At 42.6% G+C, this 126,161-nt stretch overlaps 2 protein-coding genes, 1 non-coding gene and 1 pseudogene across 7 annotated transcripts; 3 read left to right on the forward strand and 1 right to left on the reverse strand.

Moving 5' to 3' along the window:
* The first annotated feature begins 2,962 nt into the window (after nt 1-2,962).
* On the forward strand, nt 2,963-105,235 carry adam10a (ADAM metallopeptidase domain 10a). 5 transcript variants are annotated; one of them, XM_036980804.2, is made up of 18 exons: nt 2,999-3,208; nt 4,053-4,101; nt 4,316-4,492; nt 37,131-37,281; nt 71,123-71,241; nt 82,548-82,706; nt 89,635-89,735; nt 90,403-90,570; nt 94,330-94,422; nt 96,201-96,384; nt 99,732-99,895; nt 100,135-100,318; nt 100,502-100,652; nt 100,803-100,986; nt 101,102-101,210; nt 101,375-101,595; nt 101,813-101,939; nt 102,187-105,235. In XM_036980804.2, exons 5-18 carry the CDS (start codon nt 71,139-71,141, stop codon nt 102,294-102,296), a joined length of 2,058 nt encoding a protein of 685 aa, XP_036836699.2. In that variant the 5' UTR covers nt 2,999-3,208; nt 4,053-4,101; nt 4,316-4,492; nt 37,131-37,281; nt 71,123-71,138; the 3' UTR covers nt 102,297-105,235. The 5 variants fall into 5 exon arrangements, with proteins under 5 accessions (XP_021463055.3, XP_036836699.2, XP_090094797.1 ...); XM_090238672.1 differs by having other exon boundaries at nt 3,026-3,208; nt 4,316-4,433; XM_090238671.1 differs by lacking the exon at nt 4,053-4,101 and having other exon boundaries at nt 3,010-3,208; nt 4,316-4,433.
* Nucleotides 105,236-108,342: 3,107 nt separating this feature from the next.
* On the reverse strand, nt 108,343-118,587 carry lipca (lipase, hepatic a). Its single transcript, XM_090238674.1, is given in 7 exon segments — nt 108,343-108,463; nt 110,384-110,599; nt 112,788-112,902; nt 116,710-116,974; nt 117,753-117,967; nt 118,110-118,227; nt 118,414-118,587. Coding segments are annotated over 7 exon segments (1,218 nt in total). The 5' UTR covers nt 118,582-118,587.
* On the forward strand, nt 108,652-108,724 carry trnar-acg (transfer RNA arginine (anticodon ACG)). The gene has a single exon. It is a non-coding gene; the product is annotated as a tRNA-Arg (tRNA).
* Nucleotides 114,031-115,638, forward strand: LOC149983052 (ferredoxin-fold anticodon-binding domain-containing protein 1 homolog; annotated as a pseudogene).
* Nucleotides 118,588-126,161: the final 7,574 nt, after the last annotated feature.

Below are 126,161 nucleotides of genomic sequence, written 5' to 3' on the forward strand. Positions count from 1 at the left end.
CAGTCAAGTAGGCCTACTCCACGACACACAGCAACGCAGTCTTCTATGAACCAGTTTATGCCAATGTCTGTAGCAAAACAAGGCCACATTTATATTGCATTGGCTAAAATTATTGCCACCGATTTCCAGACATTTTCGATTGTGGAGGACAGAGGTTTTAGAAATGATAGCAATAGTCTAAATCGAATGTATACAATTCCAAGCCGGAAAACCCTTTCAAAATCACTTATTCCACAACTTTATGAGAGCACACAGGCGTCAGTGCGGGAAAGAGTCCAAAAAGCTACTGCTGTTTGCCTTACCACTGACTGCTGGACATCAAGGGTAACCACTTCTTACATGTCGGTTACATGTCACTTAATTGAAGATTTTTCGATGTCTAGCTGTCTTCTGGACTGCTTTGAGTTCAGCGACAGACACACCTCAGAGAACTGTTGAGAGGAACTGTTTAGAGTGGCCAGGGAATGGCAAGTATATGGAAAAGTGGTATGTTGTGTTAGCGACAATGCAGCTAACATAACCAAAGCCATGAAAATGTTTAAATGTACCCATCATCCATGTCTTGCCCACACAATCAACCTGATTGTAAGAGATGCTCTGAAGGTGACGGACAAAGTGTGGACAAAGTGAAAGCATCTGTGGAATACTTCCACTGGAGCACAGTAGGTACTGAAAAACTAAAGTTTACACAAAGCCAGATGGGATTGCCTGAGCTGAGGCCTAAACAAGACTGCACAACAAGGTGGAATTCAACATTTTATATGTTGAAGCGGTTTCTTGAGTCAAAGGATGCCATCATCTCTAACCTGGCCATTGTCAGGGTAGACATGTGCACCTGTTGATGCTCTGACCCAAGAGGAATGGGAGGTGGTGGAGGCAGTGTGCAGAGTCCTGGAACCCTTTGGCAGGTCACTGTGGAGATCAGTGGAGAGAGGTACAGTAAGCAGTTATTACTACATCATTATTTAATCCAGTATTATATATGTATATGAGCAGTAGATGAGAATGTAGTATCAGTAGACAAAACATGAACCTGAACTAATAAGTTACTGTTCTCTCTTTTCAGCTATGTGACAGCCTGAAAAATGATACTCCTGTGTAAGGGTCTGCAGCGAATCACAGCCAGCCGCTAGAGAGAAGCAAATGTAACCACAGGACATGTGACAGTGTTGATGGACACCCTACGTTCATCAATGGACAGAAAGTTCCACAGAATGGAATATAATCACGTGCTATCAGAAACCACTGCACTTCACCCCTAGGTTTAAGAAGTTAGCTTTCAGTGATGCCAGAGCGATTGATGAGGTTCTTCAAAGAATAACCTCAGCAGCAGGGAGGGACAGCCCCAGCAGTCAGCTGGCTCAGGCATCAGGGCAACAGGAATAAGAGGGATCAGATGGAGCAGAAGCACCAGCAGTAGTACCACAAACGTCTGCTGTTTGGATGTTGTTTGACGAAAGAGCAACTGGGGATGCAGCACGAAGGAATCCCTCAGCAGATGCCATTTTATTAATTTTTATTTCACCTTTATTTAACCAGGTAGGCCAGTTGAGAACAAGTTCTCATTTACAACTGCGACCTGGCCAAGATAAAGCAAAGCAGTGCGACAAAAACAACATCACAGAGTTACACATAAACAAACGTACAGTCAATAACACAATAGAAAAATCTATGTACAGAGTGTGCAAATGTAGAAGAGTAGGGAGGTGTCACGCCCTGGCCATAAAGAGGCTTTTATTCTCTATTTTGGTTAGGCCAGGGTGTGACTAGGGTGGGCATTCCAGTTTCTTTATTTCTATGTTCTCTATTTCTTTGTGTTTGGCCGGGTGTGGTTCTCAATCAGAGGCAGCTGTCTATCGTTGTCTCTGATTGAGAACCATACTTAGGTAGTTATTTTTCCATCTGTCTTTGTGGGAAGTTGACTTGGTTTAGGGCACATAGCCTTTGAGGATCGTGGTTTGTGGTTGTAGTGTTATTTGTTTTGTTCTGCGTCATTTTGATTAATAAATGAAAATCTGCATCATTCATGCAAATGACATTTACTGTTGCCTTGTTAATTTATTTTCATTTTTATATGAATAGAATTCTAATGGCTGAAGTAATACCTTCACAAAATGTGTGTGCGTGCACAGGGAAGGAAGAGGTGCGTAGGTCTTCATCACCTTGTATCTGGTAGCAGCAGCAGACTGACAAGTTGAGGTTTCCAGTTCAGTCAGTGTAGTGGCTTTTTTTTAGCCACACAGTGGCAGAAGCTACACAGTGAAAAGATCAACGCTGTATGTCTGATGTACAGTATGTCTATGGGAAATAAGAGACGCATTTTTTTGCAGTCAATAGTTGGTGTTACAAGGAGTGCGTTTTCGCTAACCCTTTCCTAACCATATCCTTAATCTAATTATTCTAACCTGCTACGTTAATTCTCCTAACCTGCTATGTAAGTTCTCCTAACCTGTTATAAAACAGTCACCTCTGGTTGTAGATGTATGGAAGTGGCTGTTTTTAGGGAATCTCAACAAAGACGATCAGCGCAGAGGCAAATGCAGAGAACAAGCAAGGGCAGGTGTAGGTAGCCAGGACATGTTATGTAGGCACATTCAACAAAGTCACAGTTTTCAAAAAACAAAGCTACACCTCACAGCACAACGCCTCTCCCCCACGTGACATACTTGTTGCTTGAATGTGCTAACATGTATGTGCAACTGATAGCTGCACACACTCAAAACATGTTAATGTTTTTAAATGTATGCAAATTGTCAAGTATTTTGTCTGTAATGTCTCTTTCGTTATATGTCGAAAGACTAGCTGTCACCATTGGCGTTGTCTAATGGGATACTAATAAATAAATACAATTAATGTGTAGGCTAACTTGATATTGAAAAGTGGTTTGGCTTGTCGCTGTTGAATTTATTATACTTTAATTGTTTTCAACAAATATAAGCGGCCCTATCAAATAAAAGTAAACAGGTTTTGTTGCGCTAGTGAGGTAGGAGGGACTACTAGTACTTGCCTGCGCTTGACGTCAGGCGGTTGGAGACAAGCGGTGAAAGGCGGTTGTGAAGGTACTGCCATAAACAGAGCGCAGACTGCGCCTTTAAGAAGTGCAAATCGAAACAGTAAAGCATTCGCGGTGCCAATGTACTAACAATGAATTTAATCGATATGGTCTTGATTCAATTCTTGCTGTTTAATGGCATATGGACCATTAAAGGTAAGTTTGGGCATTCTGATTCATACAGAAAGAAAAGTGTTTCATCGCTAGCTAGCTCGCTAATCGGATTGAGGAAATGGTAGCAAGCGAGCTAGGCTAGCAGCGTTAACGTTACCTAGCTGGGAGGGGTCCAGCTCCTGTTTTTTATTTTTTACATTTATGGTTCCGCTAGGACTATATCGAGAGAGCCTACGAAAGGTCCACCGAAGTGAAATAAGAATGTAACGGTGATGGATAATTTTCTTAAGACATTCTCAACTATATAGAATGTAATGTTTACTAAAAGTTATATAGTATCAACATACTAGTCCTCATCACTGCAGTTTCAGTCACGCACTATTAGTTCTGAGAGTCTAGTAATGTTAGTGGTTCCCAAACGTGAAATGGGTTACCCTGAGACAGTGATCTTATCAAACAAATTAATAACTTTTTTTGTCTTCAACTCGGTTTAGAATACAACTTGTTTGTGTCGACTAAGACCTCTTACGCTATTAGAATGTACTTTCATAGTTCTGGACATCCGGCAGGACCTAAAATTGAGTAAATATGAACACACAGCATTCACTAACGTTGGGGGGTATACTTTTTCCAAATGGGATCCTCTGTATATTCTAGTGTCAATTTAGGGTCTTGTGCAGTAAACGTTTGGGAACCCCTGGTCTAGTAGCAAGTTCATTTGTATAGATGTTTGCTGGCAAAGTGATTACATGCTAATGTACAGAATTTTCTAGCTATTTCGACAGAAATGAAAAGGCTAATCACACATTGTGACACTGTAAATTACAATTGTCATTCTCATGATATGCCCACTCGCTGACTTTTTTTCTTTTTGTATTTTACACAGCCTAGCTAGATCTCTCTGGCTCTGATGCAAACATTACTTGATTTATATGGTAGGCTACATGTAGTTAGTGATCTGTATTTTCATCATTCTAATCTGATTTGAATTCATTCAGCACTCAGACCTCCTGAAAACATGACACATATAGACAGGATGTCCCCTGTGACGTAGTAGCATGCATTAGAATATACTTTTACTGACCCATGAAGGCTATTTCATAAACATGGCATCAAATGTTTGACTTCATTATTCTTCGCCCTGTTAAGGTCCCACTCCATCTGGGTCTGACTACCGCTGAGTTGACTATACGCCTCATCTGTCTGACATCGAATGCATTTTTCATTTCCCTCACCTGTTTGCCATGGGATAAAAGACATATGCCGGGTCTGTTTTTTTTTTTACCTGCTCTGATGGTCTGTTTTTTTCGTGTGTGTGAACACAAAGTGAGTCATTGATCTGCCTGAAGCTGCTGTGGGCCTTGTGTTCCCCTGAGCATTGAGCTCCCCTGCAACTCCTAACTGGTGTCCTGTTTGTTTGTTCAACGATGGAAACAGAAACATTCCACTGCAGATTTAGTGTTTCAGAGATGGCAAGGGCTGCTTAAATGATCAGGACTTGGATTTTATTTGCTCCTCATAAATTGTTATTGTGTTGTTAAATCCCCATATTGAAATTACTAGTGCATAATTTATCATCCTAATTCATTATTTTGTTTGATTCCACTTGAACTCTCATTAGCTGATAAAGTAGAATGAACCATGTTTCATGGCTCTCCTCGGTGAGCTAATATTCCCACTCATTTGCATTAATCATGGGTGTTTGTTGACTTATGTTATTCATGATGGCCAAGTTTGAACCTTTCATTTTCCTATTTGTCTTTTAGTACAGTAATGACTCCAATCCATACAAGGGACTGGGACATACGCTCAAATTCTAATACTGTAAAAGTACATCCTTCCTCCCTGTCTTCAACTGTCCTTATGGTGATGAGTCTTCTCATGTGGTTTGATTCGTGAATCAACTCAATGTTACGCCATATAGGTTTTACCTACCCTACCGTGTCTGATCACGGTTCATTTGAAGGGTGTAAAGAATAATGCTTTAAACCATGCCTTCAGCATTGAATTGGTTCACCCAATGTTATGTTGGGTCAGATAGTAATTTTGATGTCAGGGATGGCAGAACTAAACAGAGCAGCAGCAGAGCTCTGTGTGAGGCACATGTTCCCTGGTGTGTCCTTAAGAGTTTTTGCTGCCAACTGAGAGTGTGAATGGAGAGGATGCCGCCTAGAGTCTGTGATGGTTCACCATGATGTTTGCTTTCTGTGGAAAAGAGGATATAACCCAGACCCAGCACTGCCTTCTGTGACTGGAAATCAAATGTTTACTGAGGAAACAGTTCTCTAAAAGGACCATGACAATGTTCTTTCATAAACTAAGATAAGTCCGCCAATGTCCACTCCAAACGCAATTTTAAAAGCACAGATTTGTGTTCAAAGGGAGAGTTTGGGATTAACTTGGTCACCACTATAGCAATTAATGTCCTCTAGGCTTAGGCTATATGCTCAGAGCCTCCGATCATTGTACACTGAGTGTACAAAACATTAGGAACACCCTCCTAATATTGAGTTGCATGGACTCTATAAGGTGTTGAAAGCATTCCACAGGGATGCTTCCCACAGTTATCAAGTTGACTGGAAGGCCTTTGGTCCACCACCCATTCTTGATACACACGGGAAACGGTTGAGGATGAAAAACCCTTGACACATTCAAACCGGTGTGCCTGCACCTACTGCCATACCCCGCTCAAATGCACTTAAATCCCTCTGAATGGTACACAATCCTCCTCCTCTTCATCTACACTGATTTTAAGAGGATTTAACAAGTGACATCAATAAGGGATCATAGCGTTCACCAAGATTCACCTGGTCATTCTATGTCATGTAAAGAGCAGGTGTTCCTAATGTTTTGTACACTGTGTATAATCTTATACATTTTACTGGAAAGGCAAATTATGTTATCTATAATTCAATGCCAGATGCCACACGCAAATTAATAATGAATGTGAGATGTTGTCCTAAAACCATAGGCTTGATTCATTACTTACTTACTTTATTGTCCCCATGGGGAAATTTTGTTGCAGTGTCATGTACACATTTAAATCATGGGTGGATATTAATGATTTGTTAGGGTTTGTGGTAACAGATTCTTCCCTTTTGACTCAAATATGTTTCCAGGGTTGGAAATTAATTATTCATAGAGGGAAAGCAGGAGATCTGGCTAATCTGTTCTTGTTGAGAGAAACATTTTTAGCTGGTACTGATCCAAAAGCCATAATTTCTAAGGAGGAAGTAGAGTAGGCAACCATGTTAATTGACTAGGAACATCCCTATGTTCCAACGGATCATATTCTCTTCACTTGTTGAGATGCAGTCTTTTCACTAGCGCTGTGGCACTACACACACCGGCTTCATTATCTCCCATTCTGCTGTTTCACACAGACATTATATGGGGCGTGTGACTTCCCCTGACATTTGAATGTATTGGACAGCATTTGCCAAGAGAAGATAAGATGTCAGCAAGACTCCGAGAGAGACTGCCGAAAGGCCTTGCTTGTATGTGGAGAATAAGTGTTTGAGCCATCAGGCGTTGCACTGAGTCCTGTGCTTTGGTAATGCACAGTGGCTTGTTAGGGAGGCATAGCAAAGCCTTTCAGAATGTGGGGTTGTGGGAAAAATATGTAATCCTGGATTATATTTCCCCTCACATGTCCAAAGAACTTCAATGAGTTTCGACAATTGACATTGTTATACACTGCTCAAAAAAAATAAAGGGAACACTAAAATAACACATCCTAGATCTGAATGAATGAAATATACTTATTAAATACTTTTTTTCTTTACATAGTTGAATGTGCTGACTACAAAATCACACACATTATCAATGGAAATCAAATTTATCAACCCATGGAGGTCTAGATTTGGAGTCACACTCAAAATTAAAGTGGAAAACCACACTACAGACGGATCCAACTTTGATGTAATGTCCTTAAAACAAGTCAAAATGAGGCTCAGCAGTGTGTGTGGCCTCCATGTGCCTGTATGACCTCCCTACAACGCCTGGGCATGCTCCTGATGAGGTGGCAGATGGTCTCCTGAGGGATCTCCTCCCAGACCTGGACTAAAGCATCCGCCAACTCCTGGACAGTCTGTTGGTGGATGGAGCGAGACATGATGTCCCAGATGTGCTCAATTGGATTCAGGTCTTGGGAATGGGCGGGCCAGTCCATAGCATCAATGCCTTCCTCTTGCAGGAACTGCTGACACACTCCAGCCACATGAGGTCTAGTATTGTCTTGCATTAGGAGGAACCCAGGGCCAACCGCACCAGCATATGGTCTCACAAGGGGTCTGAGGATCTCATCTCTGTACCTAATGGCAGTCAGGCTACCTCTGGCGAGCACATGGAGGGCTGTGCGGCCCCCCAAAGAAATGCCACCCCACACCATGACTGACCCACCTCCAAACCGGTCATGCTGGAGGATGTTGCAGGCAGCAGAACGTTCTCCACGGCGTCTCCAGACTGTCACGTCTGTCACATGTGCTCAGTGTGAACCTGCTTTCATCTGTGAAGAGCACAGGGTGCCTGTGGCGAATTTGCCACTCTTGGTGTTCTCTGGCAAATGCCAAGCGTCCTGCACGGTGTTGGGCTGTAAGCACAACCCCCACCTGTGGACTTCGGGCCCTCATACCACCCTCATGGAGTCTATTTCTGACCGTTTGAGCAGACACATGCACATTTGTGGCCTGCTGGAGGTCATTTTGCAGGGCTCAGGCAGTGCTCCTCCTTGCACAAAGGCGGAGGTAGTGGTCCTGCTGCTGGGTTGTTGCCCTCCTACGGCCTCCTCCACGTCTCCTGATGTACTGGCCTGTCTCCTCATGCTACCACTAGAGTGAAAGCACCGCCAGCATTCAAAAGTGACCAAAACATTAGCCAGGAAGCATAGGAACTGAGAAGTGGTCTGTGGTCAACACCTGCAGAACCACTCCTTTATTGGGGGTGTCTTGCTAATTGCCTATAATTTTCACCTGTTGTCTATTCCATTTGCACAACAGCATGTGCAATTTATTGTCAATCAGTGTTGCTTCCTAAGTGGACAGTTTGATTTCACAGAAGTGTGATTGACTTGGAGTTACATTGTGTTGTTTAAGTGTTCCCTTTATTTTTTTGAGCAGTGTATAAACACTTAATATTGTATTTGTTAGTTTGAAGCATGCAGAGCAGCATTCTAGTATATTCACACTCACAAAGGCAAATATTGACCATATTCAAGATGTTCAATGTCAGTGTCAGAAATACACGGGGTCAGAGGGGCTTTGTGCCCCAAGTTTTTCCCTATTTGCCCCTGAAAGCTCTTGACAGAGAAGGCTGCCCAATCTTTTCCAAAACAAGTCAACAGGGGCAAAATATGCCTAATTTTGGATCTTGTTTTCTCCATTGGTATCACACTTCATACAGTATGTGTCCACAAAGGATTGTCCTTGACTCATCCAATCAGATAAAGTGCACTCTGCTGGCAGCTCTCTCTTTCCCCCCCAGCACTCCCCCATCTCACCCTCTTTGTTGTCAACATTCTTATTTTCCATGCATTTTCCAAGTTTGTGAAAATGCTAGTGTTCTTGTGTGGTGTATTGTCAACCAAGGTCAGAGATTGCTTAATTGGATTCCCCCTGTTCAAGGGCATCCTTTCCATGTTTCCGGTGTAGCCTAATGTTCAGGCTATAAACAAATAGGCCCCATGTACGAAATTCAGGGAATTTGTCTAGTGGTGACGTAGTATTGATACTAGAGGTCGACCGATTTAATCGGTATGGCCGATTTTAATTAGGGCCGATTTTCAAGTTTTCATAACAATAGGGAATTGGAATTTTTGGGCACCGATTTCCGATTATTAAAATATATATATATATATTTTTTATACCTTCTTTTTATTTAACTAGGCAAGTCAGTTAAGAACACATTCTTATTTTCAATGACTGCCTAGGAACTGTGGGTTAACTGCCTTGTTCAGGGGCAGAACGACAGATTTTCACCTTGTCAGCTCAGGGGTTTCAATCTTGCAACCAACCGCACAGTTAACTAGTCCAACGCTCTAACCATTGCACTCCACGAGTAGCCTGCCTGTTACACGAATGCAGTAAAAGCCAAGGTAAATTACTAGCTAACATTAAACTTATAAAAAACAATCAATCATAATCACTATTTATAACTACTAATCCAATTTAGCAGGCAATATTAACCAGGTGAAATTGTGTCATTTTCTCTTGCGTTCATTGCACACAGAGTTAGGGTATATGCAACAGTTTGGGCTGCCTGGCTCATTGCGAATGAATTTGCTAGAATTTTACGTAATTATGACATACATTGAAGGTTGTGAAATGTAACAAGGATATTTAGACTTAGGGATGCCACCTGTTAGATAAAATACAGAACGGTTCCGTATTTCACTGAAATAATAAACGTTTTGTTTTTGAAATGATAGTTTCCGGATTCGATCATATTAATTACCAGAGGCTCGTATTTCTGTGTGTTATTATGTTATAATTAAGTCTGATTTGATAGAGCAGTCTGACTGAGCAGCAGCAGGCCCGTAATCATTCATTCACACAGCACTTTCGTGCGTTTTGCCAGCAGCTCTTCGCAAGCACAGCGCTGTTTATGACTTCAAGCCTATCAGCCTAATGGCTGGTGTAACCAATGTGAAATGGCTAGCTAGTTAGCTGGGTGTGCGCTAATACTGTTTCAAACGTCACTCGCTTTTAGATTTGGAGTAGTTATTCCCCTTGCGCTGGAAGGACCGCGGCTTTTGTGGAGCGATGGGTAACGATGCTTTGAGTGTGGCTGTTGTCGACGTGTTCCTGGTTCGAGCCCAGGTAGGGGCGAGGAGGGGGATGGAAGCTATACTGTTACACTGGCAATACTATAGTGCCTAATAAGAACATCCAATAATCCAATGTATATGAAATACAAATGTTATAGAGAGAAATAGTCCTATAAATACTAAATTAACTACAACCTAAAACCTCTTACCTTGGAATATTGAAGTCTCATGTTTAAAAGGAACCACCAACTTTCATATGTTCTCTCTGAGCAAGGAACTTAAACGTTAGCTTTTTTACATGGCACATATTACTTTCTTCTCCAACACTTTGTTTTTGCATTATTTAAACCAAATTGAACATGTTTCATTATTTATTTGAGGCTAAATTGATTTTATTGATGTTTTATATTAAGTGTTAATTCAGTATTGTTGTAATTGTCATTATTACAAATAAAAAAAAATGGCCGATTAATCGGTATTGGCTTTTTTGGTCCTCCAATAATCGGTATCGACGCTGAAAAATCATAATCGGTCGACCTCTAATTGATACCCAAGGCAATACATTTCTTCACCTTAGGAGGAAATGTGACAATCGTTTTTTTGCTTCTCTAATTTAAGTCTCTGAATACGCCATGATTAACCCACAGCTGCATTTAATCATACTCTTACTGTAGTGCGTGTAGGGTTGGAACTTTCAATTAAGACACTCCCGCCCTCAGCTGGTTGTAGTGTGTGTGTGTGTGTGGTGCTACAGTAGTGTAAACACCGTTACATGATGGGCAGAGCTGTTTCCGTTTTGTTCCTTCCCATGGTGAGCAGACAGAGGTAGGGTGTGCATCACCAACCTGCACTGTAAGATGAATGGGTCATGACAGGAAATGGGTGCTTTGCTGTGTGTGTGTGTTTGAAAGGTTGAAAAACACAGAAATCAAATTGTATTGGTCACATACACTCGCAATAACATCTGCTAACCATGTGTATCGACATGCTTATGCTTCTAGATCTGACAGCGCAGCAGTGTCTAACAGGTAATATCTAACAAATTCCACAACAACCTAATACACACAATCTAGTAAAGGAATGGGATGAGAATATATAAAATAGATATACATATCATTATGTTAGGAGACTATAACAGTGTTAAGTACCTCAATGGACCGGAAAGGTAATCACTCTACAAACTATCATCACCGTGCCCTTAAAGAAGTCACAAATATTTTGGACACATTAGAAATAGCGGATATTTGGAGACTAAAAAACCCCGACCTAGCGAGAGATACATGGAGATTTAATCAAGCTAGTCGTCTTGACTACTTTCTTGTCTCTTTCTCTCTTATACTGGAGGACAACTTATTTTTAACTAAGACAAAATAATTTAACTGAATTTTTCCAGTATAATATAGGTTCAGCAAATCCCCTTATTGTTTGGGATACTTTTTTAAATGTACAGTGGGGCAAAAAAGTATTTAGTCAGCCACCAATTGTGCAAGTTCTCCCACTTAAAAAGATGAGGCCTGTAATTTTCATCATAGGTACACTTCAACTATGACAGACAAAATAAAAATAATAAAAAAATCCAGAAAATCACATTGTAGGATTTTTAATGAATTTATTTGCAAATTATGGTGAAAAATAAGTATTTGGTCAATAACAAAAGTTTATCTCAATACTTTGTCATTGCCAACAAAGGGTATATAACAGAGGTCAAATGTTTTCCGTAAGTCTTCACAAGGTTTTCACACACTTGCTGGTATTTTGGCCCATTCCTCCATGCAGATCTCCTCTAGAGCAGTGATGTTTTGGGGCTGTTGCTGGGCAGCACGGTCTTTCAACTCCCTCCAAAGATTTTCTATGGGGTTGAGATCTGGAGACTGGCTAGGCCACTCCAGGACCTTGAAATGCTTCTTACGAAGCCACTCCTTTGTTGCCCGGGCGGTGTGTTTGGGATCATTGTCATGCTGAAAGACCCAGCCACGTTTCATCTTCAATGCCCTTGCTGATGGAAGGAGGTTTTCACTCAATCTCACGATACATGGCCCCATTCATTCTTTCCTTTACACGGATCAGTCGTCCTGGTCCCCTTGCAGAAAAACAGCCCCAAAGCATGATGTTTCCACCCCCATGCTTCACAGTAGGTATGGTGTTCTTTGGATGCAACTCAGCATTCTTTGTCCTCCAAACACGGCGAGTTGAGTTTTTACCAAAAAGTTATATTTTGGTTTCATCTGACCATATGACATTCTCCCAATCTTCTTCTGGATCATCCAAATGCTCTCTAGCAAACTTCAGACGGGCCTGGACATGTACTGGCTTAAGCAGGGGGACACGTCTGGCACTGCAGGATTTGAGTCCCTGGCGGCGTAGTGTGTTACTGATGGTAGGCTTTGTTACTTTGGTCCCAGCTCTCTGCAGGTCATTCACTAGGTCCCCCCGTGTGGTTCTGGGATTTTTGCTCACCGTTCTTGTGATCATTTTGACCCCACGGGGTGAGATCTTGCGTGGAGCCCCAGATCGAGGGAGATTATCAGTGGTCTTGTATGTCTTCCATTTCCTAATAATTGCTCCCACAGTTGATTTCTTCAAACCAAGCTGCTTACCTATTGCAAATTCAGTCTTCCCAGCCTGATGCAGGTCTACAATTTTGTTTCTGGTGTCCTTTGACAGCTCTTTGGTCTTGGCCATAGTGGAGTTTGGAGTGTGACTGTTTGAGGTTGTGGACAGGTGTCTTTTATACTGATAAGTTTAAACAGGTGCCATTAATACAGGTAATGAGTTGAGGACAGAGGAGCCTCTTAAAGAAGTTACAGGTCTGTGAGAGCCAGAAATCTTGCTTGTTTGTAGGTGACCAAATACTTATTTTCCACCATAATTTGCAAATAAATTAATGTGATTTTCTGGAATTTTTTTCTCATTTTGTATGTCATAGTTGAAGTGTACCTATGATGAAAATTACAGGCCTCTCTCATCTTTTTAAGTGGGAGAATTTGCACAATTGGTGGCTGACTAAATACTTTTTACCCCACTGTACTTTCAGAGATCATTCAATTCAATATTCTTCAATAATAAAAAAGCAGTTTCTGGCTAAAGAGACAAGACTAACAAGGGAAATCCATGAACTAATAGTACAGGTAGATCGCAATAAAAACAATACTACAGAGATTTATTTTTTATTTCACCTTTATTTAACCAGGTAGGCTAGTTGAGAACAAGTTCTCATTTGCAACTGCGACCTGGCCAAGATAAAGCATAGCAGTGTGAGCAGACAACACAGAGTTACACACGGAGTAAACAATTAACAAGTCAATAACACAGTAGAAAACAAAGGGGGAGTCTATATACAATGTGTGCAAAAGGCATGAGGAGGTAGGCAAATAATTACAATTTTGCAGATTAACACTGGAGTGATAAATGATCAGATGGTCATGTACAGGTACAGGTCATGTACATATATTGGTGTGCAAAAGAGCAGAAAAGTAAATAAATAAAAACAGTATGGGGATGAGGTAGGTGAAAATGGGTGGGCTATTTACCAATAGACTATGTACAGCTGCAGCGATCGGTTAGCTGCTCAGATAGCTGATGTTTGAAGTTGGTGAGGGAGATAAAAGTCTCCAACTTCAGCGATTTTTGCAATTCGTTCCAGTCACAGGCAGCAGAGTACTGGAACGAAAGGCGGCCAAATGAGGTGTTGGCTTTAGGGATGATCACTGAGATACACCTGCTGGAGCGCGTGCTACGGATGGGTGTTGCCATCGTGACCAGTGAGCTGAGATAAGGCGGAGCTTTACCTAGCATGGACTTGTAGATGACCTGGAGCCAGTGGGTCTGGCGACGAATATGTAGCGAGGGCCAGCCGACTAGAGCATACAAGTCGCAGTGGTGGGTGGTATAAGGTGCTTTAGTGACAAAACGGATGGTACTGTGATAGACTGCATCCAGTTTGCTGAGTAGAGTGTTGGAAGCCATTTTGTAGATGACATCGCCGAAGTCGAGGATCGGTAGGATAGTCAGTTTTACTAGGGTAAGCTTGGCGGCGTGAGTGAAGGAGGCTTTGTTGCGGAATAGAAAGCCGACTCTTGATTTGATTTTCGATTGGAGATGTTTGATATGAGTCTGGAAGGAGAGTTTGCAGTCTAGCCAGACACCTAGGTACTTATAGATGTCCACATATTCTAGGTCGGAACCATCCAGGGTGGTGATGCTAGTCGGGCATGCGGGTGCAGGCAGCGATCGGTTGAAAAGCATGCATTTGGTTTTACTAGCGTTTAAGAGCAGTTGGAGTGGAGTGGAGTGCAGTGGGCAGCTGGGAGGAGGTGCTCTTGTTCTCCATGGACTTCAGTGTCCCAGAACTTTTTGGAGTTGGAGCTACAGGATGCAAACTTCTGCCTGAAGAAGCTGGCCTTAGCTTTCCTGACTGACTGCGTGTATTGGTTCCGGACTTCCCTGAACAGTTGCATATCACGGGGACTATTCGCTGCTATTGCAGTCCGCCACAGGATGTTTTTGTGCTGGTCGAGGGCAGTCAGGTCTGGGGTGAACCAAGGGCTGTATCTGTTCTTAGTTCTGCATTTTTTGAACGGAGCATGCTTATCTAAAATGGTGAGGAAGTTACTTTTAAAGAATGACCAGGCATCCTCAACTGACGGGATGAGGTCAATGTCCTTCCAGGATACCCGGGCCAGGTCGATTAGAAAGGCCTGCTCACAGAAGTGTTTTAGGGAGCGTTTGACAGTGATGAGGGGTGGTCGTTTGACTGCGGCTCCGTAGCGGATACAGGCAATGAGGCAGTGATCGCTGAGATCCTGGTTGAAGACAGCGGAGGTGTATTTGGAGGGCCAGTTGGTCAGGATGACGTCTATGAGGGTGCCCTTGTTTACAGAGTTAGGGTTGTACCTGGTGGGTTCCTTGATGATTTGTGTGAGATTGAGGGCATCTAGCTTAGATTGTAGGACTGGCGGGGTGTTAAGCATATCCCAGTTTAGGTCACCTAACAGAACAAACTCTGAAGCTAGATGGGGGGCGATCAATTCACAAATGGTGTCCAGGGCACAGCTGGGAGCTGAGGGGGGTCGGTAGCAGGCGGCAACAGTGAGAGACTTATTTCTGGAGAGAGTAATTTTCAAAATTAGTAGTTCGAACTGTTTGGGTATGGACCTGGAAAGTATGACATTACTTTGCAGGCTATCTCTGCAGTAGACTGCAACTCCTCCCCCTTTGGCAGTTCTATCTTGACGGAAGATGTTATAGTTGGGTATGGAAATCTCTGAATTTTTGGTGGCCTTCCTGAGCCAGGATTCAGACACAGCAAGGACATCAGGGTTAGCAGAGTGTGCTAAAGCAGTGAGTAAAACAAACTTAGGGAGGAGGCTTCTGATGTTGACATGCATGAAACCAAGGCATGAAACCAAGGCATGAAACCAAGGCTTGAAACCAAGATACAAAACAAGTTAGAGGAAAAAGAACTTGAACTTATTCAAGAACGATCTAATATAATCTATGACAAAATGAAGGAAACTGGATGAATATGGAGAAAAATGCACAAAATTCTTCCTGAATCTCCAATATAGGAATGCTAACAAAGGTAATTTGCAGAAACCCGTTACTGAAGACGGAGTCATCTATGATTCTCCAAATTATATTTTAAAAAGAGAAAGCTAATTATTTTGGGCAGATGTTCTTTTCTCCGTCTCATCCTCTCCCACTGAATGAAAATTACGTTAAAGAATTCTTTCCAAATCATATAAAAATGGAAAATTAACAAATGTACAGAATGACAAATTACAGAGGAATAACTTTTTGAGGCTAATAAATCCTTTCAGTCTGGAAAAACCCCAGGGCTTGATCGGATACCGGTGGAGGTATGTCAAGCCTTTTTTGATTGTTTTAACTACTCCTATAGAAATGGTAGTCTGTCAGGTACTCAGCAGGAAGGTCTGATTTCTCTCTTTTAAAATAAGACCCAGATGTCAAATATAAAGACCCTTTCTATATAAAAAAAACTGGAAGCGCCTTACACTTCAATGTTGTGACGCAAAAATACGAGCGAAATGCATAACACTCAGAATTAAAAGGGTTTTACCAGGTATTGTTCATCCTGATCAGACAGGTTGTTTACATGGACGATACATTGGAGAGAATATATGACCACTACTAGAAATAATAGAACATCATAAAACCAGGCCTGGTATTTATAGTATGGTATTTATTTGAAAAGGCATTTGATAAAGTAAGACTGGATTTTTTATTTTATTTATAAATGCCTGTTTTTTTCAGTTTTGGTAAATCTCTTTTATAAAATGGGTAAAAAATTATGTATAGAAACTCCAGGTGTAAAATAGTAAATAACGGCTACTTCTCAGAGTTTTGAATTGTCAAGAGGAGTGAAACAAGGTTGTCCTCTGTCACCATATCTATTCGTTATGGCCATCGAAATGCTAGCTATTAAAATCAGATACAATAGCATTAGAGGATTAGAAATCCAAGGCTTAAAAAGGTTTCCATGTATGCTGATGACTCAAGTTTTATATTAAGTCTGCAATCTAGATCCCTCCAATGTCTCATTGAAGATCTAGATAGCTTTTCTGTACTCTCTGGACCATAACCTAATTATGATAAGTGAACAATATTACGTATTTTACATTACCCTGCAGTTTACCTATAAAATAGGCTGATGGTGAAGTAGACATACTTGGTATTCATATCACAAAATATATAAATAAGCTCTCCACAATGAATTTCAATAGGAAACATAAAAATAGACAAGCTCCTGAAATCACGGAGAGGTAAATATCTATTTATGAAAATATTGCCCTGATTTAACTCCTTAATCATATCTCAGTTTACTCACTTACTTATGTCGCTGCCTACTCCTGATTTTGTTTTTCAAATCATATGAGCAAAAAATATCTTGCTTTATCTGGGATGCTAAACCAGACAAAATAAAACGTGTCTATCTATATAATGAATATGAATTGGGTGGGTTGAGATGATTAAATATAAAAGCACTAAACCTCCCTCTAAAAGCTTCACTTATTCAAAAGTTTTACTTGAATCCTAAATGGTCCTCAAGTAGATTATCATCCATTGTTTTAAAATGGCCTTTTTGCCTTTGCAGATTGCCATGTCTCATTTTTGATAACTGAAAATGATACTTTTTTCAAAGTGTCTCTCTTCAAACAAGCATTGCAGAGCTGGCTACAATTTCAATTTCACCCCCTGAAATATTATGGCTGAACTCAAATGTGCTGGTTGATTAAAAATACCTGTATTTATGGGAAAGATGTTTGAAAAGGGTATTTTTGTTATGAGAATTTCATTATCAATGTTCATAAACTTCAATAATCTACTCATTCTGCAACCCAGAGTTTGTAAGATTCTGGTTGAATGAAACAGACGAGAGTCCCAGCTTACAATAGTCAAAATATTTATTCACGAGGGTACTCTGAAGTCCATTATACAAAGACATCCATTTTATACCATGCTCCTTAATTACACACATACTTTCACACCAACAGTAGATATCCTACGCACATACATACACACAAACAGTAGGTGAGTTTTATCCTTCTCCATAGTTCTCATCACTTTGTATCACTACCCAGCCGACAGTTCCATACCCCCGAGATTAGGGAAACCTTGAGAAGTACTCCCTGTCCTATCATAAGTTTCTCAGAGTTCTAGCCAGGTCAGTTCAAACACAGTTTAATTGTTCTGTGTTTTCCTAGGCACACACATTTATCTCCCTCCCAGTCCAACCTAGTTGGACTTATGTTTAATACTTTAATTATTCCTTATACATGCTACATAACTATAATCCGTAATGGTTAAGTTTCAGGGTAGAATTATTGAATCATTATCTCTAAACATATAAATTATGCATCGCGGAAGTTAGAATAGCAATGATCCAAGGTTTTACCAGCCCTGGTTGCGCAATCGATATGCTGATACAATTTAGGGAGTCTTGTTTTCAGATTAGCCTTGTTAAAATCCCCAGCTACAATGAATGCAGCCTCAGGATATGTGGATTCCAGTTTGCAAAGAGTCAAATAAAGTTTGTTCAGAGCCATCGATGTGTCTGCTTGGGGAGGAATATATACGGCCGTGATTATAATCGAAGAGAATTCCCTTGGTAGATAATGCGGTCAACATTTGATTGTGAGGAATTCTAAATCAGGTGAACAGAAGGACTTGAGTTCCTGTATGTTGTTGTGACCACACCACGTCTCGTTAACCATAAAGCATACGCCCCCGCCCCTCTTCTTACCAGAAAGATGTTTGTTTCTGCCGGCGCAATGCGTGGAGAAACCAGCTGGCTGCACCGACTCCGATAGCATCTCTCGAGTGAGCCATGTTTCCGTGAAGCAAAGAACGTTAGTCTCTGATGTCCCTCTGGAATGCTACCCTTGCTCGGATTTCATCAACCTTGTTGTCAAGAGACTGGACATTGGCGAGAAGTATGCTAGGGAGTGGTGCGCGATGTGCCCGTCTCCGGAGTCTGACCAAAAGACCGCTTCATTTCCCTCTTTTACGAAGTCGTTTTTTGGGGTCGCCAGCTGGGATCCATTCCGTTGTCCTGGGTGAAAGGCAGAACACAGGATCTGCTTCGCGAAAGTCATATTCTTGGTCGTACTGATGGTGAGTTGACGCTGCTCTTATATTCAGTAGTTCTTCTCGACTGTATGTAATGAAACCTAAGATGACCTGGGGTACCAATGTAAGTAATAACACGTTAAAAAACTACAGTTTCCTAGGAACGCGAAGCGAGGTGGCCATCTCTGTCGGCGCCGGACTAATACTCAAAGTAAAAGTATTTATCTTCATCTCGCAATCTGTGGATGGGTTGGGATGTGGAAACGAAGACAAGTGGGAGTGTTGTTGCTGTGCGGGAGATAGAATGATGGTCAAAATAAAACATACTTTTTATTATGTTTGAAAGACACTGAGGGGCAGTGTTTTTACAACTAATGCCGGTTTGCCTGAGGCTGATGCCGTGCAGGTACACATGCATATACACACACTCGCATTCAAATAAACACATACACGAACACACACATACATGTAATAGTGCCAGACATGCACACAAACATATACAGTTGGTATTGCTGTTATGATTTTAGTTATTTATTTGCATTGTTTGCTGTTTTCTGTCTTTTTCTTTTATTTAGTTCATTCTCTTGGTTGCTGGTGCATTGGGGGGTTCTGGGGGAATGGAATTAATTGTATTTTTTATTTTTCTTCTTTGGGAGTGGACTATGGGAGGGGTCTCGAGTGGTTGAGGGACAGCTATTGGGGAGCTGTGGGGGGATCTTGGAGGGTTTGGGTTCACGTTTTTTGGCCTAGTGGTAGATCTGTCAATGTGCCTTTGAGCAGGGCATTGTCCCTGGATGCTTCTGTGTGTCGCTCTGAATGGGAGTCTGTTGGATGACTGGTATGATGTAGTTGTTGAGGGCCTTCACTGCAAGTATATTGTATGTTTCGGATATTCAATAAAATTAACATTTTAAAGTGTAAAATATATGGATGAGAAGTGACAGAGTGGCTATGATGCAATAGATAGTAAATAATAGATGGTGAAGGATACATATGAGATGAGTAAAATGCAAAATATGTAAACATTCTTAAAGTGGCATTATTAAAGTGACTACTGTTCCATTTTTTTAAAAGTGGCCAATGATGTCAAGTCTGTAGGTAGGCAGCCGCCTCTCTGCTAGTGGTGGCTGTTTTTAACAATCTGATGGCCTTGAGATGGAAGCTTTTTTTTCAATCTCTCTGTCCCAGCTCTGATGCACCTGTACTGACCTCGCCTTCTGGATGGAAGCGGGGTGAACAGGTAGTGGCTCGGGTGGTTGTTCTTGATGATCTTTTTTTACCTTCCTGTGACATTGGGTGTTGTAGGTGTCCTGGAGGTCAGGTAGTTTGCCCCCGATGATGCGTTGTGCAGACCGCACCACCCTTTGGATAGCCCTGTATTTGAGGGCGGTGCAGTTGCCGCACCAGGCAGTGATGTACCCGGCAGGATCTTATGGGAGGGAGTAAAGAGGGAAAAAAATACCTTTCGACGTAATATCACTGCTATTGTAATGTCATAGGTTTCCTGGTTGACAGTATTGTGGACCTCAGCAATATGGATGCTGAATGGTTTTTGTGTCTAGGCATTTGTATTAATTTTAGAAACAGGCATATTTGTTCTCTCTAGTACCATTTTTAGGCGTCTTGCTTTAATATGTACTAATCCAGGTATTCCCAAACTGGGGTACTTACGCGCAATGTCAGGGGTACGCCAAATAAAAATGTTTCACATTTAAATAACACATTTTTAAAAATAAAATAATAATATTCTTCACATTTTTAAACAGTCCATTTAGAAAGGCCCGCGTCCATAGAGTCACATACCAGCTCTACTCTCTACCTGTTGACGACACAAGTTGTTTTGCTTCCACGAGCACATCCAATGCTAACATCAGTAATTCTACATTTGTTGTTAGCCCAGCAAGCATTGACACTGACAGTTGTGAATCTGATGCAGCCGAAGAGCTACTGCCCCCTTACCTGGGAAAGCAACAGACAGGGACATTGGACCATCGAAAGAGGTGCAAATATGATGAGAACCACATTGATTGGGAGTAGTGCCTTTCCTCAGCCACAGTGTGTTGTGTTATATGTGAAGTAGTACTATCTCACAACTCAGATGAAACCTTCACTCTTGCGCAGACATTGGCATGTTTTGTTTCTAAATTTGAAAAATAAGCCACTGGAGTTTGAGTGAGAATTAGGATGACTTTCGAGTAGTAAGACATGTATAAAAGCAACAGATACCATTTAATTAGAAGCGTCTTATATGGTGAGCTACTGAGTGGCTAGGATAGGCAAGCCCCATACTATTGTGGAGGACTTAATTCTTCCTGCTGCCACAGATATGGCTGGGGGAAAAGGCAAAAAAAAACACAGACAATGCTTCATCAAACAACACTTTCACAATGCATCAGTGACATGGCAGGAGATGTTTTGCAACAACTACTGCTTCGCATACAAGCTAGTGAATTCTATGGGTTACAGCTGGATGAGTCAACAGACCTGGCACAGCTCCTGCTATATGTCCGTTACGTTTGTGGGGGTCAATTAAGAAAGACATCCTCTTCTGCAAACCACTGGAAACCGGGACAACAGGAGAAGATATTTTTAAAGTACTGGACAGCTTTGTGACATCAAATGGATTTTGGTGGTCAAGATGTATTGGTATCTGTACTGATGGCGCAAAAGCATGACAGGGAGACATAGTGGAGCGGTAACGCGCATGCAAACAGATGCTCCCGACGCCACTTGGGTACACTGCAGCATCCACGGTGAGGCTCTTGCTGCCAAGGGAATGCCTGACAGCTTGAAAGACGTTTTGGACACTACAGTGAAAATGGTAAACTTGTGGAAAAGCAAGGCCCCTGAACTCTCGTGTATTTTCTGCACTATGCAATGATATGGGCAGCGACCATGTAACACTTTGACAACATACAGAAGTGCGCTGGTTATCAAGGGGCAAAGTATTGACACGTTTTTTTGAATTGATAGACGAGCTTAAAGATTTCTATACTGACCATAATTTTCACTTGTCTGACCGCTTGCATGATGACGTTTCTCACACGACTGGCCTATCTGGAGTATGTTTTTTTCTCGCCTGAATGATCTGAATCTAGGGTTACAGGGACTCTCCGCAACTATATTCAATGTGCGGACAAAATTGAGGGTATGATTAAGAAGTTGGAGCTCTTCTCTGTCTACATTAACAAGGACAACACACAGGTCTTTCCATCACTGTATGGTTATTTTTTTTGTGTGCAAATTAATTCAAGCTTACGGACAATGTCAAAGGTGATATAGCGAAGCACCTGAGGGAGTTGGGTGCGCAATTTACGCAGGTACTTTCCCGAAACGGATGACAAACAACTGGATTCGTTATCCCTTTCCATGCCCTGCCTCCAGTCCACTTACAATATCTGAACAAGAGAGCCTCATCAAAATTGCAACAAGCGGTTCTGGGAAAATTTAAATTATTCAGAAGCCACTGCCAGACTTCTGGATTGGGCTGCGCTCAGACTATCCTGCCTTGGCAAATCGCGATGTTAAGACACTGAGGCCCTTTGCAAACACGTACCTATGTGAGAGTGGATTCTCAGCCCTAACTAGCATGAAAACCAAATACAGGCACAGACTCTATGTGGAAAATGATTTAAGACTGAGACTCTCTCCAATACAACCCAACATTAGAGTTACGTGCATCCTTTCAAGCACACCCTTCTCATTAACCTGTGGTGAGTTGTTCACAATTTTCGATGAACAAATAAGGTTTTATATGTAAGATGGTTAAATAAAGAGCAAAATCATTGATTATTGTTATTTGAGCTCTTTGTCACTTCCCATGAGCCAGGTTGTGACGAAAAACTTTGTGCATGCATGGCAGGCTTATAATGATGGCAAAAAACAATATTTTTGAATGCGCTGACCCTGGTGCTAGAAGGGGTATGCAGCTGGAGGTTGAATGTTTGATGGGAACCACTGTACTAGTCACATTAGACCTAGGCCCTCAGAAGATGGCATCAAGCAACAATTCAGGAAACTGGAACATGTAGCCAAGCTTAAATATCAGTGATGTTTTACTGACAGGGACCTACCTACCTACCAGTCATTGCTTATCAGACTCACCACATTGGTTTGTTGACGCACCGTTTCCTCTGTTGCTTTCTTTTGCGGATAAACTGTGACATGGTTGGCTAGTTTGTTAATTCTGAGAGTTACATGGTGCCTAACATTTGTGTTTTTATAATGACTGTGTTCTTACATTCCCTGTCAGTTTGTTTTTCTGGCTTTTTTCAGTGCATGGTTTATCTACCACTAGTGTTTTGACTTGCCAATCAGTTTCCTGAAAGACAACAGTAAACTAACATTGACCTGAAAATGGTTCCTGCATTTAAATCGTGTTCCTGTGTCAAATCACTTTTCCTTTCACAGCGATGATAAAAATTACAGGCCTCATCTTTTTAAGTGGGAGAACTTGCACAATTGGTGGCTGACTAAATACTTTTTTGCCCCACTGTAGGTATGCACGGCAGCTTTGACATCGGTTTTTAACATTGGCATTAAACTAGACACCAGGCCCCTACCGATGTTGGCATTTTTAGCTAATATCGGCTGATATCGTGCACCCCTAGTTACAATTGTTTTATTTTGCTACTGCAGGCAGCGTCAGCTAGAGACAGTCGGCTGGCTGTACCTGTGCCAAAACTCTGGCATTTTTCATCTTATAGCTTGTTCTCCATTTTTTTTATTTTTTTTAAATGGTGAGCCAACATGTTTTCAGAACTTTTATTTCCCTGACTGATCAAAACTGATTTTCTCATGCTCTTGTCTCTCTGCAGCAGACATATAGTGAGCAATATGTTTGGAACCTGAAATCACAATAAAATTGCAGTGTAGAATCACAATGCATATCGTATCTGCACCTAAGTATCATATTGTGTGGTCCCTGGCAATTCCCAGCCCTACTAGCTACATCATGCTTTGGTATTTCAGATCCCTCCCTTGACAATTGCCCATACAGCACTGTGGCTAAAAGACCCAACACAAAAGCGTATTTGTCCAAAAAGATCTACTACTACCACTGCCCATCGGATTAGTAGCTCCTCAGTGGTCAAAAGCTGCAGCTAGCCACATGGACCAGTGGACATGGCATTGGTCCACACCACAATGCCATGTTTCCACCCCTCAGTAGTCAATGGCTGGATGTCTTGTCAGGGATGTAGGCTAGTGGTTTACCCATCACTCACAGTGTTGTTGTATGGTGCAATAGCAACCAGGAGAACAAGTGGTGGAGCCCTGAGCCCTCTTGCCTGTCAAACAACCTGACTTTTCCCAGCATGTTAATGTATGTGGAGGGTGAGTCATCATGACCCAAGCTGTTTCCACTTCCTCTGTTCCTGTCAAGGGGTTCTATCTGGCCTTTCAAGCTTGGCACCTCCGTGAGTGAGGATGAAGACTTCAATGAAATACTATTGACTAAGCCTACAGTATGAAGCCCACATGCACTACTTGTCATTGACTGTTCTGGCAATTTTGGGCTAGCAGGTGCATTCCAGCAATATACAAATAAGGAGTAGCCAACATTTTCTCTTGCAAATAGTGTTAGTTCTCCTAGTCCTTTACCCTGCCAACTAATTCAAAGTCAGTGACTACTTGCAACACTATTCAAATGGATTGACTAGGCAAACAAAAATATTGTATTGGCCAGGCATAGGCCTATATTGTTTCTCGATTTGAATATTCCAATATTACATGAACTTTTTGTGGCTGCTAGATAAGGGAGGAAATTATGTTAACAAATGACTTGCTAATTATCCCTGTTATTATTTTTTTATGTCATGAAAACACTTCCTTATGCTGGCATATTCAGCACTGGGGTCACAGTCCTCACATGCCTCTCCCTTCCTCCGGACAGTGACCCTACACACATGTGGTGTGATACGGAAAGTAAGAGGCATGGCTGTGCCATGGTAACAGTTGTTTTTTGTTTGTTTTTTTTCAATGAAAAAATCCATGAATCCACTGGAGTCGTATGTGGTCTGACAGCTGAAGGGACCGTGGTGTGCCTGCCATACTCTATCTCTAACCAACAGCCTCCGAGTTGACCTTTACCCTGTTGATTCAGTTCATCCTGCTGCTGTAGGCTGGGCTAGAGTGGGTTTGTACATAACAGGCTAAATATTTCCCTTTTTAGGACAGAGGTTTAACAACTGATGATAAAATGAGTATCACTTGAAGGCATATCCCCTGAAACTGTACATGTACTAATAGAGGGCAAAAGATGTTCCATTGTCATGAGGTTAAGATATCCTTATTTTTTTTGTAAATGTGAATAAATCTACTTTGTTGCAACATCGGTTCTTGTAAACTGTCAGTGTTGCAATTACTAGGGCTGTGATGATACCAGTATCGCAATATGTTAGGGTTGGCAAAAATGAAAACACGACGCAGACAACCTCTTTGGTCTTTTAACAATCAGCTGTATTTAAGTTGTGTGCTATAGCTTAGAAATTAAATAAATATCACTCTGGATGACAACATAATGATGTTAAGTTTCCAACATTGGGGCTCTTTTCCTAAATAAGTTAAATCCGCTTCATGTTTTGTTTACTTGCCACAGTACTAACGTATCGCCATACTGGTATCATCTCGGCCTGAGCAAATATTAAAACGAGGACTAACCTTGTTCTTTAACCGAACATTTTACTGAACTAAAGGCTGTTTTGCATGATAGTGTTGTCCAATATTTAATGTGTATCACTTCTTAGAAATACCAGCCCTTGCCAAATTGAGCCATATACAATGAGCTGTCTTTTTAGTCAAATAATTGCATTTCTCTCTTGTCTATTCTGCTTTATTCCACTGGTGTTGCATGTTAATAGGCTGTGTGGGACAATGCATAGGAAATGTCATGCCAATGTATGGGGGTTGATGGAGGCAATCTGAGCATGCTCTGTTTTGTTTTCATACAAGCCCCTCTGTTTCCTGATTTGATTAATCTTCTAACCTTGTGAGAACTCACATTAATAAGCCCACCAGCTCATGTGTTTCTGTCCATCAGTGTTCCACGGTCTAGATTGCCCACTTTCATTAGTCTATTTGTTGGGGGAGGGTGAAGAAAAGTTTAGTGTAAATCTCGAAATATTTTCTCCCGGACTCGTTCATAAACATGTCATGGCAGGCTGGGTGTGACCCTGCTTGTTGAATAGTTTACTCCTACACACTGGGGCCACCATGACAATAGTCTGTCTTTGTGTCTGTCTGTGGGACCATTACCCCAGCAGCACTGTATGAGCTCCTTTCTTTAGGTATTTATTCCCAGAGCTGTGAAGCACGGAGTGTCCCCTTCATATCAAACACGGCATTAGCTGATGACCATACATTTCTTAACTTCTTTGGGGTATTGGGTAGCTTAGATGAAAAACGTGCCCAAATTAAGCTGCCTGCTACTCAGCCGTAAAAGCTAGACTATGTATATAATTAGTAAATTTGGATAGAAAACACTCTGAAGTTTCTAAAACTGTTTGAATGATGTCTGAGTATAACAGAACTCATATGGCAGGCAAAAACCTGAGAAAAAATCCAACCAGGACGTGGGAAATCTGAGGTTTGTAGTTTTTCAACTCAGCCCCCATTGAAGATACAGGGTGATATTAGTTATATTTCACTTCCCAAGGCTTCCACTAGATGTCAACAGTATTTAGAACCTGTTTTGAGGATTCTACTCTAAAGGAGGGGCTCATAAGAGCTCTTTGAGTGAGTGGTCTGGCAGAGTGCCACAGCCTCTGTCTGGCGCGCTCACGTGAAAGGTAGCTACGTTCCACTTCATTTGTACAGACAAAGGAATTGTCAGGTTGGAACATTAATGAAGTTTTATTTTAAACATCCTAAAGATTGATTCTATACTTAGTTTGGCATGTTTCTACGGGCTGTAATGGAACTTTTTGAACTTTTCGTTCGGCGTGACCTGAACACGCTTTTGGATTTGTTTACCAAAGGCCCTAACAAAAGAAGATGTTTAACATTTATGGTGGAACTGGGATTCCTGGGAGTGCATTCTGATGAAGATCATCAAAGGTAAGTGAATATTTAAAATGCTATTTCTGAGTAATGTTGACTACCCAATATGGTGGGTATCTTTTTGGCTGCTTTGTTGTCTAAAGGCTGAACTCAGAATATTGCATGGTTTGCTTTCTCCGTAAAGTTTCTTTGAAATCTGACAAGGCGGTTGCATTAACTTCTTATGGCTGCAATCCCATTAACGGGAGCGATATGACAACAGCCAGTCAAAGTGTAGGGCGCCATTTTCAAAACATCAAATCTAATAATTAAAATTCCTCAAACATACATATATCTCATACCATTTTAAAGCTATTCCCGTTGTTAATCCCACCACAGTGTCCGATTTCAAATATGCTTTACAGCAAAAGCACCACAAACGATTGTTAGGTCACCACATTCAAAAAGCACAAATAGAGAAAATGTATCACTAACCTTTGATCTTCATCAGATGACACTAATAGGAATTCATGTTACACAATACATGTATGTTTTGTTTGATAAAGTTCATATTTATCAAAATATGAGTTTACATTGGCACGTTACATTCACTAGTTCCAAAAACATCCAGTGATTTTGCATAGCCACATCATTCAACAAAATACTCATCATAAATGTAGATGATAATACAAGTAATACACATGGAATTATAGATATACCTCTCCTTAATGCAACCGCTGTGTCTGATTTATAAAAAAAAACTTTACGGAATAAGCCAGCCATGCAATAATCTGAGACGACGCTCAGAAAAATTTGACACAATAGCCGCCATGTTGACGTCAACATAAACAAGAAATGACATGCTAAATATTCCCTTACCTTTGATCTACATCAGTAAGCACTCCAGGAATCCCAAGTCCACAATAAAGGTTTGTTTTGTTCGATAATGTCAAAATACCTTATTTTGTTAGCGTGTTTGGTATACATATCCAAACGCTCATTCTGGTCAGCGTTACATCGGACAAAAACTTCAAAAAGTTATATTACAGGTCAAAGAAACATTTCAAACTAAGTACAGAATCAATCATTAGGATGTTTATAACATATAGCTTCAATAAAGTTCCAACCGGAGAATTCCTTCCTGTCTTCATGAGCAATGGAACGCAAGTGGGTTCCATGAGGAATAAGCGTGATCAGAAAATGGCTGCTTGATAGACACCTGATGCATTCTGCTCTCATTCACTCCCACAACACCATAGAAGTCTCATTAAAATGTATATTATTGGTTGACATCTAGTGGAACCCTTAGGCAGTCCAACATCATTAATATCTCAAGGGGATTTCATTGGGGACTCTGGTGAATACATACATACAAAGCTCAGATTTCTCACTTCCTGTTTTGATTTCAACTCAGGATTTTGCCTGCCATATGAGTTCTGTTACACTCACAGACATCATTTAAACAGTTTTAGAAACTTCAGAGTGTTTTCTATCCAATACTAATAATAATATGCATATATTAGCAACTGAGACTGAGGAGCAGGCCGTTTACTTTGGGCAACTTATTCATCCAAGCTACTCAATACTGCCCCCCCAGCCATAAGAAGTTAAGGAGGGGTTTAGCTAAAGTTCCATGTATAATAGTCGTATCTTTATCAATGTTTATTATGAGTATTTCTGTAAATTGATGTGGCTCTCTGCAATATCACCGCATGTTTTAGAACTACTGAACGTAATGCGCCAATGTAAACTCAGATTTTTTTATATAAATATGAACTTTATCAAACAACTGATGTATTGTGTAATATGAAGTCCTATGAGTGTCATCTGATGAAGATCATCAAATGTTAGTGATTAATTTTTATCTCTTTCTGCTTTTTGTGACTCCTCTTTGGTTGGAAAAAACGGCTGTGTTTTTCTGTGGCTTGGTGGTGACCTAACATAATCGTTTGTGGTGCTTTCGCTGTAAATCATTTTTTAAATCAGACACTGTGGCTGGATTAATGCAAATTTTATCTTTAAAATGGTGTAAAATACTTGTATGCTTGAGGAATTTTAATTATGAGATTTTTGTTGTTTTGAATTTGGCCTGTACTTTCACTGGCTGTTGCGGGGGGGTTCCACTAGCGGAAGGTTAATGGGGTTTTAAAATAGCTTCTCAGGTAGTAGGCTAACACACCAACAGCTGTGAGAATCTCTGAAAGGAACCAGTCATCTCAGCCAATTTCTTTTGAATATGTTTTTTATATGGCGACTTCGTAGTCTACTTGCTTATGACGTTATAGACAGGTTGGTTGTTCAGCAACAAAACCAGTGCTGGGTCAACTATGGGGAAAGACAGACCAGGGTTGGCTTGGATTATTAACAGCATGTAAACTATATTTAGTCTCCAATGTTCATTGAAAACACATTTGCACAATGAGCTTGTTGTCTCTCAAATACAACGTTACAGTTTGTTTGTTAGCTAGCTAGTGAATTGTAGTCATATTAGCATAGATGTGACCTCGGTAAAAACACCTCAAAACAAGACATGGTATCAAGATAAAACTTGCTGAAAAGACCACCTTTGATTCCCACATGGCAGCTTCTTGTCATTGTTGCTAGCTTTCTGGCCATCCAGAATCACAACAACATGGCCTTCTGCCCCATTGAAGCATGCGTATTGTTTTCATGACTGTCAGCTAACCAGTATACAGCCAGCTAGCAGGTGGACTGCTTAAACAGCAACTCATTTGGCTCCTATCCTCAGGTGTGTTTGACTGTTTGTATCTGACCATTCTTTTAAAGCCTTTGTTGATGAGGAGTGGACCAATGATAAGGCTTGGTGGATATGCTGTTCTTTGTGGCGGTGATTCTCGCGCTCCAGCTGTGTGTGTGTGTGTGTGTAAGCCTGTTTAGCATGGCTACCGCGCTTCGTGGTAGAGTTGAGCCGCTGCCCTGGTGTCACTGTGAGAGCCAGTTCCTCCCTGGCCATGCTCTGTCTTCATTACCCAGAGTTGTGTGGAGGCACACTGCCAGAGCGTGCTCTTTAGCATCTCAGTGTCACAGCGCTTTAATGAAATTGATGGCCTATGTCTAAATCTGAGCCTGTCTTTATGCAGCTGAGTTCTCTCCTCTCAGGATTATGCTTTGCCTCCACAGTTCTCTCCACTGTCACACTCAGCCGTACTCTTGACTTGCAAACTGAGGGCTTCATCAGCGGAGATCTTGGAGACTGGGTTGATTTGCTCATTTACCAGGCTTGGGACTGTCTGGGAGACATTCATACCTGCCTCGGCTCTCGCCAACCTCTTGTTTTAACGTTAAGCATTTGTTTTTTCACAAAAGTGGCAACAGCTTACTTTTATTGTATTTTTTTTATTTTTTTTTTACATATCCCTCCTTTTTAAGGATAATCTTTTTTTCAGCTGTTTATTCATCTAATCTCCTCAGATCTACTTCTAGTCAACAGATGCATTCTGGAGGTAGGAGGAAAATCGAATGTGGATGAAGGATTATTCTCCCCAGATGAAATGGTCTGTTGTCAATGCTCTCCCTTCATAGGGAGAGCATTGTTCCTTTGCCACACTGTTGTGCACTTAAAAAATGTTTTTGTGTTCATCTAGCAGATGTGATTTTATTTTTATTTTTTTTCTCATTTCTTGAGCCCTTTTCAAATTCAAATGTTTAAACGCTCTCAACTCTGATAGTACACAGCTGTCAGGGAAGAGGCTGTATTTTCCACTTCGGCAGGATCCTAAGAAGACCCTCAGTGTGAATGAAGTGGGATCATATTCCCACCAATGGGCAGCTCTGGAAACGCCAGACTGGATACACACAGTCTAGCCCTACTGTCCGGACTGACTAGTGAGAGTTTGACCATTTGCCCAGTGTTGCCAAGCTCTCTGGGCAGAGGACTATTCTCAGCTAGCATCAGCCAGTATAGTAGACAGTCTCAATAAGGCTCTAACACTGCAACCAGCCAGCATGGCATCAGTCAGCCAACAGCTGAGCTACATATGCGCAGGAGCGAGTGTGCTGTCACTATGGGACTAGCTTTAATTTGAACCTGAAAAAGAACTGAATGAATAAGTGATGGCTGCTTCCATCTTGTGCTGATTGCTAAAAGTGTGACCGTTGCATCTAAAAGCTCTTTAAAAGCCTCCTGTTTCTACATTAATGTCCCCTCACTCTCTTGTAATGTAACAGGGTACCACACAGTGACAGACGCCCAGGAGAGAGAGCGTAGTCTCGTGTGGAATTGCGATGCATGTCAGTGTCCCACTCTTAATGAGCAGCGTTTATCCCCTAGTCAGAACTAGATAAGTGGAGAGTTTTATCACAGCCGAGCAGGTGGAAGCAGGGGCCGCGCCGCTGCTGCCTCCGGGAGAGCACTCCATCTAACGCTGCTGATGACTACAAAGTTTTTAGTGATTTCTCCTTTCTTTACTCTGTGCAGGATTGCTTTGCGCAAACTGTTAAGGAGTTTTCCTCATTCATTTCAACCACAATCACTGTAAGGAGAATTCTAAAGAACTGGAAACATCTAGCTTCTGATCTAGGCTATATGCCTATAGGCTAAACATACACATAGGTAGTACAACTGTTGGAGTGCACCAGGTCTTTGCCATGCCTTATGAGCAACCTTGACAATCTAGAAAGTAAACTCCCTTAGCTCAGAGTGGTTGATGGCTTTTTGGTCTAATGGTATGGTTCACTCTGGGGCTGTCCTTGACTTAAAAAAAACCTGTGAGAAATGAACTTGAAATGGGCCATGTTGCTCAGGAGGTAAAAGAGAAGTCGGATGGGTGGAATAAATGTGACTAGTTGTTGAAAATACTGGAGATCAAGAAAAAGAAGGTAAGGAGCAAGTGCTACGTGCATGTTAATATGTGCCAAACAGGTGCTGTATAGATGACTATAATATCTGTGAATGTTTGGAACAATGTAAACAAAATGTGTTCGAGTCATTATTATAATTTATTTTTTTAAGCCTTTATTACAGCAGTCGACTAAATTGGGTCAGCCGTACTCTGGAGTGTGGCGTACTGATGACCAGGTTTTGATAGCAGTCGGTTAGTAATGGTGGTACTCCTCAGCTTTATTGAAAAGTATGTAAGCCTTTTTCATGTCTTAGTCGTGACAGACTTTCAGCATGCTTATAGAGAAGACCACTCAACATGTACTGCACTGACACAAATGATTGGTGGAAATAAATTGATAAGATTGTCAAATCAAATTTTATTGGTCACATACTAGAGGTCGACCGATTAATCGTAGTGGCCGTTTTAATTAGGGCCGATTTCAAGTTTTCATAACAATCGGAAATCGACATCTTTGGGCGCCGATTTTGCCGATATTTTTTACATTATTTGTTTTATTTGTTTTTATATACCTTTTAACTAGGCAAGTCAGTTAAGAACACATTCTTATATTCAATGACGGCCTAGGAACGGTGGGTTAACTGCCTTGTTCAGGGGCAGAACGACAGATTTTCATCTTGTCAGCTCAGTGATGCAATCTTGCAACCTTACAGTTAACTAGTCCAACGCTCTAACCACCTGCCTCTCATTGCACTCCACGAGGAGCCTGCCTGTAACGCGAATGCAGTAGAAGCCAAGGTACGTTGCTAGCTAGCATTAAACTTATCTTATTAAAAGCAATCATAATCACTAGTTATAACCACACATGATTGATTTGATAAACCACACTAGTTTATCTAGCGTGTCCTGCGTTGCATATAATCGATGCAACGCTGGGGGATGATTTAACAAAAGCGCATTTGCGAAAAAAGCACCATCGTTGGACGACTGTAAACACCAATGCCTTTCTTAAAATCAATACACAGAACTATATATTTTTAAACCTGCATATTTAGCTAAAATAAATCCAGGTTAGCAGGCAATATTAACCAGGTGAAATTGTGTCATTTCTCTTGCGTTTATTGCACGCAGAATCAGTGGCTGGCTCATTGCGAACTAATTTGCCAGAAATTTACGTAATTATGACATAACAAGAATATTTTGACTTAAGGATGCCACCCATTAGATGAAATACCGAACGGTTCCGTATGTATTTATTTATTTATTTATTTATTTTTACCTTTATTTAACTAGGCAGGTCAGTTAAGAACAAATTCTTATTTTCAATGACGGCCTATGAACGGTGGGTTAACTGCCTTGTTCAGGGGCAGAACAACAGTTTTGTACCTTGTCAGCTCGGGAGTTTGAACTTCCAACCTTCCGGTTACTAGTCCAACACTCTAACCACTAGGCTACCCTGCCGCCCCTGAAATAATAAACGTTTTGTTTTCGAAATGATAATTTTCGGATTCGACCATATTAATGACCTACGGCTCGTATTTCTGTGTGTTATTATGCTATAATTAAGTCTATGATTTGATGTAGCAGTCTGACTGAGCGATGGTAGGCAGCAGCAGGCTCGTAAGCATTCATTCAAACAGCACTTTTGTGCGTTTTGCCAGCAGCTCTTCGCAAGCACAGCGCTGTTTATGACTTCAAGACTATCAGCCTAATGGCTGGTGTAACCAATGTGAAATGGCTAGCTAGGTAGCTGGGTGTGAGCTAATAGCGTTTCAAACATCACTCGCTCTGAGACTTGGAGTAGTTATTCCCCTTGCTCTGCATGGGTAACGCTGCTTCGAGTGTGGCTGTTGTCGATGTGTTCCTGGTTCGAGCCCAGGTAGGGGCGAGGAGAGGGACGGAAGCTATACTGTTACACTGGCAATACTAAAGTGCCTATAAGAACTAGAGGTCGACCAATTATGATTTTTCAACGCTGATACCAATTTATTGGCGGACCAAAAAGGCCGATACCAATTTATTGGCGGACCAAAAAAGCCGATACCAATTTATTGGCGGACCAAAAAAGCCGATACCGATTTAATCGGCCATTTTATTTAAAAAAAAGGTATTTATTTGTAATAATGACAATTACAACAATACTGAATGAACTCTTATTTTAACTTAATATAATACATCAATAAAATCAATTTAGCCTCAAGTAAATAATGAAACGTTCAATTTGGTTTAAATAATGCAAAAACAAAGTGTTAATCGGCAAATCGGCGCCCAAAAATACCGATTTCCGATTGTTATGAAAACTTGAAATCGGCCCTAATTAATCGGCCATTCCGATTAATCGGTCAACCTCTAAGAACATCCAATAGTCAAAGGTATATGGAATACAAATAGTATAGAGAGAAATAGTCCTATAAATACTAAATTAACTACAACCTAAAACCTCTTTCCTTGGAATATTGAAGTCTCATGTTAAAATGGAACCACCCACTTTCATATGTTCTCATGTTCTGAGCAAGGAACTTAAACGTTAGCTTTTTTACATGGCACATATTGCACTTTTACTTCTCCAACACTTTGTTTTTGCATTATTTAAACCAACTTGAACATGTTTCATTATTTATTTGAGGCTAAATAGATTTTTATTGATGTATTATATTAAGTTAAAAATAAGTGTTCATTCAGTATTGTTGTAATTGTCATTTATTACAAATAAATAAATAAAAATCGGCCGATTTAATCAGTATCGTCTTTTTTGGTCCTCCAATAATCAACCTCTAGTCCCTATGATGGGAAGGGGAGTGGGGATATCATTGGCAGCACACTGCAGTCTTGTGCTTGTGTAAGGTGTTTTTACCCCCAGCATTAACACTGTAAATATCTAATACACCCTCAAAGAATGCATTCAAAATGTGTTTGCGGTAGCCAATTGTTTCAATTGATTGTTTTTACTATTGCTGCAGCAGTTTTAGATGGGATGGGAAAAGTGAATATAGCAAATATTTAGCTGAAGTAACAATTGGGTCTCTGTAGTATATTGTGGGTGTCCTTCACAAGTGAAGCTATTCTTAGTCCCAAAAACAGTGCTTGAGGAAGTAACCTCTTTATCCAAGGAAGGATGAAATGGAAAACACGCTCATGCCTACATGTTAAAGTGTAGGTGATAGGCTGTAGCCAATGCACATAGGCTGTCATGTCCAGACCAATACTGACATTGAAAAATGTAGCCAAATTTTAATGACTTAATTGTGTGTGTGTGCTAAACGCCAGTCATGTTTGGCAAATATAATATAGGATCATTAATAATATCTATTGGCTTGATTCTGTTGACATACTTCATATAGGAGAGAAGTGACAGTGCTTGTTGCACACTGCAACATCACCCACCTTGCAATTTTCTATGGACGCAGTCAACATTTTGTAACTATTTTACCATCAATTTATTGTTTCAAATCTGGAAATTATTTTTTTCATTTTATGAAGCATCTCTTACTGTGTTCTGACCATAGGAGTGTTACGGGGTTTCGTTTAACACGTCCTCATGCCATTGAAACCTGTTTCTCATGTTCTCAACTTTCTTTCCTTGTCCAGCAGCCAAAGTCACAATCCTATTCATATTACCAAACCATGCTTCTTGTGTCTTTTAGATCTTAACTCTTTCTAAATTCATATTTTCATTTCTGTCATGTGAAACCGCTAGCATTTGCACTTTGAGAACGGTGTTTTCCCTCTAATTGCATTTTGGAACATTTGCGCCAATAGCCTACTGCCATGTGCAAATGGCTGCGCTTATAGTGAATGTGAAGAAATAAACTATTAGGCTATCAACATTTTTAATCTGTACCTTCTGACCTGTTGCATCAGCCTAATTTCTTTAAAAATAAATTGGGATGTATAGTGGTTGTATTAAATTGGGCTCTATCGCGTCTCAAAACGGTCCCAGAGTACGTTTTGGAATATTTTATTTATTGCACAGGACAAGCTGACCAATAGAATAGGTGAACTTTTCTACCCATGGGGGATAGTAGATTGACATAGGCTAGTGATTTTGCTGTTCTTAATTAATTCTTGTTGGCTGACGAACGGTTAATGTGAACAGTTCTTCTAACATCTTCAATATGCGCCTCGGAATTTGATAAGAGGGACGTGCGCTGCAGCATGCCTATTGTGTGTCTTCCCTAGTAGCTTACTTCGGAGCTGCAATGCCTGTGAGAAGGACAAGATCACGTGACGTTCATTGGTTAATAAGAATTGAGATATTTGAGTGAGCCATGTGAGTGAGAGGTGCTTCGGAGCGTGGTGATTAGCAGCCGGAAGAAGGGAATTTATAATCATTATATTCAGCCCAAAGGCACAACGGTCACTTTTGCAGCAACGGTTAGGGTTAGGGGCATGACGGCCACACAAGGGGGCATCGACAGCCTGATTGTCAGCAAACTTGATGATGGAGTTGGTGTCGTGTGAAGCGAACATATGAATTAGGCTATTTTTTTTATATAACAGCCAGTGAAAGTGCAGGGTAGTGAAAGTGCAGGGCGCCAAATTCAAACAGAAATCTCATAATTAAAATTCCTCAAACATACAAGTGTTTTTTTAAAGATCAACTTGTTAATCCCACCACAGTGTCCGATTTCAAAAAGGCTTTACGACGAAAGCACACCAAATGATTGTTAGGTCAGTACCAAGAAAAACACAGCCATTTTTCCAGCCAAAGAGAGGAGTCACAAAAAGCAGAAATAGAGAGAGAATGAATCACTAACCTTTGATTTTCATCAGATGACACTCATAGGACTTCATGTTACACAATACATGTATGCTTTGTTCGATAAAGTTCATATTTATATCCAAAAATCTCAGTTTACATTACAAACTACTCAATACTGCACGCACCCCAGCCATAAGAAGTTAAAATGCTCTGGTGATTTTTAAAATGTATTTCAAAAAAATATCCCACGAAATTTAGAGGGAAACAAAAAATCTTCTCTCTGAAGTTTGACAAATGGCAATTTTTCTGTGTTGGTGGAAGATGAGGCTGGGGATTGGATCACATCAGTGTAGAGATGCCTGGAACCCCTGCTAGGAGCTGGAAATTATGAGAATGGTGTTTGTGTCAGATAATAAAGTGGTCTGAGTCAGTAGAGTAAAGGGTGTCTAGCTAGCTGTTCTTGATGGGAATCACTCTTGGTCCCTATGATGGGAAGGGGAGTGGGGATATCATTGGCAGCACACTGCAGTCTTGTGCTTATCATCTACTCAACTTGTGGAAGGTGTTTTTTCCCCCCCAGCATTTCAACACTAAATATCTAACACACCCTCCAAAGAATGCATTCAAAATGTGTTTGCGGTAGCCAATTGTTTTAATTGATTGTTTTTACCATTGCTGCAGCAGTTTTAGATGGAAAAGTGAATGAACCAAATATTAAGCTGAAAATAACCATTGGGCCTCTATAGTTTTGTACTATCTTGTTGGCGCAGGTGTTCTTCAAAAGTGCAACTGTTTTTAGTTCCAAAAATAGTGCTTGAGGAAGTAACATCTTTATCCAAGGAAGGATGAAATGGAAAACACACACACAGTAAGTCTAAATCAATGGTGAGAATGAGAGAAATTCACACAGCCTGCTGTTGTATTATTCATAACATTCTTGTGAATCTAGGGAAGGCTAAAGCTTTCATAATGAGGAATTATGTGTCATGGTCTCGGGTTTAAAATAAGTCCTTAGACGTTTGAGGTAGTGCTGTTCTGAAGTTTTGTCACTGCACTCTATGCCGATCAGGAATGAGTTGTTTGACATTTTAATTGGCCATTAAAAGCCTGTTTTCACCTCTGTTCCTGCAGGTCAGCATGGAAACCCTCTGAACAAGTACATCCGCCACTATGAGGGCCTGTCCTACGACACCGAGGCCCTGCACAGCAACCACCAGAGAGCCAAGAGGGCTGTCTCCCACGAGGACAAGGTCCTGCAACTTGACTTCCACGCACTTGGAAGGTACGTCACACTCTTTAGTCTACTGTACATTAAAAGTTCATAAGAGATCTAGCGTTAGCCTGGTTGCCAAATCTGTAGTGTTTTAGCCAACTCATCTGATTTTTTTGTTGTCATGCCATTAATTGACCAATTATTGAATGACATGACAATGTCAGTCAGAGGAGTTGGATAGAATACGAACAGATCTGGCTTCTGCTTTCCAGGTAAGTCGAGCGTCACGCCCAACTCAACAAACCTGTGTATGCTCGTAGTAAAGAACTGACCTGTGACGTGTTTTCCTGCATGATCAAAAGTTTTTTTTAAGGGAGGAATCGCCCAATGAAGTCTCTGTGTGGGGTTTTGGATTACAGGAATATCTTAACATCCTGACCGCTGGAATCTTGTGAGAAAACATTGTATTTCCCACACTGGCTGGGACATTGAGAGCAGTGTGGTAGTCTGGCTTGGCATTGTACACCAGCATGATGCAGGGATAGCCTACTGGAAGACAGAGGGTGTTCTCTGGTAACCAGGCCTAAAGTGTTATATCAGCCTGCAGCAAGCTACTACTTCTCACAGGCCCCCACCTATTCCTACCAAATGTTTAGTATTCTGTCCTAGGCTGACTCTGTGCCTGTCTGTATGTGGGATGAGTTGATGGTTATTGGGTTATTAAATCCAGCAGATTGTAGTCTCCAGCTATCTCTGACTTTGACTGATATGATCACCAAGGAGTTTTTCCAAATCACATCTCGGCAAAACACAAACCTAGAGGTTAATATGAAGAGATAGAAAAGATGTGCATACATCTAAGAGAAGGGCTGCTGTCTGGTTTTTGGTTAATCCAAAATGCTTTATTTGGGGAATGATGGCCAGGAGCTCGTCCCCCCCCCCCCCCCTACACACACACACACACACATATAATCTGCTGTTTCTATTTCAGATGGTAGATAGTCTTACTGATTTTGGGACTGGCAGTCCATGTTACCACCTGTCTCTTAACTAAGATGACCTTCACCCTCCCAACAGGGCAAAATCCTCTCTGTCCTCCTCTGACAGTTCACAAACCGACAGTACAGGACTGTGTATTTATTCTGCCAGCTCTGTCCTCCTTCTCTCCCCTTTGTCACGGGAGAGGTACTGAGTCCTGACCTTTGTGTGGATTCACTCCCAGTGAAGGGGGTATCGTCCTCTTGTGTAACGGACACCAGCAGCACCTCAGGCGGAGGCAGGCAGAGCAGACTATAGAGTAGAGGTTATTTTGGGAGCTGCAATACAGCTAGACCTATCTGTTAAAGAGTTGTTTACAGAAACTATCTCTGCTATAGTGTTACCTACCTTCTAATCCCAAAGCTACTGGGCAGAGGACTCTTGTCACATCACATAGGCTACCATGTTTCTTCAGAAGATATGTTTTTTGTATATGTACAACATCATGTGCATGTCACTTTCCTGTCAAATGACGATATTCATGTCAGTTTTAACCCACCCCCCGGCTTAAATCACGTCAGTCCTATTCTGTTCAAGTAGACTCTAGTTTCTCTTTCATAATGGCACCATTTTATGTTTTGGAAAAAATTACTTTGGGTGATACCTAGAGGTCGATCGATTTAACCGACATGGCCGATAATTAGGGCCGATTTTCAAGTTTTCATAACAGTCGGTAATTGGCCATTTTGGACGCTGATTACATTGCATTCCACGAGGAAACTGTGTGGCAGGATGACCACCTGTTACACGAGTGCAGCAAGGAGCCGTGCTAAGTTGCTAGCTAGCGTTAAACTTATCTTATAAAAAACAATCAATCTTCACAATCACTAGTTAACTACACATGGTTGATATTACTAGGTTAACTAGCTTACATGCGCTGCATGTAATCAACACGGTGCCTGTTAATGTATCATCGAATCACAGCCTACATCGCCAAACGGGTGATGATTTAACAAAAGCACAATCGTTTTACGAATGTACCTAACCATAAATATCAATGCCTTTTCTTAAAATCAATGCACAAAAGTATATATTTTTTAACCTGCATATTTAGATAAAAGAAATTCATGTTAGCAGGCAATATTAACTTGGGAAATTGTGTCACTTTTCTTGCGTTCATTGCACGCAGATGTAACAGTATCGTTTTAGACCGTCCCCTCGCCCATACCCGGGCGCGAACTAGGGACCTTCTGCACACATCAACAACTGACACCCACGAAGCATCGTTACCCATCGCTCCACAAAAGCCACGGCCCTTGCAGAGCAAGGGGAACTACTACTTCAAGGTCTCAGAGCAAGTGACGTCACTGATTGAAACGCTATTTAGCGCCCACGCTAACTAAGCTAGCCGTTTCACATCCGTTACACAGAGTCAGTGTATATGCAACAGTTTGGGCCGCCTGGCTCGTTGCGAACTGTGTGAAGACCGTAATTAATTTGCCAGAATTTTACATAATTATGACATAACATTGAAGGTTGTGCAGTGTAACAGCAATATTTAGACTTAGGGTTGCCACCCGTTCCATCAAATACGGAACGGTTCTGTATTTCACTGAAAGAATAAACCTTTCGTTTTTGAGTTTCTGGATTTGACCATATTAATGACCAAAGGCTCGTATTTTTGTGTTTATTATAATTAAGTATTTGATTTGATAAAGCAGTCTGACTGAGTGTTGGTAGGCAGCAGCAGGCTCGTAAGCATTAATTCAAACTTTACTGCGTTTGCTAGCAGCTGTTAGCAATGCTTGAAGCCCAGCGCTGTTTATCAACTCCTGAGATTAGGCTGGCAATACTAAAGTGCCTATTAGAACATCCAATAGTCAAAGGTATATGAAATACAAATGGTATAGAGAGAAATAGTCAATGCATAATTCCTATAATAACTACAACCTAAAACTTCTCAACTGGGAATATTGAAGAACTGGGAATATTGAACCACCAGCTTTCATATGTTCTGAGCAAGGAACTTAAACGTTAGCTTTTTTACATGGCACATATTGCACTGTTACTTTCTTCTCCAACACTGTGTTTTTGCATTATTTAAACCAAATTGAGCATGTTTCATTATTTTTTAGATTAAATAGATTTGATTTATGTATTATATTAATTTAAAATAAGTGTTGTTGTTCAGTATTGTTGTAATTGTCATTATTACAAATATATTTAATCGGTCGACCTCTAGTGATAACACAGCTTAGTTTCTGCTATCTGTATTTCCAGCTAGCAGGTTTGTGGTCTCCCAGGAATGGTGAGATAACAGGCTGCAGCGGTCACTTCCTGGTTCAGTCTGTTTCAGAGGATCGTTTCATTCACTGCTTGTTCTGGAGATAGTCCTGCAGGTGTTCACATTGTTTCCCAGTAGCTACACCAGATGGGTGGAATGGGCTAGTATGTCAGTTAGCAGTCACAAAACACTGCCTCTGTGTAGAGCAGAGCTCATAATTACTCAGTGCCTCTGGACATGAAGGGGAACATGCAGCTTTTCTGGAGCAGGCTCGTCTTGTACACCTCCCACCCTTCGATGTGCCTCGGACGAGCTTATCACCAACCAACACTTTAAAACTTGGACACATGCACACTCTACTTGCATACATACATGCAAATGTACATCCATATACGTGCACACACACACAATGAAGCACACACAATCTTTCTCATTGTGTGTGATTCCAGTGTGGTTGCGTCACTGTCCCAGCTATTAGAAAAGGTTTTTCACCCTCTCTCATTCTCTCTCTCTCTCTCTCCTTCTCCGTGGCCTGCTGTGTGTGTGAAAGGGTGCTGCGAGACCTAAAAATAATCTATCCCAGGAGCCCTGTCATTTTTCAACACATTCCTTCCTCCTTTCTTCACCACTGTCTTCTGAAGGTTTTGTGTGGGGGACTGATCAGAATACCCCCTACTGTACTGCTTACACTCTGCGTCATGACATTATTAGCCCTATGGAAACAGCAGGAGCTGCTTGTGTGGGAGGCAGTCACAGCTAACGTTAACTTCTGCAAGCCCTTTGCTTTCTGCTGGGATGTCTTCACCAGTTTTCTGTCTCATCCTGGAGTGTAGTGTGATACATCAAGTGGTTTAAAACTTCTTAGGGCTGAGATCCCGCTAATGGGATCGATATGACAACAGCCAGTGAAAGTGTAGGGCGCCAAATTCAAAACAGACATCTCATAATTAAAATTAATCAGACATACAAGTATATCACACCATTTTAAAGATACATTTCTTGTTAATCCCACCACAGTGTCCGATTTCAAATAGGCTTTACGGCGAAAGCACCACAAACAATTGTTAGGTCAGAGCCAAGAAACAGAAAAACACAGCCATTTTTCCAGCCAAAGAGAGGAAATAATTTATTTTTTTTAAATCTGAAATAGAGAGAGAATTAATCACTAACCTTTGATGATCTTCATCAGATGACACTCATAGGACTTCATGTTACACAATACATGTATGTTTTGTTCGATAAAGTTCATATTTATATAAAAAAATCTCAGTATACATTGGTGTGTTTTCAGTAGTTCCAAAAACATCTGGTGATTTTGCAGAGAGCCACATCAATTTACAGAAATGTATACTGAAAAGTGTTATGCATGGAATTATCGAGACACTGCTCCTTAATGCAACTGCTGTGTAAGATTTCAAAAAAGCTTTACGGAAAAAGCAAACCATGCAATAATCAGAGTACGACGCTCGGAGCCCAAACAAGCCAAAAAGATATCCGCCATATTGTGCAGTCAACAGCAGTCAGAAATAACATTATAAATATTCACTTACCTTTTGATGATCTTCATCAGAATGCACTCCCAGGAATCCCAGTTCCACAAAAAATGTTTGTTTTGTTTGATAATGTCGATTATGTCCAAATAGCTACTTTTGTTAGCGTGTTTTGTAAACAAATCCAAACTCACGAAGCGCATTCACTCGGAGCAGACAATGTCAAAAAGTTCCGTTACAGTCTGTAGAAACATGTCAAACGATGTATAGAATCAATCTTTAGGATTATTTTAACATAATTTAAGATTTATGTTCCAACCGGACAATTCCTTTGTCTTCAGAAATGCAATGGAACGCGAGCTAACTCTCACTTGAACGAGCGTCACGAGCTCAAGGCATTCTGGGAGAGCCCTGACTCATTCCCCTCATTCTGTCCGACTTCACACTAGAAGCATCAAACAAGGTTCTAAAGACTGTTGACGTCTAGTGGAAGCATTAGGAAGTGCAACATGACCAATATCCCACTATCTTCAATAGGGAATGAGTTGGAAAAACAACCAACCTCAGATTTCCCACTTCCTGGTTGGATTTTTTTATCAGATTTTTGCCTGCCATATGAGTTCTGTTATACTCACAGACATCATTCAAACAGTTTTAGAAACTTCAGAGTTTTCTATCCAAATATACTAATAATATGCATATATTAGCAACTGGAACTGAGTAGCAGGCAGTTTACTCTGGGCACCTCTGGGCATCTTATTCATCCAAGCTACTCAATACTGCCCCCAGCCATATGAAGTTAACAGGCCAGGTGAGTGTCTGTTGTGAAGAAAAATGATTGAGAGGATGGTGCACAACAGTACACGTCTTTATTCATTCAGCCTTTTTGGCCAGTCCATCTAACATTTCCCTGAATACCGGCATTCCAATAATAGTAGTGGAATGATTGAATGATTGGATTGGATAGTTCTGAGATATATTCAGATCTCCGTTCCAGCCGTTGAGCACCGCCCTTATGACTGAGAACATGTGACGTCTGAGCAAGCACACCAAGGGCGGCATTCAGCCTCCATACCCCACCCCCAATTTTTCTCTATCTAGCATGAGCTGGAGGGAGCTTCTACCAAATGTACTTAAATTGACTTATACCAGTCTGTTTCTTTTCACATCCAGTGTGAACGAGTGCAGACTTGTGGTAGAACGGTCAATTATTCCGGAGCTTGCCAGCTGAAGAGTTCCATCAGTCACTCCTGGGCTACAATCACCTATCCGGACCCGTTTTACTGCCAATGCAGAGCCCCACCGGGCCTTCACCACTGGACTACCGACGTTATCTGCCCGAGGGAGTTATCCAACTGGCCCCTCCGTCGCGACGTTACCTGAACGCCCATCAGCGGCCAGCTAATCATTAGCTGTCTTATCTCCTGCTATCTGAATAGATCTATCGGACAATTTTTCTTGGGTTACTATAACTATATCTATTTTGCCAATTGGATTGATCCCCTCTAACCACACGGAACCCCACTAATCTACTGACGGAAACATACGAGGTGGCTAATAACAGACCTCCATCCTATGCTAGCTTGCTACCGATGGCCCGGCTAGCTGTCTGAATCGCCGTGACCCCAACCAACCTCACTGCTCACTGGACCCTTATGATCACTCGACTAAGCATGCCTCTCCTTAATGTCAATATGCCTTGTCCATTGCTGTTCTGGTTAGTGTTTATTGGCTTATTTCACTGTAGATCCTATAGCCCTGCTCATTATACCTTATCCAACCTTTCAGTTCCACCACCCACACATGCGATGACATCACCTGGTTTCAATGATGTTTCTAGAGACAATATCTCTCTCATCATCACTCAATACCTAGGTTTACCTACACTGTATTCACATCCTACCATACCTTTGTCTGTACATTATACCATGAAGCTATTTTATCGTCCCCAGAAACCTCCTTTTACTCTCTGTTCTAGACGACCAATTCTCATAGCTTTTAGCCGTACCCTCATCCTACTCCTCCTCTGTTCCTCTGGTGATGTAGAGGTTAATCCAGGCCCTGCAGTGCCTAGCTCCACTCCTATTCTCTAGGCACTCTCTTTTGATTACTTCTGTAACTGTAATAGCCTTGGTTTCATGCATGTTAACATTAGAAGCCTCCTCCTCCCTAAGTTTGTTTTATTCACTGCTTTAGCACACTCTCTCACCGTTGCCGCCTGCTATAGACACCATCTGCCCCCAGCTGTGCTCTGGACACCATATGTGAACTGATTGCCCCCCATCTATCTTCAGAGCTCGTGCTACTAGGCGACCTAAACTGGAACATGCTTAACACCCCAGCCATCCTACAACCTAAGGTTGATGCTCTCAGTCTCACACAAATTATCAATGAACCTACCAGGTGCCACCCCAAAGCCATAAACACGGGCACCCTCATAGATATAATCCTAACCAACTTGCCCTCTAAATACACCTCTGCTGTTTTCAACCAAGATCTCAGCGATCACTGCCTCATTGCCTGCATCCGTAATGGGTCAGCGGTCAAACAACCTCCACTCATCACTGTCAAACGCTCCCTGAAACACTTCATCGAGCAGGCCTTTCTAATCGACCTGGCTGGGATATCCTGGAAGGATATTGATCTCATCCCGTCAGTAGAGGATGCCTGGTTATTTGTTTAAAATGCCTTCCTCACCATCTTAAATAAGCATGCCCCACAGCAACTCGCCCAAGCCTTCCCCATTTCTCCTTCTCCCAAATCCAGTCAGCTGATGTTCTGAAAGAGCTGCAAAATCTGGAACCCTACAAATCAGCCGGGCTAGACAATCTGGACCCTTTCTTTCTAAAAATTATCTGACAAAATTGTTGCCACCCCCATTACTAGCCTGTTCAACCTCTCTTTCGTGTCGTCTGAGATTCCTAAAGATTGGAAAGCAGCTGCGGCCATCCCCCTCTTCAAAGGGGGTGACACTCTGGACCCAAACTGCTACAGACCTATATCTATCCTACCCTGCCTTTCTAAGGTCTTCAAAAGCCAAGTCAACAAACCGATTACCGACCATTTCGAATCCCACCATACCTTCTCCGCTATGCAATCTGGTTTCAGAGCTGGTCATGGGTGCACCTCAGCCACGCTCAAGGTCCTAAACGATATCTTAACCGCCATCGATAAGAAACAATACTGTGCAGCCGTATTCATTGACCTGGCCAGAGGCTTTCGACTCTGTCAATCACCACATCCTCATCGGCACACTCGACAGCCTTGGTTTCTCAAATGATTGCCTCGCCTGGTTCACCAACTACTTATCTGATAGAGTTCAGTGTGTCAAATCGGAGGGTCTGTTGTCCGGGCCTCTGGCAGTCTCTATGGGGGTGCCACAGGGTTCAATTCTTGGACCGACTCTCTTCTCTGTATACAACAATGATGTCGGTCTTGCTGCTGGTGAGTCTCTGATCCACCTCTACGCAGATGACACCATTCTGTATTCTTCTGGCCCTTCTTTGGACACTGTGTTAACAACTCTCCAGGCGAGCTTCAGTGCCATACAACTCTCCTTCCGTGGCATCCAATTGCTCTTAAATACAAGTAAAACTAAATGCATGCTCTTCAACCGATCGCTGCCTGCACCTGCCCGCCTGTCCAACATCACTACTCTGGACAGCTCTGACTTAGAATATGTGGACAACTACAAATACCTAGGTGTCTGGTTAGACTGTAAACTCTCCTTCCAGACTCACATCAAACATATCCAATCCGAAGTTAAATATAGAATTGGCTTCCTATTTCGCAACAAAGCTTCCTTCACTCATGCTGCCAAACATACCCTTGTAAAACTGACCATCCTACCAATCCTCGACTTCGGCGATGTAATTTACAAAATCGCCTCCAATACCCTACTCAATAAATTAGATGCAGTCTATCACAGTGCCATCCGTTTTGTCACCAAAGCCCCATATACTACCCACCTCTGCGACCTGTACGCTCTCGTTGGCTGGCCCTCGCTTCATACTCGTCGCCAAACCCACTGGCTCCAGGTAATCTACAAGACCCTGCTAGGTAAAGTACCCCTTATCTCAGCTCGCTGGTCACCATAGCAGCACCCACCTGTAGCACGCGCTCCAGCAGGTATATCTCTCTGGTCACCCCCAAAACCAATTCTTCCTTTGGTCGCCTCTCCTTCCAGTTCTCTGCTGCCAATGACTGGAACGAACTACAAAAATCTCTGAAACTGGAAAGACTTATCTCCCTCACTAGCTGTAAGCACCAGCTGTCAGAGCAGCTCACAGATTACTGCACCTGTACATAGCCCATCTATAATTTAGCCCAAACAACTACCTCTTTCCCTACTTTATTTATTTATTTTGCTCCTTTGCACCCCCTTATTTATATCTCTACTTTGCCTTTTTTTGCCTTTACCTCCCTTATATCACCTCACTTGCTCACATTGTGTGTATATATACTTATTTTTCTACTGTATTATTGACTTTATGTTCGTTTTACTCCATGTGTAACTCTGTTGTTGTATGTGTCGAACTGCTTTGCTTTATCTTGGCCAGGTCGCAATTTTAAATGAGAACTTGTTCTCAACTTGCCTACCTGGTTAAATAAAGGTATAATAAAAAAAATAAAAAGTGAAGATTGAACTGTTGACTGTTTCCTCCTCCCTGTGTGACCTTTGTATTGTGTTGAGCATGCAGTCTTACTCCGCCTCCGTCACAGCCAAGGGCAGGGGTGTCTGATTTATGAGGCTCTTCACAGAAAAGCCGTTTTGTATGCCCACACTCACATCACTACCACTCCCCTCCTTCCACTCCAACACTATGAGCAGCTAGATCAAGGTACCCGATAGGGCAATCCTGAGGCTTTGTACAGTGTACATGCCAGGGTACAGTACAGAATACACCAAGGGTTCAGTGCCAGGGTACAGTACAGAATACACCAATGGTTCAGTGCCAGGGTACAGTACAGAATACACCAAGGGTTCAGTGCCAGGGTACAGTACAGAATACACCAAGGGTTCAGTGCCAGGGTACAGTACAGAATACACCAAGGGTTCAGTGCCAGGGTACAGTACAGAATACACCAAGGGTTCAGTGCCAGAGTACAGTACAGAATACACCAAGAGTTCAGTGCCAGGGTACAGTACAGAATACACCAAGGGTTCAGTGCCAGGGTACAGTACAGAATACACCAAGGGTTCAGTGCCAGAGTACAGTATAGAATACACCAAGGGTTCAGTGCCAGGGTACAGTACAGAATACACCAAGGGTTCAGTGCCAGGGTACAGTACAGAATATACCAAGGGTTCAGTGCCAGGGTACAGTACAGAATACACCAAGAGTTCAGTGCCAGGGTACAGTACAGAATACACCAAGGGTTCAGTGCCAGGGTACAGTACAGAATATACCAAGGGTTCAGTGCCAGGGTACAGTACAGAATACACCAAGGGTTCAGTGCCAGCGGAGAGACTAAGGGAATTAGTGGGCACCGGCTTCTCTCTTAGAAGAGATTTCACCTCACTAGGACACATGGGATCAAATAAAGTTCCTAGCTAACTGAAACAAACAACCGCTACAGTAGAGCATTCCTTTTAGTAAGGGGACAGGACAGCATGGTTCAGAGAGAGGCCTACACCTTTACGTCACCTTGCAAACAGTCAACACACCAGTGGTCTGACTCAGAGGGGAACCCCCTACATGAATTATTCCATGCCACCATTCAGCCAGGTTGCCCGTTTGTTTGTGTGAGTGAGCGTGTGTTCAGCGTGATTGTCCTGCTCATCTATCTACCCCAGACTGGGGTTAACATGTTAAGCTGCATGCCACAGGTCAACTAACATGAACCCTGACACTGTAATCTCTCTAAGGTGAGTTCTGCCTGCCATGACTGGATTGGCCAGAAGGATGGACGATTCTGCTGCTGAGTATACAGTGGGGCAAAAAAGTATTTAGTCAGCCACCAATTGTGCAAGTTCTCCCACTTAAAAATATGAGAGAGGCCTGTAATTTTCATCATAGATACACTTCAACTATGACAGACACAATTAGGGGAAAAAATCCAGAAAATCACATTGTAGGATTTTTAATGAATTTATTTGCAAATTATGGTGGAAAGTAAGTATTTGGTCACCTACAAACAAGCAAGATTTCTGGCTCTCACAGACCTGTAACTTCTTCTTTAAGAGGCTCCTCTGTCCTCCACTCGTTACCTGTATTAATGGCACCTGTTTGAACTTGTTATCAGTATAAAAGATACCTGTCCACAACCTCAAACAGTCACACTCCAAACTCCACTATGGCCAAGACCAAAGAGCTGTCAAAGGACACCAGAAACAAAATTGTAGACCTGCACCAGGCTCGGATGACTTAATCTGCAATAGGTAAGCAGCTTGGTTTGAAGAAATCAACTGTGGGAGCAATTATTAGGAAATGGAAGACATACAAGACCACTGATAATCTCCCTCGATCTGGGGATCCACGCAAGATCTCACCCCGTGGGGTCAAAATGATCACAAGAACGGTGAGCAAAAAATCCCAGAACCACACGGGGGGACCTAGTGAATGACCTGCAGAGAGCTGGGACCAAAGTAACAAAGCCTACCATCAGTAACACACTACGCCGCCAGGGACTCAAATCCTGCAGTGCCAGACGTGTCCCCCTGCTTAAGCCAGTACATGTCCAGGCCCGTCTGAAGTTTGCTAGAGAGCATTCAGATGATCCAGAAGAAGATTGGGAGAATGTCATATGGTCAGATGAAACCAAAATATAACTTTTTGGTAAAAACTCAACTCGTTGTGTTTGGAGGACAAAAAATGCTGAGTTGCATCCAAAGAACACCATACCTACTGTGAAGCATGGGGGTGGAAGCATCATGTTTTGGGGCTGTTTTTCTGCAAAGGGACCAGGACGACTGATCCGTGTAAAGGAAAGAATGAATGGGGCCATGTATTGTGAGATTTTGAGTGAAAACCTCCTTCCATCAACAAGGGCATTGAAGATGAAACGTGGCTGGGTCTTTCAGCATAACAATGATCCCAAACGCACCGCCCGGGCAACGAAGGAGTGGCTTCGTAAGAAGCATTTCAAGCTCCTGGAGTGGCCTAGCCAGTCTCCAGATCTCAACCCCATAGAAAATCTTTGGAGGGAGTTGAAAGTCCGTGTTGCCCAGCACAGCCCCAAAACATCACTGCTCTAGAGGAGATCTGCATGGAGGAATGGGCCAAAATACCAGCAACAGTGTGTGAAAACCTTGTGAAGACTTACAGAAAACATTTGACCTCTGTTATATACCCTTTGTTGGCAATGACAAAGTATTGAGATAAACTTTTGTTATTGACCAAATACTTATTTTCCACCATAATTTGCAAATAAATTCATTAAAAATCCTACAATGTGATTTTCTGGATTTTTTTCTTCTCATTTTGTCTGTCATAGTTGAAGTGTACCTATGATGAAAATTACAGGCCTCATCTTTTTAAAGTGGGAGAACTTGCACAATTGGTGGCTGACTAAATACTTTTTGCCCCACTGTATACCTGTAGTGTTTTGTAGTTGTGGGTTCTCATTTGAGTGCTTGTCTTCGGGCCTATACCTGTCTGTGTGATAATGCATTATCTCATGCCTGGTTAGTTTGGAGTCTTTCCTTTATCCAGTTCCCCGGTCTGTTTTCGGGGGTTTGGACAGGAGATAAGGGAGTGTGAAAATCAGTCCCACTGACTGGCGGTCTGATTGTGGGCTTGAGGCTGTGCTGAATACAGAGAGGACAGCTGTATGACTGTCAGACGCTCAGTCAGGCACTGAATCATTTATCAGTCAGCTGCTACCCTTAGTCTAACTGCACCTCTATTGGTTATAAAAACCTCCTCTACCACTGTGAAACACGGACCTGTTTGTTTAGCCATGGACACTGGTGTGTGTATGTGTACTGTTTGTGTGTACTGTTTGTGTTTTTCATAGCCTTGGCTGTTGAAAACCCAGTTTCTCTGCCCTTGGATGAATGTTTCATGGAGCACTAATGATATCAGAGCAACCTAGATGGAGCGTGGCAGAGATGGAACGCAGCACTACGCCGGCCCCAGCCACAGCTACCCACAATGCTCTATGGCTCCCATGAGCCCTCTGCGAGGTCAGACTGTTGTGAGGAGAGCTTGGTGCTTGATCAAGAACAAGCATTTGTCTCTCTCAGGTGGACCTCCAGTGCACAGCTAGTGGTACTCAGTACTGCTCCTCTCAGCCCACACCGTCTCCCAGCGCCTTGTTACTTCAGAACTAATCAGGAAGTAGTTCAGAACCTTTCCTGAGAACCAGCAGCAAGGAAGGAAGATTTGTTATGCTGTATTCAGTCGTTTTGTTTATTTATTTTTTAGATGTTTAGTTTCTAGGTCGAAACCCCCTGTGACCATTTAGTCAGTGAAGTTCTGTGTTGGTATGATAACTTGATGGGAAGACTCAAAGTGGCTCTTAAACATTAACACAAAGTCAAACACTTAAAATGAGTCTGTTTAGGGTTTAATGTTAACACACACACACATCACAATATCAAACAATTACTCAGCAGAATTGGATCAGTGTCCTCCGGATGTGATGTTTTGCGCACTGTTCTCTCAATTTCTGCAGAGCTCATCGGAGTGGAATTGTATTGCGTTGGCACTTCCACAAATGGCGGACACGCAATTGATGAACGGGGTGCGTTAATAAACCAATGCTGCATACAATCTGACACCGTGGGAGAGCTTGGATTGCCATCATTGGCGATGTAATTCTGACAACATAAAAACATAGTTAGACTATTCTAACAAACTCACATACTGTCAGTAGAAACCTGAATATTTTTGCCTTTTAAGGTTATGGATAAACATGCCTTAATTAGTTACCTTGCTTTGGAGTAGCCTACCTTAGCCATTTGATCGCTGATTCATTGAATGAGGGAATTATTTTATAAAGACAAAGTATTTAATTGTAATGTTGCAATATTTTATAGGCTACTGAAGGCGTCCACATGCTTCCCGCTTGGAACAGTTCATGCATATATTATGACGTTTGTTAGTTTTGGTCTTCGGCAAGGTTTTTTCTGGCTGTTCATGCACACACAAACAAATCGTCTACGCCCCTTCGTCTGTGATTGGTCAACAGTGTTGATTCTTCAATTTAAGTGTTTGTTGTCACTCAACGATAGACAACTCGCTTTCATGCACATTTTTCACTTGAGAAATACTGCACCAAACATCTTAGATGTAAAATTGCAAGACTAAAGATCTCCTTGGCAAAAACATAAAAATGTATCTTCGATTAAGTCTGACTATTTTGTGTAAGTGCATACTGCCTACGGCGTCTCACGCTGGACAAACAGTATTATTGACGCTTTTTCAAGTGAAGGTCTTTTTTAAGGTTGTATGCAGCACACGTGTTTGGTTCGTCTAGCTGCCAGCCAAACTGAAGCAAGCAGAAGCCTTAAGGGTGGTCAACTGTCCTCCAGGAGAGCCTTATAAAGGGGCAGTGTTGTATTTTGAGACATTTTGAGAAAGAAGACAATAGGCAGAGTGTATGCTAGCCTAAAATATATTTGTCTGATTCTATATGGTAATGATAATGTATTTTTTGTAAATTGGTTCCTTGCATCATATAATTATGTAAAAATTGTGTTACCGACCATATTTTATTTTTCTCTTAAACTTTCGGACAAGTAAAAAAATGTGTCCTACTTGTCCAAAGGACACATGGCTTAAAAAGTTAATGTCAAGCCCCGCTGTTTGTAAATGTAAGCAATATTATTTTTAAGAGGATAAATCACAAGCTAATGTTTTTATTCTTTAATCAACAAAATTGTAAGCCTATACTTTTGAGAGTTTGAAAAAGCACAAATTTGGCAAGCCTTACAAATAAGCGCTTTCATTATCCGGTGTTGCTCTACATGCAAAAAGTTTCTGAACTTAGATGACATCCATCTGTTGTTGACAGTTGCTACTGATGTTTCTACAAGACGGGCTTTGTAGTGCATCTTGACTACCTGTAAAACTAGCTCTGCTGAACATTGAGAGGGGTTCAGAAAACTCCACCGTATGTTTCACCAAGAGGGTTGAGACCAGCTTTCACAACTCAGATCCTCACTTTCACTGGGGTGGAGAGATTATTATCATGGGTCAATTGAATGTGTCTTTCTCTCGCTTTGTCCCCCCTGTCTTCTACATATCTACACTATGCCCTCTACACACACTATCATGGTCTCTCCTTCCCTCCCTCCCACCCTCTCTCTCACCCATCCCTGGGAGGCTGCAGGGTGCAGACAGCCTCTCTCTTATGGAGTTGCAGTCTGAGGTTATCCCAGTTGGCAGCAGCTGAGGGCAGGCTGGCTGGCCGTGTGTTGGATTGGGTCTCTGGTACCCAGCAGCCCAGCACTTATCCCTGGTTTGATCACACACTCCTAGGGTTTATGGGTGTCTGATCCCACCTGCCTCTGCTCCATCGATGACACCAAGTTCAAACGGATAAATCTGAACAGTGTAATTACATCTGCTCTTTATCAGTGCAGTTTGTCTAAAGGCCAGTGATCCATGAGACCTGGGAGTCATGGGAACGATGGTGTGGAGGGAGACTGTGGTGGTGTTGGAGCTCATGCTACTATCCTGCACTATGTAGAGATGTTCACTTTTATTTTTTTATTTTTTTACATTTCACACCAGGTTTTACCACTGTGTGAACTGAGTCATCAACATTGCACTGACAACTATCATCATAGTAGTTTCAATTCTTACTGCTGTTCAGGTAAGGCTTCCCTGTAAAACCCTCTACAGTAATACTAAAGATATTTTATCCAGCTTGCCGTGTTCATCCTTGTGAAAGAACCGTGGTCGATGCCTGGCAAAAAGGTCTGTCTAGTTATGAGGAAATGGCTCAAATAAAGAGGCCATATTGATTTGTTATTGTGCCCATTAATAATCAGCTGTCTGCCGCATACGTCAGCGCAAGCACAGGAGCTGTCGTCACAGCCCTGGGACTCTAGCCAAACACCTTCCAGTCGTCATGAGACGGTTCGGCCCCTTCTTTGCTGTAGTGGCTGTCAACTGTATCAACATCCCCTTCATGAGGCAGAGGGAGCTGAAATACGGCATCCCAGTGACCAATGGAAACTGGTTAGGAGAGTCCGTCACCGCTGCCAAGTCAGGCATCATCCAGGTGGTGGAGTCCACGATTGGCATGGCTGTGCCAGCTATGGCTGTGCCCCCTTTGGTAATGAAAACACCTGGGGAAGAAAGCCCTTCATGAAGTGGTTCCTAGTCCTAAACACCTCAGTACTGGTGGGTCTGTGTTTGGTGTTTGCCACTCATCTGTGCTGTGCCCTGTTCCCACATATGAACGGACAATGGTTTGATTTAGGTTAGTTTTTAGTATGTTTATCGTCCATGGGGATTTGGGATGTGGGTGTTTAATTACTGACTGCTTTGAATGTTACTGAATGATACATCTTCTCAAATCACCCTAAACTAGGGACATTTCACCCCTTGTATTTGACCCCAGAGATATATTTTTCTCCCAAAAGTGTGTTTATTTCCCTTGTGTTTGAGCTCATACACTTTGATCTGTGTGCACTGAAACCATTCATGACTTGCAATTAGAAAATAGTTTAATTTAATCTGCTAGATAGATATCCACTCCCTCAAGTTGGCTCAACTGTACTCTGTAGTACAGGTAGTAAAAATAAAACAGTTGGTTTATGAGCACAATATAGACTGACCCGCTATTAAATCCCTTTTTTGGGTCTACCAGTACCAGGGTTATTTATTTATATATATTATTATTTGTTTTATTTACCCCTTTTTCTCCAATTTTGTGGTATCCAATTGGTAGATAGTCTTGTCTCTTCGCTGCAACTCCCGTACGGATTCGGGACAGGCGAAGGTCGAGAGCCGTGCATCCTCCGAAACACAACCCGGCCAAGCCGCACTGCTTCTTTCCACAACGCCTGCTTAACCCGGAAGCCAGCCGCACCAATGTCTCAGATGAAACACTGTACTCCTGGCGTCCGTGACAGCGTGCATTGCGCCTGGCCAGCCACAGGAGTCGCTAGTGTGCAATGGGACTGGAACATCCCTGCCGGCCAAACCCTCCCCTAACCCGGACGATGCTGGGCCAATTGTGCACTGCCCCATGGGTCTCCCATCGCAGTTGACAGAGCCTGGACTCGAACCAGGATCTTTATTGGCACAGCTAGCACTGCAATACAGTGCTAACTGCGCCACTCGGGAGGCCCAAGGGTTTTGTTTTTCATTGCAAAACGTTTTTGCTACAGTGTGCCCTAATCAACATTACCCACTTGACTAGCACAGCTTCCCGCTCTCTCCAGTGCCATTGGAAGCGTACTTACACACACACACACACACACTGTCCCACCAGATAACCTTATCAATTCATCTCATATTCGTAATCTTTTTGTGTTACCAAGAAAACATTTCTAGATCCAATGCCACTGCATGGACACTCCTAACTGATTTCAGTAAGCACATTCCTAGTAGCATTGATGACGTTGATATGCCAGAAAGCTTTATGTAGGACAGGATCTAGGCCTAATGTTTCAGCCCCATATCAAGACCTTGTGTCTTAGAGCGTTGGGCCAGTAACCGAAAGGTCGCTATTTCAAATCCCCGGGCCGAATAAGTGAAAACATCTGCCAATGTGCCATTGAGCAAGGCGCATAACTCTAATTTCTCCTGTAAATCGTTCTGGATGAAAGCGTCTGGGCGTGCCAGGGGGAATAACAAGCAGTAAACCTAACCTCCGCTTATCTCTGGAGGGCTGCTGGGTGGATACACAGGTGCTCTCCTTCTCTCTCTCTCTCTCTCTCTCTCGCTCTGTGGATCTCTCTTTCTCTCCCTCTCTCTCTCATTTCTCTCTCTCTCTCCCTCTCTAAGCCCTTCCCACCCTGACTCTCTCTACACAAACTCTCACATAAAATCCTGGGCTGTGGGTGATATTAATAGTGTGCTAAGTCTCTGAGAAGCTCAGGAAGAATTACCTCTCCTATCCAGGCTCCCCTCACATATTTCAGCTGGTCTTCTGTGACAGACGGGGCAGGTTGGAGAGGCCCACCACAGGGCTGACTGACTGACTGAAAACCGGGGGCAGGTGGGAGAAGATGTATATGGTGGATGCTAAGGGATTCCGTTGGCTTCAACTGAGTCAGTCATAGCATAAACTAGGCAGACAATGAGAAGCTAGTTTTGAGGCATTTCAGTCCACATGAAGCCTAATCATCACACAATTAGATGAGAGGCTCAGGCTAGATGTTGAGGCTGACCCCATCAAGTGTTCCTGCCTGATCTCCAATCATTGTGACAGGGTGGACGGCCCGCCACTTCAGCTTTAAAGGAGAACTGCCAGCCAGGGAGATTGTGTAGGACAGACGGGCACACACAGCGGGAAGTAGGGTGACAGTTTGGTCAGTGTTCGTAACAGGAATAACAAGGTGTGTGGTGCGTCAGTGGCTGTGTCCCCAAATGTCAGTGCTCATGTCAGACTCAAGGAGGGGGGGGGGTGTGATGAACAGATAATGGAGGATTAGTGAGGCTGCATTGCAGGGGGATTATGGGAAGGTGACAGGGGTCTGTAAACACATCATGGCCAATGAAATCAAACCATTCTGCATTTGGAAGGAAATTATCTGGTACCTTGCTTTGTCAACTGTTTTGAGTACAGTGTGGATTACAAATTGGTTGTAGTGAATCAAAGATACACAGAAATGTATGTTCCTCTCTGTAGATATATAGACAGCCACTTCAGTGACGCAATCAGTAAGTGGCTCATTTTGTGTGGGCTGGAGTGCAGCGGCCCATGTAAGAGTCATGTCTGACGAACAGAATGTCTCTAGGATTGTTGGGAATGAGCCTATAGTGAACAGAACAACTCCATCTTCTGGGTGGTGACTGGGTCATATGCAGCTCATGTGGTGTTAGGTCGCCCTTTTCAGAATTTGACAGCGTGCTTGGAGAGCAGGAGCATGAGGAGGGAATGCAACAAACACACTGTACGCTCATACAGCCTTTACTTATACCACGCTTGAGAGGCAGGTGTTATTGTTATCCCTATGGGAATCCTTCAGTGTAGTGATTAGCCTGTTCAGTGAAGTGAGTTTGGAGTCCAGTCTTATCACAGGGTGGGACCCTCAGTATAGAGGTCTGGGTGGGACTGATTTCTTCATCTCGCCCGCACCCGCAGCTTTTCATACCTGTACCCACCCCCTCCCGCTGGTTTTCTGTCCGACTCCCACCCAACCGCAGTCCTGCAATGTTATTTTAGGTGTAGGCTATTTGGCGCAGATCGCTTGCACGCCATGATCCCAGCAATTTTGCGCCCTATAGGCAATATCATAATGCCCAAAAATAACCTACGAAATAAGTAACATTTCCAGAGTCTCACATTCTCCATTATATTAGGCTATCTATATTACTGGGCTATATCAGCCAATAGGCTAGACTTAGTTTGAAGAGAGCGGAGTTGGAGAGAGAGAGCGGACACTTGCACTTTCTCTTGAGCTACATTTACCCTTGTGCTTTGCTGAGGGGAAAATGACATCCAGTGTGGTATGGATCAGATTGACCCGCACCGTTTAAACACACTCAAGACAAAGAATCAAGTAAAAACAGCCCAACTTTATTTTGTCTTGTCAGACCTTTCAGAAAGAAGAAATACAATAACATTTCATTTCAAAACTCTATATTTAAGAACCAGTTGTTAAACATATTTCCTTTCTCACAAACAAGCAGAGGTCTGCTGCTCTCGCACTGAGAAGGAGAAGCTTGGGAAATCTCCTTTTCACCCAAACATAACTATAAAAGTGCAACCAGAACCAGTCAAAACAAAATATTGTACTTTTTCAAATTAAACAAGGCAAGTCAGTTAGGAACAAATTCTAATTTACAATGAGGGCCTAACCCGGACGACGCTGGGCCAATTGTGCACCGCCCTATGGGACTCCCAATACCGAACGGTTGTGATACAGCCTGGAATCAAACCAGGGTCTGTAGTGACACTTCTAGCACTGAGATGCAGTGCCTTAGACCGCTGCGCCACTCAAAGACACTTGTTTATTTTGGACCTGAGCAAATATCTCTATAGATGAAAGCCTCTGGGTCAAAATGACCCACAACATCATGTTTGTATACAAAATCTACAATGACATTCCACAACACATCAGTGTGTCCACATTTTGTATTTAGGTTCATGACCCTAAATGAGGAAAAGTAATTTAATTCCATGGATAAATAGTGGACATGGGTCAAATTGACCCGCAACATAATAGGTGTAATAGCCTAACTTTTAGGAGCGGGCAATTTTCAGACCGAGACCAATATGGGTGATCAATATTTATTTTGAGGCAGTGTAGTAAACTATAGCACAATTAGATTTCAAAAGTTAATTTCCTTGGAAAGAGAAGTGCCCCGTGCCTCTCCGCCCATGGATATGCTACATCCTACTCTATTTAATTGAGACCACACGCGCACCTGATCGCACACATATAGCTACTGAACCTAAAGCAGCAAGAGTGATGATAACTGACACGTGCACTTTCTCTTGAGCTACATTTTGAATAGAAGATGTAGCCTACCTTTTTTATAGGAGCGTGAGGATTTTATAGGAGCGTGAGGATTTGCTCTTCAACTCACGTTGATTGAGCTTCCTCCACTTATTTCCATTATCAATATTTATATACACACACTGTAGTGAAACTATAGCCTAATCATATATATCTTTCTTTGAAAGATAACTGGCCCTTGATTCTCTTCCCATTCATAGGCAGTCTACTCTATTTCATTGAGACCAAATATTGTAGGCGCTTGGATGCCCATCTAGGAGAGGAGAGATAGGCTATTGAACTTGCACGCCCATCTAGGAGAGGAGAGAGAGGCTATTCTGAGATTGTGTTTGAATAATGCGACAGAGGTGCTTTTAATACAATAGGTAGGCTAACGGATACAAAGCAGAGTCGACCGTTTTCAAATAATCTGGGGACAAAAAAAAAATGTTCATCCCCAAGCCCGCTCCCGCTTGCATCATGAAAAATGCAGACCCGTGCCACAATGATCCCTGTCGGGAACCTCAGCCCTCTCCCGCAGTACTTTACCTTCCTCTGCTCTGAATAATGTGTGGTTTGAAATGACACACGGCCTGTACTGCTGCATATTTGATTTGGTTTTAAATCAGCCATGCTCAACCTGCGGTAGTTGGCTGGCTGGGGATCAAAGCAAGGAGTGAGATATTTGAGGGAAATATATATTTTTAGATGAATCCCGCTCTTCATTGTTCATAGTGTTTAATGTTCTTCTCTGTTGTAGTAGGCTATACAGTGTAACTAGTCTTTATTAGACACAGCACACCCACTCTGACATTTTGAAGGTGAACAGTAGTCAGCAGTGGTTTGATCTGTAGAGTTGATCTGCTGTTCTCCTACAGTGTTTATACAAGCATGCCTTTAGGCTCAGTTTACTGTATATATATTTTTTTTATCATTCTCGCTTCCCTGATCAATCTGATTTTGAGGATTATGCAAGTAAATAAATAGGCTAATTCCTGGCAATGGCCTAGTACTTTGCTATTGGCCGGATGTGTGCCACGTTATAATAACGGTCAGCTTGAAATTTTAGACCAAGTAGATCCTAATCTGATTTATCAGCTTGATCTATCACCAGTAGCCTATAGCCTGAACACAGCCTTGGATAGCCATCAGACACCATGTGAGAGATGCAATGTTGATGAACTGCAGTGACCCAGATCTGTCCCATGGAGTAGGGCTGTATAATCAGACGTGACTGTCAAGTGCCTGTTTCCTTCTTAGTCCCATTTTAGTTAATGTGCTGATAAGACTCCACTGGGCAAGTAGAGACATGTACCATGGTTGGAGCGAGAAGGTTTTTGTTGGGGTTTTGAGAGAATGGGGCTGTTAGCCTGTCGTGTTGAGAGAATCACAGGTGTTTACATGATGCAACTATATGATCAACCCTCTCAATCTCTGGAGTCTTGGTACTGGAAATTGTCATAAATGTAGTTTTCTGTTTACCTGAGCAGTGAATGAACCGTCAGTTTTTAGGTCTAGTTGTTTCCCCTGGAGTGGTAGGAATGTATTTTAATAATGTATAAACTCATTAGGGACTATTTGGAAGTCTCTAATACACCTAGTTTTCACTTTCTGTAAGAGGCAGATGGTGTCAGCATTATTTTAGCATTACTTTGAGCACTATTTCCATTATATAAAGACTTGCCGGTCACATCACCTCTATACTCCTGGAGTGCTGACAAAAGCTGAGGCGATAGAATTTACTTTGAGATGTGGTGCTAGCGCCAGACATTTTTATGGAGGAGATGACGGGTCGCTTGTTTTTATTCTATATTCAAATGCCGTATCTGCTCAGGTTCTTCATAATGAAACTTTAAGCACTTTCTGTTCCCTTCTGACTGAGATATACAGATTGTTCTCCAGAGCTCAGGATTACACAAACTCTGTCTATGAATAATACAGAGATGTATTCCATTCAGTGACAAGGAGAGGGAAGAATGGCTATATTTGATATGGGAGCACACTGCACTCTGATGGGCTGGGGAGCAGTAAGCCGTCTCCAGTGTTCGGGTTGCAATTAATCAGGATGTTTAAAGCGTGAGCTGAGTGGCTATGGAGCTCTGAGCTCTAAATAATATGATCAGCCCACAGACATTTGGGTGTTTGATGTTTCATTGAGGTGCGTTTGGGACGTTGGGAGTATATTAGAGGAATTAATGCTATCTTGAATTGAGAGAAGATCATTTCCTGTCAGAAGTCAGATCCTTCACAGCCGCCCTGCAGACTCCTGTTAATGAGTTTTTATAGAGGTTTATCATCTTGCCGCGCTTGAACTCATAACATCATGAACATCAGGCTTGAAACAAATGCATCAGTAATTTGTTTTTATGTTCCCATCGCTGTTCCAGACAGATTGTGGCCTGATTCCTCTTTCCTTCTTCTTCTCTTCTGTTGTGCTTGTGTACTCCACCATACGATCGCCCCCCCTGCCTCGGTTTCATCTGTTCTGCATTGTATCATCCCCTCCTTCACTCACCTCTGCCTTTTTAAACGACTTTCACAAGTTCAAAATGACATTTCTACTGGTTAAGGGTTTCCCTGCAGCAACGTCTCTCTCAATTTCGCTCTCCATATCTACCACTCCCTCACTCACATTCCCTCTCTGTGCCCGATTCATGTTTTTGCCCACTGATGTGTAGTATTTCATGATAACGTCTTTGGTTAGCGTTTCTCTCAAAGGCGATGGTTAAACACAGAGACTCCATGTTTGTCCTTTATGTCTGTCATCTCAGAGAAGCGGAGCTGAAAGGGACTGGTACTGACTAAGCGTCTCAGCTCGATATGGTGAGCTTCAGGAATTATTCTAACTGCTGAAACCTCTCTGGAAGCATGTTTGAAGTAACAGTCACAGCCTACACTGTTGTTGCCATTAGCAGGGATCAGAGTCTCGGCTTTGGTCTACACATGTCCTGTTGATATTTTTCTCTATTCTGTGTTCTGTTTGTTCCGGTCATCCGGTGATCCCTAGCTCAGAGCCTGCTGTGCGATTAAAGACCATATTCTGTCCCCCCACATCCACATAGAGATTGGGATAAACAAATCTCTACTGGGACCTGTAGCAGGATTGGAGTGGTTCAAATGATTCTGGAGTTGAGTAGTGTTTCATTTAGCCACACAGACGTGTGATTACACAACACTGCTTTTAACTCAAATTCTCTGTAGGATTTTCTCTCACCTCAGCTTTACAACGTCTGATCTGCTATGGAATCCATGAATAGCCTGAGTGTACAAAACATTAGGAACACCTACCTAATATTGAGTTGCACCCCCCTTTGCCCTTAGAACAGCCTCAATTCTTCGGGGCATGGACTATAAGGTGTCGAAAGCGCTCCACAGTGAGTCCATGTTACCGCAGAAACAGACTAAACCGCACGTATGCCCGCCAATCCCGTTTTTCAGTCAGCTGTTCTTCCCCAAAAAATAAACATCTATTTTTTTTCTGCGGATACGACTGTTATTTTCATGACGATAGTCATCCATAACCGCCGGTTATACGTTTGTGCCAGCCCTACTCATCTGTAACTTTCATAACAGTTATTTCATTACACTCTCCAGCCCTGTTTCAGGCAGCATCTGATTGCTGTGGCTCACTGAAGCCGAAAGAAATGGAGTGCAACCACTGACAGATCATTTCACACCAACATCCCCCGGGACCTGAGTTTCAGAAAGGAAGCAGCCTAGATAGAGCTGTTGTTTTTGTTGGTGTACCAGGACTATAGTATTTACCTGCACCCATCTCTACTCACACTTCTAGCAAGTCTGTCTGAGACTGGAGAAAGGAGGGGATGTACTGTAACTCACTGACACGCAGAGAGGAGGTGTAGGTAGAGCGAACATGAAAGGAGATGTTATTAATATTGCAGTTGGTCAGGTTGCTTGTGATACGCTTGTGGAGAGAAAGGCCTTGTGTTTGGCTAACCTCCTTAAGAGGGTTTAATGAGAAAGTGGCTGCAAGAGGTCAGAGAGACAGGCTGATCTACCCGTCCACAGACCGTTTAGGTGGGAGAAACAGGGAGGCTGGTTGGTGGGACTTTGATGAACTCAGAGGACCTTGATGTCCAAGATCTTCACAAAGCACAGGAAGGGGAGGGGAATTGGAGCCATTCTCTATCGACAGCAGGGAGGATCAGAGCAGAATTTAACCAGAGTGTATCCTGCCAGCCCAGAAGTTAAGCCAGGAGAGATAGTAACACAAACACTTGCTCACCATACACTCTTTCATCACAAGCTGCTGTGCTGGAAAGTTACATGCAGTGTGACCTTCTGGGTGCCAAACCTGCTGGGTGTCAGTAGAGGCGGAGTGACCACCTGTCCCTGGCTGCCTCACGGTAGACCATACCCCTAGCCTGCCTGGCACGCACATACGCCAGCCAGCGATACTGCTCAGGTGAGGAAGGAGTTGTGTAATATGTGGATCTGTTCAGTCCCTAAAAGTGTTCCTCCAGTGTGGTGATTTACTTCGCCTGACATTATAGGGACGTTACTGGGATCATCTTGTTCTCTCCTCCTTTCATTCCCTAACACACACTCCCTTCCCCCCTCACCATCACCACGGCTCCCCCCTCCTAGTGCAGAGATTTGCTGCATTAACTCCAGTCATATGACTATGAAGTCATGTTGCTGGAAATAGTTTTGTAATAAATTTGTGGCTTTTCGGTTTTTATTTAAAAAGGGTTGATTTTAGATTTGTTTTATTCTGGGGGCAAGGTGCATGATAATACTCCTACGGGCATAATTACATTGTATAAGAATTTCTGTTTCATAGAGACAGAAGGCATGAGGATGCATTCATTTAGTGGGATTGTTATAGTTGAATGTCCTGAGTACATCATAATTATATTGTTTTGGTTCCAGTAACTGACTGGGAGCCTGCTGTACAGTGTGTGTGTGTGATGATGGATGGAGGGAGGGTAGTCTATACCCTGTGGTTCTACTGAGCACTGGCACTGACTGACTGACACAATGGGGATGCTGCCCAGTCTGAGAGCCAGACTGCGCTCAAGAAGGTGTATTACTGTGTTGATAATGTAGTCCTCGGGAAACCAAACAACTTTAAATATAGAAATGGGGTAATTTCAGTCATTCACTGCACTTCATCACATCTCTATCAGTATCTCCCCTGCCTGCCTGTCAGATAGAAACAGATCCATTTTCCTGCTCCACAATGTAACAGTGATAGTCTGTCTTTTACCAGCAGAATGCTTCAGTATAGCTGTAGATATAGCCTAGCTGTTTTCCCTGGCCCTTTATTTGAGATGTTGTAACAGTCATTGTCAGTTCATGCACAGACCTGCTACAGCATTCTGTGGCCATAGATGCAGATCCATGGCCAATGCACGGTTTTGAGGGGAACAGCCCTAACCCATGGGAGTATGTTAAATCTTTCCTGGAAGTAGAGGGTTGACTCATCTCTCACCCCCTCCTCCTCTCACCCCACCGCTCTGTAGCCCCCACCCCGTCTCTCCCAGTATTCAGTATGCCTGTGTGCTCTGTCTGGTTGCTGAAGCTGGCAGTAAAGGCTCACTACACACACAGCTGTCCTCTTTGCCGTCATTACCACTCTAAAAATACTGCTTCACATTTTAGAAAACAAATGTCCAAAAATCTGGCCAATTTGGTGCAGCCATGCTCTGGTGGCCATCCGTCTGCTGTCTGCTTGTGTGTGTGCTGAGTAGGGAATCTGGAGACCAATACTTGGCTGTACTGTAGGGGATGTTATACCAGTGGTGTACAGTGCTGAAGAAAATCATCCTATAGAATATAGTACCTACAGTGGTACAGGTTGCAGAAGTGTCACGTATAGTCGACGCTCTGCGGTCAACCCGCCAGTGCTTTCTCTCCTGAATAGATTAGAGAAGGGGTGGAAATTAAATACACCTGTCCTTGTGCCACTGCTTGTTTGATTGCACTGTGGAGTGTGTCTCTGGTTGGTGTGCCAAAGTGAAGTGTTGTGTGGTAATTGAGTGTGTTCTCCCTGGCAGTGGAGGGGGCTGTCTGTCTAATGGCTGGCTGAGTCACTCCGTAACAGACATTAGCATAATGCTTTGCTCTCTGAAGGGTCTCAAACAGAGAGGGCCAACCGTTTCACCTGTCGAACATCGCCGTCTCATTTTGGACTGAATATTGTCTGTCTGTGTGTGTTTGAGAGAGCGTTTTTGGCACAACGTCAGTTAGGCTAAACTCTGTGTTGATGGTAGTTATTGGTCTAGTCAAGTAGTGTTCTAAGTGCTGGACTGAAAGGAAATGAAAGCAACCTCAGGCTGCTCCATCTGACAGCACTTTATGGACGTACATGTGTTTAACTCTCTTCCCCCATACATTCTGTTGTTATGGTGGTCTCAAGTACCACTATCATAAGGCAGGCTGCATCTTCTTGCAGTAAGGCTGACTCCATTTAGTCGACTTCTCGATTGTTTGATCGGTAGGCTGTTGGCCGGCCAAGATTTCTTTAGTCCAACAGTTGCAAAAACATATTTATTTTTTCATGGTGTACAAGACGCCTGTCTGATTTGCACCTGTCTGAGTGGACTAATCCATTGTGGAGGCCGTGGGGATGGAACAGTCCTTTACTCTAAGACAAATTGTATATGGTTAAGGACAATGGTGCAATACTAATAAAAATAAAAATATTTTATAACACATGCACGTTCTCCCATGTTTGACACCGGTTGCTGACCGCTGTTCTGAAACTTCAGCATGCTGTGGAATTGATGCCTTTTCCTAGACCATGTTGCTATGTGCATAATAGCAAAGATAACCTTAAATTGGTGTTGAGAACAATGCGGCGGAGGCAGCAGCGGAGTTAGGAGATTAGAAAACAGCCCTTGATTATCGAAGAAGAGTGAGGAGAGGGAAAACCCCAATTTAATTAGGTCTATAATCAATAGCATAACTGTTATGTGCCTGGCTTTATAAATCATCCATATGCACTACCAGTCAAATGTTTGGACACACCTATTCATTCAAGGGTTTTTCTTTATTTTTTACCATTTTCTACATTGTAGAATAATAGTGAAGACAAACTATGAAATAACACATATGGACTTATGTAGTAACCAAAAAAGTGGTAAAGAAATCAAACTATATTTGAGATTCTTCAAATTAGCCACCCTTTGCCTTGATCACCACTTTGCAGACTCTTGGTATTCTCTCAACCAGCTTCATGAGGTAGTCACCTGGAATGCATTTCAAAAGTTAATTTTTGGAATTTCTTTCCTTCTTAAAGCGTTTGAGCCAGTTGTGTTGTGACAAGGTAGGGGTGGTATACAGAAGAGAGCCCTAATTGGTAAAAGACCAAGTCCATATTAATGCAAGAACAGCTCAAATAAGCCAAGATAAATGACAGTCCATCATTACTTGAAGACATGAAGGTCAGTCATTACGAAAAAGAGAGATTTCAAGAGATCGAGGGATTTGAACGTTTCTTCGTGCAGTCACAAAAACCATCAAGCGCTATGATGAAACTGTCTCTCATGAGGACCGCCACAGGAAAGGAAGACCCAGAGTTACCTCTGTTGCAGAGGATAAGTTCATTACAGTTACCAGCCTCAGAAATTACAGCCCAAATAAATGCTTCAGAGGTCAAGTAACAGACGCATCTCAACATCAACTGTTCAGAGGAGACTGCGTGAATCAGGCCTTCATGGTCAAATTGCTGCAAAGAAACCACTACTAAAGGACACCAATAAGAAGAGGAGACTTGCTTGGGCCAAGAAACACAAGCAATGGCCATTAGACCGATGGAAATCTATCTGTCCAAATTTGAGATTTTTGGTTCCAATCGCCGTGTCTTTTGTGAGATGCAGAGTAGATGAACGGATGATCTCCGCAGGTGTGGTTCCAACCGTGAAGCATGGAGGTGTGATGGTGTGGGGGTGCTTTGCTGGTGACACTGTCTGTGATTTATTTAGAGTTCAAGGCACACTTACCCAGCATGCCTACCACAGCATTCTGCAGCGATACTCCATCCCATCTGATTTGCGCTTATTGGGACTATAATTTGTTTTTCAACAGGGAAATGACCCAACACACCTCCGGGCTGTTTGAGGGCTATTTGACCAAGAAGGAGAGCGATTGAGTGCTGCTTCAGATGACCTGGCCTCCATAATCACCTGACCTCAATCCAATTGAGATGTTTTGGGATGAGTTGGACCGCATAGTGAAGGAAAAGCAGCCAACAAGTGCTCAGCATAAGTGGGAACTCCTTCAAGACTGTTGGGAAAGCATTCCAGGTGAATCTGGTTGAGAGAATGTCAAGAGTGTGCAAAGCGGTTATCCAGGCAAAGGGTGGCTACTTTGAAGAATCTAAAACTGTTTTGGTTACTACAGAATTCCATATTTGTTATGTAGTTTTGATGTCTTCACTATTCTACAACGACAAAAATAGCAAAAATAAAGAACTTTTGAATGAGTAGGTGTGTCCAAAATTTCGACTGGTACTGTATATCCACATAAATATGATAGATCCTGCTTCAATGCCTGTTTGAGTGTTTGTTTAATAGCCTACTGATTCCGTGAGCACCAAGCCTCCGTGAGCACCAACCATAATATTTAGGTTAAAAAAAAATCTCACGAATTAGACTTTTGGATCTTTGCTGTGCTGTAATAAAGGCTTTACACTTGTTTTTCTTGTTAGAACATCCTCTGGTATTACTTATAGTTAATTCAGTGTTAACACTGTTCCAAATAGTCAGAAATTATATATATAATAATAACCCTCCTTTTCTTGATCTCCTTATTTTAAAACAAAGCAAACCTTGAATAATTAGCGTAAACAATAAATATACTGTTCCATTTTAGCAATTGCATTCACAAATGCATGCGGCTGTTTTTAGTCTGTTTTTAGGCTTTACAAAAACAAAAAAATAACATTAACGTACTCTGGTATGCTTATTTATTTAGTGTTTACTTTTTTCCAAATGGTCAGAAAGCTATAGTCATCTAACAGCACCTGTTTGGCACATATAATATGCACCCAGTGCTTGCTCCTTACCTTCTGTTTATTTATTTCCAGTATTTTCCACAATTAGTCACATGTATTCCACACGTCGGACTTCCCATTTACCTCCTGAGCAACCAGTAAACATTCCCCCATTTCAAGTTTGTCATGTCTTCTGCATCCATTTTGCTGTTACATGTGTTCGGAGTATGTTATAACCAATTTATTGATGTGTTTATGACATGCTACAGGTCAGGCCCTTTTGGTCATGTGCATGTGATGAATACATGTGTCACGTAAAGAGAGCAATGGTTGAGAGAATGGGGAATGTTTTTCCTAAACAAATTAGGGATTTCCATAACTTTACAGTCAGAAATGGATGTAATTACGTTGCATCTTCAGCAGCACGATAAACAATAATGTTCTGTTGTGGTCGCCTCAGCAGCTAGGAGAGAGCGACAACAGTCACTTGCTGTAAAAAAAAATAGATTAACACAGCGCAGCAAGTCTGAGCCTGGCACAATCAAATCAATTGCGGTCGGACTCCCTCTATTTGTGTCTTTTATTTTATTTCATCAAACAATAGGCTTAAAGAGCGAGACAAACTCACTGCATATAGTTGATTTGATTTAAAATACATGGGATGTGTCTAAATGTAAAAATACACACGGTGTTTCCTCCGGCGCATTGGTGCGGCTGGCTTCCGGGTTGGATGCGCGCTGTGTTAAGAAGCAGTGCGGCTTGGTTGGGTTGTGTATCGGAGGACGCATGACTTTCAACCGTCGTCTCTCCCGAGCCCGTACGGGAGTTGTAGCGATGAGACAAGATAGTAGCTACTACAACAATATTTTGTGACTCACTGACGGTGTTAATGTCAACAGATTTGTCTATACATTTTCTTTGACAGGCCTAGACAGTAGTCACAAGATATGCTATTTCAGTTTTATATACATATGCAATCTTTCTTCCCTTTCACTCCTATTGTTGCCAGCGTTGTCTGTGAATCACGTCATCCTCTCCTGACTGGGTTAGTTGTGTAACCAACCATGTGTCCACTAACACCCCATCAGCCCGGAGGGGAGTCTTAATCAGAGAGCTGCTCTGGGCAGGGATGCCCACGTCAATTACAGCTGCCATTTGTTACCCAGTGAGAGGGCCTGGGCCTCCCTCTGTTATCAACAAAGCAAATTAGGAGGGCCGTTGTTGTGAAGTGCTGTAGCTGTGATTAACCTGAGATGGCCCGCTGTTCCTTCTTAGTTCAGGATATACTGAGGGGAAATGGTCAGTAGTTGTTTATTTTTATTTGTCTTGTTCTCAGTGTTTACAAATCCAAAAAGAGATATGACAAGATACATTTTCACTGTCCAATCGTTGCAGTCTCAATGGGTTACTTTTATTCACTAAAGATGCATGTTGTCGAATATGTGAGATTTTCCCAAATGTTGTTCCCCATGTCATTCTTGGGAAATACAATGTGTAACCTTTAGCTAGGCAAGTCCGTTAAGAACAAATTCTTATTTACAATGACGGCCTACACTGGCCAAACCCGGACGACGCTGGGTCAATTGTGCGCCGCCCTCCAATCATGACCAATCACGGCCGGTTGTGATTAGGGTTGCAAAGGGTCGGAAACTTTCCGATAAATTTCCAGACATTTTCCATGGGACTTTAATTTCTTATGGCTGGGGGGCAGTATTGAGTAGCTTGGGTGAATAAGGTGCCCAAGGTAAACTGCCTGCTACTCAGGCCCAGAAGCTAAGATATGCCTATTATTGGTAGATTTGGATAGAAAACACTCGGAAGTTTCTAAAACTGTTTGAATGATGTCTGTGAGTATAACAGAACTCATATGGCAGGCAAAAACCTGAGAAAAAAATCCATCCAGGAAGTGGGAAATCAGAGGTTTGTAGTTTTTCAACTCTTTGCCTCTCCAAGATAGTGTAAATTTGGTCCGATTGCACTTCCTAAGGCTTCCACTAGATGTCAACAGTCTTTAGAACCTTGTTTTAGGCGTCTACGGTGAAGGACGAGAGAATGAGAGCTGCTGCCAATCCTGAGTAAGCTCTGTACTGGTGGTGCCCCGATCCCGCAGCTGAATCAACTTTAGGAGACGGTCCTGGCGCTTGCTGGACTTTCTTGGGCACCCTGAAGCCTTCTTCACAACAATTGAACCGCTCTCCTTGAAGTTCTTGATGATCCGATAAATGGTTGATTTAGGTGCAATCTTACTGGCAGCGATATTCTTGCCTGTGAAGCCATTTTTGTGCAAAGCAATGATGACGGCACGTGTTTCCTTGCAGGTAACCATGGTTGACATAGGAAGAACAATGATTCCAAGCACCACCCTCCTTTTGAAGCTTCCAGTCTGTTATTCAAACTCAATCAGCATGACAGAGTGATCTCCAGCCTTGTCCTCATCAACACTCACCCCTGTGTTAACGAGAGAATCACTGACATGATGTCAGCTGGTTCTTTTGTGGCAGGGCTGCAGTGAAAATGTTTTTGGGGATTCAGATAATTTGCATGGCAAAGAGGGACTTTGCAATTAATTGTAATTCATCTGATCACTCTTCATAGCATTCTGGAGTATATGCAAATTGCCATCATACAAACTGAGGCAGCAGACTCAGAATTAATATTTGTGTCATTCTCAAAACTTTTGGCCACGACTGGACATTTTAAATGGTTGTCATATTAATTTGCATATATTTATGTTAATTCCTGTTAATTCCCATGATAAGTTTCCACCTCTGAATATTCCCCAAAAGTGCAATCCTAGTTGTGATACAGCCTGGATTCGAACCAGGGTGTCTGTAGTAACGCCTCTAGCACTGAGATGCAGTGCCTTAGACCGCTGCGACACTGGGGAGCTCAAATACAGTCCTGTATGCATTCACTTCATTTGCTAACACAGTCAATAGCCTCATCTTTATGGACTCACACAGATGTAACCTACGAGTCTGTTCCATTTCATATCCTATTCACATGGATTAAGAGCCAGGATATTAATATTATGATTCATGACTCATCCTGAATAATGGTTGTTGAAACAGTGTAATAATGTCTATCACTTAAGGCCTTCCCACACTGTATGTGCAATGTAAAAAAAAAAAAAAATCAACCTGGACAGATTTTATGATTTGCTTCAGTTCTGTCGTCACATTCTGCGATTGGCTTGCGAGGTTGTCAGCCTGCAGCTGTGTATTTGATCTGCACATGTGCCAGCACCAGCAGCACAAGCCTCAAAGTGAGTTTGGTAAAAATGTAAGAATGCGTCATAGAAATAGTTTTCACGTACAAACTTCATATGTCGTAAACTTCCCCAAAATAACGTGGTCGCTGTGAGAGAGTGTTTATTTTGATTGGGGATTTTGTGCATTTATCAAAATCCCATCAAGTAGCCTTATATATTTATTGATTTTTTTATTTTTTATTCCTATTTCATGTAAACAAGATATCAGGAAAATTGTAAACGTTTAAGTCAAACGTATATTAATCTGACTATTCAAAATAGTCTGACTATTCATTTCTGCCACTGTGAGAACTTTGTTGGAGCCTACGACCCACGCACATGAAAACCAGTAGATCGTGCTGATGACATCATCCACATATTCATATTGAAATGCACCACGGGGCTGAATGGCACCAAAACATTGCTAAGGATAATGTTGAAAGTGGCCGTAACTGGCAAAGAATCATGGTCGGTAGTCCATTTTCATCCTGCTCGTGTTGACCTTAATGTCTATGGCATGATGGCGCTAGCCTCCTCGTAGCTCAGTGACTTCAGTGGGCACTGGGGGCCTGCAATGACCGCACACAGCGGTACTTAATCGGCAGACCTAGACCCTGTCACACTGAACGAGCCAAGACGTCCGACAATAATTTACAACCTAAGAATTTGCCCACGACATGGAGATTTTGTCTGGGAAAGCAAAATGGTGGCATAAAACGGCTAAAATCCTACAGTCTGTGAAGGACTTTGGCTACCTTCCTACTCTAATCAAACCCTATGGCTATATCACAACCGCCTGTGATTGGTAGGCCCATAGGGCTGCACACAATTGGCCCAGCGTCATCCGGGTTTGGCTGGTGTAGGCCGTCATTGTAAATAAGAATTTGTTCTTAACTGGCTTGCCTCGTTTAAAAATATGGAGTAATGATTTACTTGACCTGTGTTTTGATAAGAGACTGGTGTGATTCTCTGAAGGTCCCAGCCCAGGCATCTGAGTCATCAGGACTTTATGGGAAATATTCTTCCTGAACAATAGACTTGTGCTGCTGAACTATCTAAAGAATTTGCCCATCCATTTAAGATGTTTCTCAATTAACAACCACTTTCTATTGTCTCCACCGAGAGAAGTTGATGAAGGCCCTATATGTCTATTTATTTAACCTTTTATTTTCATTTCCTGTGCCTATGTGAAATGAAATGTCTTACAGCCAAGTAGTCTGTCAGTGTTGGGAGACACTGGGTTTGGCGTTGTTACTTGCCCTAATCTTTCTCCTGTCATTCTGGCTGCATAGATCTTTACTGAACCATGAGCAGGAATGTTGGAGGTACTAAACGGGGTCTGGGTAGTGTAGTAATGTATTTTCATGTTCCTCTCTTGCAGGCATTTCAATCTGCGGATGAAGAGGGACACCAGCCTGTTCTCTCCAGACCTCAAGGTAGAGATATCAGGAGTGGAGGCGCCCTACGACCCCTCCCACATTTACACTGGAGAAATCTTCGGTAAGTCCAGCAATTATTTCTGGAACAACAAAGTCCTTGTGCACACAGACACAATTACGATAGTTACCAGGGAAACGCTTCCCGCATCCAATTTGATTATTTGCTTTTGCGTTGATCTGTGATGTGTGGGTGTGCACCAGTGTGTTGTTGTGGGTTTGGTAGCGTTGGCGGGCTGGAGTTGTGCTTTTGAACGTTGTTAATGGATATCATTCTCCACTCCACTCTTTGTCTGTGTGTGTGGTGTGTGTGCGTATACGTTTGGAGAATGTGTTAGTCACGTTCCAGCCTCACATCCTCAGGATCCTCCCCATGCCTGCAGCAGAGCTCACATGTAACACAAGGGAAAACAAGGCCAAGGTGTGTCTGTCCGGTCATGTGACGTGGTGTGTTTGTGTGAAGCTCTCAGATCCCAGCGGGCTCATCTCCACTCCCACCTCATCATTCTCAGATGCTGTCATCTCTCTTATCCTCTGCTGAACAGACTGTAATTCAAATCAGACTTCACTGGAGCAACACTTCTCATCTCTATCAAATGGAAATCTTGAGATCTGTTTCTTTTTAGAGAAGCAGCACTGTGTCGTTCCAAGGACGACGATGTTGTAGCCATTTCTCAGATGTGATTTGTAATGCAATGGAAAGGTTTGTCCAGACCAAAAATCCATCTAGATTTTTCTTGTCAATAATAAAGGTGGACATTCAAAGGTGGAATTTAGATTAAGTCAGAATAACTGTGCATTTACACACTGATATATTCATTTATTGCACAATTTCAGAATCAGAAATCTAAACGTTGAACTTCTGTAGTTGTGCTCTGCTGTAAAGGCCATACTCTTTGTGTCACCTTTAATATCTCTGTGTTTAAAAAAAATATATATACATATTATGAATAATTTAAAAAAATTTACCCCGTTTCTTCAATTTTCATGATATCCAATTGGTCGTTACAGTCTTGTCCCATCGCTGCAACGCCCCTACGGACTCGGGAGAAGCGAAGGTCGAGAGCCATGCGTCCTCCGAAAACACGACCCTGCCAAGCCACACTGCTTCTTTTTAGAACCTCCTTTTCTCCTGTTTTTCAGACTTTTTAAAATGTTTATTTTCTCCCCAATTTCGTGGTATCCAATTGTTAGTAGTTACTATCTTGTCTCATCGCTACAACTCCCGTACGGTCTTTGGGAGAGACGAAGGTCGAAAGCCATGCGTCTGCTAAGATCCTATTACAGTGATGTCATAATAGCACCACTCATTTGCTGTGCACTAGCTAGATTTCCATCCAATTGGAATATTTCATGCAAATATTCAAAAATCTGGATGAAGAAAATGTGCACATTTTCCCACCAGTGTTTCCACCAAACATACTTGTTGCAGCTAAAAACCAAGCCGCACTGCTTCTTAACACAGCATCCAACCCGGACGCCAGCCGCACCAATGTGTCGGAGGAAACACTGTGCACCTGGGGACCTGGTTAGCGCGCACTGCGCCCAGCCCACCCCAGGAGTCGCTAGTGCGTGATGAGACAAGGATATCCCTACCGGCCAAACCCTCCCTAACCCGGACGACACTAGGCCAATTGTGCGTCGCGCCATGGACCTCCCGGTCGCGGCTGGCTGCGACAGAGCCTGGGCGTGAACCCAGAGTCTCTGGTGGCACTGCGATGCAGTGCCCTAGACCACTGCGCCACCCTGTTTTTCAGACATTTTAACATGTCTGCTAAGATCCTATTACAGTGAGCCCCACTCATTTGCTGTGCACAAGCTAGATTTCCATCCAATTGAAATATTTAATGCAAATATTAAAAAATCTGGATGAAGAATATGTGCACATTTTCCCGCCAGTGGTGTGTTTCCACCAAACATACTTGTTGCAGATAAAAATCTGTGAATTTAAGTTTTCATGTACTAAATAAAAATCTAAAGTTCAATGTAGTGATGCACCGATATGACATTTTTGCCCTATAACCGATATTTCAAATTTTAGCGGCCTTTTTAAGCATTCTAATACAGTTAAATAGTTAAAACACACACATGGACGCAGCGGTCTAAGGCACTGCATCTCAGTGCAAGAGGCGTCACTACAGCCTCTCGTTCGAATCCAGGCTCTATCACATCCGGCTGTGATTGGGAGTCCCATTGTGCGGCGCATAATTGGCCCAGCGTTGCTCAGGTTTGGCTGGGGTAGGCCGTCATTGTAAATAAGAATGTCTGACTTGCCTAGTTAAATAAAGGTTACACACACACACTGACCAAAAAGTTATTTTATTGGGATTTACGTGTGTTCCCATTACCAGTCAAACATAATAAAAACCTATTTCTTTCACTTACTTGCTGTTATGATGATCATTTGTTCAAGCGTTTCATTTTCAACCAGGATTTATATGGAACGCCGTTTGGGTCTTTGCGTGTTAAAAAAAGATACACTTCGAAAGATAACACTACGTGACGTGTCAAATAACAACATAATCTAGCTAACTAGCTAATCTAAAATAACCCTAATTTATAAGACCGTTCTTATTTGATTAATGGTGGTCAGACCCATCTATGTGAAGCTAGCCACAATAAGGATTAGCCACAATAGTGGACTTTGGGGTTAGCCTTCAAAATAAAAGTATGGCATAATTCTGTTTGCAGTCATTTGCATCACTGTCAATGACATACTTTTATTTTTAAGGCAAACCGCAAATACCACTTGTGCCCAATCCTTATTGTGGCTAGCTTCACAACACATTACCCGGTCCGGTCGAGCCTCACTAGACAGATAAAGCTAGCTGTCTGCTTATAACGTTAGCTTTGGGCAACAGGGTTAAGTAGCTGGCTAGCTATTTGTTTTCATGAACTGAAGTTCAATATCAATATGCGAACAACAAGTGGCAACCTAGCTAATACTTACTCACAAGGATTCCTAAATCCTTGCTAAGAATAATTAAAATGGTCATTGTTTTCAGGCTGGTTGTAATTAGTGCTAGCTAGGTACCAAGCTAATGCTAGCTACCCCAGAAGTTGCGGTCAAGCAAATTATGCTTTATTACCAACTCTGTTCGTGGCCAGTGTTTGCTTGTTTGCAGACTTTATTTGTACATCTTTGACAGTGCTACTGTATCTTTTTTGACACGCAAAGACCCAAACGGCGTTCCATAGTTTGTATGTTGTGAAGCTAATAGCAGTGACGCTATTACTGTCTTATTCCTGTAGGGCAACATCTGAAAAATAGCGCACTTGGTAGTGTGTACCGTTGTTCGACCAGTCGGCAAAAGCCAACTTCACCCACGATGGAGAACGGTTGATTGTCAAGGGCAGTGAATTCCATTATCTTGGCTTTAATGGATTTCGGCTTTGAGTTGTCTCGCTGAAGTTTTCTTACTCTTTCAAATGACTGCTCGACTTGTTCACTGCTCGATCCACACAGCAGACATTTTGGGCTAGGTTAGGGATGCTGTGTTGCACGAGTAACGCAACATTTTTACGTGGCGTCATTACGTTATATAGGTATGCACGGCAGCTTTGACATCGGTTTTTAACATCGGCGTTAAACAAGACATTCGCCTATACCGATGTTGGCATTGTTAGCTAATATCGCCCGATTCCGATATGTTCACTGACTATATCGCGCATCCCTAGTTCAATGTGTTTCCAGTGCATTTTCAACTCTTGTGATCGTTTTGTCACAAACTGGTGCGATAAATAGTAAATGTGCCTACTCTGGTCTCGCAGATGGTCTACAATGCGAGTAGGCAAGTCCGCATGATGAGATGATTAAGAATAAGAACTAGAATATTTTTTTCTCAAGCATCGGTCATCATGTTACCAGAATAAGACCCTCGATATTTATTGGAAAGGAGCATCAAACTCATCACTGTGCCCTTTCACCATGCTGTGAAGTTCAATAGCAGCCTAATAAACTGCATGGTTTCCCAAGTCGTAGTGGGAGGACCACACACCATATCATCTCGTGACACCAAGTTTACTTCAATGTTATGGTTATTATATCAATATTTGCGCATAATGGCATTTCTACCGCCATTTCGTGCATAATTAATTTTAGACACAAAGATCCCACCTTTCGAACAAACCCATGATCTGTAGGCATTTATAAACTTGTATTGAGACATCCAATTTCCATCACAGCTGTTTTTTAAATATACACGGTATGCCTTTACTCGCATAAAAACTGTGGATGGAAACGTGGTTACTGATAAGTTTAATTGCCAGACTCACTCTGGCTTACTTAGGGAATAATTAAAATAGTCAGAAGATGATGTTCATGTTTACCGAGGCCTTGATGTATGACAGAGAACCTTAGGCTTAACTAAATCAAATCTAAAACCTTGCTCCCCCCATTATTTTTGTATGTGGACAGTTTCCATACAAGAGATGATACGCTGCAAGGAACACGTAATATTGTCCTCAAAGACCATGTTCCCCAAGCTTGATGAGCTTTTTGGCAGTTGCTAATCTTCAGAGAAATAGTGGTCGTGTAATCATCATGCAATAACGCTTCAGCAAGCAAGGCCGCTTGCCAAAGGCATAATTGCTGCAATAACAAAGGGTTACAAAAATGTAATACTCTAGAATACTGCAATTGGGGATAAAGATTGCACTCAGAGTTGAATTGCAGTAAGTGGCAACATCTTTCTCTTCTCAACCCTTTTCTGTCTAATACAGTGCCTTCCGAAAGTATTCATATCCTTTGACTTATTCCACGTTTTGGTGTGTTCCAGCCTGAATCAAAAAACTATTAAATACACACAATGACAAAGTGAAAATGTTTTTCAATTTTTTTTGCAAAATTTCACATCCCTGAGTGTCACGATCATCTGAATGAATGGACCAAGGCACAGCGTACTTAGAGTTCCACATGTTTAATAAATATGAAACTCACCATAAACAATACATTCGAAAACGAAACGTGACGTTCTGGGCTGCTCACAGGCAGCTACACAAAAACAAGATCTCACAAAAAACAGTGGGAAAAGGCTGTCTAAATATGATCCCCAGTCAGAGACAACGAGAGACGGCTGCCTCTGATTGGGAACCATACCAGGCCAACATAGAAATGAAAAAACTAGACTACCCACCCTAGTCACACCCTGACCTAACCAAAATAGAGAATTAAAAGGATCTCTAAGGTCAGGGTGTGACACTGAGTCAATACATGTAATAATCACCTTTGGCAGCGCTTACAGCTGGGAGTCTTAAAGAGCTTTTGTACAATATTTGCACATTATTTTGTTTCAAATTCTTCGAACTCTGTCAAATTGGTTGTTGATCTTTGCTAGACAGCCATTTTCAAGTCTTGCCATAGATTCTCAAGTCTGTGACTAGGCCACTCAAGAACATTCAAGGTAGTGTTGGTAAGAAAACTCCAGTGTAAATTTGGTCTTGTGTGAATTTGTCTCCCAGTGTCTATTGGGAAGCAGACTGAACCAGGATTTCCTCTAGGATTTTGCCTGTGCTTAGCTCTATTCCCTTTCTTTTTATCCTAAATAACTCTGATGTGTCGTGTTGGATTTTCCCCAAACGCTTTGCATTCAGGACATGAAGTTAATTTCTTTGCCACGTTGTTTGCAGTTTTACTTTATTGCCTTATCGTAAACACGGTTTGGAATATTTGTATTCTGTACAGGCTTCTTTCTTTCTTTTCACTCTCATTTAGGTTAGTATTGTAGAGTAACTAAAACGTTGTTGATCCATCCTCAGTTTTCACCAATCACAGCCATTGAACTTGAACTGTTTTAATGTCACCATTGGCCTCATAGTGAAATGCCTGAGTGGTTTCCTTACTCTCCAGAAACTGAGTTAGGAAGGATGCCTGTATCTTTTGTAGTGGCTCTGTGTATTGCTACTAGCGATGCACATACATTACATTTTTTGCCTATTACCGATATCCTATATTTTCCTTAAAAATAAATTAAACCGATATTAAACATTTTTGCAGACTTTTAACTTTTTAACTGTACTAGAATGCTTAACATGCACATAGACACAGCGGTTTAAGGCACAGCATCTCAGTGCAAGAGATATCGCTACAGTCCCTGGTTCGAATCCAGGCTCTATCACATCCAGCCGTGATTGGGAGTCCCATAGGGCGGCGCACAATTGGCCCAGCGTCTTCCGGGTTTGGCTGGGGTAGGCCGTCATTATAAATAAGAATTTGTTCTTAAACGGACCTAGTTAAGTAAAGGTTGCACGCGCGCACACACACACACACACACACACACACACACACACACTGACCAAAAAGTTATTTTGTTGGCATTTACGTATGTCCCCATTACCAGTAAAACATAATCAAAACCTATTTATTTCACTTACTTGCTGTGCTGTTTTGTTGTTCATTTGTTTAGTCATTTCATTCTCTTCCAGGATGTCAAGCAGTAAAGTTTCAGCTCTGTCTGTCCGTGGCCTCTCTTCCTCAGTGCGCACTGTCACTGTGTCCATTTCCATCTTGTCCAGCTGTGTATGTAACATTTCACGTAAACCCTGTTTCTTGTCTGCATCGAAGTATCGGCCCTTGTACATTGCATCGAGCATGGTGGCGACACAGTAAAGAGAGAATGCCTGTTGAGCAGGCGTTTCAATGCCATGACGGAGGGTATCACGTCTGCTGCAGGCGCAGTTGATGAGATTATTTCTCGAGTCAGTTGTTCGACTGGAGCTAGCTAGTGTGTTCGTGTTTCAAACATGTTCTCAAATGCCATTGAAATGGCAGCAGCGGTATGACAACCAGCACATTCATGAGCATGAAATACGACTTTCCTCAGTACGAAATCCTCGACGACCCACTGTGCCGTCAGACTCAGCATGCTCATGGGGCTGATATCGCTGGTCCGAATGTCAGTCATGGAGCTAATAGCAGTGACGCTATTACTGCCAAAAATGAAAAATAGTGCACTTGGTAGTGTGCTTGACCAGTCGACGAAAGCCAACATCACCCACGACAGAGAACGGTTGCTTGTTATTAAGGGCAGTGAATGCCATTATCTTGGCTTTAATGGATTTCGGCTTTGAGTTGTCTCGCTGAAATGTTCTTACTCTTTCAATTGAGTGCTCGATCCACACAGCAGACATTGTGTGGGCTAGGTTAGGAATGCTGTGTTGCACGTGTAGTGCAAATGTTACGTGCCGTTATTACGTCATGTACCAACGTTTATATAGGTATGCACGTCATGTACCAACGTTTATATAGGTATGCACGGTTGCTTTAACATCGGTTTTTAACATCGGCGTTAAACTAGACATCGGCCTATACCGATGTTGGCATTATTAGCTAATATCGTCCAATTCCGATATGTTCACCGATATATTATCTTGGCTTTAATGGATTTCGTTTTGAGTTGTCTTGCTGAAATGTTCTTACTCTTTCAAATGACTGCTTGACTTGTTTTTTATTTTTAGGCCAGTTGAGAACAAATTCTCATTTACAACTGCGACCTGGCCAAGATAAAGCAAAGCAGTGCGACACAAACAACAACAGAGTTACACATAAACAAATGTACAGTCAATAACACAATAGAAAAATATAACTATAACAAGTGGCAACAGTGAGAGACTTATTTCTGGAAAGGTGGATTTTTAAAAGTAGATGCTGAAACTGTTTGGGCACAGACCTGGATAGTATGACAGAACTCTGCAGGCTATCTCTGCAGTAGGTTGTAACTTTGCCCCGTTTGGCAGTTGTATCTTGGCGGAGTGTGCTAAAGCAGTGAGTAAAACAAACTTAGGGAGGAGGCTTCTAATGTTAACATGCATGAAAGCAAGGCTTTTCCGAATACAGAAGTCAACAAATGAGAGCGCCTGGGGAATAGGTGTGATGCTGGGGGCTACAGGGCCTGGGTTAACCTCTACATCGCCAGAGGAACAGAGGAGGAGTAGGATAAGGGTACGGCTAAAGGCTATAAGAACTGGTCGTCTAGTACTTTGGGAACAGAGAATGAAAGGGGCAGATTTCTGGGTGTAGTAGAATAGATTCAGGGCATAATGTACAGACAAGAGTATGGTAGGATGTGAGTACAGTGGGGGTAAACCTAGGCATTGAGTGACAATGAGAGCTTGCATCTCTGGAGACACCAGCTAAGCCATGTGAGGTCTGCCCATGTGTGGGGTGTGTGATAAAAGAGCTATTTAAGGCATGTTGAGCTGGACTTGTGGCTCTACAGTGAAATAGAACAATAACTAACTGAAACAGCAGAAGACACTGCTCGATCCACACAGCAGACATTGTGGGCTCGGTTAGGAATGCTGTGTTGCACGTGTAGCTGCTACATTTTTTGTGGCGTCATTACGTCATGTACCTACGTTATATAAGTATGCACGTCAGCTTTGACATCGGTTTTGCACATCGGAATTAATCTAGACATCGGGCCGGTGTCGATGTTGCCATTTTTAGCTAATATCGTCCGATTCCGATATCGTGCATCCCTAATTGATACACAATCCAAAGTGAAATTTTATAACTTTCACCATGCTCAAAGGGATATTCAATGTCTGCTTTTTTTCCCCAATCTACTATTAGGTGCCCTTTGTGAGGCATTGGAAAACCTCCCTGGTCTTTGTGGTTAAATCTGTGTTTGAAATTCACTGCTTGATTGGACCTTGCAGATAGTTGTATGTGTGTGGTACAGAGATAAAGTAGTTGTTCAAAAATCATGTTTAACACTGTTATTGCACACAGTTGGTTCATGCAACTTATTATGTGACTTGTTAAGCAAATGTTTACTCCTGAACTTATTTAGGCTTGGCATGACAGAGGTTGAATACTTATTGACATTTCAGGGTTTCATTTTTAATTAATAAACAAACCTTTTTAAAAAATGTAATTCCACTTTTACATTATGGGGTATTGTGTGTAGGCCAGTGACCCAAAAATATAAATTTAATCAAATTTAAATTCAGGCTGTAACTCAACCAAACGAGGAAAAGGTCCAGGAGGTGAATGCTTTCTGAAGGCACTGTACATCTCCGGCGTTGTGTTAAATGCAGTTGCTCATCAGTTGGCCTCTGCCTGATAATCGAAGAACCATGAACTGGAGGTAAATAGGTCATATCCCAAGTTCCATTCTCCCTTGAGTCCCTTTCTCCTCCACCTGTAGCTAATAGCTGTCTGTACTGGGATGGGAGAAGAACCCATCTAGTGAAGTACTGTGAGCTAGTAGAGAGCCCAGACCTCTCTATTATGTGTGATCAGATAGGCCTATACATTCATTTTCTCATTTGCCCCTCATAAAGACCAGCAGACTCCACTCTCCTTACTTCACATTAGCCCACTTAGCACTTTGGGGACCAGGCATTTTCATGAACTAAATTAGGTGGTTACCTTGGTCCCAGTCTACTGGAATTCCCATAATTGGAGTGAAGCTGCTTGTATCTGGACTGCAGTAGGGTTTCTGATTAGGTACAAGGGTAAAGAATATTCAATTCCCACTGTCTATACGGCCACATTAACCCAGCTCTCATTAGTGTTGTGTGTTCTATTCTCTCCTTCTCTGATACAAAAGTCTTGTCAGTTGCCCTTGGGAAGCGCCGTATTCTCCTGACTTAAACTAGGAATTTTTAGTACTCCCTTTGCTGAGGCTGTGAGGGTATCCGTGTCTGAGTTCTGAGCACTCCTTGGCACAATAATCAGACTTGATCCATATGTGCACAGAGGATGGGTCTAACCCCTCTGCACTGGCCTTTCATGCCCAGATAAAGGGCTTCCTCTCTGGGAAAATGCGCTGTGCCTTCTGGAGATCAGAAGGGGGAATCTGTCCCTGAAATTATATCAAAACCATAGGGCCCTCTTTAATGTTACCAAGAGCTGCCCAGTATAAAACAACAGATTAAATTGGTCCTCGCTCTGATCTCCAAGCTGTCCGTGGGGAAAGTATTATTCATGTATTATTATGAAGAAAATGGGACAGCAGAAATGACACATGAAGTCATCTAATGTGACAGTTATTACTGTCAATGAATGGTCTCAGCATAGCTCAACATTCCTTTCTCTAGTATCCTGCTGATTTTGTTTAGATGGTGGTAATCTAGTTTACAGTACAGTATTATTTTGAGCAAGCACCTCGGTTATTGACTGTGGTTTCCTATTACTCTAATCTAATATGTGCCTAATGTACAGCAGTAGCATTAATGGAAAGCACGTTCTGTTTTTCTCACTTTCAGTATCAAAACTGCTACAAATACCAGTTAGTGTCCCAGTGTTTTCTGACAAACTGCATGGCTAGGGCCTGAAAAAACCAGAGAGGACTCTGGGCCCTTGGAGCACAGACAGATATTTAGGGAGAAAGAGCTGGATGCTCCATGGGACAGCTGTGTGTTCTGCTGCTCTCGTTATCTCCAGCAGGAGAGCAGAGCAGACGGCCCCCAGCGGGCCTACTGGGCCTCTTTCCTCTGGAAACAGAAACCTAACTATGGAGAGAGGCTGGCTGGCTGGTTGGCTGTGTTTCTCTGTCTACGCTAAACTGCAATGGTCCCTCAGGATAGCTATGAGACAAACGCTCCAACATTTTCGCAACCAATACAGAACTGAGGAGAGCAGCAGATAAAATGAAGTTGGGCTTCCCTATCCTGAGGAAAACAAGTCTTATTCTCTCCCTGATTTAGTTATCTTCTCCCATTGAGTTGCCAGTCATCTGTCCTTTTCAATTATAGCCCTCCAGAGTCTGCATTTTTTATAACACAGGTTTAATTGGGAGTTATAGTTTTTCTTCCAACCTGCATAGCTGCTGATGGAAAAGGTTTTTCAAGGTGCTTGCTCTTGACAAACACTGAATTAAAAACCATTCCTTTTCGTCGGCCAGACTTTCTCTGTCTGGTTCAAAGGCGGATGATGTTTAATAGACTCTGCTATGCCCTGACAGCGTTTTGTTTTATTCCCTCTTACTCCCTTTATCCTTCTTTCTCACTGGTTCCTTGATTCTTCAAGCTTTAGTTGTGCCTTTTGCGTAAGAAACTATTATTTGGTTTTCCCTGACACTAACCAGAGTCCAAGCTCTTATTACTAGTCATTATTTGTCTGATTTCAAGGTCAGATGAGGGGAGCAGGGATGAGTCTTTATGATCCAGACAGACCGGGATATGTTTCGTTCCACCCTGACTCTGTCCAAGACGGTATTCCCCCCAGGAACAGCTCACGGTCTACCATCTGCTCAATGTCTAGAGCTGTGTGTGTGTGTGTCCGCATGATGTTCTGTTTGTCAGCTTGCATTGGTCTGTATGTTTTGAGTGTTTCTCTCACACGTTGAGCATTGACTTTCTTCCTAACCCCAACTGACTAGAGTGGAGTTGACCACCCTTCCTGACCTTGTCTTTCTCGTCCAGGTGAGAAGGGCACTTTGACCCACGGCTCGGTGGTGGACGGCAGGTTTGAAGGCTTCATCCAGACCCACCAGGGCATGTACTACGTGGAGCCCTCGGAGAGGTACCTCAGAGACAAGGACGTGCCCTACCACTCAGTCATCTACCACGAGGGGGACATCAGTGAGTATACTTGATTCACTGCTCTCCTCTACCAGTCACCCTGCAGGTCTGCTGAAGTAATGGTGCCAACATCACAGCACTAAAATGAGTTCTACCTATTACATTAATGACAGCCATGTTTTATAGACTTAAAGGACATGTTCTTTAATGCTTTTGCTATATTGATTCAGACAATATTGGCCATATACAGTATGACTCTGGGTGTGCGTATAAGTGTTGATCATTTTTTAGGGATCTAGCTTTAGAAATTAGGGGTTCATTATCCTATTCAGCAGTTGGAATACAATTTTGTTCCAAATAACACACATTTTGTGCAGGCAAAGATGGTTATTATTGGATACACAGTGGATGGCTTGTTAACACCACAGTATTGTCAGTGTTATTCGCTTTGAAAAGCCATTTTTTCTGTCATGAGCATGAAATGGATTGAATTGGCTGTAGCAGCTCTAAATAGCTTTACCATGGCTGTGCTCTTTTTAATTACAGTTGTGTTCAGCCACTGACAGCAATGACTAATCCATGCTGGCTCGTCTGTCCCAGCTTTTCTCTTTCCACCTCTGCTACATACACATCCCACCCTATCATAGAGAACAGTAGGCGTCACTGTGACAGGACAGGGACTTTAGGTAGTGACACTGAAAGGCGATTCTCTGCTGTAGGTATTTCTTGAGAGCAGCGATATGGACGATGATGAATGGATGGATGTGTGCCTAAATGGGCTGAAGGATGGGGGGTGGGACAGGACAGGACAGGTTTCTCTAGGATTGGAGGTAAGGTCTTCAAGGCTGTGGAGTGCATACTGAGCAGAGTGGAGGTCTACGGTTCAATGACAATGCAGAGCTGTCAGAGGAGAGGTCTATCCAAGGGTAGTTTACATTGGGCATTTAGCCAGGAATAAGGTCAAGTTAAGGTCATGTCAGATGAACTGTGGAATGAGTCTGAGCCAGAGGAAGGGGAGCTGAGGAAGGTTGCACTGGGACACTGCGGCAAGACACACACACACACACACACACACACACACACACACACACACACACACACACACAGGGGTTTGGGTTAGGCTGAGCCCTGATGATTGATGTGGAGTCAGGATGAGACACCAATTCCAGTGCCAGGGAGTGAGTGATCTTCCTTAGCAACCAGCCCACCAATTCCAGGTTGATCTGAGGTGTGGGTGTGGGCTAAGTTCCAGTGACCCCACTCCCATCCCAGTACAGGCCAGAGAGCAGCCCCCTCAGGCAGGCAGGGAGGAATCAGCGTGGAGGCCCACCCTGTGTTACTTGGCCCTCTTTTCCTCAGATGGGTCTGATTCACAGCCAGCCTGCCTGTTGACACACAGGCACACCCAGCCCAGCATGAGCCTGCAATCAGAGAACCTTTCTCTCACGCTTCGTCTCCACAATGTAGGCCTACTCTCTCTTTCTCCTTTCCCTTTTCATTTTCTATGTATGTATGAGGTGTCAAGAAAGCTCTCACACTATTCCTCCTCTCATCCCTCTCTTTCTGTCTGTTTATCTGAGGGTGTGAACAGAACCTTTTTGTTCCTCTTCCCTTTCTTTGTCTCAGTGTCATCCAATAACAGGCTGTCACCTGAACCCCTCAATAGTACTGCAGGGCTTGGTGACTGCCACAGTACCGGATTTGAGGTAGTTATGCCCTACCTATTATTTGTGCTCGTCACATTTTTCTTCTTCTTTCCTTAGCAGATCATATTGCCTGAGACATTACATGAAGGGCCCCATTTCATATTTTTTTCCTTCACTACTCTATGAAGTGAATGCCGATACCCCAAACAGCGATTTTCTGTCAAGTCATGCTGCCGTGTGAAGTCCGGTCATAGCACTGATGGCAGCTCTCTTATAAAGACACTCTTACCTCATTTGTGCCACCAGGCCCCATTATGGGTTAACATGCTCCACACTGCCTCCTTGTGGTGCATCATATTTATATTTGCATAGCGTGTCATGTTATCAGCAGTACATTAACACATAGTTGAGTCATTTATTAATCTGACTTTGGCTACATTCCTATGACACAATGACGTATCAAATCCATATTGATACAAGGGGACTGGATAAAGACAATCTTCCATTAGACTTGTTTGAGAACTTCATTCCATTTACGTTTTTGTCATTTAGCAGATGCTCTTACCCAGAGCGACTTACAGAAGTAATTAGGGTTAAGTGGCTTGCTGATGGGCACATTGTCAGATTTTTCATCCTTGTTGGGTCGGGGATTTGAACCAGCGACCTTTCGGTAACTGGCCCAAAGCTCTAACCACTAGGCTACCTGCCGCTGCATCCCATTCAGTGTAACATTCAGGTTTCAGCAGTTGTTTTAGTCAAACTGCTATTCCTGGGAATGTGTCTTTATCAACCCATTAATGAGTCTCTCCTCACAGATATCCTGTCTGCACTTGGATGTTTTCAGACATCAAAGACACACTTCAAATACTCTTCAAACAGGTTCATTTTGTGGCGGAGGCTTTTTTCCTTGAAGAAACTGTGGCACCTAATTTTAGAATTATCTTTCCTGTTGAAGCCGGGGTTGGTGAGCGAGAGGAAGGACAAATGGTGGAGGGATGGAATGAAGAATGAAAAGGCGTGACTGACTCTGTGACTCCCATTTCCACCGGCTTTCACAACTTTGCCTTTCTTCGCTTCTTGTTCGCAAAGGCCTTTTGATTAGCATCTGAATGAGAGGGCATTCACTGCAGGGACAATGACAGCTTTCTGTCTGGAAATAGAGAACACATTGTCAGGGCAGAACTTTTTGTTGTTCGGTTAATCCAGTCGGTCCAGTACAGAGCCATTCTCCTCAATTGACAACGGGGGACAGGTTGACCCTGAGCCCACTCTCTCCCCCTCCAACCGGTTGACCTGACTGCCCACTAGTGGCGCTTTGTGTTGACTCATCATATGATATGCAAAGCAGAATGCAAATGAACTGCGGTCAGTCAATCGTGCTGTAAGTAGGGCCAGGCTTTAAGGAACACCATTCTGATCCTGCAGCACTTATCTTGACTTTGAATAAAAAAGCGAAATATAAATAAAATAATGTGCCAAAATAATTCCTTTACCACTTTTCTGCCATCGAAGAGTGTGAATTAAAATGTCTGTTTGTACAAATTTGTCTGAGGAGAGCAGGTTATGAAGGTTGAGGGAGTGTGAAACGCTGGCTGAGTGTATTGTTTACTTGTATGTCGCAGAGCTGTGTGTGTGTGTGTGTGTGTGTGTGTGAGTGCTTTTGTTGGGTCTGAGTTTGTGTTCTTTGGGACTGAGTGCGTTTCGAGGTGTATTTGTCGGCACTTTGTTCTCATTACAGCAATGTGTGTTCTTTAGGACTGTGTTTCTGGGATCTGAGTGTGTATGTTCCTTGAATTTCCTTGGGGAGAGTGTGTGTGTTCCTGTGTGCCGGTGTGTGATAAAAGGAGGTGAAAGCGTTGCTGTCGCTGGCAGACAGAGTGACATGCCCGTTGGCTTGTGGCGGTGGCATTTCTGCTCCCGTCATGCAGGCTGGTGACCGACAGGTTAATTTGGGAGGCTTATAACAGCAGCTCTGCTGCGCCATGTCCTCCCAGCACTGCCAGACTCAGCCTGAGGGCTTTGAGGACTAACCACTCACGAGGACTAAGTCTCACTCACAATACGTCTAAATGATGCCTATAAGGACTTTGAAGAATAGGACTGTGTACTGAGTGTTATGTCTTTGTATATATATATGTATATATATATTTTAAATATTATCTTCTTGTAATAAAATTAGTATTTTTTTTCGCCCCTTTTTTCTCCACAATTTCATGATATTCAATATCATGAAGGGCGAAGGTCGAGTCATACGTCATCCAAACATGACCCGCCATGCCGCACTGCTTCTTAACTCCCGCTCGCTTAACCTGGAAGCCAGCCACACAAATGTGTCGGAGGAAACAACGTTCAACTGAAGTCAGCTTGCAGGCGCACAGCCCACCACAAGGAGTTGCTAGAGCGCGATGAGCAAAACCCTCCCCTAACACAGATTACACTGGGCCAATTGTGTGCCTTCCTATGGGACTCCCGGTCATGGCTGGCTGTGATACAGCCTGGGATCGAACCCCAGGCTGTAGAGATGCCTCAATACTGCGTTGCAGTGGCGTAGACTGCTACACCACTCGGGAAGCCATTTGGAGTCCATTTCTATACCAGTATGTTGTGGTGGCTCTGGTTGTGATGGATGTAAGAGTGCTGATTGGTGTAGACTAAATGAGATGCATACATGTACTGTAATTACATTATCCTAGTTGTAGGATTGATTGCTTGTGTTTACTGGTGTGTGTTTTTGTTGTGATTAGAGGGGCTTTCGCTGTTGACTAGAGCAGTGGCATCGACTGTGTGTTGTGTACATTAGGGAAAAGATGCAGTGGAGAGAGGAGACCTCTATTGAAGCGTACAGTCAGCGTTATTGACTCCATCTCACTGCATGTTACTATCTGGGGATAACTTGGGGAGAGAATAATGTCTCTGCTAGGAACTGATCACAGAGCAGTCTGACCTGACCTGGTTTTATTATCAGCACATTGTACAGTAACAGCCTGATTGATTGATGGCATATGCATTCAGTTATTCTGTGTATTCAGGGTTGTTGTATTGCGGTGTATAGGTTAAAACATTCAAAGTGCTGAGTGTGGGATTGTGCTGGCCTGTGTTTTGAAGTCCTGTCTCAGGTATCTGAAGCAGAGTAGGGAGGGCATGTTGCCCAGGGGAGGGAGAGGTGGCTCTGTTATCCCAGAGTCCTCATTAGTGACAGACACACACACACACACACACACACACCGCATCTTCCTCCTCACCCTGCTTGCTCTGTTATGCTGCCCGCTTAGACAGCAACAGAGCTGTCAGGCCTGGTTGACACTGCACCATTCCCCAGGCCCAGAGAGCCCCGGCTGAGGCCCCTGAGTTCACCTCACTCTGCCCAAACCCAAAACAGCATATCCATATGTTACTCTGCCTACCTCCGTCTCTCGCATTATAAGGGTCAGAAGTTTTCCATGGTCACGTAGCCTAACCAGGACAAAGTAACTGCCTACCTCCGTCTCCCACATAATAAGGGTCAGAAGTTTTCCATGGTCACGTAGCCTAACCAGGACAAAGTAACTGCCTACCTCCCAGTGTGTCCTCCATACCTGTTCCCAACCCTGCGTCTTCGTCCTGGAACAAATGGCTTTGTTCTGTAGGGACTGACTTCATCAGACAGAGATGGCAGAATTAGTTTGCTGTGAATAGATAAAGCTAACTAGGGAAGAAGTAGAAAGCCCTGTGTTATTCTGTTGACTAAACACACAGCCGTAATTGGAGCTCATTAGCATTCACGCCTGCTGTGAAGGTAAAGAGTGTAGATTACAAAAACCCATTATAAGAGTTTTCAGATTTCCACAGGCAATTAGGACTCTTTGCTAAGAGTTCTGTGTCACTATGGTTTACTCATTTTCATTAGTGTTTCACTGTGCAGTTCTGTGTTCTGCATAGTGATCGCTGAGCTCATTCTACAGGGTAGCTCTGTACTATGGTGAGACTGCTTGTTTATTGGCTCATTTAGGAACAGGATGGTGATGACAGGGAGGGTGCTCTCCAACTTGCTTGCTGGCTGCTCTTCAATGGGTGACATCCGAGCAGAGTCAATAGATTTGAATTGGATGCGTTAATCAAAATTATGTTCCGTTTTATGAGAAAACTGCTTTAGGCAGATGCCTGTGAACAAACTGTGTTCTTGAAGATCACCATGTTAGCTGGGTTGTAAAGTACCCCGCTCTGTGTCTGTTTTTACTGATTTGGTCCCATGGGGAATGCTCCAGCAGCCAGCCAGTCCACAGAGGGACACAGCACCACATGTTGTTCTAGGCAATGGCATTGTTTTTCTGCAGAGGGCAAGGACATGGTCACTGCTTAGATGTAGGTTTAAATCTGAACTCTGTGGCAAAATCTGTGGTATCTCAGACCGTTCTTTGACATTGATCTGTGTTAGTAATTGTGAAGGTGTATTGCTGAATACTGGACTTTTCTGAATACTGTAGTTGCAAGTAGTAGTGTTGCTCCTTATTGAGGTGTTTTCTTTTTTTTATAGGTGTTTTTCAGAGCCTCTGGCAGAGGAAGGTAGAGGAAAGTCGAGCAGTGAGTGAGTCAGTGACATGTAATTTGGGAGGAAGACTGCTTTGTTATTCTCCAGCCTGGAGAAGGAGACGCCAGCAGTGAACAGAGGCTTATTCTTTCAGTTAGCGTAGACGGTCTGTGTGTTAGGCCTTGTTACACACACACCGAGAGCGAGGGATATTAACTACAGCTTCTTTCTGTCCTAATGAACATTGACATATAGTGCTCTGATATCTCCACACTCAGATGAATGTTGCTGCTAGAGATGGCAAGGTTATTATACTGGTATGTTTTAGAGGGCCTTGCATAAAGTAGATGAGGTTATACTGGTATGTTTTAGAGGGCCTTGCATAGAGAAGAGGAGGTTATACTGGTATGTTTTAGAGGGCCTTGCATAGAGTAGATGAGGTTATACTGGTATGTTTTAGAGGGCCTTGCATAGAGTAGATGAGGTTATACTGGTATGTTTTAGAGGGCCTTGCATAGAGTAGATGAGGTTATACTGGTATGTTTTAGAGGGCCTTGCATAGAGTAGATGAGGTTATACTGGTATGTTTTAGAGGGCCTTGCATAGAGTAGATGAGGTTATACTGGTATGTTTTAGAGGGCCTTGCATAGAGTAGATGATGTTATACTGGTACGTTTTAGAGGGCCTTGCATAGAGTAGATGAGACCACACTATGGCTGCTATTGTGTACAACCTTTTTCATTCCCATTCTAAACAGGTTTAGCCTGAAGATGAGAACCAATATTACTGGTAATATGGTTGAGCTCATATTGATGGTTTCCTCTTCTCCTCCCAGATTACCCTCATAAGTATGGGTCAGAGGGGGGCTGTGCTGACCACTCAGTGTTTGAAAGGATGAAGAAGTACCAGGCCTCGGCTATGGAGGAGCCTCTCAAGGTGAGCTGATAATATCCCACTGTGAAACCAACTCTATAGCTATACAGCACTCACCAATACTGTACAACGACGTTCTGGACACAGTACTGGAGGACCATACAAACCACCTCACATCTTCTTGCTCCATGGTAAAATAACAGTTAGCATGATAAGGAAACATGGAAGTGATTAATTCAAACTTGTTGTTGGAGCTGTAACGAGAGCCAGATGTATCTTATTGTTCCCAGGTTCTTATCCCTTTCAGCTCTGTGGAACATTGGATGACTGAGTAGAGTGATATCACAGATCATTTGGCAGGGTGAAGAGTTGGTGTTCTCTCTTCCCAGGGATGAGTCAGACCAGACCAGGGGTGTGTCAGGAAATGTTTCCCCATGTTCTGGAAGACCTCTTCCCTTCAGAAGCTAGGGCCCTCTTTCTCCACATTTGAAGACATGGGATTTTTTCCCGACCAAAATGGCCGAAATCCTTACACATTCCTGTTAGTCACCTTCTCATGTCATTTCTTAGTCGTGTGCTCTTTTTTTTCAACCTCCCGCTTCCCACTCTCAATCTATCTCCCCTATCTCTCTTCTTCCAGCTCCCCTCATTCCACCTCACTCTCCATCACATCCATCTCTCCCTCCTAGTTGACTAATGGTAGTCGTTCCACTGGTTGTTGTCTCTGCAGGAGCCCAGCAGTGTGGTGGAGGAAGAGGAGAGGTCCCATGGACATGGTCCGGTGATCCTGAGGAAGAAGAGAGCAGCTCAGATAGAGAAGAACACCTGCCAGCTCTTCATCCAGACTGACCACCTCTTCTTCAAGTACTACGGCACCAGAGAGGCTGTCATTGCACAGGTACTGAGGCTGTACACACACTAGGGCTGTCCCAGACTAAAAAAATATATTGGTTGATCGAGAGTCATCTGTTCTTTCAACTATTCTATTGGTCTACATTTTAAAAGTGTATTTTTCCATATATAGACACACCCAAAGTGTTTGAATAAAAATCAACTATATGCACTGAGCTTGTCTGATGCTTTAAGCTCACTGTTTGATTAAAAAAATAATACACACAAATGACTCGGGAGCCCGATGGCCGTGCTGTGTTAAAATGAAATGACAGCGGGAGCCTGTGTGACTGGTGTGCGTTGTCTCGCTCTCCTCCCTGCTGCAGCGAACAGGCACCCCAGCACAGCAAGTGTTTATCGCTGCTGTCTGTGCTGAAGCTGCAACATAATTACAGCCATTTCCTGTCTTACTTGTTTCTGACTGAGGTTCTGTAACCAAAATACCTAATTTGTTTAGGAAAAACATCTCTTTACGTAAAACATGTATGCAGTGCATGCACTTGGTCAACAGGGTCTGACCTATAACCTATTATAATCACATCAATATATTGGTTATAACAAACTCTGAACGCCATAACACGTGACATCAAAACGGATGAGGAGGACATGAAAAATAAACTCGAAATGGGGGATGTTTACTGGTTGCGTAGGAGGGAAAAGGAAAGTCAGATGTGTGGAAGACATTTGACTTAGCCGTGGAAACTATTGAAGATAAAGATAAAGGAGGATATAGGAGCACGCTCTGAATGAGTATTGTGTGGCAAACATGTGCTGTTGGAGTACAATATTATACTTTTTTCCTGCCCGTTTGGAAGTGTAAACAACACTATATAAAATTGAACAGACTCTGGTATTACTTATAACGGAAAAAATTGCAAAGCCTTTATTACAGCATAGCAAAGATTGAAAAACAGCCGAATTTGTGATATTGCGGGATCGATATGACAACAGCCAGTGAAAGTGCAGGGCGCCAAATTCAAACAACAGAAATCTCATAATTAAAATTCCTCAAACATACAAGTATTTTACACCATTTTAAAGAAACTTGTTGTTAATCCCACCACAGTGTCCGATTTCAAAAAGACTTTACGATGAAAGCACACCATCTGATTGTTTCAGGTCATTACCTAGTCACAGAAAAACACAGCCATTTTTCCAGCCAAAGAAAGGAGTCACAAAAAGCAGAAATATTGATAAGATTAATCACTTACCTTTGATGATCTTCATCAGATGACACTCATAGGACTTCATGTTACATGTATGTTTTGTTTGATAAAGTTCATATTTATATCCAAAAATGTCAGTTTACATTGGCGCGTTACGTTCAGTAATATTTTGCTTCCAAAACATCCGGTGATTTTGCAGAGAGCCACATCAATTTACAGAAATACTCATAATAAACATTGATAAAGATTTGACTATTATACACGGAACTTTAGATAAACTTCTCCTTAATGCAACCGCTGTGTCAGATTTTTTTTTACTTTACGGAGAAAGCACACCATGCAATAATCTGAGTACAGCCTTTATATTGGGTAGTCAACATTACTAAGAAATAGCATTTTAAATATTCACTTACCTTTGAATGCATCAGAATGCACTCCCAGCAATCCCAGTTCCACAAAAAAACATTGTTTTGTTCGATAAGTCCATCATTTATGTCCAAATACCTCCTTTTTGTTTGCGCCTTTAGTTCACGAAACCAAAGTCACGACGCAGGCCAGACGAAAAATCTAAAAATTCCATTACAGTTCGTAGAAACATGTCAAACGATGTATGAATCAATCCTTGATTGTTGTTTTTAACATAAATCTTTAATAATGTTTCAACCGGAGAATTCCTTTGTCTTTAGAAATGCAAATGAATGCAGCTACCTCTCACGGGAGCGTGCCTGAATGAGCTCATGGTCTTCTGGCAGATCTCTTACTCAATCAGCTTTCATTCTCTCCTCCTTCACAAGGTTCTAAAGACTGTTGACAGTTGACATCTAGTGGAAGCCTTAGGAAGTGCAATCGGACCAAATTTACACTATCTTGGATAGGCAAAGAGTTGAAAAACTACAAACCTCTGATTTCCCACTTCCTGGTTGGATTTTTTTGTCAGGTTTTGGCCTGCCATATGAGTTCTGTTATACTCACAGACATCATTCAAACAGTTTTAGAAACGTCAGAGTGTTTTCTATCCAAATCTACTAATAGTATGCATATCTTAGCTTCTGGGCCTGAGTAGCAGGCAGTTTACTCTGGGCACCTTATTCATCCAAGCTACTCAATACTGCCCCCTGGTTAACTCCATAAGAAGTTAACCAGGTAGGCCAGTTGAGATCAAGTTCTCAGTTACAACTGCGACCTGGCCAAGATGAAGCAAAGCAGTGCGACACAAACAACAACACAGAGTTACACATGGAATAAACAAACATACAGTCAATAATACAATAGAAAAAAAGTATATATACAGTGTGTGCAAATGAGGTAGGATATGGGAGGTAAGGCAATAAATAGGCCATAGTGGCAAAATAATTACAATTTAGCAATTAAACACTTGAGTGATAGATGTGCAGAAGATGAGTGTGCAAGTACATACTTGGGTGCAAATGAGCAAAATAAATAACAGTATGGGGATGAGGTAGTTGGATGGGCTATTTACAGATTTGCTATGTACAGGTGCAGTGATCTGTGAGCTGCTCTGACAGCTAGTGCTTAAAGCTAGTGAGGGAGATATGAGTCTCCAGCTTCAGTGATTTTTGCAGTTCGTTCCAGTCATTGGCAGCAGAGAACTGGAAGGAGAGGCGGCCGAAGGAGGAATTGGCTTTAGGGAAAGGCACCAATTCAACGTCTTACTGAAGATTACGTTTTAGAACCGTGGACAGCGCCTGCTATCCATCGCGGGAGAAAGCGCATTTATGTAATATTATTTAATTATCAGTGTTGCGCCATTATTCTTACTTAGTATAGCCTTTTTACAATTTCAATAGCACGTCTTAGAGGGATGGACTGTGCCATCCCAGGGGCTTCCGCAATGGATTAGTCCACTGAGACCAGTGCGAATCAGACCGGTGTCTTGTGCACCATTAATTATTTTGATCAATTTGCAACTGCTCGACTAATGAAATCTCGGGCGACCAACAGCCTATCGACCAAACAATCGACTAAATGGGGTCAGCCCTAATACACACACACTCTGAGTCATTCAGCAGGGGGAAACCAGGGCCTGCCCTTTAATTCCGCCAGGAGAAATGGATTACAAACAGAATAGTGTTTGTCTGTGGGTCTGATCAGTTGTTGTTGTTGGCTTCCTTCCTTCAGCCAGCCCGCCCAGCATCGCAGACCAGTTCCTCCTGACTGAGTTCTATAGCCTAACAAATCAGATGCAGAGGAAATGCTGCCTTTCACAGGGGTCCAGTTAAGGGAGAGACTAGCTGATTCAAATGTAATTTCTGTGGACGCTCACTCTCCCCATAGGTGAGATAAAGAAAAAAGGTTCAGTGTGATGAAGTAAATGTGTTCGTTAGGATTGTGGTTTAGCTCTGAGACTAGAGGCTTGTTTATAGGATGGGCTGGACAGTGTGGAGCAAGTCATCAACAGATTGATTCCAATTGGCTGAACACAGTGATTCTGTAGTTAGAGATATTATTCATGTGTTCATTGGTGGGCTAACAGACATGTCATGTCTTTAATGCCATTACTATGATTTATCTGATGTTCTCTCTGCAGTGCAGTTGTTCCAGACTTCTCATAATCTAATGGTGACTGTTTTATTCTCTAGATCTCCAGCCATGTCAAGGCCATTGACTCTATCTACCAGGGTACTGACTTCCTGGGCATCCGCAACATCAGCTTCATGGTCAAAAGGATCAGGGTGAGTTTGTGTTCAAGGTTGGGGGGTGTGTGGATGGTGAGCACCACTATTTGTCTCACTCATCAGTATTCCACCACACTCCAAGACCTAATAAATCCTTAAAATCCTCAGGTGAACACCAGCTGCCATTTAAAGTAGGGAGCTCTGGGCCCCATTCCAAAATCAATTCAAAAGAACTCACAAAAGGTTTCTCTGGGTCCAAGGAGCTGGCAACTTTTTAAGTAGAATGATTTTTCTATCTGTCTAAAGCCTTTTCCCACTCTCTCTTCAAACACACATTAACATAGTTACCTTTAGCAATGATTATAGTGATGTAGACACAGTGGCCTTTGTTTGAAATCTCTTCTCCAATACCCCAGAGATCTGTTACTGTAGGCCCTCCTAACAAAGCTCCCATCTTGTGTGTGTGTGTGTGTGTGTGTGTGTGTGTGTGTGTGTGTGTGTGTGTGTGTGTGTGTGTGTCAAGGTTTCTGTTAGTCGGTAATAGCCTGCTTTTGGCCCTATTTTATTTATTTATTTTGAAAGCTGATAAATAAAATTGACGCCGGTCAATTGTCCGGGAGAAGAAGAAAAAAATCCCATTTGTGAAATAATGCTTGTTTAGCCTATTCATTTATGTTAATACCAGTAGATGTAAATACAGGTTTATTTGCATAATTTAGTGGCATTCAATTGGCACTTGTGTACAGTATATTCGTTTTTCATGGATATCTTATTTATCACACGCCTACAGCATACAGATACAGAGCCTTTGAGTGTAAAATCTGTCAGAGCGCGAGAGCTGCTGCTATAGCATCTCTAACAGTAAATGCTTAGGCAACAGAAGGCAGACTTCATCAGCGCGTCACACACCTCTTTGCAATTAGCTGGAGGCAGTATGCACTTTGAAAACATACTTAGTTGTTTTAATACATATGAGGCATCTCTTACCTTGCTTCAAAGTAGCCGAGCCAAAATCAGACCATATCCGTGGTGGCAATTCATTTATATCAACTTTCCTTCATTGTCCAGTATTCCAAGGCACAATCCTGGTCATATTAGCAAGTTGTTGCATATTACATCTCCCCTCTTTCTAACGGATATTTTCATCTCTGTCACATGAAACTGGTGAGCTTTTTCCTGCTAATTGCATTATTGAAGGAACATTCACACGCAGCCTACTGCCTTGTGCGCATTGCTGCGTTTTATAATGTAAATAAATACATTTCAACATTTTAAGCTAAACGTTCTGATCTGTTGCATCAGACTCATTGCTTTTTCTTTTTATTCTCTGTCCCAGAGTCTGTTTGGAATAGGCTATTTCTTTCTCCACAAGCTGACCAACAGAATAGGTAACCTTTTCTACTATGAGGGATAATAGGTTGACAAAAGCTAGGGATTCTGCTGTTCGTCACTGGTCTTGTTGGCTGAGGAACAGTACATGTTATTCTAACATCAGAATTCAGTAAGAAGGAACTCACATTGTTGCATTCTTGACCTGCATGTTCTGTTAATATGAATTAGCATAATCTAAATGTAATTTCTGTCATTCTGAGCACTGTGGTTGGACGCCTTAATAAGGTTACACACCCAATGCATATGGGTCCGTTACATTTCTTAAATGTCCGATAAATTAAAATGCTGCTGGTCAAATGTCCGGTGTAACATTTTCCAAATGGAAACCCCTGTATGTATGTATGTATGTATGTATGTATGTATGTGTGTGTGTACATAAGCATGTATGTGTGATTACCTACTCATGACCTATTCAATGAGCCCATTCCTCTCCATCTCTTCAGATAAACACGACCAGTGATGAGCGGGACATCACCAATCCGTTCCGCTTCGCTAACATCGGGGTGGAGAAGTTCCTGGAGCTCAACTCAGAGCAGAACCATGATGACTATTGCCTGGCCTACGTCTTCAGTGACAGGGACTTTGACGACGGGGTGCTGGGGCTGGCCTGGGTCGGAGCTCCTGCAGGTGCGTGCGTGCACACACACCAATTGAACTTGTGCACTGCACTCATTTGCATAAAGACTCTCACGGTAGGAATTCAGTGGAGAATTAAAACAAGAAAACTGAGAATAGTGGACATTTATGCCTACTTAAAGAGTAGGAAGGTTTAGCATCCAAGAAGTCACCCAAGTGACCAGTGGTCTGTGAGAGACTCCCTGGCTCCAGTATCTCTAATGGGATCGCTCCATTGTAAAGAGGAGAGGAAGCAAAAGCTGTGCTGCAGGTTCCCTGCTCTGCCCTCTGAGTACCTGCAATCTGCTGATGTTTATCAGAACACTCAAATGAACCTCAGTATGTCCATTAACCCCAGCACACGCCCTCTGATAAGCTGCTCCATCTGTCAATGCAATATCCCTACCCCCCCCCCCCCCCCATCTCTCTCTCGTTCCACCAGCATGTCTGTAATTTAATTTTCAAGGCCGAGGAGGACTGGATTTGCGAAGGCATCGTCTCCACGCAGTTTCCACTTGAAATGCATTTTTAAGTTGTTGAGTTGTTGCCTACTCAGCATGTTTTGTGATTTCCGCTTTCTCCCTCCCTGGGTGTTTGTCAAAACTGCTGCGTTCTCCAAACAAGGTTCACTCAAGGACAAAGGAGCTACATACAGAGTCCTTCTCCTGAAGGAAGTTCATAGACGTTTGTAGAATGTGAAACAGTCAATGGAGATGATCACACACCCCTTTCTATAGCCTGCAGCTGGGTCTCCCTCTGGTCTCCACCAACCCCATAGTGTCAGTCAGTCAGTAGTGTGGACTGTGAGAAGGGAGAACTCAATGAGACAGCCATAACACACAGACAGAAATGGCCCACAGACAGGGTGACCCAGAGCTCTCCAGTGACAGGGATGACCCAGAGCTCTCCAGTGACAGGGGTGACCTAGAGCTCTCCAGGGACAGGGGTGACCCAGAGCTCTCCAGTGACAGGGGTGACCCAGAGCTCTCCAGTGACAGGGGTGACCCAGAGCTCTCCAGTGACAGGGGTGACCAAGAGCTCTCCAGTGACAGGGGTGACCCAGAGCTCTCCAGTGACAGGGGTGACCCAGAGCTCTCCAGTGACAAGGGTGACCCAGAGCTCTCCAGTGACAGGGGTGACCCAGAGCTCTCCAGTGACAGGGGTGACCCAGAGCTCTCCAGTGACAAGGGTGACCCAGAGCTCTCCAGTGACAGGGGTGACCCAGAGCTCTCCAGTGACAGGGGTGACCCAGAGCTCTCCAGTGACAAGGGTGACCCAGAGCTCTCCAGTGACAGGGGTGACCCAGAGCTCTCCAGTGACAGGGGTGACCCAGAGCTCTCCAGTGACAGGGGTGACCCAGAGCTCTCCAGTGACAAGGGTGACCCAGGGCTCTCCAGTGACAGGGGTGACCCAGAGCTCTCCAGTGACAGGGGTGACCCAGAGCTCTCCAGTGACAGGGGTGACCCAGAGCTCTCCAGTGACAGGGGTGACCCAGAGCTCTCCAGTGACAGGGGTGACCCAGAGCTCTCCAGTGACAGGGGTGACCCAGAGCTCTCCAGTGACAGGGGTGACCCAGAGCTCTACAGTGACAGGGGTGACCCAGAGCTCTACAGTGACAGGGGTGACCCAGAGCTCTCCAGTGACAAGGTTGACCCAGAGCTCTCCAGTGACAGAGGTGACCCAGGGCTCTCCAGTGACAAGGTTGACCCAGAGCTCTCCAGTGACAGGGGTGACCCAGAGTTCTCCAGTGACAGGGGTGACCCAGGGCTCTCCAGTGACAGGGGTGACCCAGAGCTCTCCAGTGACAAGGTTGGCCCAGAGCTCTCCAGTGACAGAGGTGACCCAGGGCTCTCCAGTGACAAGGTTGACCCAGAGCTCTCCAGTGACAGGGGTGACCCAGAGTTCTCCAGTGACAGGGGTGACCCAGGGCTCTCCAGTGACAGGGGTGACCCAGAGCTCTCCAGTGACAGGGGTGACCCAGAGCTCTCCAGTGACAGGGGTGACCCAGAGCTCTCCAGTGACAGGGGTGACCCAGAGCTCTACAGTGGCAGGGGTGACCCAGATAGAACAGGAGTCCATACAGATGCAGGCTGTGCCTGGTTCAGGATATCCTCACAGTAATAATCAAGAGGTAGAGGAAGTGGACAGTACTGTAGTTGAATCCCAAGTTCACATGTTACTGCTATAAGTTTCTTTCAATGAGCAGCAGCCCCAGAGGTCAGAGTTCAGGCTGTGTTTTCCTTAGTGAGGTTTAAATGAAGGGTCAGTGTCAGTTGGCCCAGGTATCGTCAACATATCTTGATTAACTTCTAACTCACAGAACCCAATATGAAAAACAACAACAAACACTGGGAATCAATACAGGCAAATAAGCAAGGTTCTAAGCAGGCTGAATCGATCTGGGTCTGTAGAGCGGTAGAGGGAGGCTGTGGGCTTGTAGAGAAGAGATCTGCCTTGAACGCTCCAGTGGAGTGGACTGACAACAGACTGCTACTAGAGACACCAGTCAGGCCTGGATAATGGGCTTTTTAATGGATTTGATCCATTACCACACTCATAAGTGGCTTCAATGGAGGCATTCCTCATACACGCAACACACACACTCTGTGATCTCAGACAGGGCAGTGTTGAGTGTATAGTGCAGGGGGAGCCTAGAGGCAGACCGGCAATGTGCCAGCTGAATCTGATAGTATGGTAGGGTGGGACAGAGAAGCTGTTCTGACTCAGCTCTGTCTGCCACTGCTCACTCCCACTATCTGAGCTGACTTTAAACACTCCCTTTAAACACAATATGAAACTATTCAATCAACTATTCAATCAAAATCAGGTTTCCCAAATAGATTGTGTCAGTATGCTCCACACTTGCACTTTACAGCTAGCTGGCCATGTCTGTCGATGTGTGTGTTCCAGACAGTGCGTTTCTCTCTTTGAGAATGGGTAAGTGAGCAAGTTTAAATTGGCATTCTCAGTGACTGTGGCGCAGCGCCCTTCAGGTCCCCTGCTGTGCCCGAGCTGCCACTCTCCCCCTGCGGGCATATTCAGCACCACCTGGCTGCTTTGCTGTCTGTGTCTCACCTACACGGGTGGCCACTGGGCCCAAATGCCCTCTGCTCCCCTACAGTAGCAACGATCTCTGCTAATTCACTCCAGGCAGTGTATCAGGTTTAATTTACTCCAATAAGAGTGTTACATCATTTCACTGTCACTTGTGTCAGAGTTGGAAATAGTACATCCTCAATGCCATGTAAATCCTCAGTATGGTCCTGTTAGTTTGTTGTGTGGGATACAGTGTGACAGACAGAATCCTCCATGGTGTGTACTGCATGTGATCTTGATGAGTGATTTTACTGTGTTCTTAGGGAGCTCCGGAGGTATCTGTGAGAAGAGTAAGTTGTACTCTGATGGGAAGAAGAAGTCTCTGAACACTGGCATCATCACGGTGCAGAACTACGCCTCCCATGTCCCCCCCAAGGTCTCCCACATCACCTTCGCACATGAGGTTGGACACAACTTTGGCTCTCCGGTGAGTATTCTGTCCTGGGCCTTGTCTGGTTCTAGTCTGGTCTTTTATCTCAGTGCACAGCACAAACCAGATCATACTGCACATGCTAATCAGTTGTATATCACTTTGTTGAGATACTCACCATAGGATCTGTCTTGGTTTAAAGTCCCAGTAGTGGAGGAGTCTATGTTAACGCCCTCCTGAGGGAGGAGAGAGATGCTCATTGGCTCCCTATGAACCTCTTCCCTATGGTTTGACAGCATGACTCTGGGACAGAGTGCACCCCAGGAGAGTCCAAGGCCCAGGAGAAGAAGGAGCAGGGGAACTACATAATGTACGCCCGGGCCACATCAGGGGACAAGCTCAACAACAACAAGTTCTCTATCTGCAGCGTGAGGAACATCAGCCAGGTCCTGGAGAAGAAGAGGGGCAACTGCTTTGTGGGTAAGTGCCGTCTTTCTGAGGTTGTGTGTGTGTGTGTGTGTGTGTGTGTCCGCACATGCACCTGCGGGCGTCCATCTTTGCATATGCAAAGGAAGTGTGGGTGCGCTTGTCATTGGAATGGACATCCAAGGTTATGTGTCCTCTACTGCATCTCATCACTCCTTCCTGTGTGTGTTTGTGCAGAGTCTGGCCAGCCCATCTGTGGTAATGGTCTGGTGGAGGCAGGGGAGCAGTGTGACTGTGGTTACAGTGACCAGTGTAAAGACGAGTGCTGCTACAACGCCAACGAGGCCGACGGCAACAAGTGCAAACTTAAGCCCGGCCAAATCTGTAGGTAGGTGGCCAATAATGTACGACAAAATGTTGTTGATTTTACGGTTAGTACTGTTGTAGTATTTATTGAATATAGTATTCAACTTGTTTCTGTTTCTGCCTTAGTAAAAAGGAAGTTGAAGCTGACTTGGTGTGTGTTCTGTGTTGTCAGTCCCAGCCAGGGTCCGTGCTGTACACCGACGTGCAACTTCAAGGGCTCCAATGATAAGTGTAGGGAGGAGTCAGAGTGTGCTGAACAGGGCATGTGTAACGGAGGCACTGCCCAGTGCCCCACCTCTGAACCCAAAGCCAACTTCACCGCCTGCCATGGAGACACACAAGTCTGCCTCAACGGGGTATGGTCTAGCTCTCTGACCAAACGTGTGTTGAAGTGCTTTAAATCATGACAATGGAGCATAGCTGACACTCACCCTGTTTTTCCCTTTCCCTCTCTACGTCTCTGTCGACCAGGGCTGCTCTGGCTCCATCTGTGAGAAGTATGGTCTGGAAGTGTGTACCTGTGCCAGTATTGAGGGAACAGATGAGACTGAGCTGTGCCACGTCTGCTGTCAGGAGAGAAGTAAGTGTCTGTTATTTACCTGTTACCACTATCACCGGCTCATTATTGGCCATCCGTCCCAATATGACATGCATCTTAAACCACCAAGACCCTACAAAGACTGGGACTGTCCTGTTAGCAGTGACCTCACAGTGGTGTTCCCCGTCTCCTCCCCCACCCTGCAGTGAAACCCGACACCTGCAGCAGCACGGGCTCCGAAAAGTGGGCCGGCTTCTTCAGCAAGAAGATCACCACGCTGCAGCCAGGCTCCCCCTGCAACGACTTCAAGGGCTACTGCGACGTGTTCATGAGGTGCCGGCTGGTGGACGCAGACGGCCCCCTGGCCAGGCTAAAGAAAGCCATCTTCAACGCTGAGCTCTACGAGAACATCGCAGAGTGGATAGTGGTTAGTGTCCCAGGCCCAGCCAATGTCCTAGTTCTACTGTAGTTACCTGTGTTGTTCAGAATATTAGTTCACCCTACTGCTGAAACTGTCACTCCCGTTTGCATTAAAACAATTTCAGGAGCTAAATACATCTCAATTTATAAAATGTTCTTACCAGTTTCAATATGAAAGTTGTCAGACACGGAAAGAATAAGACTTTGCATAATCTGTGTTCCAGGCTCACTGGTGGGCAGTGTTGCTGATGGGCATTGCTCTCATCATGCTGATGGCTGGTTTCATCAAGATCTGCAGTGTCCACACACCCAGCAGCAACCCCAAACTGCCCCCACCCAAGCCACTGCCAGGTACGTTACGCCTCAACACTGGGGGGGGGGGGAACATATCTCCCCAGCTAGACTGAAGATGTGGGGGAAACAAAATATTCATAGTGTAGTATAGTGTAGCATAGTATAGTGTAGCATAGTATAGTGTAGCAAAGTATAGCGTAGCATATGTGTTTGGAAGAAGTGTAACTCTGGTTCATTTTATGCAAGCAGGTATGTGTGTGAGTGTTATGATGTTGAGAGCAGTGTGTTCGTGTCTCCCATGCAGGCACGTTGAAGAGGAGGAGACGGCAGCAATCGAATGGCCAGCAGCCCCAGCAGCAGCGCAACCAACGCCAGCCCAGAGAGAACTATCAGTTGGGTCAGATGAGACGTTGAGACACTGGGCCCCTCCTTGCCTTGGTTCTTCCTAGTGCCTACAGTGGGAACACTTCACTCCAAAGAGTTACCTGTACCATTCATTGCAACCATCCATCTGCAAAACTAACTGGCAACAGAACTGATTTCAATAGACAAGACATACAGTTCCAGGACCTAACGGACTCACCCAACACCACTGCTCTGGGAGCCAGCCGAGCTGTCTTTCACACAGTTGTAAGCAGAGAATATTATAGGAAAGCTCTTGGCAATGACGGGAAGAGAAAATTACTGATTTCTGTTGTTCTTTTTTCTTTATTTTTTCCTGGAGTGCAGGGGAGCAGCAGCATTGTGGTAATGCAGCCTCTCCTCTCCTCCTTTTTAGCGTGTTTCATCTGTTTGTCCTTTCTGAAGTGCTGCCCTCCTGAGCAGGAAAACAGGACTGCAGATCACATGGGTTTTTGCTGCCATGCAAAGCCAGGATGTGAGACATTGCAGCAGAAGAGACTAATTTGCCAATGTAATTATTATTTTGTAATCAAAACATGATAAGAAAAAATGCACAGGCTTTTATTTCCAAAGCATACATGTTCTTTCTGCGTGCAATTGTACAGGTATTGAGATGTAGATTTTTTTTCTTTGTATCATATGAAATCGATTGTTTTCCTGCTGTCTGATAAAGATTATTTACTGTTTTAATTCACTCTCTCAGGATTAATAAAACAAAAAACAGCCCTATCTGTCACATTTAGAAGCTGCTGTGGGGTGGATCAGAACAGACCTCGGTTATCAGAACATGGAGGGAATGTAAACATAAAGCTGAATGTGATTAAAGCAGGGTATAGAGAGGCGACAGAGATGTAGAGACTGTTGTGATATTCGGATGTGATATCGGAGGATATCATTGGGCTGGTGGAAGGTGTCATTTTTAGACAGGTTTGCTTCTAGAGGTGCAGTTTGGGGATGCAACTGTAGCTTTTAAATTTTTTACTTAATTATGGCATATTGTTCTCTTCAGCAATTTTTTTCTGACTCAATGCATTGATGTGAATCACTGAACCACTAAATACAGCAGATGTACCTTGTCTATTGATCATTCCATGTGAGGGATGGTTGGAGAAAGGAGAGAATCTTCAATGCATTAGCATACAAGGCTGTCCAAGGGCTGGCTGGTGCTACACCTCATGACTATGCCACTGAACGTGGTTACATCATATTCTTCAAGTCACAGGGACTTGGCCAGAGCCTGCGAACACAGGCCAGGGTCCATAGGGGGCAATATTACAGAGGGCATCACAGACAGTCACTGTATTGGTCTGGACATGCTCTCGCCTAGCTCGGCTGCCCTCGCCAATGTTGTTACCTTAATAAACGCACAGTCTTTAAGAGCTGACCAGGGAGCAACCGAAAGCCCTGTTACATACCAGTTTGAAGGCAGCTTGAGGAATCTTCTACTCTTATGGCATGCATTAGGAATGTGAATGGTTTGCCAGATGAAGATCCTGGATGGCTTTAATGTGATTGTTGTTTTTTCTTTTTGTTCTTATTTTAGCAATTCAGATATTTGTATATGGGGGAATTGCATCGATAAAGTCCTACAATGGCTTAATGTCTGAGTGTCCAGCTATGCCAAGCTGTTACATATGAACTGAGATTGATAAGGCTACGAATTGCCTGTAACTTTTCTCCCATTGGCTATCATTTCCATGTTGTTTCTCTCCTATGATGCGTATCTGTGTTGCATGTCCTGTCTCTCTCCCTAACCCCACATCTCTATTGGAAGTACATAGCTCTGCTCTGGGGATGATCTCCACCAAAAGAGACCTATATGTCATAGTCTGTGGTTTGTGTAAAGACATAAAAAAATGTGTCTAAATGGAGTTGAGTCTGATTCTCCTGAGCCCATTGCAACTCCACAGTCTGTCTGGAGGTCAGTGGGGTTTGTAATGTACCGCTGGCTCAGAGCCACGGAGACCAGGACACAGGCAGGATATCCAAAGTGACACTGCTTGACTTCAGGTGTCTTTTAGAAGGTCAACTTGACTGACTGTAGGGAGAGGATGTGGGATAAATGTACCGTCCTGTTTGTTGTCCTGTCTTTGTGTGGCAGGTGTGGAAAGTCTTTTGAAGTTTGTTACCAAGGTCTCTCAAATCAGAATGAGCATAGACTAGCACTCAATGTCAGGAGGTAACCCTAAGTCCTTTTATTTTTGATGACTTTGTTTATCCCATTTAAATGATGTGACTATATTGATATTATATGACTGATTCTGGCCCATTATGCCTTATCAGGTAGGTAGACCCTAGGCAGTGTGTCCTGGAGCTTAATTAAAGTCAAGCAGGACTCTTCACATATTAATGCCTTCATTCTTTCCTCCCAAAACTGGTCAATATTGAATGAGGAAAAATGACTCTTATCTATGTAGCCACATACAATGTCTACAAGAGAGCCTCTGAAATGGAAAAAAAACTGATCCTCCCTTGATTCTAACTCTGTTTTTTCTGTTTGGTATTGGTGAGTATGGGTTTGTGCTGGATAATAAAATATTGTTTCTCATTACCTTTGGCATTTAGTAAGGCTCATCGGAGTGTGGTCGTCTTAAATTCATTCTTCTCATTGTCTTTTTATTCCTGTGGTAAGGTAATAGGTGGGTGTATAGGGGGTGGTGCCTGGGATTTACATTTCTGTCTTTAATTTGTCTTGCTACATTTTTTTTGAGAAACGCTTGCTCTGAAATGTAAACCGAGAGAATCCAGAATGGGAAAGTCTAATACTGCTGTCTGATTTGAATGTCTGCTGTGTTTTAAACAGTATCTTCGATTTTCTTTTCTTGGTTCTGTTTCCCGTTCTACTCAAATTTAAACATTTTACTAAAATTGCAAAAAGTATTGTGCAAATGTTGTTTTGTTTTTTTAACTACTTGAAATGCTTTAATAAAAATAGACTTGATCAAAAGAAATTCAGAGAATGGAAAAGAATGGCTGAGAAGTCATTCCATGGTTGGTTTGTTCATTGTCACTTTCAGTGGATAAGCAAAACAGAAGGCCCACTTCAAGATATCGCACAGCTTGACAGGGCTATCGTCCAAGGAAATCAAGCTCATAAACTCAGAATAAAAGAAAAGTTTTACATCTCGCTAAATCTGAGGGTGGTTTTAACCTCACAGACTTGGAATTGCATCAACTCCCCACCCAAGGCTTTTACTTGAGACATTGTTAAATGCACTAAAAAGGAACAATGGGTAATTATTGAAGATGTGCATGCTCACCCCCAGAATCTTTTCACATGTCTATTTTTCAAAGGATAAAGCTAAGAACATTAACAACTTCATTGTTAAGAACACTATAACGATATGGAAGAAAATGAAACGGATTCTACAAGAACCAATCTCACTAGCAAAAAAACAATCCTTGAACAGCTTTTCAGTATGCACCGATAACATGGAAAACTAAAAAGTATAGAAATCATAAATTATTTGGTAATAGGACATACATGTATTTCCATGACAGAATTAAAAAGGAATTTTGCACTGACCGATGTAGAAATTGTCAAATACATGCAATTTGTAAACTAATGTATTAAAAAGAGATCAAATTCTACAGCAGAAGGAGACTCATATGTCTTAAGTGTAAAACTAACAAAGGTTCAATAATCCATACATTTTGGGAATGCAACAGTCCAAAAGTAATGGGTGGAGTTAGAAAGTTGGCTGTCAGAAGTATTAATGTGAATTTACTTTTTGGTTCATATTTCAAGATCTGTCATATGAGGGTGCAGTGGGATACCCAATGGGTATCTTCTCGTCCTTTATCTTGAAATATACCAATCCTCCATCGTTAAGACAATAGAAAAATCATATGGTTCATTATCTAAATATATTAAAGAGCTGGTTCGGGCTTGGCAGGTGTGATGTCATTGATGTTTGTGTGCGTCTAAATGTTGTCTTTTGTATGTTAATGTTTTGTATTGTTAAAAAAAAAAGAACCATGCTAATTGTCTTAAATTGGCAGTGATTTCTATGGATGATTTAGTCTCTAGTTTGGATTGTTTGAAGTGATGGGGACATTTCTCAGCAGAATGCAATATAAGGGATTATATAATACTAACTCCCAAGGTTTTTTCCTTACTACTAATGACATATTTCTCATTATGTTGGAACACTGTTTTCTATATCACACAGCCCCAAGGTAGCCACAGCTCTAGTAAAATCGTAGACCTGTCTACCTTTGTACTTCCTCAGCACTGAGAGCAGAGGTAATTGCCTGTAGCCTCCCTGACATTGCTCTCTGCATTCCAATCTTCACAATGACTTCTCTCTATTTCTGCCACACCAGTTGTGTGCTGAAACTCCCAATTATTTTCCCCATGCTTATCTTGCCCCACCGTCACTTGAACATGTTTAATAGGGCTCTTCCTTCAGCATTAAATTGATTCCATTCACTGATTTATTTGATGATTTATCATGTCTCCTCTTACACTGAAAAGTTTGTGCAAATACATAGCTTTAGTGAGATGAACATGTATCATATCCCATGGGACTGTAGCAGAATTGGTTATCATAATCAAGTACCCAGAAAGTGTGTCAAGTATTTGTATACGCAGTTTGGGTTGATAATACAGTATTATAAAAAGCTGTAAAATAAGTAAGTGGTTGTAATCAGGGTATCAGTATGCAAGGCTATGAAGGGCTATTGGCTGTGTGAAATATAACCATGGTCCCTGTCTAATCAGTGTCCTGTCCTGCAGATTGGTCTTATGCCTGAACACTGCAGCCCATAAGGGGGCAGGCTGTCTGATTGGGGCCTGCTGCAGATGCACAGTTGCTTCATAGCACCGAGCTATCTCTGGGCCAAAGCTCTCTGGGGAAACCAGGGGGACATTTTGTCCAGGATAGGATTTCATTTCCCTCAGACACAACTGGGACAGGGTGAGCAGTCCTGCTGTGTGCTGGGCTGTCTGATCCAGTCTGGTATCAGACAAATAGCAGGGGTCTCATTAGAAAGGGATAGGGAGGTCTGTGAATGAATCCTGGGGACAGAGGATGATGTTCAAACACTGTTGGCTCGACTGTAGTCTTTGCACCCAGTCTGCTTACCAAGGCTATGGCTGTTGTGTAAACTCAGTGTGTGAAAATACTGTGTGGCCAACAAATTCTTGGGATGCTGCAAATGATTAATTTATCTCTGATGCAGTGTGCCCATCAATTTATATGCCTATTGGGAGTCAGTAAAAATTGACATGGAAAAGGTTCCAATTAGATGTTAGGTATAACAGGACAAATGAAAAGTGGCCCCTGGGCAGAATATTTTTCCAACAGACATTAGTATAGTTGGTGATAAAAAATAAAAATGTATAAATATGACTTTTTGTACACAGGTTGTGAATCCTAATTTGGACAGAATGTTATATTTACAATTACTTCTTCGCAACCATTTGAAAATATCTGTATAACATTTGAATCTTAGTAAAAATTCATGATTGTCAAGATTTTTTTAAATAAATATTTTTTATATAAATTAGGTTGGAAAACAGATACTGTTGTTGGAGAAAATTGAAATATTACAAACCAATGTTTTATTTAGTCAGGGTCTCAACTTACTTTTGAGAGTAAGAATGGTAGAATACACCAGGTATTCTGCATCAGCAGTTTTTAACTTATGTCAGTCACTTAATTGGCTGACAATTACCCATGTCAATTCTTAGATTGGTAGTTGGTCTAGCCAGCTATCTAAACTTGTAGTATTCGAATACCGACTGGGCATTCAGGGGACCCCCATTGATTTTGATAGTCATTCTCACTCATATTAACATGGCATAAGTCATGGCAAAATGTGTAGAATTGTAGGATTTTTTTTTTTTTAAATAGCAAAAATGTATCTCTGCCCCATGGCAAAATGTGTAGAATTGCTTTACATTTGTTATAAAATGTCAACATTTTCTTTCTGGCCCATGGCACAATGTCAGCTGGCACTAAAATGTTTTGCGGTGAGGAGGGGAGACCCCAACCAAATCTAGTTTAGAGCCCCCAAAAAGCTAGAGCCGACCCTGCTGATCGAAGTATCCGACTCAAGACAAATGCGTTTTTCTTCTGCGCTGTTTTTGAGCATTTTCTTCACAGCGCACGAAGACATTCTCTTGCGATGGCCGAATGTATATTCCATCACTTGTCTGGGCACAAAAAGTCGTCCTAAAAACAGAGTTGTACATGATCAGGTGTGTTTCCGTCAGGGTCATTTCTGATGATGAAGCCTATTGTATTGTTCTGTAATAAAATGATTGGTTATAATTACCATAACAATCAAATTACCGTCCGTCGCCAGGAAACTATATCTGACCAATGAGAGGAAAGCTACAGCGGCGCTACTTACAGGCAGTGGGCTTGTGGCGCAATGGATAACGCGTCTGACTACGGATCAGAAGATTCTAGGTTCGACTCCTGGCAAGCTCGTGCATTTTGTGTATGTCTGTATATGTATGAAATTAGCGATGTCTTGTGAATTTGTACTGAGTGTCTTTGCCTATATGCACCATTAATGTATAGCTCATTTATACACCAGTAACGGTGATGCGGAATCAATGGGCGGATTCGATTATGCTGAGTAGCGGGTTTACCGGTCTGTGACACGTGACGTGAACGGGCAAAAGCGGTGAGGGAGGAGCGCCCTCTCAAATCGAACAGTAGTCGAGTCTACGCTGCTCAATCATGTTGTCAACAAGGCAGCATGGTGCATCGTCCAGAAACATTCAACATAACTTTTCCATAAAATATATGTTCGAATTGTCTAAGTAGTTTTAATTGGGAAGGCAGATAAATCGTTTTCATAAAATAAAAAACAATCACTTTTGCAGGTGAAAACACTGAATCCTACTCATTACTCGACGTACGTCACTTTTGTTTTGAGCCGACTTCGCCGTTGGTTTTGAACGGGGGTCACGCCAGGGAGGCAGTCCGATTCCAATTTTCACCCGGTGAAAACACCCATAACCGGGCACCTGGCCCAGATTAATCGAATCCCTCAATGTCCGCAAATTGGATGCGACCAATGACCATAATAACCAATCATATTGCCGTCTGTTACCAAGTATCCAGAATTGACCAATCAGAGGGTAGTTATGGTGTTTGTCATTCATTAGCGGTTTTGTGGCGCAATGGGTAACGCGTCTGACTAAGGATCAGAAGATTATAGGTTCGATTTCTAGCAAACTCGGTAATTTTGAGTGAGATTTGAAAATCAGCGACACTTTGTCAACATGTGCTATATGTAACATCAACAGTTCGGATTAGGCGGAATCAAAGTTCAAAACTGTAACATGCGTTGAAATTCAAAGTGAGGAGAAAAGTACATCCACGATAGATAACTTTCATAATTCACACACCAGAGGGCGTAAATTGCCATTGAAATAGTACTTTTCGGAAATACTGTACTATAGGCCTCAAACAGACAAAAATGCTTGTACTGTGTGGTTCAGTATACTGCTGATATTGATCAACTCATAGTATACATGATTATTATGGTATTTTGTGGTGCTTGTTAGAAAGATTGATATTTATAGCGGAGCCTATACAGCCTTCTTAACCTTTAAGATTAATAATGTGCTCTTGCATGTAATAATTTACAACGTAATATGACATGGAAATCCTGACAACTAAAACACAGCATCCAACAGCCTATAGGCTAAATGTGATCTCTCTCTCATGTAGCATACAGTGTATTTTCCATAACGGGGGCACTATGACAAGACTCCACTATGCCCCACAAACCTGTCTCTGCCTGTGTATACCCATTAGGATTACGCGCCTTTCACTAACTATCTATTTCATTATTTATCTTTAATCTTGTTATATAACGAGGGCTGCCGTCAGCGTGCCGTATCACAATTAGTGTTACATAACCTTGCCATCCAGAGAAAGCTGAGCCCCTCTGGTAGTTCATAGCTGGGTGACTAACGAGCCAAACTGGCACGTTAGCAGACAGAGCTCTCAGTGTGTCCCCGCTCCCTTCTCACCTACCTACCCCCACACGCATTCTTCAACTGCCTTTATTGATCTTTATTAATGCAATTCAATCTCACACCCTCCTTGCCCCCCAGAGGGATGGATACCCACCTATTTTGTGTCTCGCCTGCTTTGACACAGATTTTTCCCACGGTGAGCTTGGTCCTCATTCCCCCACTGCTCCAGGGGTTAAAGGTCTGCATCTTGCTCCACATATTGTTTACAACACTCCCCTCCCAGCGGAACTTCAGCATCATCAGGTCCCCAACGTCTGAGTCCAGGGTGATCAGAAAGGTGTATGTCTTATTGCCTGAGATCTCCTCGATGCTGAGAGAAAGAGAGAGAGGTACATTCACCTTGATGCACTTCCTCAGGTTTTTTTCCCCAAGTTTCTTTCACACATGGGTTGCAAGTAATGAACCTGAAAAGCAGAAGAAGGGTTTGACTATTACATTGTTATTTATTAGCTGAAACAGCTCTGCATGTGAAATATACAATAGTCTTGGGCAGCCTCTTTTATAAGGACATTCAGGGGTGGGGGTGAGGAAATACAGTATTTTCATTCCCCTCCAGAATTGTGACAGTAGGGAGGAAAAACCATGTGACTCTCTACTCTTAGTGTAGATGCACGTGAATCATTCATTAGGCAATATAGAGCAGAATGGGATCAAAATGTAGGTTGGCAGGGAGAGTGTTCCTTTGTGATGCACGCACACACACACACACATCAATTATTGATATCTCCCTCTCCATTTATAGTCCTATTTCATTCAGAGGTATGAGCTGTTTCCATGTACTTCCGTTACTGCTACCCTATGTTGTACAGGGACAGAGTGAGAGCTGACTGGATGCAGTCTCTAATGAAAGTCTACAGACCCCTTGCACAGTCTTCACATGTAGCTGACTTTAAATTCAATCTTAAAAGGGATTCAATTAGATAGATCTACACAATCTAATTCTAGAAAATCCTCTAAATTAGTAAAACAAAATTAAGATGTATCGATTGTCTTCACATCCCAGAGTTATTACTTGTTTGAAGCACCTTTGACAGCTGTGAATAATTTTTAATAAGATTCAACCAACCTTGCACAGCTCCTATGGCATCATATATATCCATAGTTATTTTGTCAAAATTGCTCAAGCTCAGTAAATTAGGACGGGAATCATTGCTGGACAGAAATATTCAAACCTTGTCTCTGATTTTCAAGCAGATTTAAGTCAGGGCTGAGACTGGACCATTCAGGAACACTCAATATATATTGGTATTTTGGTGAGTTTTTGGCATTAACATTTGTGTAATTATCTAGCTGAAAAATACAACTATCCCAGGGTGTTACGATTAACTAGGAGTGGTGGGTGGAATCAGGCGCAGAGAGCAGGGTTCAGTAGATTGTCAAATTTATTCTCCGGCGCATCAAAACGGTCACGCCAACACACAGGGCGCATACAATTTACCAGCCCAAACAACAGGACCAAAATAGTCCGGAGAATATATACACGAAAAAAAACACCATCCAACAGAGTAACAAAAAACAAGCCCGCACAAATACCCAGCGGGCCTAGTGCCCTTAAATAGCCTACAAACAAACACTAACACAAAACAGGTGTACCCAATTACCCAATAAACAGAAACAAACGGAAAGGGAATCGATGGCAGCTAATAGGCCGGAGACGACGACCGCCGAGCACCGCCCGAACAGGAAGAGGCACCATCTTCGGCGAGGTTTGTGACACAGGGTTAGGTCTTCAGAAGACTACGGTGGGTTTTCCTCTAACTTTTTTATCTGGGGTTCACTCCTTTCATATTTCTTATGATCCTGACAAACTCCCAGTTCCTGCTGGTGACAAGCATACCCATAACATGATTCTGCCACAATACACCACAATACTTAAAATGAGAGGGTTTCACTCTGTTTTATGTTGTATTTGATTTGACACAAGCCTGTGGTTTTTAATGTAGTTATTTTATTTGCCGTGTTGTGTTGCAGTATTACTTAACGGCCTTGTTGCAAACAGAATGGATGCTTTTAGTGGAATTTTTAACACAAGCTTCCTTCTTTTCACTTTGTCATACAGGCCAGTAATGTGGAGTGAATGCAATGTTGTTGATCCTCTGTATTTTCAAGTATTGTGGCAGCATCATGTTATAGGTATGTTTGTCACCTGCAGGGACTGGGGAGTTTGTCAGGATCAAAAGATATATGAAAGGAGCAAAGCTCAGATAAAAAGTTAGCGGAAACCCTGTGTCAGTTCTCTGAATGTATAACATACAAATGTTACACAAATGTTAATGCCAAAGACACACCAGAATGGCTTTTCTAGAAGTGTTGAGCGTTCCTGGTCCAATCTACGTTCTAACTTAAATTTGCTTGAAAATCAGAGTCAAATTTTAAATATTAGTGTCCATCAATGATTCCCAACCAAATTTACTGAGCTTGAGCAATTTAATCAAAAACAATAGACATATGTTGCCCTAAGAGTTGTACGAAGGGGCCTGGTGTGGTGTGATACTCACAAAGTGATGGGCATTTCAGTGCTGTCCTCCTTTGTCCCAGTGAGAGAGATGGTGAGAGTGGGCTCAGTCTTCTCTATCTGGTTGACAAATTGAATCCTGAACTGGTAGTGGTAGACTAAAGGGAGAATAAGAGAGGAGAAGTCAGGAAAGACGACATGGACAAGACATACCAAATATAAAAGTGCATAATATCTTCATCTCTAAACAATGTTTTCAAACTGAACCTATGTAGCTGCTCCAAAATACACTACCGTTCAAAAGTTTGGGGTCACTTAGAAATGTCCTTGTTTTTGAAAGAATTTTTTTTTAAATGGTCCATTAAAATAACATCAATTGATCAGAAATACAGTGTAGACATGGTTAATGTTGTAAATGACTATTGTAGCTGGAAACGGTTGATTTTTAATGGAATATCTACATAGGCGTACAGAGGCACATTATCAGCAACCATCACTCCTGTGTTCCAATGGCACGTTATGTTTGCTAATCCAAGCTTATCATTTTAAAAGGCTAATTGATCATTAGAAAACCCTTTTTCAAATATGTTACCACATCTGAAAACTGTTGTGCTTATTAAAGCAGCAATTAAACTGGACTTCTTTAGACTGTTGAGTATCTGGAGCATCAGCATTTGTGGGTTTGATTACAGGCTCAAAAAAGGCAGAAACCAAGACCTTTCTTCTGAAACTCGTCAGTCTATTGTTGTTCTGAGAAATGAAGGCTATTCCATGTGAGAAATTGCCAAGAAACTTAAGATCTTGTACAACGCCGTAAACTACTCCCTTCACAGAACAGCTCAAACTGTCTCTAACCAGAATAGAAAGAGGAGTGGGAGGCCCCGGTGCACAACTGAGCAAGAGGACAAGTACATTAGTGTGTCTAGTTTGAGAAACAGACGCCTCACAAGTCCTCAACTGGCAGCTTCATTAAATAGTATCCGCAAAACACCAGTCTCAACATCAACAGTGAAGAGGCGACTCCGGGATGCTGGCCTTCTAGGCAGAGTTACAAAGAAAAGCCATATCTCAGACTGGCTAATAAAAATAAAAGATTAAGATTTGCAAACGAACATAGTCACTGGACAGATAACTCTGCCTAAGAAGCCCAGCGTCCCGGAGTCGCCTCTTCACTGTTGGCGTTGAGACTGGCCACCCCTCCACTTTTGCCATGTCATGTGGATACCTGGACCACATATTAAGATGTGCCTTTTGTTAAATTAATCAGGTGATAAATGAAGCGCATGATGGGAGGACACACACTGACCTACCACATACCTGCTGAACTATCACATTACATACACAGGGGTTGTCTCTCCTCTAGTTCTAATCATCCCGTCAGGTTGGTTCAGGACTTTCTGGTTCAGGCCTTTCTGGTTCAGGCCCTGGAGAGGGAGTGGCCTGTCTCCGTGGTTACAGAGCCCCTCCCCCTGGCCATACACTCCTCCCCCAGAGACTAAATGCACTGTTGCACTGAGATACAAGACACACACACACATTGCTACTGGCTACACCCCACCCACACACACACCCTCAGATGATCACGAACACATAGACACTTGTGGACTTACTGGCAGACACACACATAACCTACAACTCAGAAGATGAGGGAAGGGAGAGAGACTGTAGCAGCTATGGTAATGAGTGTGTAGGTGAGGGAGAGGTCAGTGTGTGTGAAGGTAAGGGAGAGGAGTGCGTAGGTGTTGGGGAATATGTGCTGCATCCTTCTCTACTGCTTCAGATGTAGATACTGAGAGAGGGGAGAGAATACAGAGAGAAAGAGGAGGTTCTACATGGTATGAGCGGCCTAGTCTTTCAGAGAGTTCACATCAGTCCCTGGTCCTCGCCTGCCTTCCACCAGCTCCTTGTCTGGGGAGCATGGCCCAAAGCCTTTCAGTCAGTCCCTGACCTGGGACGGAGTCTGGAGTGTCTGCTGACCCTCTAAGGGCTTTCCCTGGCTGAGGAGCAGGGGTCTCTGTGGCTGGCGGCCGAGCCAATGGGACGGCTAGGCCGGGTGTGGGCTGATGACCTCACTGATGACGTCAGTGTGTGTCTGAACCTTGACCTCCTGGCGTCACTGGTCTACTCAAATGAAATCCAACTTCATTTGATTGTGTAGACTTTACCGTGAAATACTTACAAGCCCTTAGCCAACAGTGCAGTTCATTCAAGAAGAAGAAAATATTTACTAAGTATGCTAAAATAAAAAGTAATAATAAAAAGTAACACAATAAGAGTAACAATAACGAGGCTATCTACAGGGGGCACCAGTACCGAGTCAGTGTGCAGGGGTACAGGCTAGTTGAGGTAATATGTACATGTAGGTGGGGGCGACGTGACTATGCATAGGTACCAAACAAACAGCGAGTAGCAGCATTGTACAAGGGGTGCAATGTTCAGCAGTACAATGGTACTCCCTCACTGATTTGCGCCTGCTCTGGTCACCTGACCCCAACTTCCTCAACCACTTCCTGCTCCGCCCATTGCCAGAGCAACCATTCCATCCCTTCTCCCTGTTTCCACAGAGCTTTGTTTATGACATCAGCTTCTGGGCGGGGCCAGACAGGCAGGAGGCAGACTTTCATGCTCTAGTCAGAGAGGCCAGTAGAGAGACGGTAGAGGATGTTACACTCATAAACACTTACACACACCCTGACATAACACACACCTACACACACACTGACACACACACCTACACACAGATCAACACACACCCTGACATAATACACACCAGCTATTATTACAGACTCACCTACTGCTCACACACACATGCCCTCTGACACACACACATACTCAAACTCCACACATACCTGCAAAGCCTGCTGTCCACACGCATGCATCTCACCGTCAGGTAGTGTCTGTCTGTGTATGTGAGAAATGTGTGCAGTGTGGTAATATGCTGAGACAACACTTTCCAGGCACTGAAGCTAGTGTCAGGATGGTATTGGTGTCAGGATGGTGTTGGTGTCAGGATAGGGTTGGTGTCCGGATGGTGTTGGTGTCAGGATGGTGTTGGTGTCAGGATAGGGTTGATGTTGTTGGTGTCAGGATGGTGTTGATGTCGGCAGCAGATAGCCTAGTGGTTAGAGCGTTGGGCCAGTAACCGAAAGGTTGCTGGATAAAATCCCTGAGCTGACAAGGTAAACATCTGTTGTGCTTCTCCTGAACAAGGCAGTTAACCCACTGTTTCCCCAGTAGGCCTTCATTGTAAATAATAATTTGTTCATAACTGACTTGCCTCGTTAAATAAAGGTTAGAAAAGTGAAAAGGAGACTGGGATAGGACTTTAATTGGCATCAGAGGAGGAGAAGCTTTAAAGTGGCTGTTATTGGCTGTGCTCCACAGCAGATTAAGTCTTTTTCAATAAAGCCACAATCTCAGATTTCTAAGCTCCTGTCACTACAACCTTACCAAAGTTCCAGAGACTTTACCTCATCATATCAATCAAATGTATTTTATAAATCCCTTTTTACATCAGCAGCTTTCACAAAGTGCTTCTACAGATACCAAAAACTGTCCCCTTGATCTGAAAAAGACCCTAGACCCTTATTTCCTAGTGAGACCTTGTCATGGCATATATTGATCAAAGTGTGTCCCAACTAATATGGTCTTTGCGTCAAACTAATATGGTCTTTGCATCAAACAATGTAACATGCCTACAATTCCCTGCTTGTCTCTTCCCATGAGACTTTATGGTGTTATTGACCAAGGACTCGTGTTCCAGAAATCTCTTATGCAAAATTATTCCTGGTTTTGTACAGTACAGTACAATGCCATGAAGGTAACATGTATTACTCTAGGCTCCTGCCTGTGCCAACTACACGCTTTCCTGCTTGTTAAGTTCTGACATTCTACAGTATTTCCTAATTACATGGAAGAGTGGGTTTTGTCTGTAAGGGACATGGGACACCATTGTGTGCACTTACGTTTGTAGGGCATGTGAGAGCGGGTCTTGTGGTAGAGCTTCTTGCCGGCGACACTGCGCAACCTCCTGACGTTATAGCCCAGTGTGTTGCATTTGTTCTTGCGGCAGTCCAGGCAGGTACCCTTCTCAACGGCATTGTCATCACATCATCTGTAGGCCAGGATCTGCTTGTCTTTGTTCAGAAGGGAGTCGATGAACAGGTAGACTGAACGCTCATGGGCACATTTCACTGTCTGCTCAAAACCTAGGAGAGAAAGAGTGGAAATGTGAGTGGAATTTAAAAAGGGGGCAGGTAATAAGACTGTACCACATGTGAATTGAGCATTCAAACTTTGGACTCAAATGTTCCCCTTTGTGATCAGGTCACTGCATCATTCTAGCCCTGGTTAAACTAAACTGGGACTGAGGCTTTTCAGAACTGTATCTGTGCCAGCCTTCAATCTTTTCCTCTCCTCAGAATACAGACTACGCCTTAACAAGATCCTGATTAGACTTTTTAGTTGGTCATTATTTGGGGATTGGTCATTACCCCCAAAGCAGATCTGTCATAATGTCCTGTCACTTCTCTGGGTAAAAAGGCCTGTCAACCTCTTTATGTCTGTGAGCTGACTGATCTGAGACCTGTCTTCAGGCCTGCTTCTCCTGAGGAGATCTCGTCATAGCCTGGAGGCAGAATGCAGAGTGGACGGACAGGGCTGAGGGAGACGTATTTGGCTAATTAACTCATGAGGATGACAGATAATGTGCTTCTGTCTTTCATGTAAGAAAAAAAACAGTTTTTGATTGAATCCCCCGAAATCCCACTACCACTTATTTCTGACTATTGGGAATTCTATTCATATTCAACAGAGCAGCGTGAATAGAAGATGAGGCACTGCTTTCACATGATACTGCTTTATTATTTTAGTTTGTGCCTCTCTGCAAGGTAAATGGTAATGGTTTACTTTGATCAAAAATAGCTCTTCTCCTTAATATACCCTACCAATACTTTTCTAAATGCCAAATGACTCTCCCCTCCCCACTCCACCACTATTGCAAGGCAATATGTTCCATTAAGCTCTGGAAAGGGTGGCATCCTGGTTGGAAGTCACCATCGTTGGGGTTGAAGTCAACATGTGCCACAGGCTGCTTGATGCCCACACTCAGCCCCATGCGTTCTTGAGTGTAGGTGTGGATGGCATCCACAAATAGGGCATCAACAGGGGACAGTCTGTCTGATGCTGCCATGCCCTCAAACATGGGACCTGCTGGATCCAGACCTGTACTAAGAAACACACAGGATCTCAGGCTTTTCACCAGAGTGCCATTAGACTTGGATACTTCTATAAGAATTGTACTTTAATGCATTATTTAGCCAGGAAATTGTGTGACAAAATATTTACAGAGAGTAGAAAACCTCACCAGTGATTTGTCCAATCTTCCCACACCCTCCCAGGTAGCTTCCAGCGAATCCAGAGACGTGAGCACCAAGACTGTATCCAATCAGATGAACTTTCTCTGCAGGAAACTGGTAAAACTCCTGACACACAAAGATTGTTATTATTTTAGTGTTGATGTGAAAAGGAGGTGATGATGTGACATTAACATCTTTTGTAGGAGACATATTATATCTCCTAAAGAGGTGGTCTTATCATTTCTGTCACACAAACAGTACTTTGCTATGACAGTCCTTGTTGAACACGTTGAACACTTTCCTGACTCTCACCTGCAGCCACTGTAGCAGGAATGCTACGTCCTTCCCCACTGCCCTAGTGTTCTGGGCTGCGTTAGGGGAGTTCATATTTGCCTGTAAAAGCCAATCAGTAACGATCACATTGACATCTCCAAGACTGGTCTTCAGAGCAGAAGCAAGAACAGGCACCCAGCTCTCCATCAGAGCATTTATCTTGGAAAAAGAGAAACGGGTTTTAGTCTCATTTGAAGGGTTGCAAAGGGAGGGTATCTTACTGGAATCCTTCTAAGTTTACCAGTAAACACAGAATTTTGATAACTTTCAAGGTTTTTGGGGGAATTTTATCATGTGATATCTAGTGGCCTTTTTGGGTTCTCCAGATCATCACACGTGTACCTAATTATTTCTGGCCCTCTACGTGGCCTCATCACATGTCAAATATATAAAAAATGATCAAATACCATAGTTTTAAAATAAAAAATAGAATGACAAAGCTGTAAAACTTTATCAGAAATATAAACCATCAATTTAGTGAATACCATTGGTGTTTCATATGAGGGTTTCAGCATGAAATATCCTTTTATTTATTTTTTTATACACTTGTATTTATTTTAATATGTCAATACGTATTTTGTCACCAAACTTGTAGCAGTTGTGAAAAGGTAAATAGTTGGAAGAGTTGCAGAGGTAATTGAAAATAATGGCATTGCTGATTAGTTGCTTTTCTTAATTATATTTCTTAACATTTTTAGGTTGCCAGGTGCACGGTGTAGCCTCCGACACATTGGTGCGGCTGGCTTCCGGGTTGGATGCGCGCTGTGTTAAGAAGCAGTACGGCTGGTTGGGTTGTGTATCGGAGGACGCATGACATTCAGCCTTCGTCTCTCCCGAGCCCGTACGGGAGTTGTAGCAATGAGACAAGATAGTAGCTACTACAACAATTGGATACCACGAAATTGGGGAGAAAAAGGGGGTAAAAAAAAAAAAAAAAAAAAGATAATATGGACAAAAAAAATCTATTCTATATACAGCTGAGGTCGGAAGTTTACACCTTAGCCAAATACATTTAAACTCAGTTTTTCACAACTTGTGACTAGAATCTGTGTATTCCTTGTCTAGTTTGACCATGAGTGGACACTAGACTAGAGACAATTCCAATATAAAGTATAACTTTGTGTGGTGATGCTGTAATCCAGCTTTCATTTGTAATTGCAAGAAATATGAGTTGGGAAACAGTCCTTAGAGATGGTAGATTTTTTTTGTTCATACAACTGACTGTATTTTTTGTATATTTTATATTAATATTTTATATTAATATTAATCTTTTATACCTATTTTTTAAACATTTGTTTATATTTTATATGCACAGTGTTTGTTTTATTTTCGCCAAACTCTCCCTCCACATTGTTGTCACTTCAGCCACAACAATGATAGTATTGTAGTAGATCCTTCACAACAGTAATATATTTTACATCTAACTAGCACTGTTAGTATCTTCATTCTCAGAATTGGTCATTTCACAGTCACCAAAAACTGTAATAATCTAAAATGAAAAAATATATACAAAAATAAAACATTTTCCTTGAAGTATAATTTCTTTAGATTACTAACGTTACTGTCCCAACTACAACAAAAATACTTAAATATGTGTCATTTTGTCCTTGAAACATGTAATTTAAATACTGTAGAATTTAATTCATTCCTATGGAGGACTGCTCCTACTGGGGAGTGTCAACATGGCCAACTGGGTGCTACAAAGCCTCTCAATGGCCAATACACAGCATCAGCAATCCAGAGTTTATATACATCAATTGTTTCCACCCAGGGGCAGCAAATATAGTTAAGTACCTCTTTGTATTTTATAAAGTATGGCCTGTAGTCTTTATAGTAAGGCTTAAAAATATTTTGGATTAACACCCAACCCAGGTTTGAAGTTCCTTATAAGTGACAAATCAGACACTCACCTGTTCCACTTCCTTTGATTCTCCTGGCATCACCCAGGTGATAAGTGAGCAGCAGGCAGCACAGGACTCTGAGCAACTGGACCAAAGCCATGGTGTCGACACAGACTCCCAGGTAATCCTACATACACACACACTTCAGGTGGAGAGCACAGCAGCTGAATAAGGCGAATAGAAGAGGGGAGTTGGAATTATTTAAGCAGAGTGTGAACTGGAGGTGAGACCCTCACTGAAGACATGTGCAGGGGGTGATTCATGAAGTCAGGGTGGGCTTGAGAAGAGAGTAAAGAACACTTTGCACTCAGAGTAGGAAAAAGTAGGAGCAGGGGCACCTGGGAAAGGGAGACAAGTCAGGTCCTGATTGGCTGTCGTCCCGGATTGCAAAAGTGCAGAGGTGGGTGTTGGGTGGGTGGAAGAATGGGCTGATTGTCAGACGGTTTTGTAGCAGAGAGCAAAGATCCTGGATGAACCCAAGCTTTTGTTAGTGTTAACCATGCCTGTTATTGTTAACCATGCCTGTTAGTGTTTCCTAAGTTTACTGGAACCTTCTGGAAAAAAATGTCTTCATTTGTCAGTTCTCTCTCATCCTCCATTGTCTTAGTTTGAATCAATATCTCTTCAACAAAAGGGATAAAAGCACTAACAATCTTAGTTCTACTATTTCAACTTCTGTTTGCTTTGTGTCTGTGCTTATATAAATCACTATGGTTATGATTTCAGTTATGCTAGTGGCTGAGTTCTTCAAAAGTAATTTAGAACACCATACAGCAAAGTAAAATTGATTGGATTAGCAAAAGGTTTTGTTTTGAGGGTGAAATGTCAACCAAAGGATAATGTCATCATGTTAATACTTGAGGTGTGTCTTCAACTTGATTGGAGTCCACCTGTGGTAAATTCAATTGATTGGACATGGTTTGGAAAGGCACACACCTGTCTATATAAGGTCCCACAGTTGACAGTGCATGTCAGAGCAAAAACCAAGCCATGAGACAACTATCTCTGCAGCACTCCACCAATCAGGCCTTTATAATCGAGTTGCCAGATGGAAGCCACTCTTAACCAAAAGGCAAATGACAGCCCGCTTGGAGTTTACCAAAAGGCACCTAAAGGACTCTCAGATCATGAGAAAAAATATCCCTACGGTGAAGCATGGTGGTGGCAGCATCATGCTGTGGGGATGTTTTTCAACGGCAGGGACTGGGAGACTAGTCAGTGTCATGGGAAAGATGAACGGAGTAAAGTATAGAGAGATCCTTGATGAGGAGCGCTCCAGAGTGTTCTGGACCTCAGACTGGGGTGAAGGTTCACCCTGCAACAGGACAACGACCCAAGCATACAGCCAAGACAACACAGGAGTGGCTTCGGGACAGGTCTCTGAATGTGCTTGAGCGGCCCAGCCAGAGCCCGGACTTGAACCCAAACGAACATCTCCGGAGAGTCCTGAAAATAGCTGTACAGCAACGCTCCCCATCCAACCTGACAGAGCTTGAGAGGATCTGCAGAGAAGAATGAAACTCTCCAAATACAGGTGTGCCAAGTTTGTAGCGTTATACCTAAGAAGACGCAAAGCTAATCGCTGTCAAAGGTGCTTCAACAAAGTACTGAGTAAAGGGTCTGAATACTTATGTAAATGTAATATTTAAGTATTTTATTTTTTACAAATTTGTCAACATTTCTAAAAACCTGTTTTTGCTTTATCACTATGGGGTATTGTGTGTAGACTGATGTCGGTAAAAAAAACTATTGAATACATTTCAGAATAAGGCTGTAACGTAACAAAATGTGGAAAAAGTCAAGGGGTGTGTTACGGTTTTCTTCGGTCAAAGGAGAGGTGGACCAAAATGCAGCGTGGTTATTTCGATACATGTTTAATAAAATATAAATATTTTTATTTAACCTTTATTTAACCAGGCAAGTCAGTTAAGAACAAATTCTTATTTTCAATGACGGCCTGGGAACTGCCTGTTCAGGGGCAGAACGACGACCTTGTCAGCTCGGGGGTTTGAACTCGCAACCTTCCGGTTACTAGTCCAACGCTCTAACCACTAGGCTACCCTGCCGCAATATGAACAAAACAAATAAACGTGAAAACCTAAACAGCCTTATCTGGTGCAAACAAACACTGAGACAGGAACAATCACCCACAAAACACTCAAAGAATATGGCTGCCTAAATATGGTTCCCAATCAGAGACAACGATAAACACCTGCCTCTGATTGAGAACCACTCTAGGCAACCATAGACTTACCTAGACAACTCTACTATACCACAATCCTATAACCTACAAAAACCCCAAGACAAAACACACCACATAAATAACCCATGTCACACCCTGGCCTGACCAAAATAATAAAGAAAACACAAAATACTAAGACCAGGGCGTGACAGGGTGTGAATACTTTCCGAATGCACTGTAGGCCTAGAGTTTCAAGCTTTGGTTTATTTCTGAATTACTTAAGTTAATAATGTTGGATTCATGTCTCATCTCAACCAAACATCAAAGTTTAAAGAAAAGGACTAAATCAAACTTTATTTAATGTGCAATAAATAAAAGGCTGATTTCATTTAGTCCTATTCTTTAACTTAGATTTTTGGTTGAGATGGAGACGTGAATGCAACATATCAATTATTAACATGTAGACAAACTGGAAAGCCTAACTAAGTCAGTGGCACTGATAGAACTATATCCAAGCAGAAGATACATCTCCTTCAAATGTTGATGTTTGGTTGCGTTGTCATCCAAACACAATTCAATATAACTTTTGAAATATGGTAAATAGCCTAAAGTTAAGGCATCTTTCAAACTAATGTAACAGTATTTATTCAGTCTTAAAATGAGTAACACATCCATGGCCTCATTTTAAAGTTACTGTAACTATAAATGTTTTCTTATGTAATCATAGAAAGCATGCATGTTCAAGATCCCAGCTCTGTGGAGATCTTCACAATTGCTGTAACAATTACTGTAATAATCTGCCCAAAGTCTCGAATGTCATTTATCACTTGCAACATGTATAGTTAATGCCATTTTAACTGCAATCCAGGTAATTTGTTTGTGCTATTAGATGAAGCACAATGATAACACATTAAAACCTTTATGGGATTGGTGTACCCCCGCGGGACGTTTGAGCTAACTTGCGCTAATGTGATTAGCATCACGTTGTAAGTAACAAGAACATTTCCCAGGACATGGACATGTCTTATATGGGCAGAAAGCTTAAATTCTTGTTAATCTAACTGCAGTGTCCAATTTACAGTAGCTATTACAGTGAAAAAATACCATGCTTTTGTTTGAGGAGAGTGCACAACAACAAAAAACATTTATCACGGCAACTGGTTTGATACATTCACATCTGAAGATAAATAATGGACTTACATTCAGTAATCATGCTCTGATTTGTCATCCTAAGGGTCCCAGAGATAAAATGTAGCATAGTTTTGTTTGATAAAATAAATTGTTATATCACAAATGTAGGAACTGGGTTCTACAGTTTGAACCCCGCTGTGTCTGAGGTCGTGTTGGAACCCCCTGCTTCAGGTCCTGAGCTACATGTAGTGAGATTATAGACAGGTTATCTGACAACATCCCAAAAAACTATGTGCACGCTTCAATGGGGCACAAGGATGTATGTTGTTGTGATTCTGGATGGCCAGATAGCGAGCAACAATGACAAGAAGCTGCCATGTGGGGAATCGTAGGTGGTTTGTTTCAGTTAGTTTTTACCTTGTTCTTGATACCATTTCTTGTTTTGAGGTATTTTGACTGATGCCACATCTATGCTAATGTGGCAAGCTAGCAAACCAACAACTATAACAATGTATTTTAGAGATAACAAGTGCTCATTGTGCACATGTATTTATGTTTTCAATAAACATTGTGACAGAATATAGTTGACATGTTTGCCCCATAGTTGCTCACTTGTCGTTTTTGTTGCTAAATAACCAACCCATCTATAGTATGAGTGTAGCGGGGTGCGTAATTGGCGGCAGAGAAGTCAGGCGCAGGAGAGCAGAACTGGGTAATAACCGGAGATTTATTAGGCAAAACCAACGGCATCCAGAACAACAAGATAAATGGGCACAAAAATAACCCGTCATGCGCTCACGGGGAACGTGCACAAGCACTACAATAAGCAATGCCACACAAAGACATGGGAGGAACAGAGGGTTAAATACACAACAAGTAAATGAGGGAATTGAAATCAGGTGTGTGGAAAAACAAGACAAAACAAATGGAAAATTAAAAGTGTATCGACGATGGCTAGAAGACCGGCGACGCCGAGCACCGAACAAGGAGAGGACCCGACTTCGGCGGAAGTCGCGACAATGAGACAATATACAAATGTTTTTGAGAAAGATAATTTGAAAAATAAAATGTTGTTGAGTAAATTAAAGGTTATTTGTTGATGTAAAAATCTAAATGTACTGATTTTAAGTTTGTGTCATTATATTTGGGGTAGGGTGGGGTTGCAAGAAATTCTTGCGATTAAAAATGGGGTTCCACTGGTGTGGGTCATTTAACTCTGGAGGTGACAAGGTTTGCAAATTAAAATATACATTTCCCAAGTTTGTTTGGAGAGCTATGGTATATAAACATGATCCATTCATTTCAGTTTATATGGAGACAATGTTTTATCAAGCTGTTAACTTAAACAAAGTAGTGTATTGTACTTCTGTCTGAGCTCACGTCTTTAGATTAGATGACTAGCGGCAGAGCCCAAAGAGTTAAAGAAACATCCTGTGTCATCTGTGATGTCAGCTGCAGGTTAACCTATGGTAAGAGCAAACAGAATGAACCTTGGCTTTTTCAAACACAGGCAGTGCTTGTTTGCTGTCACCTGACCCATGTCAACCTACAGTTGTACCACCTGTAAAGAGGGGAAGTGGACCCCTGCCCCCCTCAGTGACCGTGACTACATACAGTCAGTCACCTGTTTGATCAAGGATACACAGGTCTTTGTTACCTGTGTTGTTAGCTCTGTGACCAACAGTACACTGAACCGTGGGATGTAAAGCATATTGTACAGGTAACTGACAAAATAAAGGAAACACCTGAGTAAATGAGGGATACAAAGTATATTGCTGAGCTGACATATGGCATTGTTCTAAGATGGTCATACTAGCTATTTAATTTAGAATTTTAGGACCCCTTTAGGTATATACACTACCGATCAAAAGTTTGGGGTCACTTAGAAATGTCCTTGTTTTTGAAAGAAAAGCAAATGTTTTGTCCATTAAAATTACATCAAATTGATCAGAAATACAGTGCAGACATTGTTAATGTTGTAAATGACTATTGTAGCCGGAAACGGAATATCTACATAGGCGTATAGAGGCCCATTATCAGCAACCATCTCTCCTGTGTTCCAATGGCACATTGTGTTAGCTAACCCAAGTTTATAATTTTAAAAAGCTAATTTATCATTAAAACAACCCTTTTGCAATTATGTTAGCACAGCTGAAAACTGTTGTTAGGATTAAATAAGCAATTAAACTGTCCTTCTTTAGACTGTTGAGTATCTGGAGCATCAGCATTTGTGGGTTCGCAAAACACCAGTCTCAACGTCAACAGTGAAGAGGGAACTCAGGAATGATGGCCTTCTAGGCAGAGTTGCAAAGAAAAAGCCATATCTCAGACTGGCCAATAAAAAGAAAAGATTAAGGTGGGAAAAAGAACACAGACACTGGACAGAGGAACTCTGCCTAGAAGGCCAGCATCATGGGGTCGTCTCTTCACTGTTGACGTTGAGACTGGTGTTTTGCAGGTAATGAAGCTGCCAGTTGAGGACTTGTGAGGCGTCTGTTTCTCAAACTAGACAC

This window comes from Oncorhynchus mykiss, chromosome 6 (genome assembly GCF_057628025.1).
Source record: "Oncorhynchus mykiss isolate SJ-2025 chromosome 6, ASM5762802v1, whole genome shotgun sequence".
Taxonomy (NCBI): Eukaryota; Metazoa; Chordata; class Actinopteri; order Salmoniformes; family Salmonidae; genus Oncorhynchus; species Oncorhynchus mykiss.

What these genes read in the sequence shown, in the direction of transcription:
- adam10a (XM_090238671.1), top strand. Translation starts at nt 3,188, where the DNA reads ATGGCATATGGACCATTAAAG. An exon ending in GGATAAAAGACATATGCCGG is followed by an intron (nt 4,434 to 37,130) that starts GTCTGTTTTTTT and finishes CTGTTCCTGCAG; the next exon opens with GTCAGCATGGAAACCCTCTG. An exon ending in CCCACCCAAGCCACTGCCAG is followed by an intron (nt 101,940 to 102,186) that starts GTACGTTACGCC and finishes TCTCCCATGCAG; the next exon opens with GCACGTTGAAGAGGAGGAGA.